The sequence below is a fragment of the Pipra filicauda genome, unplaced genomic scaffold (assembly GCF_003945595.2).
Source record: "Pipra filicauda isolate LSUMZ 115617 unplaced genomic scaffold, ASM394559v2 scaffold149_size4050908_pilon, whole genome shotgun sequence".
In the NCBI taxonomy this organism is placed as follows: Eukaryota; Metazoa; Chordata; class Aves; order Passeriformes; family Pipridae; genus Pipra; species Pipra filicauda.
Window position 1 is genome coordinate 3668246 of NW_024103984.1, and position 121984 is coordinate 3790229.

Here is a 121984-nt window from a genome sequence, read left to right on the forward strand (position 1 = left end):
TGTTGACACGTTTATAAGGTTCTTTGGGTTACTGTTTTTATGGTCATTTTGATCCACAACTGAATTTCCATACTTTGAATGTTATGTTCATAAATAATGATGATACCACAAAAGATTGCTATTAAATGCATTTTATTATATTTAAAAGTTTGCAGCAAAGTATTTTCTGTATTTGACTAAAAATAGTATATGGACTTCCACGGAAATTCTGTATATTTTCCTTATAGTAAAAAATAGTTAATTGAAATTAAAAAAAAAAAATCTATTTCCTATAAATTCCATTTCATTTTACATATGAAATAGAACTGATAAACCAGGTGTTTGTTAAGAAAACACAACCACTGTTAAAACATCTTCATGTTAGTGTGATGCACGTTTTTGTTATATTCCAAAATTCAGTTTTGAATTTTCCTTTGTGTAAAACCACCCTGAAGTTGCAAAAATGCTTGATTTTCTTTCCCTTCCTCTTTTACATATTTTCTGCCTAGGTCGTAAATATTTTGTATTGATTTTTTTTTTACTTTTTTTAATTTGTATGTAAGGACATTAAAACAAAGTTTGAGCGATGAGGTTTGAAACTTGAAAGCAAACAGATTTTCTCTAATTTCTTTTGAATGATTAGGAGTTCTGCTAAAGCTGTGTCCGAGCATGAAGCAGATGTTCAACTTCTCCTGATGCAGTTCATCAGAGCAGGTCTCTGGGGCCCTTAAATACACTTTCAATTTAGTTTCCCACAAAACACCATCAATTTAAACAAAAATCTAAAAACTCGTGGAATGAACACTCTCGGTGAAGCCACAAGAAGTAAAAATACAACACGATTCCCCTCTCCATAAGACAAAGTTACAGAATTAAGGGAGAAATGCTTCGTTTGCTGAAGTTAATGGCAAAACTTCCACTGGCTTTAAAGGGAGACCAGCATTTTACCCTTTGACTTTTAACTCGTGACATTCAGGCACCAAGTAGTCCCATCCTGGCCATATGAACTATCAATAGCATCTCCTTACATGAGGCTCTTCAACCATTCAGAGACTTCAAATTAACTTCCATGGTATACCCTGTAGCAGGACATTCATTAGCTTTAATTGGGTCAGTTCATATAGCAACAGCTGCAGAGATGCAGCAGCATGAATTTTGGAGTTGATAGCGAACAAAATGTGTTCCCAGTCTGCACCACAGTCCTCTTACAACACCTGCAGGATTATTTTTACTCACGATAGCTAAAGTGAAGCTAATGCAAATTCAATTACCCCCATATAAGTGACATCACTGGCTGCCTAGTAATAACTGTGCCCCACGCAAAAGCAGTGCATAAAAGATGGAATTATTTTTTTTTCCTGGAATCAGTGAAAAAAAAAAAAATTAAACCAAAACCAAGAAAATAAGTAGTGTGAATTCCAAAAAGCATCTACTCCAACCAGCATTCCATCACGATGTTCAGACAAATTTTATTCCATGGAAATTTTACGCAGTATGTGTCCTTTATATTTTGCCAAATTTGAAATTACCATATAGCAGTCCTGGCTCCCATGTTTTTAATATGGACCTCACATACAAGTGGCTACTCACAAAGCATGTACTGGGCTTTGATCTTATTGATTTTACGTGCTGAATGATTCATAGTTAACGTGCTTATTGACAATCAATTCGAGATGTCAATGATTCATCCTACTCTTATGATTGCATCCTAATATTTCCAAGGCTCTGGTCCCAGAGACTTCAGCAGCATCTGTGAGTGCTTCGTGTGGCTCTCAAATCTCACTGTTAGGCTCTGTATTCAGAATAATGAAAGTAGGCAATAAGGATAATTTCTGAGAAATAAACAGCATCATTTCCTTGCCTGGCATCCTAAGAATCCCACAGGAATGAACCAGGTAGAATCCAGCTTTTCAAGGCAGTGTTCAAGTGCCCCAGGATGCATATGCACACCTGCAGCAGGGCAGTCCCTCATCTCGATTTTGCTTGTGCTCTTCCTCTTGGCTCTACTGCGCAGTTCCTTCCCTCCCAACATAAGCCAATTCTTTTCCAGTGCTCTTCTACCCCTATCTCTTACCCAGTCCCAGTTACACTGTGGTTCAGGCAGCATTTCCCTCCCATTTTTCCCAGCATTTCCCATCCCATCCCACCCCATCCCAGCCAATGTCCATCCCCCAGCATGCTCCACGCTCTGCCCCACAGCCCCTTTCGCAGGGGGAGCAGCCCCCCTGCAGCATTGCTCTCCTGCCCTTTAATTAGATCCAAAGCATCCTGCTTCTGCTGGATGCTGTGGTTAAAGGGGAAACCTTCCAATATGCTCAATGCAGCCTTTGGGGAATTTAACAGCTGAACACAGAAGTCATCACCACTAAGCTTAAGTGCACTGCAATTTTTCACAGATGTACCGCTTTGCTAAACATGAACAGATTTCAAAAGGAAGAACCAAAGGCCAAATTCATTCATAGCTGTAGGTAGCTTTTCCTCAATTCTGTAGAGTCTAGGTTTGGGGTTTGTGGTTGTTCTTCAGGGGTTTGGGGTTTTTTTGAAGGGTTTTTCGGGTGGTTTCTTTTTTAATCAGAAGGGTTATTGAATTGACTCATTCTTGGATCTGAATGATCTCTTTTGGCTAAATGTCTCAAAAAATAAATCTCCCTGAGACTAGGCTTGGACAGTTCAGTCCAGGCAGAGATATTTTGTTAAAGCTACAGCAAAACAGAGCAGAGTATTATAATCTGAAGTGCTGGATGGACAAACTTAATAACCAAATTATCCCACCTCAACTTATAAATTCAGTGAATATTAATTAAAAAAGTTAATAATTAGCATATTACAGAAGGCACTAATTAGAAGCTTTACATAACAAGTGTCTTTCAAAACAACAATTTACCTATGTAATTCAGCAAAAATGTAATGAAAAACCTTAGTTATCTGCTTTAATTGACCTAAGTTAGCTGCATGTTTGCACTTTAGCTTTCTCCCAACTATGTTATCTACAGAAAGTAGATACTTATACATTGATCTTGGCAAAGAGCCACTCAGTAAATTGTAATGCAAATGCATTTGCTTTTCTGTGCAGTCCTCCCCTGTAAGAACTAAGACCATAACTCTCCCTTGAAATGCAAGTGTAACACGTTTAAATTCATAAAAATAAGATGTTAACAAGCTCTAGAAACACTAAAGCACAAATTCTCTCTCCTATCTAGTTTATAAAAGCCCTGATGAGATACAAAAGAAAAAACTTAAGTCTGCAGGCCAACTTCTGAATTTGAATAGGCAAGAAGTACAGCTCTGTTCACTCTTGGCTCCTTCTAAATAATCAAAACAAGTGATAGTGCTAACATCTGTTGTAGCAATCTTCCAGAAAAAAAGAGATGGAGAAGTGCAAACATGCAGTTGATTCAACATTGAACTACTCCAAATAATCACTAGGTGTACTGATAAATTAAGCAGAATCAATCTCTTTGGTGGCTGGACAGGGTGAACTTAAGGGATGAAGAACTACTACAGGGGGTGTTCTACTGTCTGTTCTCAGTGCTCTAGAAGTATAGATGAGAACAAACCTCGAAGCTCTCTGTAGATGAGGTGTCAAGATCAGCAATAAGCTTCGCAGTTGGCGTAAATCTGTGTGATTTTCACCAGCATTAGCCACTAAGGCTTTCTGAGGCTACAGAAAAGACTGTTCCTTCAGAAGTCAACATAATTCACACTGCATATGCTTTCAATATAATACTTTTCAGAGAAAGTAAAATAGCTTAGTGTCCATGAGTCAACCTGTGATGCATCAGTTCTTAACCTAGAGGCTCTCCAAGCTCTGTATCTAATTATGCATCAAAACCAACCAGCGGCCCTTAAAGCTATTACCTTTTCTCCCTATAGAAATGTCTTTCACTTACAAGTCAATAACCAAGTTTAATTTCAAACCTGTTGCTTTTCCATTATATTAATCATACTACCATGAGCCTGTAAAAGTAAAGCCAAACCCTCTTCAAGAGCTCAAAGGATTCAGCTCGAATGAATCCCACCTGTGGAAAGGCAGAGGGACAAGTCCTGGTTCAGCACCATTTTTCATGTTACTCCTGATGAAGGCTGTATGGCCTTTGGGTGAGAGCTGATTAGGATCTCTGGGCAGGAAAGAATAATAATGCTTGGTTTTGGCAGTAAATGTACGTTATGTTCCATGTTTCACCAGTAAAATTAACAAGAGCAGTTAAAGATTATGATGGTATGCAAAGAATATAGGAGAAAGCATTAAGGAGGCATTACCTGGTAGACATCTTTCACAAAACTTAAAAAAAGGCAATTTGGGAAACAACTGCAACACAAACAGGACAATATAGTGAAATCATGTAAGGTATAACATTCATTTTAAAGCAGTTATGCAAAGGATGGTCTGCTTCTCTGTGTTCCAAGGAGACCAGTATAATATAAAAATTAAAACTTAAAGGAGTTAAATAATTGATAGGATGAAATCAAGGCAGCAAAAAGATTTTATCTTCCCAAACCCAGGATGATACTGGAGGCATTTGCTGAACTTTTACTTCCTCTACCTTCAGAATGCTTAAACTTAAAAGTTCTGCTCTTTGCCAAAATTAAAAGATGTTTTAAAGTAAACCTAATTTAAGCACAAGATGTTGCATCATAATCTGAATATGTAGCAATCCAAAATATAATTGCTCATGATTTGGCTAATAGGTTGCAGTTAAGGTTCATGATTCATGAACTCCTTCTGCAGAAATCCTTATCAACTTTTCATCTAGGAGAGAAGCAATTATCTTCCCAACCAAGCAACAGTACTAGGGAGATAGCACTGCCAATTCAATGCCATAAAGCACCCTGAAATAATGCTCTTTCTTAAGGATCACACACCAGAGCATGAAGAGCAAAGACTTTCATTAGGCTTTAGCATCAGTGCATTCGACCAAGAGATTTATTCTGATTTCAGTCAAACAGCAATCTCCTCTCCTACTAGCATTTTCATCATCATCATCATCATCACTTTTCATGTTTTGTTATTCATCCAGTTTGGCCACGCTGACATATGAAAGAGCAAAGCTGAACACCTGGCTGTCACACATTATGGCATCAGGTTGCAGCTTCGCCTCGCGCACAGCGCCAGGTGGTCGGAGGAGCGGAAGGCACGTCACACACATGCCTTCAGGCTGAGCTCAGCTGCCCACTGGATGTGCTGCATGTGCAGGGCACAGCCTAGGTACTAGCCCAGGGAAAAACGCCCATCGCTTCACTGCTGCAGGTGACACCTACCACAGTTTGCTGCTGGTTGGCCAGAGGTTTCTGTTTTGATGTGCTGCTCACCTGTCACAGGGCGGGACAACAATCTCATACCACTGTGTGCCCAGAGGTACCAAGAGCATGGGTTATTCCAGCTGACAGGAGCATAAACTGATCATAGTTGAGTCTTCTAGAGAGAGATTATTCTCAGAGCACATCAAAACTGGGCTTTTCCCCAGTGCAGAAGCCTCCCTCTCACCACATCACAACCTGCAGCCACAGCATCAGTTTTATACACTGACCTGCAGTCAGATCTGAGTCCTCACAACACTATATATCAACAGCTGCCAACAAACTTGATACATCAAACTAATAATATTTATTTAACCTGGTTTTTGCTACCTGGCACCCATTCAGACAGCACATCCCATTTACAGTTACACCATTTTCCTAGGGAGATAGAAAAGGCAGCTACCCAAAATATTTTCTTCTGAGGCCACTGTATTGTCTTTGACATAATCTCAGGATACTTGCCTCACCTTTTCTTTGTTACCTTTTATGTACAGCTTGTGGCTTATTCATTTATTAATCCACTCTTTCGTACTGATGTATTTTCAGTTCTACTATACCTTATCAAAACTGAACATACTATTAAAGCATCCTCACAGAACTCTTTTGGTTTCTAACAGCATCTTACTCTTCTTGTTCCCAAACAACTGTCTCAACTTTCCTTATCAACTCAGACTCAAGCTCTAGTTGCCACCAAATACTAAGCCCAAAGGTGATTATCACCTTAGGTTTCTGTGCTTGTCAGAAATTAATTCTGTTATTTAAAAAAAAAGAAAAAAAAGAGAAGGAAAAAGAGTTTAAAAGCTCCTACTTTTTTTTCATGAAAACTTTCATGATAAAGTTAAAATAGTGCACAGAGATTTTTGGATTCCAAGGAAAAGAGTATTCAGGAAAAAAAACATAGTGTTTTAGTACTTTATCCTCATAAAAAAATAACTTCTGAAGGGATTTACTGATTCATATTTTAAAATAGCAGTCTTAGGAACATTTAAAAAAAAAATCTGAAAAGGTATTTTTCAGTAAAAGAACTTTTCCATCTTAACCACAATTTTTAGCAAGGTATTGGTCTGTGAACAGATCCCACACCAACTGCTGCCTTTTACCACAACCTTCTTCTCACCACACTGAGATTCCTCATACCTCACTTCTATCAGTGGGCTTGTGTGAAGACCACTGGCCTTTACAAAACGCTTCAGAAATCTGTAGCTGTCCTTGACTGCCCCCTTCTTTACATCTCCCACTGCACTTGTACAACATCTCATCTGACTAGAGCTGCACTAATCGTTACTACCACATGAACACAGATGACAATTGTCTTCCCCCCCCCCCCCATTTTGAGTGCATCTCCAAAAAAATTATGCCTATAGAAGGTACAGCACTATCCTCAGCATCCTTTGTCTGGATTAGATATGGCTAAACTTCGGACCTTTAGCTGAAAAACAACCAAAAATTGGTTCCACGAATTTCTCTTGACTGTGATTAAGAAGGAGCTTAGTTACAACAAAATGCAATTACTCAGTTTTGGCTACGCAGCCTTCGCAAGGCTTTTCCAGATCCGCTCCCACGGACCCTAATTCTGGTTTGGAAGCCAATTGTTCCTTGGCAGTGTTGCCATGGATCTCACTCAGAGATTTAGCAACACATTCTCCACCAGCTTACAGCAAACACCAATGTCTCTGGCTCACCCACAGCTTGCTTATAGCACAGTTTGCGAGTTATCCACATTAGATCCTGCTCTTTACAATGTCAGGGAGGGTGGAATGCTGCGCCACTCGGGACAGCTCTTGCAACTATACCTGATACTGCATTTTCACAATAAAAAGTGCCTCAACACAAAGCCATATCTAGTGCAAAACATGCAGGAGGAATTAGGATTCTCCAGGCATTTGCAAAGCCACTGGGATGAAACTGATGTCTCCCACTAAGGGAGACATCATGGTGGGTATCTGTTACGGAACACAGAGCCGAGGAATGAGGAAGCCTTGTTTAAAGAACTAGACGAAACCTCACAATCCCAGGTTGTTATGGGGTCTTTAACCACCCCCAGCACCTGCTAGAAGGGCACCAACAATCCTAGAGATTTCTGGAGGACAGCAGAGGCAGGGGTGGGATGTGCAACACAAGAGACTTTTCGCTGGCTCTGCTACTCACACCTGGATAGGAGCGGGATGACCCAGCATAACGGTTTTGTTCTAACCCAAACCATTCTATGATCCCATGGCTATGAGACAGTAGGGCAAGGGAAACAAGGGAAGTAAAATAACAGAGAAGAGCAGCCCCGGGCTTTGGGCTTGTTTCATCAATGGACTGATGGGATCATGGTGGAACGGTGCCCTCATAGGGGAAGGGACCCAAGAGAACTCATTGATCCCTGAGGACAATCTCTGCACAACCTACAAATTATCCCACCTAGTTTGCAGAAAGGGAATTTTCTATTAGGTAAGAGTTACTACTATCAGTGTTGGACAGCAAAACAGAAATTAACCACATAACAAACAAGGCAACTTGATATTTTGACAGCTGTTTCTTTGGCTGCAAAATTTCTGGGTTCTTTTTTGCAAACTCAAGGAGGCAAAACTGATGTTTGAAGTCAGTGAAATGATTTTAAAACTCTTCTGTTAGAGTATTGTTTTGTATGTGCTTCACCTGTTCAAGAGTGCTATACAAATTGAAACAAGAATGAAACTGGAAAATTCAGCTAGAAACAGATAAGTTCAAAGGGAATAATTTCAAGGACAACCTTCTGTCCCTTCCTTGAGCCAAAGCATGAAGTTTTCATGTCTAGAGCAGTTCCCATCCATCCATGCAAGTATGACAGGACGATATCAGAACACCAAATCCCACAGTTCTCATTCCATGAAAGCATCCCTTCAACTTCACAGTATTGCCTTTATAACCTTCACCACCATCAGACCTTTTATTTCACAAATCACAAGGTATGTAGACACTTATAGCCAGTTTTGTGGGAAAATAAAGGTGAATTTTTCTTCTGTAATTGAAAAACACCATAACAACAAGGGGAAAAAAAATCCCAACCCACATCAACACCCAAATCAAAGCACAGCATAATCAACCCTTGCTTTCCTAAAGGGTTGTAAAGCTTTGGCAAAAATCAAGGTTATGTAGTATTAACATGGAAATCAGAATCAGGCACCTTGAATTGCCAATGTTTTTGATTATTACTGCAATGATGACAGAAAAATAAGTTTTTACTGGATCTGAAAAGCCCCTGTTCCACTGGTTCTCCTACTGCGCTGAAGCATCTGGCTTTAAACTTGTATTCAATAGAGAAATAGATTTTACATTCTACACAAAATGTAAGTTTGTAAGCATCCTACAGATAATATCCAGAAGGTCATATGAAAAAAGTGTAATCAATCAATGGGAAAACCAATCTCCATCTTGCACCTAAAATTATTATTTCTCTAAAATCAGGCACATACTATCTTCAACAGGATGATATTTTGAAGACTAACACCAATAAATTGGTAACTTTTCCTCTGGGACTTGAGAAGGTGACATATGGATGGAACAGCATCTTTTAAACTCTCCTGGTATTAATACTCTCTACTGTAAATTACAGGAAAAAGGTACAGTGCATTAATATTTTCAAAAAGGCACCCATGAAAGCACCCTCTTCAACCCAAATGTTGAATAAATTGAAAACAGACATTTTAGATAGTTAAGTCTAACACATAGATGCCAGTCAGAAGCAACTACATCTCTGTGCCAGAAACCACAACTGCCTAAGTCTTGTTATCCCTAACATCAAATCTGTCCTACAAAGGAATAACTACCCAACACAAAATTCTCTTGGTCCTTCTTCCCTTTTACTTAACTATGTTGTACTGCTGGTTTTTGTTTTGGTTTGGGGCTTTTGTTTGTTTGATTGATTTTTCTTTTGCATGTGTTTGCATTTTTGTTATTTTAAAAAAAATGGGGAAGCCTTCTAAATTCTGTATTTCTTTTCTCCTGGAAGAATGCACTCTCAAGCTATGGGATAACTCTCCTGATAAAGTACTACTACCTAATATGAATAAATAATTACATACTAATTGGGGTAATGAGAGAATGGTATAACCTCATTCACCAGCTAGGAGGAGGAATCTTATTTTCATCTTTTGTTCAAGTTAATTTTTAAGTCTTCTCTCGCCATTCATCAGTGGTGCAAGTCATGAGATTCCCAACAAGTCCCTCAACTCTGTGAGCTGTGTGGACTTCAGACAATAAAGAAAGTTACATTTTTTTTTAAAAAACCCCACTGAAATGCTTCAGTGAATTTTTTGAAGTCTTAACTATGTTCTTCAATCATTTTTTGTTTGGTTGTTGCTGGTTTTTTTTTTTAAAATTAACCTTTTACAACACTGGTTGACCAGCATGAATAACTGGAAGAATTATTGGCATCATTATTCTAAAAAAAAGACACAGAAATATTATCTTTTTTCCCCTCTGCCCAGATGGTCATATTTAAGCAAAGAATAAAACAATGAATAAAACCCCCTTGGACTCAATAACAAAATCCTGGACTGGAATCTGAATTTCATGACCATTATTTTGTAAGTGAGACAGAAGTCTTCAATTCCAGATTTCAGTTGTGCTAAAATACTCAAAGCCATCTTTATTCTATACATGTGGAAAGAATGTGAGAGAATATTGCCATTATGATGGTTTGCTTTAACACACTACAGAGATTACTACAAATAGATGTATTTTATCCCAGGAATTTAGTTAGGAATGCCAGGAAACCTACATGAGCAAATGGATGGAAACACAAACATTTATTTGAACTGCTATTCAGAAACCTGAAGTCTAGATTTCTGGTTTGAGTTCTTTGTATACATGTTCTTACCCATTTTTCCTTTGACTTTGGCTATATATGTTAACAACAGAAGTTTCCCTCTCACTCTTAGGAAGAGAGTGGAATTTGGCTGCTCAAAGTTCAAATTTTTAGTTAGAAATTTTTAATACTTTTTTTATATTTCACATATTTGTGATTAAAGGACAATCTGACTGGGCATAAACCTTTAGGTGAGGAAGTGGCTTTAACATAAAACTTTGACTTCAGCATTATTCTATGGCCTCATTCCTGCTTAAGAGTTCAACAGAGCAGGCTATAATTTATAGTAAATCACACTTAAGACTACAGAATTCTGACAGTTTTACTCCTGTGTTGTTCAATGCACTAAGTGACCTTATCATGAGGCTGTTGACCTGGCACCCTTGAGAAGTACAGCAGATTTTTCTCAGCTAATGCATGGCCTCACTCAGCAGTGCAGGGCAGGCTTGCTCTCAAAAGGGCAGCACAACAAACCCATGTTCCTGTTACCCCAACTAGTGCTACACAAACAAAGAAATGAGAAAGACACATCTTATCAGCTTAAATAAACATTGTGAGAAAATTAGGATAATGTGTATTTGTCACTCACAACTCTCGTTTGCACTAAAACTGTCTATCACACAGCAGAATGATTACTCCTTAATCAAAACCATAATTAGTTGCGTATTTCAAGGATATATTTTTCAGATCATTGGTGAGCATGAACTCTGACTGCCACAGACTGGGATACACATGCACTCTGACAAAGGGATGCCCTGTTATCTTCCGTGCCGCTGCTCAAAAACTCCAGATTGTTGCCAGATGCTAAAGGATGGTTTGTACTAATGACAGTAGAGCCATACAAAGTACTGTACAAAGAAATATAAACATAATTTAAAAGAGCTGATTTGACAATAATAATCCATTTCCCTGCTGAAAACAAAAAATATTAGATACATAGATTTTGGTTCATATACAGAAATTAGAAAGTCCATCCTCACTAAATGTGTACTGTAGATACAAGTATGCATCACCATCACAAGATGGCACTAACAACAATAACCTTAATGAAAAAGTGAAGTGTAAAAGAGCTCCTGTATCCAGCTGAAGATTTCACAATGAAATTAGGACAACCCTATACTAACAGTACAGTCAACGACAGATTTTTCCATCACTCTTTTCAGGAAACCCAGCACGAAATGCTGAGATCTGGAAATGTACCTCTGGCTATGGCAGCTGTTCTTAACCCCACCAGTGGAGTTATGAAATTTGAAGCAGCAACCTTTGTGTTACCCTAATTCACACTTCGATTCCTAGCTAACTTTTAAAACAAAACTATGCAAAAGTCTTCCTTCAAGACTAAATCACAAAAACATTTGAAACTGTCGTGACCATAGGATGGTGAAAGGTAGGTTAGAAGATAATCCATGCTCCAGACTTGCTCTTTTTGGGTGACTGTGACACTGGGCATACACAAGCAGCCTCTCATCTTCCCGCATTTTGTGGTGACACACTCAATGGTTCCCTGAGACAAGAGGTGATGAACTGATTATAACCCCCGTTCCCTGCACTATGGAGGTACATAAAATCATGAGAGAAGCTAAGCCTGGGAAGAAGGGAGGGCTGGGGGAAGGTGTTTTTAGGATTTGATTCTAATTTCTCATTATCCTACTTTGATTTGATTGGTCATAAATTAAAAACTCATTTCCTCAAGTCCAATCTGGTTTGCAATAACGGGTGAGTGATCTCTCCCTGTCCTTATCTTGATCCACGAGCCTTTTGTTATATTTTCTCTCCCCTGTCCAGCTGAGGAGGGCAGTGATAGAGCAGCTTTGATGGGCACCTGGTGTCCAGCCAGGGTCAACCCACCACACTCACACAGTATAACTTAATAATACCACAAAATTTATACAACTCTAGAGAAATAAAAATTAAATAATTTCTCCAACTCCTATGTGCACTTAGAGAATATTTAAGATTTGTGAGCTTTGACTAGCTCTATACTTCACTAAATTAGGTTCATTCTACTGGATGCACACGCTGCTATAGCAGAAGGATCCGACATCACTGAATGCCTTAGAGAAAAAAAAATCCCTACTGAATGAGAAACTTAGAATATCTGAAGTGTTTCAGTGAGGATACATCAGTGATGGGAATACAGTGTTTGCTTTTGAAAGTACTATTCCAGAAGGTGAACTGACTCGAGAAGCAGTAGGAAACTGCAATACTCTAAAACATTTCTTTTTTTTTCCTTTTTTTTTCCCCCCCACCCTTCTTTCTCCACCATCAATATGGTTTACAACAGCCTATTCTGTAGTGCCAATGTACTGGTGTGCAATAGGAACCCCAGCTGTGGAAGTCCAACTTGCAAAACAAGTAACTAAATCACAGCAGGGGCAAGCCCAATACTGAACCTTGAAGTGATACATCTACTCTGAGCATACTGCGGCAAAGATTCCTCCAGGATTTTCACTCCTTTTGTGATCTGGATAAAAAGGGTGTTTTCACGGAGACTCCACATCACCTCAAAAGAATGCTGTCAACACCTAATCTCATAGCACAGAGTGCCAAACATTTTACAATCTGTCCTGTTTTCTGCAGCTCTTTGTCATCAGGTGATCACCATCCTATATTCAACTGGAAATTCAATTTCCACCCCTAGAGCTAAAAACCTACCAGGTGATAAAAAGCAACCCACTGTTTGAAGGACACTGTCACCAGTGGCCCACTAATAGCAGAGACTTAGTGGTGCTCATCAAGAACACCAACTGCAAACCCTTCAGAACAAAACATTACCAAAGAGCTACGCTCTGCAGGTGAACACTCGCATTTAGGGCAAAATGCACGTTAATTCTGAAGCATAAAAAAAGAAGAAAGGGGAAAATATTTAGAAAATATGAATCATTCCTTGATGAGACAAGGATGGATAATATGCCATGACCCCCATGACCTTCACGAAGAGCAGCCGTGCGACACAAGGTATGATTTGGACAGCTGCCAACTTCTTAGCCTTCCTCCAGGACCTTCAGATTTTGGTAATTCTTGCCTTTCCATAAAGACACCTGCAATTTGTTTTATGTTGAGCACCGATGGGCACTCAACAGTGACGTGCTGCTTTTAGCTTTTTTTCATATAATACCTACAGTGGTTGCAGAAATTATTTGAATATGGTTAACTTGGAAGAATTTGCATGGTTTTATCACTACACTCTGTGCATTAATGAAGTGATAGTAAAAAAAAAAAATCATTAGTTTTTAAGTTGCCAATGGAAAGGGGCAGCCTCCCAAAATAAAATTGCTTGAAAGAGAATGCAATTTTGCTATGCAAGTACAAAACTCAAGTAAACACAAATTTGCCTCATCTTGCCAAAAGGTTGTTGAAAAGAGATGCAGAGGAGCAGGAAGCAGAAATTTTTAGGATTCTGCAGGCATCCATGTGTCCTTCTGAATCCTATTCCTGTAACGGGAAGCCTTCCTAGTGAAAGGAGACACCTGCTTTTCCATAGTGCACAGCTCTCTTATGGGCCATGAATAATGTGATACATTTCAGCAGTGGTTTTCATCCTTCTGAATCCAGTGGTAATCCCATTTAAAATACAGAATGGATTTTCCAAGGTAATAAATTATAGCTGTTATTGACACAAGCTTTTTGGATACATTTTTTGTTACAAAATTTAGAGCTTTCTAATAAATTATAGCTGTTATTGACACAAGCTTTTTGGATACATTTTTTGTTACAAAATTTAGAGCTTTCTAATAAATTATAGCTGTTATTGACACAAGCTTTTTGGATACATTTTTTGTTACAAAATTTAGAGCTTTCTAATAAATTATAGCTGTTATTGACACAAGCTTTTTGGATACATTTTTTGTTACAAAATTTAGAGCTTTCTAATAAATTATAGCTGTTATTGACACAAGCTTTTTGGATACATTTTTTGTTACAAAATTTGGAGCTTTCTAAATACTTGGATAATTGGTCAGTTGCATTTTGGTAACCTGCTTTCTCTGTATTATTATACTACTCAAGCAGAAAGACAACACAGTTAAGGCAAGATAATATACTGCACTTTAAAGATGGTGTTTACATTTGATATGTTCACATTAAACCATGTTGAGCCAAACATTTAGAAACAGCTAGGAAACCAAAAAATTGGTGGAAAGCTAAACTACATTATGTATTTAGCAGTTGCACATTCATCACTTTTGCAAGTCCAAAAGTCCAAGGCTAGAAGAAATGTTTATTACTAAGAACCTTTCTTTACTTAGACTTTTAAGCCAAATGGTCCTGTTCGAGTTTGCTTATGCAAGCCATACTGAATTTAAAATAACAACCATCAGTTAGCCAGTGATCCTTTCCTTTCTTGCTCTCCTTGTAGCCTAAGGAATATTACAATCTTTGCTGTGCAGGTTTTTATAAGACATATAGATGCTAGATGCATAAACATAAAGGCTCTGAATATAAGGCAGTACATTAAAAAAATCAAGTCAACATTATGATTGCACCAAAATCGAACATCTATAGCATGAACCCAGTGAAGCCAAGAAATGCAGTTTGAAAACAAATTATTGTTAGTTTTCTAATTACTGTTAGTCTAGCAACTGTCACTAGCTGTCCTGGATTAGGGATAGCAGCTCTGCTGCAAGTTCATGCAGCATCTCCAGAGTCCTAGTGCTGTAACAGTAATACTGGCATACTATCAGAAGCTGCTACCAGACTGTCCAAGTGAGATCCACTTTCAAACATCACTCAACACATGAGAGAGCAGCAGCAGTGACAAATTCAGGGGTAAGGCCTTTTATAGCTGTAGCTCAGTCTTAAGTAACACAGGTTTAAAAAAACTACCTGAAAATTCAGTCAGCAGCCCACAGCTCTTTCAAAGGGTTTCCACAAATATACAATTACTTACAGAAAAACAAAAATCCAGTTTTGTAAAGCTTTTTGCAAAGTCTACTTGATGAGTTTATTTTAGTATTATTTTACATGGCTATGCTCATTTCAGCAGACAGAATGGATAATGAAAATCATCCAATATCATTGCCTTTCCAGCTGCAGCTCTAGCTGAAATATTAAGCTATCACATAACAGTGGCAGCTCTCCAGGCAGGGGAAAAAAGTGTTTTGCACCTGTTTACAAATGTATTTAGTCATTATCCATCATTACCTTGATTCTACATCTGATTAAATACATTCATGCAAGACTTTTCTTTATGCCTGCTTCAGTGCCCTCTTACACTCTAAGTCTTTACTTTGTAAATGATAGGGAACTCCAAAGGCACCACAGTGCCAGATGCCCACCAAAGCCACCCTATCACTCCCCTCCCTCAACTGGACATGGGAGAGAAAACGTAATGAAAGGTTCATGGGTTGGAATAAGGACAGGGAGCTACCACTCATCCATTACTGTAAAGAGCAAAACAGGCTGGACCTGGGGAAAATGAGTTTAATTTATTACCAATCACATCAGAGCAGGATAATGAGAAATAAAATCAAATCCTAAACCCACCTTTTCTCAGCCCTCCCTTCTTTCCAGGGCTCAACTTCAACATCCTGCCTCACCATGGTCTTCGCCATGGGCTGCAGGCACCTGCTCAGGCACCTGGAACACCTCCTCCTCCCTCACTGACCTGGTGTCTGCAGAGTTGTTTCTCTCACACGTTCTCACTCTGCTCTTCTCCAGCTGCAATTGCACAGGTTTTTTTCCTCCCTTTCTTAAATACTTTATTGCAGTAGTGACACCACCTCTGCTGATGGGCTCAGCCTTGGCCAGCGGTGGGGCCATCTTGGCTTTCTCAGACACAGGGGAAAGTCCCACCAGCTTCTCACAGAAGCCACCCCTGTAGCATCCCCACTACCAAAACCTTGCCATGCAAACCAAATCTTCTGTGATTTAAAGAAATCCTTCATTCAACACTTCCTTGAAGATCTTTGAAGCCACCCATCTGCTGACCTGCACCAAACAGACATAAGCAAACTCCTCTTAGATGCCCCTTTCCAACAGACACCTCATCACTGAAGACTGTCTTTTGCTTCTGATCTTACTCCTCAGCTTCAGTAACTTACACAAGCATCCTTCCAAGTACAGCAGTGGAAACAAAGGGCATTTTTATTTATGAAAACACTCACCAATCCCTCTTGTCATTTTTTGTATTCCAGTTGCTCCAGGAGTTTGAATCAGGCTTGAACCATTTTGAGAGTTATGCAACATGGGAATTGAAATCAAAAGCGCAAACCAAACATGATGACAATATTTAGTTATTTTAGAGCCATAATATGATGTAAGGAACTACTGGGAAAATTTAAAATGATTACAGTTCCTTCGCTAAACTTTGCCAGAATCTTGGACATCACTGCTAAAACAAAAAAATACAGGAGGTTGTTTGAGAAGCAAATAGGATCATAAGGAAAATGTATGAATTTCAGCCCAGGACTGATTAATTCCAGTCACCAATTACCAGCTATGGTTAATCTATTTTCCCTTATCAGACTGTCTCCTGTTCTTAGGGAATGTGATAAAAAAATACTTACAGAGAAATATATCTTGAAAATGTTTTGCCCACAGAGATCTGAGTAAGTTGCATATTTGCTATATGCAACTGGATTTTCTTGGCAGGTATGTTCCTTTAGGTGTGACTGTACATTGTTTGCTCTCCTTATTACTTTATAAGGGTAGCAGAGCCTTAACTGCATGTCAGCAGGGTTGGTTGATTGGTTGTTTTGTTTTTAACAACACTTAGACTTTTTTTAGACTTCAGAGTTTTTAATCTGTATTTCTTCAGCTAATTGGGATGGCAGGGAGTAGGGTGGGTGACAGAACAACGATCATTGCAACTATACACAAATTTACTTTAGAAGGTATATACATGTTTCAGCATAAATGAATTTTATTCCCCAAACAATTGCCCATAAATTCTCATCTGTGGCATTCAAAAGTAATCTATGTTGAGCTTCAGATAGAAAAGTGCTATTTGAAGACTGAGGAAAGCAGACTACCAATCCCTTCTACAGTATGCTGAATCAAGACATAAAAAACTGATGCACAAACCTAACTCTAAATATCAACACCCAAAAAACCCCAAGGAACTGCTAAAAGCTCCCAGGGAAGCAGCATAGACTGTCTGAGCCTCAGAGGAACAGGTCTTCAACATGTTCCTCGTTATTTGATAGCTAGTCTTAATATAGTTAGAAGAGTCTGAAATAGATGAAGGCTGAATTTATTAAGGCAGGATTGCTAAAACCTAAAACTTTTATGAAGCAGGCACAAAGACATGGAGGGTATGAAAAAGTTCTAGGAAACAATGAAAACAATTCATTTTTCTCTACATTGAACCACAAATATCCTTCCATACAGTGTGAAATTTAGCATGGTTCAGAATAAAACATGGGCTTTGAGGAGAAAAACAAAATAAATCATTTGGTTACACTGAAAGTCTAAAATCACCTTTTACAGAAACTCAAGAACATACCTAAATCTTATTGCAACATAGGATACAAGGTACTTTCCACAAGATCCTTTCCATATGATCTCTTCCAGTTGGAGCAATAGCCATACAAAAGGCTTTATTGATTTACAATTCCCACTACTGAGCAGGTGTTTTCTCATTGTGGGTCCAAGGATACAACAGACAAGAGAGGCTCCACTCAGGTGGAGCTGTGGCTTCCCAGAGGGTAGCCATGGGAAGCACAGGATGGTGCTCTGCCAAAGCATCCAAAAAGGACATGGACAGCAGGGACTCTGTCCTATACCTACACTGAATAGAACAGGAAAAACCCCACCACACCAGGCTGAATGGAAGACAAGGTGCTGTTGAGGGAACATTTCCTTCAGATGCTTTGTGGGACAGAGCCAAGAGAGTTAGAAATGCTAAAAAGGGATTTGGAGCCAGAACAGCCGATGAACGCAAGAATGGGACTGTTAAGGAGATGACCAGACCTGAGGGCAAGGCAGCTATAATATTCTTTCTAGTCTGGAACATGAAATACTCAAAAGTGGTTTGGAGAAGGGGAAGATGATGTCATTGATCCTACTTACCTTTAGTTCTTCAGCTACAGAAGTGAAGAGGGTACCCACAGGGGAGGTGGTGGCAGCATTACACCCTACATCTGTAGGACTCACACACCCAAAACTATATTAGCACATACACTAACACAAGAAATTTCATATTTCCAGGATGAAGTGTGTGTTATTATATTATATACATTATATTTATTAAGTTCTCTGCATATTTTTTACTTATTTCATATTTTCCAAGAGCATCACAACACACTCTTGAGTCACAGACTTTCCACATCACCTTGAAGCCACACATAAACTGGAATCTCAAGAAGATGCAAGGAACAGGGTGGTATTATCTTTCAAATATACACCTCAACAACAAACCACTCTTTAGTTTCAGGAACCAAATAGAGAGCAAATAAAATACTTCAGCAACTGAGTGATTTACCACATATTTACAACCTACAGCAAAATGGACAACTGGGACATCTGAGAGGAGCAAGTAGAAGATAAATTCCTCTTTATTGATGCCTTAAAAAAAAAAAAAAAAAGAAGAAGTCAAGGCTACATTTAACTCACTTTAGATCAGTTAAGAAAAAAAGATACTTCAAAGGAGATAGAGTGCTAGAATAACTGTTGAACCAGATGATGAAACTGTAGGCTAAGTTTTACTTGGTATCACTAAATTCATGGCAAGTTCTGAGGAGTGTGGCTTCTTTCCAAAACAAAGCAAAGGGTCAGGTTTCTAAGAGAACCAACATAAGTAATTTAAAGGTCATTTAGAACATTTTGAGGAAGTCACATATATAGCTCATCATCTTTATACATAATCAAAAGGCAGGAAAAAAAACCCCAAATCTGACAGCACTTAATAGTGTGAAAAGCTAGTAGGAAAAGAGCAGGAGACAATCCTGAATAGTAACACCTCCACATTAGCAATTCTCTTTAGGGAATTTTATTAGTCCAACAGCTCTGCCAAGGCAAACAGGGACGATGGTACAACCTAACACAGTTACAGGTATCTAGTTCTGCTCCTGGGCACACACGAGCCCTGTGGCTGTAGCTTACATCCCTTCACAGGTCATATGCTCCATCTGATGTCACAGACTGACCCCAGGCTGGCCAGGAGGTGGCAAAACCTCCCAAATCTGTGTTCTGTTGTGCATCAGTCAGCACAAGAGCCAGAAGAGCCACAGGGAAGAGAGGGAGGCTGCTGCTCCCACTTCTGCTGCTGAGGGCTCGGCCCGTGGCCACTGCTTGCCCTCAGTGGAAAGTTAAAACAACAGAGTGGGAAGAAACAGGAAGGTTTTGCATTATGCTGTTATTTGCTGTGCCAGCAACAGCCAAAACAGATTAGTCGGTGTCCAAATTCACGAGCATGTCCTTCAGAGCCAGCTTCCCAGTTGTTCACCATTTATCTACTCCTCATCTACTCCTAAGAGAGCGTTAACTGTTTCAAACCTTAAGTAAGTCACCCTCAAATTATTTCTCTCCATTTCAGTTCAAGTGAGTATTCCTGGTATGGCCGGTTTCCCAAAGAGCACAACAAAATTTTTGTGTAAATATCCACCTGTCTCCACAACCAAGTTAAACAAATACTTGTAAAGAAATGGAATTTAGAGCAGTCATTAAAGGCAATATCCCATAATGACCAATTTTTGGAGAAGGTACAGATACTACTACAGTTTCACTCCAATGAATTGCAATAATAATTTATTATCCTGGAGAGACTACACAATCTCCTATAGATGAGGAGATGGGGCTCTGAGAAAAGTCGCTTTAATGCTTTTTTGGAAATTTCTGGAGCATGTTTCCCACAATGAACAGGACACTAGTACTGAAAATTATTTTAAAAAAACTTAATGCAAATTCACTGAATTCTGGACATATTATTAGAATATTATCAGACTGTGTCTTTAATTACATACAGTCACAGAAGGATATCTTTGAGTTTGGAGTACTAAAGAGACAAGTTGAGGAAGAAAATGGTATCAATGAGGAAAAAAAAGAGAAGAAATAGGTAGGAAACGGGTGAAATAGGAAAAACCTTTTTCTTTCTATCTTACAGACAAAAGGTTATTCTAAATTGAATTCATAGTCCAACAAAAGGCATTTCTAATTAAAGTACATTAAAGCAGAGAGTGCTACAGGGGAAAGAAGCTGTAAATGGAGAGATTAAAAAGAACATCCAAACAGTTGTGGGTAACAAAAAGAAAGAGCAAGAGACAGTGAGAAAGTTATGAATGAGTACAAGAAAAGAACACATTCCTCCTTTTCAGAGGGAGAGGATGCAAGAAGCAGGGTGCAAGGAAGGAAAGGAGAGAATTTACTGGAGAAGAATAAAGCGTGATAGCTTTAAGGGGGGAAAGCACAAACAGTAGAGACTATCTGCTGAAAGAAGACAAAATCAGGAATAAAAATAGTTCAAAATACAGACAAATTTAATACATTGGATTTTGACATTAATTTCTGAAAAATTAAATTTGATACTTAAACTAATGGAAACCAGATGCCTAAAAAGTTACATCACTGTGTCAGGCAAGGAGAAAATATGCAAACAAGAAGAGCTAGAAAGATCACAGATGCACAAAATTACGGGGTATGCATCTCTACAATATCTAGCTATTAATCATCTTCCATTTAAATAAAGTCTTTACTGCTTTATTCTATCAGATTACCTATTTACACAGAAACGAATTAAAAATAACAAGTTTCCTTCTGCAATACAATTACAAATTAAATGTACTTTTAAACTGCATTGGTACTGGTAACTGTAAATGATCATAAGAGAAATGCTTCAGAGCCCAGCTGCATTTTATGCAGATATTTACTATCAAGCATTGCAATTAAAAATGAGCATTCTTAAAGGTTACAGTACTAAAACTATATAAGTGGCTTATTTAAACTCTAAATGGCAAGCCATTTTTAAGTAAGAATATGTCTGAATTGATCATAGGTGAGAGAAAATTTCTCATTCCAAGTTAAAATCCACTAAAGCCACACTAAGCAGAATTATATAGGTATAACTCATATGAACATCTGGCTATGTAGGTGGTGTAGGCTTCTTTATAAGCAACAAACAGTAGAGCACATCGAGTTAAATTTGGTGTCAAATATTTAAATTTATTCCAGCTTCCATCACAGATCAGAGAGAAAGATATCTTATGTTTGTAATAGTGTAGTTTTTCACTGACACACAATGGAAGACCCTGCAAGGACATTTTAAGCTTCAGGCTTTCAAACTTCCTGTATTAGACATATATTAGGTATTAGACATATATTTTTTCTTTAATGTAAAAAAGTTTTTTTCAGTTTGTTTATTGATTATTTTTACTTTTTTAATTTTGCTCAGAAGCACCAGAAAATGGACTGGCTGATACAGGGCTCAGGATGCTTGGAGATCTGCACTGACTCAGAAGGTAACACAAAGAATCCCCTCAAGGAGCTCAGTGCATCACATTCACCTGCACAGGGTCATACATTGATTTTTCCCATCTGGGACTGGAAATACACTTCTTGTGCTAGGGACAAGTCACCTTCAAAATCTTCAACTTGCCCTGCAGCACAATGAGCAGCTCACCTTAATTAGTGAGGACATTATGGCACAGATCAACAGTGATCTTTTGTTTCTACCTATAGCTTCTTTGTTGATGTTCTAGGAAAGAAATATCTGACATAAGCAACTGTTTAGGCTTGACACTAATACCATGTGAAATGCTATGGCCTGTCATACACAACAGACCAGACTAAGTGACCTCATGAAATAAGAGTTTAGCTCATTCAGACTAGTGTCTGTACAAAGATTTCCTATGTAGTGCAGTCAGGCTTAGCATGAAACACTCCAAGAGTGAAGAGATTTAATGTTAAATTAAACAGAAAGATGTCCCCCAGCACGGCTTTATCCTATTTACATTGAAGATACACGACAAGTAGATCCCATATTTAGAGAAGACTGTATTTGAAGTCTCCATATATTTGGCACATTCAGATATTCCCTACTATTTTGTTAAACATTGAGTGCTAACTACATGTCTGTCTCCTTATAGGCAACATTTCAATTTATACACAGTGACTCTACTTAAAACTAGGATGTAATACCTTAGTAAAAATTAGTGTCTTTATAATAAAAAGCTTCTCTGGTACAAAAAGGGGTAGAAAAGAAGTAACTTTTAAAACATGAGTTTTTAGATACTGCTCTTAAGCCTACAACAGAATCCCTAAGCAGAAGGAATGTTATATATTCACTTCAATCTGTACTTCAATTGAGGCAAAAATCACATTACCTTATTATATAGCTCATATTCTTCCTACTTTGTAATGAACCCTTTAGAAAACCTTCCTATATTTTTAGCTTGATCTGTTACTCCTTCAGTCTAAAAAAATCCTGGGAAGAACTTCAACAAGGAATGAGAACAGTTGTTGAGACTCTCATTCCAGGTCTGTTGCACGCAGTTCACACGCATTCAGGGCTCAGATTACCCAGTTCATTTTGAACAGCAGATAATTAAAAAAAAAAAATTAAGCATCATAAATTACATTTCATCCAAAAGGCTCTTAAAATGCTTTATGGGCTCTATCCACTCCATCAGTCACCGAAAGCAAGTACCTCTGGGATGAAATGCAACAACTGTTCCACGGGGCACGGCATAGGAGAGGAAGTGAGGAATACCAGCACATCAAATTGCAATTGCAGGGGGAATTTAGGTAGGAAGAATGTAATTACCCCATTTGGAGCCTGGCCAGACCACGGAGGTTAACATGTTATAAAGAGCCCTCTGAGAATTTTAACAACCCCTAGTGCTCAGGACCTTTAATTTATATTAGCCCTGAGGAGCAAGGCTAACTGCTCCACTCAACTGGCCTGTACGCTGCTGCGGGAAGAGGGGAAAAATCAGCTTCTAGTTGTTCCCTGCTTCCACCCAACTACTAAGCAGATTAATAATACTTAGTCTGCAACTTCTGATGAAAACACTGCACGAGGCAACATGATTGAAAGCTGCACAGAACCGGAGCAATTCTTACTGATCTTTCAAAAGCCACAGAGGAAGAAAATGTTTCCTGCTCCAGTGAGTAGGAAAGTCCTCACACTTTCAAGATCATCTCAGCCAGTCTAACAATAAATACTATAAGGATACACAGACAGGAAGACATCAGAAATACCTATTGCTTCTCCAGCATCAGGCTCTGAGAAAGAGCAGGAAACTACAGCACTTGTTTCATTCATGAAGTGAGCAGTTGTCACCAATTACTCTTACTAATATATCTTATGATAGTAGATATATATATATGTATGTGCATTTTAATTCTTTTGGCTTAAGTAAAACCAAATTGAAGGCAACAATGAATATAAGAAAGATGAGCAGGAAGAAGAAATATAAGCATGCAGCTCATCTTACTTTTTTTTTTCCACTGCTAGCTTTAAGCAGCTTAAAAAAGAAAAAAGTAGACTTGTTTCCAAGTCTCCTTCCTCCAAAATAAAATACCAAGTGAGGCCATAGTGGAGCATAGCTTTTCACTCCCATTGAACCAAAAGCATTTGGAGCAAATTCCAGGAGACTGCCAAATACTCTTTGAAATTGTTTATGTTATCTATCCATACCCCACAAAATTGTCTTATTTCTTCAATTAGGTTACACACAATTTAGAGTCATTTAGGCTCTTTGTTATAGTCTAATGTAATGCACCAGAGATATTGTTACTCCATTGTTTTTTAACTTCTGAATGTCCAAAGGGATGCATTTAATTTGCCTTTGACATGCATTATAGTAAAAGTATCATGGTATTGTACATTATTTTCTCTTAAAGCCCCTTGTTTCTTTCATCTTATAATGAGAAACTGAAAGAAGAAACAAGGAAAGGCTTCACCAATCGAAGCAAAGCAGTATCTTTTGGCTGTAAATACTCCTTGGCCACAGCAGTGGACAACACTCCTGCTGCAGGAGCTCTGTGATTTATGCTAATGAGAAAAGCCACCTTGACGAACAGAAAACAAAGGACAGAATAGTTCAGTGCTGATGCAGATTTTGAACATTAGTTTTAAGTTTCACAGGAAATACCGAAGACCAGTGGTTACAGGAATCTCACAATGCTGGTACATATCTGGGAGTCCTCGCTGGAGAGACGTCAGTCAGAGGCACAAATCATGAGTGATTTGTATCATGTAGTTTTATTCCAGGACTTATCAGCTCTTCCATGTGCTCTGGGGAAGAGTGGACAGTCTCTGCTTTCTAAAGAGGATTCACAGACCAGGACTTTAACTGCAAAAACACCCTTGAAAAAGCACATAATTCAGTCTTTCATGCAAGACCATCACACAAGACTGATCCATAGCACTGCAGTTATAAGGGAGAACTTGCTTTGTTAAAAGTTCACGTTTAAGCAGGTCCCAGCACTGAATTGGCATGTTCCTCACCTCCTCCCCAAACAGTTCTGGCACATTTCTCAAGGCTTAAGCAATGAGTGTTTTTGAGTATCTAAAGAACTAGATTCTTAAAAGCATTTAGGCACATGCAAAGTTTTCGCACGTGCTCCTTCCTGACTTCTGAGCATTTAGGAAAAGCCCAGCATTGGTTTAGAATATGTGTACCTTTCCTTTGTTCTAAGATGATCAAATCCAATAGTGCAGGCTTTGAACAGCCATAAAAGGTAGAAATTCATACTTCAAAAACTTAGAATGTGTTACAGAAGACAGACCTGCTCTGAGGCTTGAATTCATTCCACGGACATAGAAACTGATCCCCAGAGGTAGGTTACTTTTAGGGATAACCTGTGTCATTTTGACCATATAAAGAATTGGTCTGAGTTAAAAACTAACTCCTTTTCCATATCTACCATGTGGAGATCATGTCAGCTTGTTGGCAAATTAGAGCCAACACCAGTGACTTGAGACATGTATTTATTTCTCTATAACATTGACACTGCGCAAATTATGTCCATAACTTATTGTCATGTTTTTGCTTTTTACTTGATTAAACAAGTGTCACAGGCTATGGAGCAAATTTTGTCCTCATGACTACTAGAAATGCTCTCCCACTCCAGCACCTCTAAGGAGGAGACCTGTGCTCATACATATCGCTTTCAAGCTATTCATTCCTCACCTTGAATACAGAAAACGCTACACAAGTAAAGAAAGTGCTTCACAGATAAAGACAAAATGCAGAACACCCTATGCAGACAACTCTGCTTTGGTTTTAGGGGGAGTTCCCATGCAGAAGGCAGCTAGTAAGTGTTCCTATGAACATGAAATGGAACATTAAAACAAAATCAATAAGAAAATGCAGCAAAACTCACTCTGGCCAAAGAGTGAGAACTGCAGAAATATCTATGCTATTGAAACAGAAGTAAAATATTTTTCAAACAACAACAATAAAAAAAAAGAGCAGTTACATGATTTGCAGGGTCAGCCCTGTTAATTTATAGCCAGGCCATGGTGCTCTGAGTACCCTTTTTGTATTTCTCTAAATACATGCTATCATACAGATGCAACGTCCTGTGTCACATATGTCCAATAATTAAACAGCACGGACAACTTGACGTAGTTGTTTGCTATGACCTATTAAAAAATAACAAAACCCAGCAGTTTTTATGCTTAATACAAGGTGGGGAAAAACAAGGGCTGTATTTTCCCCTTTGGTTAAGGCGAACAAAAGTGGCCATGTATCTTAACACCTGGGAAAAGTCAGGGCATGCACAGCTGGCCGCGAGCTGGTCACACATTCCTGAGGTTACAATTACGGCCAGTGTTCTCAAACCAGGCTCACTGACAAGCAGTTGCAGATGGCCAAAAAGCTTATGTATGGAAATAGCTTTACTCAGCAAAATCTTAGAAAAATAACGTATCAATAGGAACACTTGTATCTGTAGATGTAGCACTTTCTCAGAGATGTTTTCTTCAGTTAGCCCACAGGTCATGTCATACAAAACGAAAACAGGAAAACTTTTGTGTTGCACATCATATGCATCATTTGGTACCAGCATATCATTTTCTCCATAAGTAGAGTCCCAATGCAGTTAAAGTGGGGAAACTCTATCAGCATGTTCGGTTCTGCTCCCAGATTTGCCAACAGCCAGCCACATGGCCAGCCCTCTTTTCAGCACTCCAGTTTGATGAGGGGACAAAGGGGCATCACAGGACTCATTTGTGTATAAAACTTCATGCTTCACACACTTGGATGAACAGGTACCAACACTGTAAAGTACGATTTTATAATCTCTGTAAGTAACGAGGAAAAAAAACGTGCTCATGTTTTCCCTTTTCACTACTGACATTTTAAAAGAACATACCTACATGGAAACTTCTCTTAGGCTCACTGAAACAATCAGAATTCAAACATGGTAAAAACTGAATAATGATCTGGTTAGACATGAGAAGAGAAAACAAAGGTTTTAGTCATTTGCAAAACAATCTTTGCGAGATACTTCTTTAAGGGTGGTGTGATCACATGATTGGATGACTTTTTTTGTGATGCTGAAAGCATGGACACTCAATATAAAAGAAATTACAACAGTTAAATTACAGGAGGAAAAATATATTTAAGTGCAACATCTACTATGGTTTTATTTAGTAGATTTCAAACTCCTGAGTGTTTGGGAAAATCTATACCAGATATCATATAACAAAAATTATTAGACTTCACACCAAACATGGCCAGAGCCAGCGATCAGGGCCGCAAAAACAACTGAAACTTGAACTAGGGCACTGATGTCTATTTGTACCACTAAGTAAAACCTTTCTTGTAAGAAAAGAACTTTTATCTTTTCCAAAACAGAATATGCAAAAATTGCACTAAGGTGTGATTACAAACATTTTAATTGCAGATACTTTTCAATAAAAAGACAGAGTAGAAGAACAAATATGCAAGAGTTTGTGCCTGCTATTCCCTGAGCAAAAGCCCTGTTACTGTGATTAGTACAGGTCAACAGATGAACATCTTCATGATGTTACACATGATCAGCAAGACTAAAAGGTCACTATGGTTTTCATTTACTATTTGCTATAAAACTCATAACTTAAACTGACTTGGTGCATGTTTCTCAGATATCACACATACCTTGAAGTCAACAAATAAGAGATTAGATTACAAATCACTCAATGTAAACTTCTACTGATATTTTGTCTCCAACCAGTTGAAAGTAGAGAAGAGCTCTCCAGAGCTTCTGGTTGCCCATTTCATTGGGCCTTATATTGCACTCCTTGAGTCAGTGAAATCTCCCTCTATGAAGATGAGGGAATTTGGCCAAAGTAAAGAGAGCAGGAACAGACCTATTGTACAGCAGTAACCACAGAGTTCTCTTAAAACTATTAACATTTGCACACAGCACAAACTCATTATTAAAAAGATTTGTACCAAATATTGTAGGTTCCTATTTGTGAAAATGCCTAAGTCTCTTAAAAGAGCATTAGCTGTGAGGTAAAACTGAACCTGCATATTCCCTTTTGTATATTGATCTTTTCAAAGATTATTTTATTTAGCTTGCAACTACCAGCACAAATGCTGATTCTAAATATATCTGCTGAACTCTAAATGACTTCTGTTTATAGAAATAGGACATAACAAGCTATTAAATCTTCCTTACAACAAACTGCTATGCCAAAATACTTGCTCCAGATTTTTCAGCGAAAAGACTTAGACAGGCAACCAGAAGAAGACTGGCAAGACCATTATTGCAACATATTTTATCATTTAAGCCTTTCCTTAGATGGACTTGATTTTAGTCTTGTTAGTTCTGCATCCACACAGGTTTAAAAAAAAAAAAACAACAAAAAAAATCCAGTTGTGCTTGAAACCCTCATTACTTTCTCTGACTAAAGAATTCAACACAACAGTTTGTTGCTACATGGTACCTAAATAAACTCAGAAGAAGCAGGACAAAACAATAATGAAAAGCTGCATAACTGCTGATGATTTGGAGTAATACAGTCAGATTTTATATAGTCCTGAGGACTCCACAAGAAGTTCACAATTAGACAAGAATGAACTGCACACGACCATTAACCATTAGATTCATGCTCATCACAGTAAAAATACAATGGTGTAAGCTGAATTGCAGAATTGGGGTTTTCCCCCCTGTAAACTCTGCATCCAGTTTAAGGTTGATTGAGCTGTTTCTTCAGTTTCTATAATCTTCAAGTGGCTGGTGCACTTTCAGGTGGTGTGTTTTCAGGTTCTACAGCGAAGCTCACTAAGAGTATAAAATACGATTATTCTAAAAGGTCAGTATCCATTTTATTGCTGTTATAATTGATGCATAATCACATTTACTTATCTGCTGACACAGATCAAAACTGAAGTTTCAAAGCCACACTTCCTAAAGGAGTTGGCAGCATTTTCAGTTGTTCAAAGGTCATTGTAAATAAAGCATAGAGGTATGGCTCTCCTAAATGGCAATGGGATCTGGGGCAAGCCACTTTGGAAAAGGGCATTTTGAAGCTGAATGTGAAGCTTTATGAAAAGGTTCTGCAACAGAGAAGGCTACCTTGTGGGAGAAGCAACTATATGAATTTCTCTGATGTGGGAACAGTTTTCTGCAGTTTCATTTGTCTTAGTAATTATTGACAGGTTTCTAAATTACGCACACCTAAGGTGTCAGGGAATGTCAGGAATGTTAACCCACTAAATAGTCAAACTCTGCCTGCTTAAGTGAAGAACAGAAATCCAACAGCATATTCCTCTGAAATAATCAATTTACTACTAGTCTGTTTTGCTCAACTCTAAGAAGAATCACATCTCAATTCCTTCCTCACAGCTGGAACTATTTGCCTTTCAAAAACCATTTTATATGAAAAATTCAAATTATTTCAAAAATTATTTCCCTTCTCTTGAAATGAGATGACGGGACTCTTGTAACGCTACTTAATGAATATGAGCAGGTTTCTCCCTTTCCTCCTTTTTAATAAACTCTCTTACCTTTCATTGTGAACATCTCTCATTTATCTAACATAAGAAGTACCAGGCTAACAAGAACAAAAAAAAGACATAACCTCTTTATTATTTTATGTCATCTTAGATAGTTTTACCTGACCAAGCATCTTTAAAATCCTGCACAAACAGGCTGCCTGACATTAGAATTAAGACAGGATCTTAGTTCTACCAGTGCAATTTTATTACTGCATTGACCTGACAAGTGAACACTCACATATAAATACTTTATAAAGCATTCCTCTGTCAAAATGCTTGCTCCTCGTGAATATTGTAATTTATCAGGCATTTCAAGAGCTGAAGCAAAGAATATCGGTGATCTAAAATATCTAAAAAATGTAATGATTCAATTAATGCTGAGTTACTCCATGCATGAATGAACAATTTAACCTGGGCTTGAATACAGTATTTTAATAATGCAGCTGCCATATTTACTGGTCTCTACATTTCCTGAAAACTAATCTGCCAAACCAGTTATACAGTATTAATCTTCTGCGCTTCCGTTCCTGGAGTGTGAGTCAGTAACGCTCCAGAATCGCACGTCACCTCACTGAAATGCTACATGTTTTATAACATTTACAAATACTCTAATTGTAAAATTAAGGCAGATATATTTTTCAGTTGAAAAACTACCTTCGAGCATCTGAGTGGCAGGTACAGGTTTCTGGAAAACTTCATGTCTGTTTAGGCAGTAATTTTTAAATATCTTGAAATACTAGTTTTGGGGTTTTTTCCTAAGTATACATGGGATTGTATCTGCAGTTTTGAGATTTTTTTTTTTCCACAAGGCTGTCAGACTCATAGCTGTTCTTTATTTCAAAGCCTTGGTAGCACAACACATTTCTCATAAGAAAATAAGTGAACTAAAACTACTTTCTCACAAAGTGCACTAAAGAAGAACCTCTTCTATACCACCTGATTGGCACTATCCCAATTACCATGCTTGACCTAACTGAGCATGTTCTGGCAAAGCTTCACCTGTAATCAACTTCATATGGAGTTCATCTAAAATGCACGTTCCCCTGGGCCCTCAAGAGCAATTTTTTTCTCCCTTTAAAAACATAGCTTGTTTCATTTCGGGGTGAAATTATAAATACAAGAACAACCTTTGGGCAAAACCAAAGTTGGGGGTTGCTTTGCTGAGTAATTCAGCCCAGTGAAATCATCAATAAAATTACTGATGTGCAAAAAGACTTAGCCTGGGTTGATGAAAGATTACAGTAACTTGGGATAAACATCTATGACTTCAGATAAAAATGTGATTAAAATAATAAGTAAATAATCTTTAGCTGCAGATGACAGCAGCATTACAGTTAATCATGATATTGGGAAATGTTAGGTAGTGGAAGACAGGATTAACATATTGCTTTAAAACATTCCATTACTTTCTGCATCTGTTTACTGATAATAAAAGAAACAGCTGTTCTAAATGTAACATTAACAGGTGTAAACCGTTCATTTGAGATTTTAAAACAATAATTCTCCTCCGTTTCCTCCTTAGCTATTCTGAAATGACATTACAAACACCCCTCCTATTAGCTTACACAATTAACTCATAATTGTTCAACCTCTCTGCATGTCCACAAAACGTATACATGTGGAGTTAGCTTCCTTCTCACCCTGGGCAAAAGGCTCTGTTCTCCTGCACTGCACATCCTGAACTAATGCACCAGATGTGTCCCATAAAACGGTTGGTCACACCATTCAGCAGCTTTCCCTTAGCAACTGTTCTATATCAAATTTACTGTAAAAAAGCATCATAATTACGAAGCAACACTGTATCAAATTCACAGACCTAATATCTCACTATGTTCAGTTAAACTATGAATGATAATTGAGCTTGAAATTGTATATTTACTTTAAATAAGTCCTCCAAATCATCTGCAACAATGTGTGCTTAATTCGAAGCCATTAACAAAAGATTTAACATTTCCACATTTATACTCTCCATAATTTTAGATATGATACTCCATACTTATGGGGGGGGGGAATAAAAGCAAGTTCTGGTAGCTTTCCATTTGCAAAATTAAATGAATGTATCTTAGGTTTTTTGGAATTGCTAACCCAGCCTGTTAAGATGCTGGGTACAAAACAAACAAAACTCTCAAGAATCCTTCCATATTGCTATTGCAGCCAAATAATTGAATCAGAACTAGAAGTTCATTTAACAAAAGAAACCAAACCCCATTACAAAATAAAAACCTGACCTGCTTTACAGAAAATAAAACAAACCCTGAAGACCAAATATTATAACCCTTTCAAAAATTGATGCTTATTTTCACAAAAGTAATACCAGAATGTTTGTAGGAAAAAAAAAAGCAGTGATCTCTTGAGATCAAGGAACGTGTGCTTTTATAACTGAAGAGAGTTTTGCTTATGAGTATTGATGCTATTGCTAGATATTTTATACAGCCCACACCAGAATATGGAAATAGAGAAGAAGAATCTATTTTAACAAATTAAAAATTACATCATATAGATTTTAGTGTTGCCAATGACTGCTAAGTGCTCCTGAAATAAGTTAAGTGTTTCTCTAGTTTTATTATTATTTTCTGAACTGCTATTATTCATACTAAAGGGAAAAAACAAACAAACAAATACTCCAAATCCCTTTACACACACCACTTCTTAACTGAGAGGAAACAGAAACTCGATTATTTAGATTCCTACTACACTCAGAAAAGAAACATAAGAGGTGCTACCTCTATTTCATGTTTATACTCGTATTTGTACTTAAAGAAAAATATTTTTTTTCAATGAGAATTTCCTGTATTTTTAAACGAAATTGATATTCAATGGTTTCCCATTAAAATAATATGCAACTTTTCAGACTTTGGGCGAGGCAGACACCAGAGCTGCAAACACACCACCAGAACTGAACCTGCCATACAATCAACCCTCTGAAAAAGGCAAAGCTAACATACAACCAAAAGGTTTTGTAAGTTTTATGATGAGATCATGCTTTAGTTGGAAAGCTCCAGATTCTCCCCAGGGAACACTCATACCTGCAGCAGGCATAGTTTAGGAAAGCGAACACGCTTCCATGAGAAGCATCGTAAATAACACTTTGGCCTGCTGGTGACGCAAAGGGAGGAAAGAAGGATGCTCATCTACGGTCACACTCAGACCTGTCCACCCTCATTTTAGTCAAAATCGTACAAAACTGAAATGCCAGCAGAGGGCAGCGCAAATACGAGAAGTCCCTGAAACGCCCCGGCCCGGCCCCTCGTGGGGAAGCAGCTGCGTGGGTGCACAGCGTGGGGGACACCGAGGCGGCTGCCACTCGCTCATCGCCGGGAACGCACCCACCACGGCCTACCCTGCTGCTCCTTCCTCTAAGGAAAAAAGGTCAACTACCACAATAATCCAGTCCACTGAGCATTGAACTTTTCAGGTTTTCCTCTTCCTTTCCAACAGCCCACGGAGCTGGGGACAGGCTCCTCTCTGTCTGCAGGGACAGGCAGCCTCTGTGTGCTCCCCTGGGAGCCTCGGGGGGTTCACCACCTGATGACACATCCCAGTAGCACCCCGTGCTGATTCAGTGGCAGGAAGTTGATGTGCCTTTCTTTTGAGAAATGTTACAGCAGGTGCACCACTTGACTTAAGCTTGTGAACCTAGAACTGGGGTACTTCTACTGTTTAAACAAGGAACATAAAACGGATACATCAGTAGAGACATCAGTGAGAGCACCTCTGGAAACAGAAAGTAACATTTCTTTTTGTCCACACTGGATAAAGGAAGGAGAGACCCAACATTTCTAAAGCCATCTCCCATCAGCAGAGTACCTGTTTAACTCACAATTTCAGCTTGCACTCCCAACCACATGTACCATGGTGGGGAAGACACCCCAACCTACCACTCCCAAGCCATGTTACAGCACTCACTGCTCGTACCCAGCCACACAACAATCCATCAGACCTCACAGAGACAGAAACAAACTGTATGTACACCTACCTAAGGGAGAAATCCACAGCAACTCTCTTGAGGTAAAGGACAGCAAACACACCCAGGAAAGAAGGAAGTTAGGGAAGACCCACCTCCCAATTGCCTAACCTGGCACACCTGTACCTACTGAAAATCCTGATGCTAATTTGATTTCATAGCAACTAAACCCACCATGGCACCTGTGAATACTCATTTCCCAATCACTTTGTCCTCAATCTATGGCCTGAAAACCTGTTAAAACAACTTGTCCTCTGAGATGCTACCATTACATGAAGGGACTTGATGTAGACCCAAGTGTTATCAAAGATACTAGCATTTGCATCAGTATAATTAGGATACATCTATCTTACCTATATTTTGGAAAGGAATCAGCAATTATTATTATACATGTTATATTCCCAACTGACTAGAATTGGTGCACATATTAAGTTCCAGCAAAATTAGACTAGAGATAAATTTCGCTTCTCCAGCTTGCCTTTGGCTTTTCTCACTGTAATGGCTACTCTCTAAACTCTAACAGTTTATATTCCAACAAGAATAAAAATAAACAAACTATAACCTTCTGTATCCACTGCACGGCTGGGATCCTGTTTCCCCATCGGAGCCAAGAGTCACGTCCTCCTTCCTCTGTCTCCATCCACCTTCTCACTTCGATTCTAAAAATTCACATCTTCTGCACTGAGTGACATTTACAGCCAACAAGTGTTCAGTTTGTCAGTGACATTCTCATCTTGTGCCTTGCTCACTGTTGAGCTTGGAAAGATATCTTGCTTGTGCCCTTGCTCTTTATGAAAGGGATAAACCTACTTTAATGGCATAAAGACATAATCATAGAATCACAGAATAGTTTGAGTTGGACCCTTCAAAGGTCACCTAATCCAACCCCCCTGCAGTGAGCAGGAACATCTTCAACTAGATCAGGTTGCTCAGAGCCCCATCCAACCTGACCTTGAATATTTCCAGGGATGGGGCATCCACCACCTCTCTGGGCAATCTCTTCCAGTGTTTCACCACCATCATTGAGAAAACTTCTTTCTTATATCCAATCTATATCGACTCTCCTTCCGTTTAAAAACATTACCCCTTGTCCTATTGCAACAGGCCCTGCTAAAAAGACAATCATTACCTTTCAGATCAGAATTTTTATGTTGTCACGTATTGCTGTGATGATTCCTCAGTTCACCAGCTCAGCACTCTTTGATGAAGGGCAGTACATCAGTGACTTACATTTTCAGACTGTACATTTGCTTGTCTGGTCCCATACTCCTGTCCACCAAGCAGCTTGAACTCAGGCCTTTCAGCAACCTTCAACCACTTACCCAACAGGCACAGAAACACCAAATTTTCACAGTGCCAAGATATGCTAACGACTGAAAAGCTGGGGATGGACAGGAATTTTCAGGTGAGCTTTCCTGAAACTTTTGAAACCTACTCTTCCAGAGACACTGCATCTGCTATACACAGAAGGCCTAACAGGGCAGCTTTATGGGAGTAGGCTCCTACTTAAAATAGAGGAGTAAATAATATTGTGTTCTGAACCAGTTTCCCACAATCAGTCTCTCTCTCTCTAGCAGACTATGCCCTGGTTATGCCACATTCTCCCCAAGTGAGGACAGTTTATGTTTCCCACCCCCAAGCAGTGTGTGTGGTGTATATCACTGAACCAACATACATCCATGGGCATCTGATTTCAGTGCTAACCTGGGCTCCTGGGACTGATCCTTTCAGGTCACTGGCCAGTTTTTGTTGATCTAAAGTTTTTAAAGAGTACTACACTGTTAAGAATCATTTTTTAAGTGTATAATTTTTGGAGCTTGGACTCTAGGACTTCAATACTTATTTACAAGAGCTAAGAATTTCCAAATAGAAATACAATACCATAGATGTCTAACTATAACAACTGCATATTCCAATGCCATATTTAAATACTTACAGCTATCCGGAATTCCTTTCAAAATTAACATCTGATGCCCTTAGTACAGCAAACTTTGCCATGCTCTGTTGAAAGCAACTTCTAACCACTTCACATCTAAAAAATTTTGACATACTGGTATTTTCTAAACCTGCAGCAATGAGAAAAGGATGAAACCAGCTGAGAACATTTCTTTAATAAATTCTTTTTAAAAACAGTGATAAGTAGTTTCTCTACAGTATTTATTTCCAATTTACAAGTAGCACTTAAATAAAACAAGTCTCTAGGAGGTGAACATGACAATGAAAAGTCATTATAACAAAAGCTTTGCACAAAACATACTGAAATCACAGAGTAATGATAAAAATTAAGCAAGAGAAGTATGACCCCAAACAAAATGTTCCATTTACTAAGTAATTTCCATGGAGTTGTGCTTGTCAACTTCTGGAATATCTGTTAAGTGATGAAAAAAAGGGCGACCGTGAACACAGCCTTTATTTTCCTTTCCAAGCTGTTGCTTCATCCTGTAAATTGTGTTTTGTACATCTTCTTTTGACAAATGTAAGGGCAGCTGCCGAGCTAAACGTACTGCTTCTCCCTGTGGAAAGGAAAAACAAAAACAAAACCCCAAGAGTTTTAAAGTATCACTTTTTAGCACATTAGCCTGGGGCTACCAGAAAGCAGGCATGAAGCACTCACTGTTTAAAGGTCATTCTTTTCTGCTGATAAATACTCTGAATCCCAAAAACCTAAATGTAACTCTAAACATACCTTACTGGTCAGTTCCTGACACTTCTACAATGGAGCCATGCACAGTCAGTCTCCTGGTCATGTTTGCAACCTTTTGCTTTTGGAGTCCACTTCTGCAAGATGCTTTGTGTTTCTAAAGATCTTATTTCCTGTTGGCATCATTCACTTTCAGCATCAGCTGAAGATGTTTACCAGTTCACAAGACACGTCCTACACCACGTGAACTAACATAAATTCAGTCAGCCAGCTAAACAAATTTTGAAAAATACTCTAGTGAAACCTTAGATTAATGTTGTATTTACTATTGTCTATTGCATCCGGTTATCTCACTATACTGTAAAGCAGAGGTGACTGCTAAAGCACACACCCTCAAATAACTAAGCAACTTCAAAAAGAAGTTGTCAGGTTTTTTGTTTCCTCCTTCAAGATGGGACTTCCTGCCATTGCCTTCTCTTCCGTACTTAAGTCGTGTTGCTTAGACAAAAATGGATGTGGCATAAAATCTCCCCTCCTGTTGTACAAAACTGAGCAGCATTCATAGTGATTTAATCTGAATCTGCCCATTTTGTTTGTCTGAAATTTTCCCCTCCTCTTCCAAGTGGGAAAAAGATAACTGTGGAATATTCTGTACCCTGGAAGGCTGATTCTTTAACCATTACCCTATTCTTTCTTCTGCACTGAACAGTGTGGACTTACAAGACTGTTGGTTGTCAGTATGTGTCTCTGTTAACCACAGAAGTTACTGGTGTTAACTAAATACAAGCATTTGCAGAGGCATATGGGGTTCACTGCATGTGGGACTTCATTTTTTGTTTCAATGTCTTAATTCCAGTGACAGCTTGCTTTTCTGGCAAAAGTAATATCCACTTATGTATCTCTGCCCTTTCTCTGAATGAATCATAGGAATTTTTCTTCTTTAAGTGGAAAAGGTGCACTTTCCAATTTTCGCAGTATATGTCCCATTGAGGCTTACATGAAAATTAAGCTTCAATTAACACCTACTTTTCATAAACTATTACCTTAAATCATTTTATAACTACTTCATAGATTTATTTACATAAGAGATAAATTTGGATGACTATTCTGGATTCAACTGCCTTCTAGACTTTGTAAACCAATTCTGTGGCAGCTTTGTATTCTAACACAGAGAAATGCATTTCTAGTCTGAAAACCGCCTGTGTAGAAGAATCACTTTGTGAACATCAGCTTTCAGCATGTATTACATCCCACTGGATAAGTCTAATGGAAGTATTTTGGTAAGCAATGCACAACCCATAAACCTCAGAGAGGATATGACATCCTCCTTTTCAAAAGTAACTTCTGTTTAGAACGCAATGACATTAATTAAAACAGAAAGCTGGAGAAAGATTTTCAACCTGTTGAAGAAATTATAAGTATAGCTGGCTAATACTTCAAAGCAAGTTTCTGTCTTACCTCCAAGTAATTTACCACTTTGAGAGGCCTACATTCATACACTTCCTTTGCATTTCCATTAACTACTGCACTCAGAATTTCTTTCAAATCAGAAATACCGTAATATGGCAGACAATTTGCCATCCCTTCTATTTCCAGATGACTTTCTGCAGCTGAAACACCTGAAAATACAAAAACAAAGCAGTAATTCATGCACTGCTTAAACTTCTATTCTGGAGCAATTAATAGAAAATTAAACTGATGTAAAGCCACTTAGTAAATTAGTCTCACAAATTCAATACAATTAGAAAACTTTATTTGCTCCTCCCTTGGAATGAAAAGTATTTATTTGTACAATGTTTCCTTATTATGATCTGTGCTTATTCACATCACAAATGTCTCAACTCACACTAATTCAAATCCTAGCTGGCACTGTTCAATGCTTAAAACATTTTGCAGCATTCCCAGTCTTGAGCACAGCTTTAATTAAAGCTTCTGTGACTTTAATTAAACATACATGAAATTAAAGTAGAAGCCAGCAATAAAACACAATTTAGTTTGAAAAAAATTGAAACAGAATGTTGGCACTATTTCCTATGTAATTGGTTTAAACATCTGTAGAGTTCAAATGTTATCATAACACATTTAGCTTCTACTGAAATGAAAAGCATTTTTTTCTCCTACCACAGCTGAGGAAAAACCTAAAGGGTCTGTGACTGACTTCATATTATCATTTACATCATATCGCTGCTGCAGCAGGTACCACTCTGAGTAGGAATGATGAATAAAACATTTAAACAGCCTTCCTAACAAATCTTCAAGCTTTGAAGATTAAGTGATTTCACTTCACTTTCTTTTTCACATGACTTGCAAAAAAATTGAATGAAGTGCTCCTGCACAGCTGAATTTTCTCCCACTCCCAATCAGGAGCAAGCTCTCTGCTGGTCGGGCTCACATATTCTCATGCAGTCCTTCAGACCCCTCCTCTTATTCATGCTGGGTGCACAGAAATCTCAACCCTGCACAGCCACCTTCCCTTCCCCACCACTACAAGTCTAACAAGTAAAGAATTTCACAAGGAGAGCATGGAAAAAGACAATTCATAATGAAAATAAATCCACTCTTGTGTAACAGCCCCAGGTAGGATAAATTACATTCAGTGCAAGTCACGAATGCTTTTTGTAAGGTCAAAAGAGCTGGAGACAAATAGATTGATCCAAGGTGGATTAAACTAACAAACTGTGATAAGGGACAATACCTGTTCCTAATCCAAACAACAATATGAAATATTTCAGAAGTGAAAGTATACATGTCACCACAAGGTACTTTAATTAGGTAGTAGAACAAGGCTGTTATCCATGCCCAGGTACTGTTTTTTTGACAGTCATTAAATAACAGCAGAGATGAACAGGAAGACTGTGCAGATTGAAACTATTCCTTAATATGGGTGTGTCACCAGGTAAATAATGCTGTTGGGCCTCTTTAAGCCACATGGCACGAGACACTTTGACCAGAATGGGAATTCAATATAGTGAACAACACTCCAACCCTCCAAAAAATCACATACCTTTCTTACAGCTACATATTTAACACTGCTTTACACCTGAAACTTTTTTTTTGTTTTTCACCCAGCCTTGTCTTCCTTCTCTTTCCCAAGCTGCCTCTTCCTAATCACGACCAGCAAGCACAGACATATTTTTATGCACTGCTGTAAACTTGTGATCAGATTCAGCTTAAAGCAAAATGTTAAATTATCTAAAAGTTCACCAGTTATTAGAGGTGAGATAAGATGATGTACTATGCCAGTATTTCCCCATGGGAAAGCCTGCCAGCAAGAGACAGGAGGAAAAGATGAAGTCTTTTTAATTTCCTTCAGCGCTTTTCTCTCATTTTTGTCCCATTTTTGCTTTAATGAAAGTTTAGATTTGAGTAATTGTTCCAGCCTGTTTATCTTACTTTCTCTCTAAAATTAGAAGTCAATCTACTCGACAACCTTTCAATAGTTACCTCTCTATATGCTACCGAACACAAGACACAAAATTTTGTGAGGTTTCAAGTGTTCAGATTTTCAGTTTAAAACCTTGTATTTCCAGTGCTTCCTTTTAAAATTTTATGACAGTGAAGTTCTGGATTTGCAAAACATTTCCTATACATACTCTTCAGTTTCACCAACAGCCATCCTTCCATCTGCAAATTTTGACAGCCAGATTTGACTTCACCATTCTGCTCATTAATCTGAAAGGCAGAGGGGGCTTTAAAGAGTTTAACATAAGAACAAACAGTACAAATCCCAGCTAAGGGAAGTTGTCTTCTTGGGTATTTCTGTTTGTGTGCCATTCTCCTTTTCTGCTTACAGTCTTTAAACTGCAAAGTAGCCCACTGCATGCTGATTAACAACTAGTTATCTGCAAGCCTTTGCAGGAACTCTCATACTGGCAACATTTGATGATATAAGCAGACGTCCAAGCCTCGATGTACTTGTAAATTTTTGACAAAATATACATTAAGATTTTTGAGTATTCAAACAGCAGTCTTCAAGCAGTTTCCATGGCAGTTTCTATTAAATACTTTGCAACTTCCAAAGAACATATTTCCATGAACAAATAAACTAGCTTTCACATGACTAAAAATGTGGATTTCTCATTGCTACAAATTTCCCCTTTCTCTTTTCAAACAAAGCATTTACAACCATCTTTGGATAATTCCTTCTAGATGGCCAGGAAAAACTGTTCCCTTCCAGCTGCCACCTAGATTAGGTGACACTATAACACTGTCTATCTTCTAGTCTATGGTCAAAATCAAAGTGAAATTAAGTAGCAGCATGATTTTCCACTGGTGGGTTACAAGAGCTGAGGCAGCTGTTATTATCAAGAATGATTGGTTATTTACCTATTATTGCTCTTTGAAGGCTCATAAGCACATTCTTTGTATATGGATATGTTGGCTACTCATACTCAGGCAGACAATTCTACCCTAAAAGCCTGCCCTGGAGCATGGCCCAAGGCCCACCATTGTTACAAAAGCAGGTAAGGTGTTCCTTGCTCTCAGTTCCTCTCCAGCCAAGAATTCACAATTCCAGGACTTTCACAAGGGCAGATGGACAGATGTGCAGTGAAGGTACATAAGACAAACACATCTTAAGAAGAACTGGACAGAAAGTAATCCTTCTTACTTCTTGAAATGCTTCTCTGCACGTCGATGTCACTGTGAGCAAACAAATGCCTGGCAGATCCCAGAACACTGAGTATTAAGTAATTTGCTTTATTAAGTAAAAGCAAACAGATTGCTCTCCCAAAGGTAGCATCACTTGGAGGCTCAGTAAGGCCAGAACATGAGGGGGTGGGAGGGCAGTGGAAGACAGACTGGAGCTCAGCGTCACAGCCTTGCAAATTACAACAACTGGCACATTCCACAAAGAAATCATTGATTTTGCCTAACTGACATACTGACAGCAAGAAGCATTTTCTGGGCTATTTCACAACATGTTTTTCACTGTCAGCTATCCAGAGAAAAATCTAGTTGAAAACTCCTCAGACTGCTGAGCAATTAATATAAAGAGAAATGGGGAGACAACACAAAAGATCTTAGTCTACCAAAACCATGAAGAAGATAGGGCACTTCCAAAATCTAGGATACTTGGAACAACTTCGGCTGCAGTCATAGACAGTCTCTGAACAATGTGGAGTAAATGTAAATTACCTTTCTGCCTTATAACAAGAACACATTGAAAGGGCAGACTTATTGTCAAATAAAACAACAGGCAAGTAAGGCCTGGAACTCCCACACTCTTGTAAAAATAAATATCCAAAGGTGCATTTGTGAAAAAGGAAAACATAGCTGGAAGTGCAAACAGTTTTCCCACCAAAATGACAGCACAAGAACAAAACTCCATGTGCAACTGAGTTCTTGCTGGAAAGAAAACACCTAATTAGACCTTTCAAAAACCCACTAGTAGTAGTGCATCTGGTGCCACGTGGTTCAGAGCAAGGCATGTCCATGGTAGGCCTGTGAGGAAGACTCCTGGAAAGTTACTGGAGTAACTAATTAACCTCAGAACCACCCCACGAGCTAAAAGGTCTTGGCCATTAAAGTGTATAGTTGGATTTCTATGAATGAAAAGCCCTGTGAGGGAATAAGATTCAATTTTTGACTATTAATCCCAAGACCTGACAAATTTAGTGCAAGACTAATGCATTACAATTCTTTTATCCTATGACTGATGTTGCCCCTTACAGACAAGTCATCCAAATAAGGAAAAACCAATATTATGTGGGTGGGGTTTTTTTCAAGCAAGCAACTGTCAGAATCAAAATCCTTATAAAAAGCCCCTCTGTGCTGAGAGTTGCCAAAAAGTACGAATTTGAACTGCAAAGAATTATCTTTAACAAAGATCAGTGGAGATGCACACCCAATCCAACATGGGAATTACCAAAGTCACCTTCCAAATTAAGGCAGCTGCTCAGATTTTCTTGCTATTAAATAAACAGTCAGTTCTGTAAAACACCCCAAAACCGAAAGGAAATAAGGAATGAATACATGGTACTATATTTAAGTAATTATTTTAATCTAGGAAACTGTCCTATGAGATGCACAATACCAAAGCAAGGGGTCTGGCATTCCAAATTAGTATCTGAGTATTACGAATAACTTAATATATGGCAGTGGGCAGCAACTGTCTGGGTCCTTCTCTTCTTTGGCAGAATATGTGTGGAAATTTAAACAAATAATCAGGGCAACCTCCTAGACTAACAGTCCTCTTCAAAGACCACCAGGGGTCAAGGAAAGCCTCTTCTGTGATTAAAATTTCTGAACACCAAACTGGAGGAGCTAAGTTTCTTTTTGTTCTTGCTTTGGAAGGTATTTTAGAGCTACCAATGGTATCACAGACTTATTCATATGGAACAACAGAAAGGCTTATTATTTGGCAAGAGGAAATTATCAGAAATACCACTTTCCCATTCAGATTCAAAGGTAAAGAACAGATCTTTTGCTTGTAACATAAAAAAAGGATCTGTCTCAGAAAAAGGAAACTTTCTACCACAGAAAATGAAACTCTTTGCCCAGGATGAAAAAGGGAGCCATGCACTAGTGGCTATTAATAAAAAATTAACCAGCAGTCAGAGAGGAACACTAATGTGACTATGTCAGGGATGAAGTCCTAAAGGAAAGTATTGACCTTCAAACATACTACAGTGGACCCTGACAGCAAGAAAGAGTTGATAGTTCAGTTGAGAAACAGCAAATACTAGGGCTGATCCAATTAATCAAAAAAGTTGGGAAAAATTGAGTTACAAAGGTATGTGCACAGAGAAAGGGGTTCCAGTGTGCTCCTGTGAATGCTGCCAAGGTGAAACTCTCCAGCTGTCATGGGTTAAGTGCACATTTTTATTCTGGATATCTCTCCATAGCAATCATTCACCATGCAAAGCAGAACCTCTGGCCCCAAAAATCTTTCTGAAGCAACTTCTAGTTCAACAACATTTGAATTCCCTGCTTTCAGGATGTGTCTGAATTTCAAAAAAACCACAAAAATAAAAACTGAATTCAGACAGAGAAAAAAATAATGCTTCTGTAAGGATAGTGAAGAAGGTTTTGTGAGACAAACTTGTTATTTCAGAGCTGAGAAATCCTACAGAATACTCAGGTCTAAGTGGGACAAATCAACTCCTGGTCTGCAGGTCACTTTCTGTAAAGATTATACAACAACAATCTATGAACTAAAGAACCCAAATGCATAGTGGAATTCCCTGAGAAGGACATATAAGGAATGTTAATAATTAATACCTGTGTTTCTAAAAATCAGCTTTAATAAGTATTTGTGGAAGACAGTGTATTTCAGGGACAAGATTAAATAAAAAAAGAAAAAGGAGGGACTGATGAAGTATTAATAAAAATCCTTGGGTCAGCTGGAAAAAAAGCTGGGAGAAATTCCATTTGTTTGCTGGTATTTCTACCTTCATCTGCAGTGGTATGCTCTTTTTATACAAGAGGCTGTAACTGCTATAATGTCATCAGCAGAAGCTTATAAACATGACTGACAAGACTCAGATGTTATTAACATTTCCCTTGAGTAGTTAAAATAGAAGACTGGGACAAAGAACTGAATTAGATTCCCATTCTTCACTGGGCTATCCGCATGGTACCAATCAAGTCCATGACCATGGTTCATCAACCTGCACAGTGCAAGAGCAGTTTCCTCACAAGACTTCCTTAAATTTACATCTTAGGAACACTGGAGTGGAAGACAGTTACTACTTCCCAGTTACTGTGTCGAGTTCCTTGCTATTATAGTGTACAATTCCGCTTTAAACTAATCAAGCTGTCTTAGAAGTAGTTTCCCATTTGTGCTGGTTTTGGCCAAGATAGTCAATTTTGTTCACAGTAGCCAGTGTGGGGCTGTGCTTTGGATTTGTGCTGCAAACAGTGTTGGTAAAACAGGGACATTTTTGCTATTGCTGAGCACGGCTTGCGTGGAGTCAAGCCCTTTTTTGCTCCTCACCCCACCCCACCAGCGAGAGGGCTGGGTGTGCACAAGGATTTGGGAGGGGACACAGCCAGACTGCTGACCCCAACTGACTACAGGGACATTCCACACCATGTGGCATCATGCTCAGCACAGAAGGCTGGGGGAAGAAGAAGGACGAGGGGGACATTCAGTGTGACACTGTTTGTCTTCACAAATCACTGCTACCTGTGATGGAGCTCAGCTTCCCTGGGGAGGGTTCAACACCTGCCTGCCCGTGGGAGGCAGGGAATTAATTCCTTGGTTTGTTTCGCTTCTGTACACAACTTTGCTTTGCCTGTTACAGCTCAACCCATGGGTTTTCTCACTTTTACCCTCCCAATTCTCTCCCCCACCCCACTGTGGGGGTAGTGAGTGAGTGGCTGTGTGGGGCTGAGCTGCGGGCTGGGGTTACACCATGACACATCTCCAGTACCACAAGATCGGTCAACAACCCTCTTCTGCTGTTGCCTGCAAACTGTCTTCAAATCTTCACATTCAATTTATTCACATCCAGTTTACATTAATTAGATTTTGAGCAAATTTACAATATCAGGAGGTAGGAAAAAAAAAAGTATGTGAGCAAAAGTGCTAAGACACAATCCCTCTCTCCCATATGTGTCTAGGACCATATCACAGACCTCCTCAGCTTTAATTTGCTAGACTGAATAAACCTTGTAAGAGCTGTCTCTTACAGTACACACTTCATTTCCCTAATCATTCACTCTAGGATTATTACCATGAACACCTCTTCCACAAAGGTTTTGCTATTTATGTAGAGATTTAGTCAGTCAGAAAGAAGTTTCCTTGGTTTTGCTGTGCATGATTCAGTAAGGAAAACAGCTTAGGCTCTGTTCTTCCCAAGAGCCAGCCTCTGAGTGAAGAAGTTGGTCTACATCCCTTTTTTGTACCTACCCTTAAAAGATCCCATATGTTACAGTACATCTGTCATCACTGTACATATGTGGGGATCTGTAACACATGAAGCTATAGCATTTCTAACAGCTCTTATGGTGAATCTTTTCTGTGAGCTGTCAGCTAGGTACTACCCCCAAAGACGCTCCCTTTTCTTGGAATTCTGCTGGAGAATTTGTGATCTGCAGAACCAACACTGGGTGGGTTGCCCCTGGGTTTTCAACAGCATCCCTATAAATTGTTCTTCAGAAAAATGCATAAATATTTGAGCTCTCTTGCTAAGGTTAAAGGATCTTATACGAAACACATTTATTCTGTGATCAACACAGAGGTATTGAAAAGCATGCTCCCTCAAAAACAAGTCCAGATCAAACTCCATGGAGAAGTGTGGTGATCCTGTGACCACCTCTCTTTGCTGGCCCCTTTGGGCTCTGTGTCACAACTGCGATAGGGAAGTACATCATTAACCAGATCCAGCTGCTCACTGGACCTCCTCAACTGCTCAACAGCAGAGGAATGGTCAGCTAAAGCAGAAGCTTCTGCAAGTAACACCATGGAAGAAGATGCCAGGACATGGGGAATTCTCATCAGTTTAATCTAAATTGTCAGAATGGCAATAAAGGATATGAGCATCGAGCATTTTGAGAAAAGAATTGAAAGTGAGGAAACCATGAATTTAAAAGCATTCTTCAAAATTCTATTAAAGCTTTCAGTTCAGTTATCCATTACTCAATGTTCTGTGTAGAAGATTACATTCTTTGCCAAGGAATAAAACCTCAATGTTAAGGAAAGCAGAATGCTAGTGCTTTAAAAGGCAAAGTGATGTAGAATAACATGATCTAAATTAACAATAACTTAAATCATTATATCATAAGAAACAAGCTCAAATATGACTAAAAGATTTTAAAACCATCATACCTTCTATCACTTTTATCTGGAATCCATTTGCTACAAGCCTTGGATCTGATAAATAACCTGATCCATGGAAACTCTGGTAATTCTTCTGCATTTTATAAAGAGCAGCCATGTACTGAGATCCACCAATAAGACTGCAAAAAAAATCCCCAAAGTGTTAAAACCAAAATCCTTACTGTGAAAATTAAAATTGTGCAAAAAAGACACAGAAAAAGGTAGCAAGTGATAAGGAATGATCAAGACTTTTAAAAGTATTTTGAAAAAGCAATTTGTTTACAGAAACAAAATCAGAACTATTCACATATCTTAGTGAGTTACCAAGCTTAGGCATATAGTAATAATAATTATATCAGCCATTCCCTAATCCATGGATGAAAGTCAGCTACAGTGACATTGTGAAAATGTGGAGCATCTAACTGTCTTCAGGGGGAAAGAGATTTGTCTTTGCTGCACTACCAGTGAAACTGTTCAAAAATCATACTTATTTCAACTGGAACAAGACCGAGTGTGCTCATTACTTCAAGGTAAAAGTATAAAACCCAAAAATCTGTTCCTACAGATAAATGAATGCACAAATAATGATAGAATTAGCAAAGAGGGCCTTGCCAGAGTTTACTGTGAATAATTATCAAATGATACTTCAAATAACATACAAATTTTTGCTCAATATATATTTGTACAGTACCTGTCTGTTAACATAATTGGCTCATCCAGTTTCTCTGCTGGCAACTTATGGTTCATCAGTAACCTTTTACATAGCAGGGCTTCTTCCAATCTATATGGATTCAGCAACTTCAGCTTTTTTTCAGTAGCAAATATCCAGACATCAGGACAACTCTGGCGACGGATCAGGAAAAGCTCTTGTTTGTCTGAAACATTTTTCTCCTGTCTCTGAAGGTGACGTCTACAGGAACTCAGAGAGAAAGGCACTGTCACAATTTTCACGGGCTGTTCAGGTTTCCCCTTCTTTTCAATCTGATCATGGAATATCTTGTCAAGCTTCTTCTGGTCAGATGCAGAACTCTTTAGCTTGGCTTTCTGTTTTCCTGTCTCCTTTGCTGGCCGGTGCACTGCCTGGGCACTGACTTTCTTGACCTCTCTGTTGTACCGTTCCAGGTCCTTGGCGGCTTTTATTTCATAACTTAAAAGAGAAAACAAACCAGGAACAGAATCAGATAAAAAGCCCCAAACCCCAACTAACTCCTAACACCTTGAACCAGAAGGTAAGGTAAGCAGGAACAATGTCTGTGGTTCCTTCAAGCATCCACACCAATATGCTTTCTGCTGTGACAGGGATGGCAGGACAACGGGGCCTGTGCCTGTATTACATTACACTTTGAAGACAAGTTGCAAATTTTCCTTCATCATGACAGCCAGCAAAATGTGAATTACTGAAGGGGGAGGTGTAGACTTCATCATATAAAGATCTACATACAGCAAGTTGCTCTTCAGCTCAGTCCCCTGTTGCAATCAAATATATAGTTTTGGAAGGAGTTTTGTGTCACAGGCACATCCAGTTCAATTCACAAAGTCACTTAAGCTTCTAGAGCTCCACAGACTTCCAGGGGATTCCACGTGGCCAGGCAGGAGTTTGGAGCTCGAATAATTTCACAAGCCTCAAGCTTTACTTAATAAAAGTATTGACTGATTACAAATGGACTAAAATTAACCACATAAAGTGTAAGAATACAGAATATGTACTATTATCACAGAAGCCTGTAACTAATAAACTTACAGATTTTTCAAAAAGCACTCAATAACAAACTACTCCTAAATGCTGTCTAAATGGTTAAAACATCATTACTTACTAAGCCTCTACAACATGAATGGATTCTTAATGACTTGATAAATGTCAGGAAGATAGCTAAACTTTTATAGATGCCAGGTCTATGCTTGTCTACAGCATATGAATCTTACTTTTTGAAAGAAAAAGATGTGATTTGCTGAACTTCTTTTTGCCCTTATTTGATATTCTGAATTCTAGAAGGCAATTCAAACCAGCCTGATCTTAATTCAAAAAAGATAGTGCTATCATATATAAGTATTGGAAATAAGTACTTTAGCTGGTCATACTTATTTATTGCTACTTGCTAGAACAGTTTGATTCAATTATGTGTATGCATGCTGGAAAATTAAGGTCAACAAAAGGGTCACCATTTGCAATTAATTATGATGTGCTAGCATTCACATATGGTACCAATATTTAGTTAACTAAAAAAGTCAGCTTAAATAGTTTCTTGCAATAAATCATGTCCTAGAAAATATGGAGCAAACATTAAGATAAAAAACATCTGCTCCTTTTAAAATGAATGGACGAAATCACTTGAACAGAATTTTTTTTAAATCCCAAATTCATTTATAGCTTTGACCAGATCAATAAATACTTTGTTTTGAATAGACCCAATTGTAACGCAGGAAAATATTTAACTGTAAGAGAACTGAGCTTTCAGTGATACACTGATAATCCAAAATGAAAGCACTTCCAAACAAACTCCAACTTGCCCGTCATTTTAGGCTACCAGAAAAATTCCAGCCTTACAAACTCTGATTGTGAGGGTCTTGCAGATTCATACACATCACTACCAGTGATTTGCTGAGAATCAAGGAAAAACTGCAGGTTTACAAACTATGAGGGAACACCTTTGCCTTTTTAAAAATCCTTCCATAGAGGCAAGTAAAATCAACAAGTGTTACAAGAATAGCTTCTCCTCTGCTTTGCGAATTAAGACTGTAAATTCAAGATCCTTTTCTGAAGCTACAAAACCTAAAGCCAAGGAAATGTGCAAAAATGGGTGTAAGGACAGAGTGGAAGACTAGAATGAAGTCTAGTTTAAAAGACAGCTTTGCTTTACCTAAAAAAATGGATCCACAATATATTCTTTTCCCCTTGCATCTTAATCCCAAACAAAATATTTAGCATATAACAAAACCCTTTTAATATAAAGTGTCGCAGACCTTATAAGACAAATAATCTGAATTTGAGTATTTGGAGCAAACTCTGACAGCAAAGACCACGCTACCTAAAATAATATTTCTCCCAAGGCACAAATATACTCATGAAGAATTACTGCAGAGTGCTGACAAGGCGATTTGTTAGTCCCATGATAAAGTGTGTGTAGCTTTGAACTTTTCCTACACCTTCAGGGTAACTACTCCTGCCACTGTTATGGCACTTGGAGGGATTTCTCCCACTCCTACCTGAGCCTGATATGCAAGAAACATTAAGGCCAGCTGTATTAAGTAAGAGCAGAGTGAGTGCAAGAAATTAAATCCTGGCTTTGCAAAGCAGGGGGATATGTGATGCTGCCAACATGGACATGCATGGGAGCTTTCCTCTTCTATTATAACCTAAAGACCATAACATTTTACATTCCGGTTGTGTAATAAACGCTGGCTTGTTTTGAAAAGGCCATCCTGTGTCACTACGAGACATCTGTTGCTTGTACTATTCCCAAAAGGGATTTAAATTAATTTAGACCTGCTGGAGGGGCCACAGAGAGAAACAGGGATGCTGAAACCATGCACACCCATTGCAAAAGGCATGACTTTATCACAGAAGGATGGAGGGCTGGAGCCCAGGAAACGTGGCGTTGTGCCAGCCAGGGTGCACGAAGTTGGAGGTACGGTGTGCTCAGCAGAGCACTGGCACTTGGGCTGCCCTGATTATAGACATTTGCTGTTACCTCTAGGTGGCCCAATTTATCCAGAGTACCTGGTAGGCAAGACTAATGTTCTCTGCCACAAGTCCTTCTGGACTGCTGCTTTGCAGGAGAAGTTGTCTGCGTGTCTCTTCCTATTTGATATTCCCTGAGGCAATTTTAAGAGATCAAAAGTGGAAAGAAGCTGAAGGAATCAAAGCTGAAATGTATGGATACAACTAGGGGTAAATTTTTCATTTGCTTCAACAATCATGGCATTCAATCCTATGTATAAGGAAAATATATAGAGAGAGACTAAACTACATTCAGTCCTACATATAAGGAAAACTTCATTACCAGAGAGGTTTCCTTCCTGAACTAATGCAGAGTTAATCTGTAGGCACACTCTTTAACATAACAGTTGTACCAGGAAAGCAACCATGAAATCCCAAAAGCTAAAGCAGAGCAAATTAAAATTTTCTGAAACAGCTGGCAGAATCTTTTGTTTCATTTCATTAAAAGTGTGAACACAATTAGAGTAGATTTCTACTATTAAATTAATATTTCTGCTTATGCAGAGATGGACAAAATACGTTGTCACATGTATGGTTTTGTGACCACAGTATGCTGCTTGCTTGGTAAGCTTTAAATTAAGTAAATCAGAAGCTAGAAAAAAAGGGTTTACTGAGCTCTGATATAGCTGGTATTCAGAACAAAGCAGATGTTTTGAAAGAAAGTCAAGAAGTCAAGGAAAAAGATATATAACAGTAATTCAACAGGTATGGCTTCTCTTTCTTAACATTCTCCTAATCAAATCTCTCATTGGTGTTAAAATTACACTTGTTTAGCTAGTACAGTTTCCTTTTCAATGGTCTTTAATTCCCTTCTCTTTGCTCCCACAATATGAAGAAAACATATTTTCACTCCACTTCCAATGAGTTTGTTCTTCAGAATCAAATTTTCATCTCCCAAACTTTCTGCTACAAATCATGATATGCATTCAAATCAATTACATGCAAAACTACTGAAGAACAACTTCTGTTTTTCCTCATTTGTGTGATGCCCTACAGTGTTTTACAGTTTAAAAAGTTACAAACAAAATGTTGAAGGTTTTGTTTTTCTTTTTTTTTTAACTGTCTTAAAATGTCTCAAAATCTGTTATTAATTCATCTTTTACCATAAGGTAAGTTCCATATGGTGGACAACATTACCTAATATTTTAACTAACCCAACTTCAATCCCAAATTAGCCTAAAATATTTTCCTTTCTGGCAGATGGTTTTCAAAAACTCAGTGACATTTTGTTTTAGAAAAACTATGGAGTTTAACTGTTCACATTGTAATGTAGAAAGCGACTTGGTCTTGTCTGAAACAGATTAAAATGCAAATTGTACTGTATTCTCTGAACCAGCACTAGAATAGCTCTTTAGGGGAAAAGGTAATTCCTTCTGTCATTTGACTGGGTTTTACAAATACAATTCTGAGGTAGCCTGGGTTGGGAGATGTACTAAATTTAGAGGAAAGGACTTTACCAAATGTTCAAGGACTAAAGATCCTAAAAAAGAATTCTCACTTGCTAGCAGTAAAGTTGGAAAACCTCTGGAGGAACTACATATATATATATATATCCATCACCGTGGTTTTCAAGGACAAATCATGAGGAGTGACAAAGCAAAGGCAGCCCTCAGAAAACAGAAGTCTGCAGGATTCACACAGTATGCTTTATTGCCTGTCATCTCTAAATAACCACTCAGCAAAACTGTCCTACCCAACTGCTCCATGGCACAGGGGCAAAATGAGTAACTCAAATCAGCAGTGAACAACTGCACACAGCAAAAGATGGCAACTCACAACACTGATGCTGATTTTAAAAAGTCAAAAATCTTTTTCTGTTCTGTTTTTTTTCATAAATAACTGGAAATTTACAATTTTTTTAATTCATTACAAGGGACTCTTTGGTAGCTACCATATTTAGAAGCAAGTCACAGTCTGAATACTTACTTCTTTTTTTCCTCTTCACTCAAATTCTTCCACTGCTCTTCAATCTTCAGCAGAATGTCTGCCATGCTGGTCTTTGGATTATCACTTATCAATTTTGGACGACATTCGTTAGTGAAAATTTCAAATGCAGACTTTGCTTTCTTTATTATTCTCCTATTAATTAAGTCATAAGCTGTCACATGTCCGAATTTTTCACTTATCAAATTTTTTTTCTTTATGCTTTGATTTGAGATTTGTGGATCATTGCTTTGTTGAGCAGTGCATTCTTTTTGCTTACTAATTGTTCCTCCAACTTCAGGCATCAAAATCTTGACAGGTTCCAGTTTGTCTCCTAGACTGTCTTTAAACGCACTTCCCATACTCCAACTATCAGCAGAGATTTCAGGTAAGTCTTTAGGGACTGAGGTTTCCTCATTTTTATCTATTTGATCAGTATTATCAAAACTCAAAAGATGCTCATCGTGGGCCTTTCTAGACTTGGGGTCCACAGGAACACTGTTCCTTTGAATATCAGTCCTATTTTGTCCATTCTGTTCCTCCCCACACAATAAATTTAAGGAACTGTCTGGAAAGGCATCACTCTTAGAAGCCCCTCTCTCATCCAGGCGACTCTGTACATTATCAGCACAAGGAGTCTGATGATTTAAGCAGATCTCTGTGTTTTTTACTGCTTGACAGTTTTGCACATCACTGCTGAGTGAAAGGAATGAAGTATGAGCATGTAGCTCATCGTTTCCAGATGGTCCCATTTCATCACCAACCACATCTGTTTGTTCTGTTCTATGAACAAACATGTCTGCTGAGGTAACATCTGTTTTATTACTTTCACCAGGGACTGCAGCAGGTAGTGGCCCATACAGCGATTTCAACACATTTTCAACTGCAAGTAAGACAGATTCCTAGGGAAAAAAAATAGAAACAAAACAGAAAATACACACAAGTGCACCTGAAAATGTAACTGACAGATGCTGAGAATGCAGAAAAATATTAAAAAAGTTATCTTATTCAGATTATTATCTGGACAGATTATTGCATTTCAGTTGTTTACACACACTCAAAAAGACTCAACTGGACACCTCCAGGACCAAATATTTTGTGATGGGTATTCTGCTTCACTAGTTTACTCTGATATCACAAAATCACTTAATTGCTTTCTTTACAACAGGGTACTGACTGATTAAACCACTATCAGGTAAAGCTATTCCTACTTCCTATGGAATTAGAAGCTTACAGTCAAAACAGGTGCACCAGCAACATCCCATTCCATGCAAGTGTGTCTGTGTAGGTGCTTCTATTGTACATGTTTCCAAAACAGCTTTGCACCAAGTGATGGAAATTAAGAAGGAAAAAACCACCCAAAACTGTACAAAACAGAAATAAATTTAAAAAAAAAAGGGAAAAAGAAAACCCAACCCTTTTCCTAATGCCAAAGGAAAACTAGATCAAATGTGAGAATGCTGTGTTAATTTTCATACAAGTGGCACTTAACAGGCAGCACATTTACAAGACTGACATAGGCAAATACAAAAGGTTTTTTGTGAACACCGTTAACATACTGGTGTGACTACCTACATTAACTTTGAATAAGCACCTTATTACTAATGTAGTCTTCCTAATTTCTCTGGCACTTAATTGATGTCATTAATAATCTATACACATAATGGCAAAGTAGTGGTTTGACGAGAAATCAATGCCCCTCCTGTCCACCCCCCCTTAACGTATGTAGTGTTTAAATAGTGATTACTTAGTGTAGATATGAAGTATGAGATTTATGTAGGGACACGTATCATGATTCTATTCAGCTACCCTCACTATAAAGGCATCTGAAAACAAAGTGCTACACACATATATCTGACAGCATAAAAATCTGAAATCAACTGGGAAATTAATTTTGAATAATTCTCCACTTAGCCTGTTCAGTACTTTTTGATCAAAACAGTCCTGTGACAAAGGCAAGCTATCAAGTCACTAAAAAAAAACCAAAACAAAAAAACCCTGGAGGCACTGTTTATCTTCCAACTTTTTTGTAGTCCCCAAAGCCCTTATGCTTACATAAGTAAAAGGTTGACAACTCAAAAACAGGGTAAAAACCTTAGTTACCTTATAATGCAGCAAAACTTGAGTTTTATCAGGTGTTACATTCACATCCACAGCAGAGGCAGGTACAGTAATATTCAAAAAGAAAACAGGATATAAACGAGCACAGTCCTTGTGTGTCATCATACTGTAGTATTGTCGAATTAACTACAGATTGATTTAATAGAGAAGTGTCAGTAAAGGCAATAAAATAGACAAAAAGGCACAGAAACAAAATCTAACATTATAAAAGGATAACTGGTTTGTTGGTTTTGTTGCTTTTTTTAAGTTAAAGGAATGCTAAAAAGGTTATTATATACATGTACGCCAGAAAAATCACCAAAAGGGCAGTTGCTGGTGGTTTCCATGTCTCCACAGATAAATTAAAAAAAAAAAAAAAGGAACAATTCCAAGATACTAATGGACATTCTGAATGAATGTATTGATTGCACCTGGAAGAAAAGATATTGGTGTGCCCAATGGATGCAACTGGGATGCAATGCAATGGATGGACTGCAATTCTGGTGTTTCTTTCCTCAATCACCAGCAATACTACTAGTTGTTTTTTAAAGAAAACTGACTCATACAGCATACAACCACACTGCTGTCTCCTTCAGTCCAAATAAAGTCTGTTTGAGAAAGTAGCACTTGGACTACAGACCTGCTCTTTTCCCAAAACAAGACCAATTTGTTCCTTTTATTAACCCAGTTATAAATTTACAGCTTTTCTCAAACTCTTCTTGTTCTTACTATTTTCTCTATAATACTCCTAAAAACTCCTCCAAAAGACTACAAAAATATTCAGTTGTTTCAGAATTTTGGTGGTGTTAACTACAAGGACCAAATAAAAGATCCTTGCATTCCCCTCTAGTATCCTGGATCCCTCCTCCCACAGACATACATACTGGAGAAAAGAATATGTTAACAAGACCAAAAAAAATTGAAGGTGTAAAAAATGATTAAAATTTAATTTTTCATTCATAAATATTGTTTAAATAACATTGAATTTACTGAAATATTTTCAAGTTATTTTAACCTTAATATTCCCACAGTCTGTCCTCAGCTGGCACTGAACTGTAGTAACAAGAGGTCCACCAGCACTTCTTCCCCATACATAGCATGGAGCTAAAAGTGATGTATAGCTTGTTTTCCATGTAGTTTTACTTTGTATGGTAGTATGCTGAATCCCACCTTGAATCCAAGCTTTTATGCTCTGGTTAAAAGAACCTTATCTGTCACGGGATTCAAGCTGAGCTTTGAACTCCCAGAAGAAACAAGCACATCATATTTTGTGTGGAGATGGATTAGCCTTCTTTGGCTCTTAACATACCAACACAGGTTCAGGGTTTACACCTACAAAGCTTTGCTTGCCAACTGAAAATAACTTCATTGTCTCCACCTTAAAAGCTACACGGACACTTTGGCATGAACGTGATTTTCTTTCCTGGCGATGGCAAGGATTAGGACAGCAAGGCTGCTCCAAGTGAAGTGCTCCAAGGTTCAGTAGTGACAGAAACCCAAGAGTATCAAATTCTGCCTACACAATGCTCAGCTGTAGCCAATGCTGCTGCACTATCACTTTCATTTCTACCCAGTGCATACACAAATTTAAAGGGAAAGGATGGGTGTTCGCTTGACAAACCCACAACAGAAGTGGACGAAACAAAAACTTTACAGAAGAATTCTCTTACAGGAAACTACATAAAGTTCCCTTATGGGAAATTGCACAGGTGATTTCTGCAGGCTAATACAAAGAAAGAATCAACTGCTCTGGTCTCTGGCATAGAGCATCTGAAATAACCTTTCTTTTAAACAGCCAAGAACGTAACCTGCAGTGATGGGGACTGCAGCAAATGGAATAGAACTGAGGCACCAGCAGCATCGGATTTGTGGAAGGAGTTTCTGTTGTAAATGCCAGTATCTTCACCTGTAGCACTCTATTTTATGTGGGAAAAAGGTTGTAGATTGCCTCTATGTCTCTGTCCTCCAAGAAATCACATTTCTGTTCCTTGAATTAAAAGCTATAAAAGATATTACCTTAAGTATTTCCTTCTGAAGAACTGGACGATTATTTATAAAAATGAAACTCCTTTCTGAACTTGAAAGACTTGTCAAAGAACTATCTGATTCAGCTTTTGGGAGAAATCCAGAAAGATTTATCTGCAATGATAAAACAAATACAGTGCAAAAGTCTTTTGGAGAAACCAAAAAGGTTCTTTGAGAGGTGAGATCTTAAAAGGCAACTGTACAGGAGTCCAAGCCATTCAAATGCATGCACTGCTTCTTGAAAGTTACAATATAAAAAAATAAACACACTCAAAGAAAAAAAGAAAGAGGTTGAGAAAGACGGGTTCATATCTATTTTCCTCAACCAATTGACTGGGATATTTCCCATTTGGACAGCCAGCTGCAGCAGGATGCTTCCTGCAGCTGAGGGCTGTGGAGAGCCAGGCCAGCAGCTTTAGGTTTGCTGGCTGTGGGGTTGCCCTGCACAAGCTAAAGGCACGCACTGCTGCCCAACCTGGCCCAGGAAGCAGTGAACTACCCCTACAGGGAAAGCCCAAAACACACAATCCCCCCCTTTCTACACACAGGGCACCTTTAAATAGCCTGTCACAGGGCATTTATTCAGGGCACCTAAATTTACCTACGCCACCTGTATCCAAATCATCTGACTCTCAAGAGTGCTGAGCACCCACGATTCACAGGCTGCAGCAGAACCTGTGAGCACACAGCACTGCCAGGGAACCTTGGAAACAACACATGATTTGTGTACCTAACTTGAACTCTGAGTTTTAAGATTTTTCTGTCGAGATTCTTTAACAGGGTTTTTTAGGTCAAAATACAGCCAACGACTTGTGCTGCCTGTCCCACCACTTCCCCCTCTCCCTCACCACGCAACTCTAAAACTGTTGGATCAATTTCAAATCAATCTGATAAAGAAGCAGAAATCCCAAAGATATCATATTTCCACAATTCCTGTGATAACTTACAGCTGTTTGGAGAGGATAGCCTCAGAAGAATGACCTTACTAAGGAAAAGGCAATTGCAACTTTTCAAAAGCCAGGACCCATCAGCAGGCAAGAAGTGACAAGCTGGCCAGCCCCACACATCACCCCATCGCCACCTGCCCAAACTGATAGTGAAGGACCACTGAGGCATCATGAAGATGGAGATTTTGGAGATATGGGAAAGTCTGGAGAATGTTCTGGTAGCAGGGTGGATCACTGAACACAGAAATGAGACCTCATTAGCTCTGCTTTTGGCAGAACCCCTTGTATTTACTAAAATCCAAATTATCATGCTTTTGAAACGGAATTTAAAATCCCTGGGATTTGGCCTGTCCTTCCCATTCATCTACGTCACAGCAGCTCCCTGTTCATGTGCTCCCTTATTCCCTGTTGACCTTGTCACAAGCATTCTGTGCTAAAGCTGGCGTGTTCAGGTCAGCAACGTCGTGCAGAACCAAACACCACTGGTCAAGTTGAAGAGGTCTCAAATATCTGTTGGGTGATTATCAGAAAACAACATGCAGCACTTCTAGATTTTATTCTGCAGCTTTAGCATATCCTCCCTGAATGTTCCCCTTCTATGCTTCAAGTTACTTTTCTATTTTCACAAATATTTGTAAAAGCCTTTCACTTCGAACAATATTTTTATATACAGAAAACATTAAAGCAAAACTGAAAATCTCTGAATAACTCATTTAAGAAGGTGCCAGATTTAGAAATGGCTGACTGCTGTTACTATTTAAAGCCATGCAGAGTATCAGTATGAAAAGTTATCCACAATTTATAAAACTTGTCTTATTAGAATTTTCAACTATGAAAGTATATGAAGTATAAAGACAAAATTACAAAGACTGAAAAATACTACAAAATCTTTGATTTCAAATTAGATCAACTGTTTTCAAAATTAATGTTTTAATAAAAAAACCAACTTATATACGTATCAAAATATATCTGTGATGAGTGGACAGCAGAATGCTCTTAACAGTTATTTTTTCCCCTGTGGCACATGTATCTGCTACACTTAACCTTTATAGAAAAAGAAGATACTAGGAAAATTTCCTGTGTGAAAGTTTTCAGCCCAGATAAATCTATCCATTTACAAGACAGGGGACCTGAAAAGCATAAATGCTGTTTAGTACATGTAAAAAGTTGTGCCAATTTTTTATTTTCTTAGTTTTCTTTTAATTTTACAAGTAGCTCTGGAGTTTGCATGCTTTGGAGTCAACTTGAAATGTGTTCTTGTTTCATTCAGTGTTCACAATGGAGATCTTCTGAAGACCAGTCTTTAAAATCCCTGGATCAGCAAAATTAGTTTTGTCTTCAGAGCAGACTTTGCAACAAAGGAATATGAAGCTACACAATGAACAAGTAGGAGTTAACAGAATGAAAGAGCTGCCCTCTGGTCTGTGTACTGAACAAGGCATGGATCTAAATGGGAAGGAAAACTATGCCTCGTCCTTAAACACCTATTCCAATACCTGTACACAAGGGAGGAAGAAATGGCTACACAGGCAACTTAATTCTGTCATTTTATAGTGTTTGGCTGCTTAGTCTAGAAATGTCCATGGTTTCTGAACGTCAATTTGTGCGTGAGCATTATGCATGGATCACTTATACACCTATAAATGATGCACGTGGTATTTTACACACTATTTAGAGACAGAGGGAGAGATGGAATGTTCTCCCACTTCTATTCAAGGAATATGGATGCCTCATGATATAGCAGGGAAGTAATGTGAGAACCTGAGTGCCTCCTTCAAGCTAGTCCCTTCTAAATACCCCCATGTCTTCCCTTTGGAGCCCCCTGCACTTGCCCTGGGGGCACATCCAAGCTACATGCAGGTAAGAACAGCTCTGGATGTTCTGTCAGACATAAGCAATTAAAGTCACAAGAAGTGACTTTGCTTTCTTCTCCCTCATTTCACTGCATTTTTGCTACAAGCATTCTGAAAAACTCAAAATTTAAGTCTGAATAATGCTATTAAACTGTAACACAAATATGTAGTCAGACTTTTATTAAAATCTGAATAATGCTGTTAAACATCATGCTGAACGGAGCATTCCTAAGTTGTGTTTAACAGCCATTGTGACTTTACACTGATTCATCTCATCTATGTGACTGGTCAAGATTTATTACTATAAGATACAGAAAAATGCAACTTAGAAGGTTCCATAGTAGCAAGACTCCCCTTTACAAAAGTGTCTTCAACAAAAATGGAAGGTGAATAAAAAATTTTTGAAAACACTGGACAAAAGGGAGTATCATGGGGAATTCCCTCTTTTTCAACAAGGATAAAGGAAGCCAAGTGCACTGAATTTTCTAGAAACTAGCAAGTTAGTTCCTTGAAATACATGTTTGGTGGAAATTTTGCATAACTTGCCTTCTAAGTACGTGTTTCTTTTGCTTCTCAGGTGCCTCTCACTGAAACTGAGGGATCCTCTTTAGAGTGCAAGGCTAAGAGGCCACGAAGATGAGAACGATCTAAATGCTTAGATATTAATCAGAGCACAACCTGCCTGTGGGCCAGGAATCCCAGCCTGGACAGCTCTGAGCAATCAGCAATTCTGCATTTGTCATCACAACTGTTTTTACTGCCATTTGATCAGTGCCACATGAGTCCTGATGAGATGATTCTTGGAGTGGATTTTCAATCACCAAACCAATTAATTTTACAGAGAGGACAGTAACAGAAGCAAATGCATTAATCAGATGTCAGTCTGGGGATACATCCTCTTTTTCAAAGTCTCCTTCTACTTGAATACTGACTTAGCTCTCTTCATTGACAGGCTTTAAGTGAATTTGGGAGAAGGAAGTTTAAACTCACCTCAGGATATTCACAGCAGTGCTGAAAAGGTACCATACTGCCCATAACGGCTGTTCCCAGAACTGACATACAGGCCATTTTGTGATCTGACACCCTGGTCTTCTGCCAAATAACTGCCTGAAACAAATGGCACGGAGTCAAATTTTTGACATTATATTTGTTGAACTCAAGTCATGTCTATGAACATGCATATGCAACTGCACACACACTGTATATGTAACATTCTGTACTTTGACCCTCTGAAAATCACAACTTTCAGTGTTAACCGACTCGATAGGGCACTTTTTGGCATGTCTTCTCATACTGTATTACTTATTTAGACTCAAAGCAATTGGAAAACTAAGCAAAGCTTGTATTTATGGATGTTTCGTGGCTAATCTGGACTTCTGTACCTGAAGCAATTGTTAAACACAAATCAATACAAACACTACTTCTCCTCTTCAGTACACAACAGTAGGCTTTGTGTTTTTACTAAGCATATAAATTGAGGGTTTATCATGTGTCTCTAACATGGTGCTCAACATTTGAAGTTGGGCACTGCAATGCCTATGTTACTTATACTGAAGAGAAAGGCTGTTTTGGTAGAGATCAGGCTATTACCTGTCCACTCATAGTCCTCACCTGGATATTCTAGGTCTGTGACAAGCCTGCTGTTTAGAAAGGAAAGCAGTTATTTGTCTAATGAAAACTTTGTAAAAGTTAGAAGGATGAAGGAATAACTGCTCTATTTGCTACATGTCTTGGAATACTATTGCACAGACTTGATAAGTACAATAAGGCAAAGTGAACTTGAGCTTGCAACAGAAGTTACCTGTCAAGTCCACTCATGGATACAAAAAGTATTAGCTACTTTGGAAGGTGAAATTTTGTCTCTTGCTAATGACAAGTCCTATACCACACAGTCACAAATTTAGCTGAATATGCTGATTCAACAATAAAAAATAATTTCCTTAGTTGGTTTTCTGCTTCTATGCAACAGACTTACATTCAGGTCCACTTTACTTTTGTCACTGTTAGATGCCTGAGTGCATTTCAATGTGCAACCTTCACACACAAAAGAAAAAAAAAATTCAGCAAGTTGTATTTTAAATCAGATGTTACAGTGCCGCTAAAATTTATGTTTTCAGTAGGTGCTAGGTGTCCAATGAATTCAAAATGAGTTCACAGGATTCTGATAATTTCTGTTAACTGAAAGTGTCGTGGGAGAAAAAAATACACAAGCACCCATCTCAAGAAATGCAATACATAGCCTTAAAATTCCACCTGTCCCGTGGGATATTTGCTGGCCTTCAGGGGTGAATTCCACAGAAGAACACAGTGCTCCTGTAAAATGATACTCCCCTCCCACAGGACAGGTGGAATTGTAAAGCTTTGAGACTGCTGAGCCTAAACTATTCCCCAAATCTTTAATTTTCCATTTCCACGTACACTCTGCAGCATTTGTGAAGTGGGGCTCTGCAGTCCTGCCTGAATCTAATTCAGCTCCTAGACACTGGCCTGACAGCCCTTTGCACATGCTGGATCACAGCTCAGTCATCCTGGAGCGAGCCTGAACCCCTTAAAACATAAAGGCCAATTTACGTCAGGGAGGGCAGCAAATAGACAAGGGGGAGAAGGAGAAAGGAGCAGGCAGAGCCACGGGCTGGGTGTCCACAGCTCTGGCAGGGAGTCCCCACCGTGCTCCAGCAGCAGAGAGGGGGAAAGGACAGCCCGGGGCTGCCCAAGGCACGCTGCCTCTCAGCCTCTCTCCTCTACACCTGCTCTAAGTCTCCTCAAAGATATTTTGGAGTGATGAAAGAATCTGTCCTCTTCTTTAGAGCTCCTCTTATAAAACATATCCTGTACTGCTTCTATTTTAAAATTGATTACTTAAAATGGAAACACAAAGTGCCAAGCGATTTTTTCTTTACTGGATATATTTTAAATTAAATGCATGTGACCAAACTGAGAAAGACACTTGTTATATGACTAACATAAACATCATGCTGTTTATTTTAGGTTATGCTAATGTAAGGCTGCAGGTACAGATATAAATCTTAGCTGCTGATTAATGCAAGGTTATTACACTGCTTGACCCGCTAAACGGCTGATACTCAGAACTGTGAAAAGATCACTTGAGTAAGGTGGAAAATGAGAACTTATTAAATGTAAACTTGCTAAAAGTAGATACTGTAATAAGTTCAGACTAGCTTTTCAACTAGTCATATATTTATCAGATATTAATACTCAGTACTACAGACATACTTTTAGAAAATAGTTACCACTGTAGATTAAATTAAAGCTTACGTACTAAAGAGGCTAGGCAATTTCCAATTTCTGTATTCCTAATTTCTACATTATATGAACACAGAATACAGTGTGTATTCACTTTTAGCCCTGACGGCACATTATGGAGCAACAACACAGGAAGAGCTAGTAATTTAAAGAAAATTATTTTTCTAGACTCTCCAGATGTATCAACAGGAATCAAAAAATTCACAGAGAAGCAATGCCCGTTCCACTTATTTCAGAAAGTGCCTGTTTCTGTGAGGTTCCTGCAATACCCTATTTTTTTAACCTTACTTATACCCTTTAGTTTAGCTAAAAATACACCCCCCACACACCCCCGAAATTTTTTTTCTAGGTCATATAAAGCGGGTGTCGAGGATGAGCCAAGGAAGAATCTGACTCCAGTCAGTATGATGACGCTGCAGAAACAGCCCACTCAAAGATATATTATTACATATGCCCCATCTTGGGTTTCGTAGAGCTAGCCAAATATATCCCACCTCTCTCCTCGTTTCATTGAAGGGGATTGCACGATCTAGATATTACAAAATGTCATCAGGTGTATAAAATCTACTGCACATGTACAGAAGATAAGTAGGTCTGTTTGTACCTATTTCTCTCCACCCCATGCAGCCCTAGGATATGCATACTTTGTGGAGGGTGACAATGTACATTTCAACATACATGATACTATGACTGCATGCACACATGGAGTAGGCATCCATTGTTTCAGGATGCATATATAGAGCCCAGAAGGATTCCTTGAAAAATGTATCATGAGTGGAGAAAGATTCACCCTCTTCCCACTGGGGTCTCTGGTATTATGGCACTGAGAATTAAGAGCTGCTCAATATTTTTCTCCTCAAAGACACCAAGGAATGACAGAGAAAAAAAATGCAGCCACTCCACATCCCTAACTATCCTTCATATTTAGAACTTCTATCAGCAGCTACAGTGGTTTTCCATCACAGACAAAAGGAAAACCTTACTTAGAGCTGAGGACTGGATGCTGTTTCCAACTGCGCCTACTTCAGTACAACTGTGACACTACAAGTTAAACCGACCCATCCCATTATTACTCCTTAATGGCAGTAACTTAACAAAGTAGACTTTTACTACCCAGAAACCACATATTTTCTTAATTTGTTTTGTGACAGTCATATCCTGTAATAAAGCTTGAGGGTGTAAAAGTCTAGGTGAGCAAGCAGTTGCACATGAACTGCAGGCTGGTAATGTAACTTGGATTAGCTCTGTAAAAGAGAACTGTATTTCACAGTCTCTCTAATTTTGTTTTACATGCTTCCAAATTCCTGTCACCCTGGCATCTCTTTGGGCCAGTACATTCCTTAGCCTTCTTGACTTAAAACCTAATAGCTTATCAGGCTTCAGATGAAAGCAACGCTGCCTACCTGTTGAGAGTAAACAAACAGGAACAAAGCCAGGCAGCAATATCTCAAGTTTGAATTCAGCCCAAGGGAAACCAAAAGACATCACACAGCAGTCCATGTACAATGTCTAGAGTCATTTCAGCTTAATGATGCACAGACACCTAGTCTTTAGGGCTGGCACATTCTCTGCTGTGGAAGAAAACCTATCAGCTAAGATCAAGTCTTAACCACATTCTTTAGAATCCCAGCCTTGAAAGTGTTAATGTTTTTCAACTCCATGCCATAATTGGTATCCTGTTTTAAAACCAGTGGTAAGTTACCTCACTAAAAGAGAGCCCTTACGTAAACCTCTCTTGAAAACAGAAATCACAACTGTTTTTTTCAATTTAGCTTACAGAACAATTATGCAACTAATCAGAACTATTTTCCCCATATATTTTATACTTGCCCCTAAGGAATCAGTTGTCCCCTCCATTCTGTAAGTGATGGTGGGACAACTATTAGTGAAGATATGCAGTAAAGAAACTCAAGACACCACTTTTCCACTCATTGGATGCAGCTGACATACCTGTCTATCCCATGGGCATCAGACATTACAGCTATCAAGGGGATTTGTTGAAAGACAGTCATGTTCCACAGCACTGCTCATCCTACAGATTCCAGTGTATTTGCTACTCAGATTTCCCTTTCGTGATACAAGAGCACCTTCTCAATGAAAAGGCTTTCTTGAGCATGACACAGTGGAGAAATGCTCGGATTTGAGAGCTGGGAGGTAAGTTAGGAGAGAAGCTAACAGATATTACAAGGAGCCAAGGATCTTTATCTGGTAACACCTGTCTTTAAAGCCTTTCAAGAATTAGAGACTACTGAGAGTTACAAGTTTTTTGACTGCTTTAACCACACACGTTCAGCTGTGGGTGTCCAGAGAACCTTATCTCCTCTTATGATCAGGTGACCCACCTAGTGGATGAGGGAAAGGCTGTGGATTTTGTGTACCCAGACTTCAGTAAAGCCCTGGACACTGTCTCCCACAGCATTCTCCTGGACAAACTGGCAGTCCATGGCTAGGACAGGTACACTCTTTGTGGGGTAAAAAACTGTCTGAATGGCTGAACCCAGAGAGTGGGGGTGAAGAGAGTTAAATCCAGTTGGCAGCTGATCACCAGTGGTGTTCCCCAGGGATCAGTATTGGGGCCGGTCCTGTTTAATATCTCTATCAGTGATCTGAATGAGGAGATCAAGTGCACCCTCAAGTGCACCCTCAGTCAGTTTGCAGGCAAAACCAAGTTGGGTGGGAGTGTTGATCTGCAGAGGATTCTGGACAGGCTGGTTGGATGGGCCAAGGCCAACTGTGTGACGTTCAACACAAGTAAAATACCAGGTCCTGCACTTGGGACACAACAACTCCCTGCAGTGCTACAGGCTGAGGAAAAAGAGGCTATTAAGGTGCCCTGTGGAAAAGGGCCTGAAGTTGCTGGTTGACGGCAGCTGAATATGTGCCAGCAGCGTGCCCAGGTGGCCAAACAGGTCAATGGCATCTTGGCTTGCAGCAGGAATAATGTGGCCAGCAGGCCCAGGGAAGTGATTGTCCCTCTGTACTCGGCACTGGTGTTGTGTCCAGTTCTGGGCCCCTCACTGCAAGAAAGACATTGAGGTGCTGGAGCATGTCGAGAGAAGGACAAAGATGATGGTGGAGCATCTGGAGCACAAGTGTGATGAGGAGCAGGTGAGGGAGCTGAAGGTGTTTATCCTGGAGAAAAGGAGGCTCAGGGGTGACCTTATCACTCTCTACAACTTACCACTCTCACGTGGGGGTCGGCCTCTCCTCCCAGGCAACCAGAAACAGGACAAAGGAAAATGGCCTCAAGCTGCACCAGGGGAGGTTCAGGTTGGATACTGGGAAAAATTTCTTCACTTAAAGGGTGGTTGAGCGTTGGAACAAGCTCCCCTGGGAAGTGATGGAACCACCATCACTGGAAGTGTTCAAAAACTGAGTAGACATGGCACCTCACAATATGGTTTAGTCGGCATGGTGGTTTTCGGTCAAAGGTTGGACTTCATGATCTTGGAGATCTTTTCCAAGTTTAATGATTCTATTAAAAGGTTCTTCCCCCAGAGGGTGGTTGGGCACTGGAACAGGTTCCTCAGGGAAGTAGTCACAACACCAAGCCTGACAGAGTTCAAGAAGCATTTGGACAATGCTCTCAGGCATGTGGAGGGATTCTTGGGGCTCTCCTGTGCAGGACCAGGAGTTGAACACGATGATCCTTGTGGGTCCTATTTAACTCAGGATATTCTAAAATTCTATTAAAATCCATTTCCATAGCAGGAGGAAAAAAAAATAAAACCTCCTAAACAATTAAACTACTACCAAAAACCAGTTTCCAATCCAAATATGTCATTCAGAGGATGTACAACATCACAGTGAATTCTATTTAAATAAATGGGAGGTTTAAAAGTCTTTTGTAAAATAGTAGTTAACAAAAATAACATACCTAACTGTGACTAAGTACATTACTAAGGAAGAGGGAAAATTCCCATGCAGCTTTGGAAACATCCTTTTTCCACTAACCTTTTTTTAAGCGTACAAAGTGAGTGCAAAAGCTTTGCAAGAGCTAAAGGCACATCTCAGATTCTGCAACACACACTGCATATGTGAAACAGTAATTGTTTTGAGATTTCAGACATATACTGGGCTGTCATTTGAAAAAAGTGATGGATGAGAAACTGGAAACCTCAAGGAATTAGTAATAGGATATAAAGCATTTCACCTCTAGGTCACCAGTTCAAATTCAACCAGGTTGGTAGTGACCAAAAGTAGTTACCATCTGGCAGCTGTTCTCTGGCTGATGTAAATTGAGTTGAGGGTCTCAGCGCATTTCCTAGTGGACAGGTGTCCTCAGCACAAAAAAACACCATAATTAACTCTCTGTTTGGCTTTCTCAGCAAAGCCACTAAACAACGAATAGAAGCAAAGACTGAGCTGTATTCCAGGTCAGCATGAAAGCATGTTGGCTGCAGAGCACTGCAGATTCTTAATCATAATTCCTCTTTATATTTTCAGACACGCAGATTAGGGAGGGACTTAATTTATCATCATTAAATGGAGTGGCTTTTCCAACTCAAGACAGAGCTCATGTGCTGCTATTTCTGCGCAATACAGATTTATTTTCAACATGCAGCTACAGCAGAGTTTGGAATCGCGATGAATGAGTGCGAAGTATACTGACATTATTAAAAATGGTAAATTTACCCTAACGCACTCACTCTGTCTCAAAAATCCACACTTACTACAGAGGACAGAGACACAGAAAAATCCCTTGGGATTGGTTAAGATTATGCAACTTTGTAAATAAGAGGAGACTTACTGTAAATTAAAAAATGAAGATGGCATCTGTTAAGTCAACACCACCAACAAAGGGGTTTGGGGAAGAATACCACCCCCTGTTATCTATAAGAGTTTTTAAATGGACCGTGTATCACAAAGTTCTGACTCTCAACTCTTTCAAGAAACAAACAATACACAGTTCCAGGCAGAACTGTGTGTGACCAAGGCTACAAAGTGTTACGCATGAAAAACACTGGGAAAAAAATATTCCCTTATGCAGAGTTTTCCTCAACAGGAACTGGAAAATTTACTGAGCCTACTTACGGCTGACCCGTACTTTGCATAAGACATGGGACCAGTTGGGCATGGTATGACCTGCTGATGGGCACCATTTAAACCACTTGCTGCCATAAGTTTTTTGGAATAGCCCTGGAACTACTAAAAGCTGTGTTTTACCATCTGGAGTACAACACAGCCAGAGCTCATAGGTGGCAGGAATACGGCATTTCGGGCTGAAGGGTTTGACGCAGGTTAAGCAGTGGCTGACTTTGAAATGTTCTTAGCACGCCTTCAGATAACATTAACTTTAAATAAACTTGCTGAATACTCATGTAAATTATTTCCATTTGGCTGTCTCATTATTCAATATGCTTTCAAGGAACATGGTGATGAAAGAAGAAAAATACCTCTTTCTAACATAACCATACTGGCAAGAGGATCAACATTATCAGTATTCAAAGAATGTCTTGGCAGGATAAACCTTCATAAAAAGAAGGAGCACTAGCTAATCCAAGTTGTCAAAATAGCAATAGTACTTCATAGGGTTGATCTGCAAAGTGATTCATTATTTATTGCTAATGCAAACAAAACATTCTGAGCAGAAAGAGCAACCAATTACTTCCTATCTTGGAAACCCACTGATGGAGAGTACACAATAAATGAACCCTAGGAGGACTGATAAAAGAATACCTATTTTCTTACTTACTAAAAAACAACATAAAGGCTGGAAGAGCACTGTCTGATTTCTTTTCTATGAACAATCACACTTAATGGTAATATTTTCCAAGCTAAACACAGATATGAAATGCAGCAGAAAAAGAAGAAAAATTTCTGGAAATTTCATTCAAAAGCATAAGATACACACCTTTTAAAAAAAACCAACCAAATGTGGTGGAAATAAAGCATGCTCTGTATCATGCATCGTAAGATTATATATATATTCAACAGCTCTATAAAGAGGCCTGACTTGTCAAAATGAGTTTCTGCTGGAATCAATTAGGCAACCATTTTCAGATGCCTAACCACAGACATTTCTGTGACAGCTTCAGCCTCATTACACTCTTCCTTGCTAAAGTGAGGGCTATGCCTTCATAGACTCACAGAATGGTTTGGGTTGGAAGGGACCTTAAAGATCATCCAGTTCCAACCACCCTGCCATGGGCAGGGACACCTTCCCCTAGACCAGGTTGCTCAAAGCTCCATCCAACCTTCCATGCTCCTTTACCTTCATATAAAATACACGACTTTAAAAACTGAGGGGATTTGCTTTTGGTTTGGGTTTTTTGGTTGTTTTTTGTTTGTTTGTTTGGCGGGGGTGTTTTTGGTTTTGTTTTTTGGTGTGGTGTTTTTTTTTAGAGTACTGTTTTTGTAATTTATTGAGAAGATTTCTTTGAAATACACTTTCGTTTACACCTTTTTCACTTACTACCCTTTCTAGTCTTTCAATCCATCTTTCCTTGTCTCCTTCTGTTGTAGTTCATCTGTATCTTCTTGCTCTTTTAAGCCTCAGAACCTGATCTTACTCCTGATGTGTATCTTCTTCCGTTGCAACAGAAAGCATTGGCTCAGCCTTAAGAATTTGGGATTCTAAGAACTCCTCTGAATAACTGCATATACAAATTGTCTTTTAAATGAATATGTAATCTATGAGATACACGAAAAATAAAGCCATTCCAAGAAGTTGATTCTTTCTCCTGGCAGATTTCAAACAAAAATATAAAAGACATCACCAAAAAAAAAAGTAATGCAATAACCCTATTCAGCAGAGTATTACTGTAGCACAGATATGCTGTAGAATCAGTATAGAAAAAACACCTTCTGACTGGAATTAATAACTGTAATGATAATAATAAGAAAAGGTAAAGGAAAAGGTAAAGAATATTCATGTTCCGTGATAAGCTAAAACAAATGCACATTGACCTACTGCAAGTGGCTATACACTGGAAATTCAGAATTTCAAATTTCCTAAAAGGTATGACACAACAGGTAACTTTTTATTTTAAAAGGAATGACAACATCAGTAGCAAGCCAGGAATTTGCACCCAGATTTTTTTACGTTCAGTTCAGTTTTTAACTTTCAGACTATTTTAAAGCATCTCCACAGAGACAGACTACACCTTCTGACTGACTTCTTAAGCCTTTAATTTTCCCATCGCAGCAACAGCTACTGAGCGACCTCTTGTGATGAAACATTTGAGCACTTTTGCACTCGCCTTCCTTTTTTTTTTTTTCTAAATGAATTAAATGAACGAAAGGGCAGCAGTGCAAAATAAAGAGTTAAAAAAATCAGCACCATCTCTGCCATTACAATGAGTGATACTGCCTGAACTGGGTATTGAAGAACATATTTCTGAAGCCAGCAGGACAGGCGGTCAAAAGCAAGGTGCAATGGCAACTTTCACGCCACTCTTCACACCATCTTTGCAGAAAGTACTGTGAAAAAGACATGTGATCACCTTCCTGCACATCGTTGTCACTGCATTAAAATAAGCAGAGAAGAAAACCCCAAGATATGCAATAGTCTATTCAAAGGCGATGAAATCAAAATACTATAAAAAAAAAATCATTTGCAACTTGCAAGAGAGGGCAAAATCAAACCACCAATAAAGACACAATTAGTTTTATTAACCAACATTTAAGACCGATATTGTGAACTACTGCTAGATATGTCATGGAGCTCAGCACAATATTAGAAGCAGATACCCCTGGAGATCTCTGGTTTCAAGCTCTCAGTGCTCCCAATGAAATAAGACTGCAAGCAGCTACACGTCCTCAGCTCTGAAATACTAATTCTGTAGCCAGCCAAAAGGCTGGCTTTTGTTTTTCACAGTATCTACACAGCTATATTTAGAAATACACACATAAATATAATCAGAGCATGTTAAACAACTCCAGAAAAGGAAGGGCAATATGTTTTCATTTCAGGAAAGCACACAGTGCCATTTATTATTCCCACTGAAAAGGAATTGAAGTGGGAATGTTTGGTTGATAACTGATCAAAACTGCTCAATGAACAGGCTGCATTTCAACAAATAACACTATTTTAGAACAGAAATAGAATTTCTGAGGGATCTGGCCACGAGATGTCACTCTCTGCTTTGTGGCAGCTTGGAAATCAATTAGCACAACTTTCTTCTCTGAGGTGTCAAAAGCCAAGGTACGGCCAATGGAATTCACTATGTTAAATTTGGATCAGGTAAAAGCAACTGCTCAACACGTCATTTCTGTGGCTGTGTGTCTACTTTCTGTAGCTGTGCTGTAGAATTACCATTCAGTATGCTGTGAAGTCAAAACAGCCTCCAAGTAGCCTCTGAATTCGTTCCCCCACATCTAAACAAAGTACAACTAGCTTAACTAAAGCTCTCTGTTATAACATATGTTACTGTTCTTACACCTGGGTACCAAATTGTTTGGAATTTTTTAGCCCTTTTAAATAAAATCATGGTTATGTATTGAGCTCTTATGGCAAGCTACCTGTACGAGCTACAGTGTCTATCCAGGTAAATAGCCTAAACAAATAAGTTTTCTAAGTGTTTTCAGTTGGCTTTGGCTAACCTTTGATCAGGCCCCATGGTCTAGGAGGGTCTTGCTTCTTTGTTTGCAATACACCACCAACATCTTTACTATTATTATTAGCATGTAAAATAATTTTTATACTTCATATATCTAACCAGGCATCTGTTAGAAGACACCAAAAATATCTGAGCCTGAGTTTTAGAAGTTTAAGATCAAAATCTGTAGCCATTATAAATACACAACTATGAATGGAAAAAATAAGTGGAAGTCCAAAACAAAGCTATGATGCAAGAAGATTCCCAGGAATTAAAGATTTTATGTAAATATAAGATGAACTGCATAAATTCATCAGAAACTCATCCTGAAGACACCTGATAGAAGAAAAACTCATTATTACCTTATTATGTATTAATGTTACCCTCAGGTCCGGTTTTATGATACCATATGCTGTCAGCAGATCTTGGACTTTTTTTAGTTCTTCCTTACATTTTCTACTTGTTGAGTAAAACTGCTTTCTTACTGGAAGATTCTTGAACAAATCCAGGACTGTTACTGTGGTACCTGTAAGCAGGTGATAAAAAAATAAGTAGAAATTACACTGAAAGCACATCACGGGATATGGAGGAAACTTTATTTTTACTTAAAGAGACCTGTTTGTATGCTGCTGCATACAAAATAAATACAAGTAATGCTAGATTAGGTTATTAGCATGAGAAGAAATATACCAAATCAGCAGTCATCCTCCCCAAAAAGGTATCTACAGACCTCAAGAGCTCTGAGACTGCAGCATTAAGTTTTTTTTTCACACACATTGACAATTGTGAGACTCAGTACTAAATAAAGTTGAAGACTCTTTCAGTGCATATTAAGTCAGCTTTCATTAGTAAAATGATTTCAGACTAGAATCTAGTCACACATATCTGGAGACAAAGGAACACTGTGCTTCATTAAGGGCCTTCACAAGCATTTGCTTTAGGGTATTTCCTGAAGAGTCTCCGTTCAAGGTACAGTACAGAGAGGGAGGAGGAATATTCACCTACCAACACAATCATGAATTCTGAACCCACAAGGATATTGCAAAGTGTTAAACACATGTCACAGAATGCAGTCAATCATTCAACAATTTTGACAAAAGAGAAGGTAATGCAAAATATTGTATTTTCCACAGCTGGAATATACTAGTCTAAATCTTAAAAAAGTATCCCTAGTTAAAATCAGCTACACACCCTTACCACAGGTTATAAAGAACTATGACTTTGCCTGGTCCTACAGCCAGGCTGCTTCCAGCAATTCCTTTGTACAGCAGCAGGGCAAGTCTTCCTCCTGTAAGCAGGGATTTTGCTATGTACAGAAACATAGTTCTGTAGTTTGGTCCTAAACAAACCTTTCAGATAGACCTGAAGAACTGAATTTTTATAGCTTTTATTTCCACTGTCAGCTTGAAGTGAGTCAAAGAAGGAGAAACTAGTTTATAATTACTATCTAGAACAACTTCCAAGCTGTATTATTTCTTACAATATGACAACACATTCTCAGCTGACAGACATAAGGCAAGAAGTGTTTACAGTTGCAAAGATTTCATACTCAGCCTTCAAGTACAGAACAGGTATTTCAACATCAGACAGAGCCTCAGAGAAACACAAAATACTCCTGTTACAGTGCAACACCAGAACAGTGGTATCCTACCTTGTCCTAGATGGGAAGGCTTTTTAGAAGTTACATGCCCGTTGCTATTCAAAGCATACTGAGTGCTGATATCATCAGTAGCTGTCTTGGTTGTGACCAAAACCTGAAGAGAGTGATTTTAAAAAAACTTAGTTAATCAGAGGTAGACAAAGTTCAGAATGAGCTTAGACAAGCTTTGCTACCACTCTCACCACTGCATTACTTTAGTCTCCATGATTACATTTAATTAGTTTATAAAATTTTTCTTCTAGGGGTGTTTCTTACAGGCACAGAAACATTCTGCATTACTTATTATTCATGTTTCCATCCATTTAACTAAAAGCATTTCTATCACACTAATACACAAAGCATAGCAATTCCCTCTTCCTACAACACACACTGCTCTGACTTCTATTCTAACGCAGGTTAAATAAACAACTAAATCAATTGACAGTTTGGCATTTTCATCCTCTGTGAGAGAGAAGGCAGCCTATGACAACTTCTTAAATTTATGTGAGATCCAACAAACTTAAGGACTACTCTCTGTGTATTATCTCTCCACACCCAAACATATCTGGCAATCACTCACTGCATGTTTTGTAAGCTATTAAGGTAATACACAGATGGCTTTAGCAAGAGCAGTTGTAAACCAGAGTTCAGGCACCAACATTTTGAACAGCAGAGCCACCGCACTTTAACCACCTGAAAGACAAAGTTTATCACACATACAGTGCTTTGGGATATTCTGGGTTATTTTAGTGTCTTGTATGAATCATTTAGAGTTAAGTCATGCCTCTAGAGAGGAAAATAGCAATTGGTTAATTGGAAATGACAGTATTACAGATCTACTTAAAGGCCTCCTTTAAATATTAAATACCTCCAAACCGAAACTTCAGGGGGCAGTTTGGGTAGGCAGAATGCATTGAATGCCAGAAGTGTTTAATTAATATAATTACTGATATGAGGATTGAAGTAATACCTATTAAAGCACTTCATACACTCAGGCCACCTCCCATCTCTTACGAAATGAAGCTCAGAACAGATGGCATTCTGCTCTGACCACTCATTGGAAGGAACCAATGATTGAGGTCTGTCATCATCTATCAAAACACCAACACTTTTGAAAGCATCTTTGGAAATCTCTATCCAAACACACAACCCACTTCTGCTTAGTGCAATGTGAATGTAGCCCAAGGCAGCAAGGAGTCAAGCTCTAACATCATCTCTCCTGACCTCAACAGTTGATGGTTCCAATCAGACACAGAGGTCAGTATCTTCTTGCAGGATCTAATCCTTGGCAGATTCAAAGAATCCAAACTTGACCTTGGTGCAGTATGAATACAGAAAGGCAGAGCACAACAGAACTGCCAGATGCTGTGCCTTTAACAGCCTGAACACTTTTCAGATGGTTTTGAACAAACTTACTTACTTTCAGCCAACAAGTTAAACCATAAGTATCAGTACAGTGCCAATCCTCTTAACATAAACATATGGATCAGACTCAGACATGCCAAGTAGCAGGTTCCTGTTTACTCATAGGGACAAAGTTTGTGCAACTGCAGTCACATACATGTCAAAGAGCAATAAGGAGCCCAGCAAGATCCCATGACTGCTGATCACCTAGATAAGAAGGCAGAAATGGTTACTGGAATGGTAGCTATGTGGGCCATCAGTTCCCTGAAATTATTTCTCCTGGCCACCACCTGCTGCTCCTCACTTTGATCTACCCTAATTCAAGTAGCAAATTCAGCCATACTCTTTGACATTATATTCCCTGATACAAAAGAAAAGAAAATACAACCCAATCTCTCTCTGACCTGTTCTGACTGTGGAAAATAAACAAGAGCATTGCTGTGACCAGTGTGACAGAAGGGCAGGACTGACACTGGCAAGAAATTCCCATGACATGGCTCCTGGGGCTGGGGGGAAAGGCAGCATACACATGCCAAATGGTTTGGAAAGCATATCCCCAGCAGGCCGCTGGAACATTTCAAGTCTTTGCGCTGGTATTTTAATAAAACTTTCACAAACACATACAGACAAAAGAAATCACAACTCAAAGACCAGACACATTTATAGCAACCGCTCACCTCCGCTACGCTGCAAATCGACCCCAAAGCTTCCCCACGGAAACCGTACGTTGTCAGCCTTTCAAGGTCCTCAGAAGAGCTTATTTTTGAGGTGTAGTGTTTAATGGCCATAACAGGAACGTCCTCAACCTTGATTCCACTGCCATTGTCTCTTACTTCTATTTTGTTAAACCCGTAATTGTCCTGAAAAGAGAACAAAGCAGAGTGGAGCATTAAAGCAACCAAATTAAGACGCAAGTTTGAAGCAGCCAAGGTTACACCTTCCAGCCATCCACACAGAAGTAGGAGTTTTGCTTAGTGGGAGGAACTGAGCAAACATTAAATGTCTCTTGTTTAAGGAAAAAAAAAAAGAAAAATACAACATGCAGGATAATAGTGATGGTTTCTCTAATTAAATAACGTAATTCATACATTGTGGTTTGGAAACAGCACGTTAACATAATTTCTGTTTTAATTTTGCTGTATTTAAGTAAAGATTTCTTTAAACTACGATGAAAGTTGCAAAACCTAAGCTCAAAAAGAGACCTATATCTGGAAAGCTAAAGACTTTTTCACCTCTTTTCACTTCTCTTACCTACTTGATATCAATTTTTTTGAAATCACCCAAATGCAGCCCTGCACCCATTAAAGTCAGTGCGCTCTCACTTAGAACCATTTTCAATTTCAGTCTTGATTTATGCAATTTCATTACTGCAGTAGTTTTCCAGGTTCTATGGTCTGTCTCAATATACAGAAGTAAAATTCTAATGGGGGGCAAGGCATGAATGACAACAGTAATAAGTTTGTAAAGAGATATAATACTTTACAGAAAGAAGTAAAGGTTCATAGAGGCTCTTTTAAAACAGCTTTCAAGGAAGCAAAGCTCAATCTTTGTGATTTACCTTTACCTATATGCAATACATATTTTACTGAATTCCAATTTAAATATGTCATTTCAATAAGCACCAGCAAAAATGGGGTAAAACTCTAAAAAGCTAGATATTTACAACAGCTAAATGCAAGATGGAATTCGAGTTCTATAACATCTCCAACAGGTGCAGCAAAAAAATGCTTCCTTACAGCTACACTGTAATGTGCTGTAACCCAAAAGAACCACAAGCCAGGAGGAGAAAGTACTCAGAGCTACAGGATCACCAACAGAACTTCTGTTACAGAAGCACAACTGGCTCTTTGAAAAGATTCTGATGCAACACAGGGAAAAATGTGCTGTCATGTGTCAACTGGTTTTGCTAAAAGAATATCTTCAGTAGTGGCTTAATGGACAGAGCATGCAATGGTTGATCACTGAAAGTTGATTGATTAAACAGAACAAACTTTGCTGTCTCATCTGGGCCTATACTGAAAACAGTTATGAAAAAAATATAATGTACTCCCAAGGTTACTTCCTGAAGTAAAAAAAAGATGTGATTAAAAACAAAAGGAAGGTATCTAAAGATATTATCTGTATTCACAACAATCTGCTTTAGGAAACATCAAAAGCCTCTGAGGCACGCACAGAACCATATATATTTAATTAACTGATACGCAACAGAAATGTGGGTACGTTTCATTTGCTGTATTAATGAACAGTGCAAAAGCTGCCTTCAGGTGAAAAAACAATGCTTTTGCTTATCTTTGAGTCAGCCTCCTATTGGGAAGCAAAACAGAACCTAAGCAGTACACCTGCTCAGGTGTACTGAACATAAAAACACATAAGGAGATATAGGCAGGAAGCCTTCTACCCTGTTGCTGTATGTGCTAGGGAAGGAGTTGTGAATTTTACAAAAAGCCACTATTTTCCATTCTAAATTTTTACTTCCACACCACTTACCTGTTTAGGAAAAGTGAGACTTATCTTGAATCAAAATGTTGCATGGATGATTCTCTGTTTCTTTTCTAATGTTATTAATTTTCAGTTGCACACGTTTTACGTAAATATTACAGTGCTCAAACTCTGTATTCTGCAACACCTTCCTCCGTGACCTAAATACTACTGAGGTTATGATCCTATGAGATGTTTAGGTTGCTCTGCCAGATTACTGATGCCAAACAGTATGATTCATGTTGATACACAGTGCAAAGACGCTCAATAACATCACCTATGGGAGTTTGGTCAATCAAGAAGGTAACAACAATAAAACACCAGGCAAAGCTTCCCACTACAGCTGACCACTGCCATGGTTTCTACCTGAGAACCATTCCACCTGCAAGTTAACTCCTGCCTGTTTGTCTCAAAAGTCATTCCTATATTTGTCCAGGCAAATTGGGTAAGAAGACCCAAGGAATCAACTAGCCTTCCTAATCCATCTGAAAAAGGTTAAATCAATGAAAATGCTGCAGTTTCGCAAAAGCCATCAAGCTGTAAAATGGAATTTCAAAGTTTCCCTTCTCTGTTATGACTCTGAACTAATCCAGAGTTAATGTGGTCACTGACCTCTATTACACAGTCAGAATTATTTAAATTTCACAGAAAAGAATACCAAGAAAAAAATTTATTGTTTCACAGTATTACTGTCTAGAGTTGCACAGAGTGCAGGATTTTGGTTCTCCCCTAGTACCCACAGAAGAACAATCAGCAAATCTCTTTCACTCACTGACAACCTGTGTAAAGCCAGGTTTGTTTCTTCAGAACTACACTGATTTGGACTGGGCTCGACTGACAAAGAATGTAACTATGCAGATGACTCACGCACTGAAAATGGTTGAAAACGCTGTCTTTAATTGATTTGGGACTTATCACTATGAAAACAGGTGGTTGCTGTGCCGTGAAAGCCACACTGATTAGAGAGAAGCTTTCTCCTCCAGCTATCTGCACATCTGTAACAGCACACCAGCACAAGAGACAAGGTCTGTTTTACCCATTCTGGAAGGCTCCAAAACCTTCTCTGTTGACTTCTTGCAGTTACCGCCTGATCAATATCAAATCAATCAATCAGATCACAGGATCTGATTCCAACACCCTGACCCCCATAACTGTGCACACACTACTCACTTTGGGGCTACTCATGAGCAAGATTCTATGAAATCTAAATACTGGGAGAAGACAGAGGTCATGACAGACCATAGCGAAGACAGAGTAACTTCAGCTCACTTAAGGCAGTAGCAAACGAGCCTGTTTCTCAGCATCTGCAGGAAACCATTCTCAGAGGGAAGACACTCAAGACTCATTCAAAAAAAGGTAGCAGAGACATGGACAAAGAAACAAGCAGAAATTGAATTGCCCTCCTAATGAAAAGCACTTGTCTAACACTTAATTCGATAATATCTTATACAATTATTTGCACTGAAGGAAACTGGATGCAGTTCTGGATACATCCATTTATACAGGATGTTACAACACTTCTCTCTTACTAAGCAGGAGACACTGCTACTATACAGCTGTTGACAAAACACTGCAAAAACAGAGATATGACAGCAAGAATAGCTGATCAGTTGGCCATTTTGCCCCATTTGGGAAAAAAATCAAATTCTTTATTATAAGTAAGATTTTCTATTGTCAGAAACTATCCTTCAGGGACATGCCAACTTTTTTTAACAACTTATAAAAAGGAAGTGCTAGAAGTAGCAAGAGCTAACCATGCTAATTTAGGGACCATGTGGTAATTTATATTACAAAAAACTCTAGCATGGCCATCAACCTTTTCCACTGTTTCCTTCCTTACAATATTTTGTAATGAGCATTAAATATGTCAGTCTAGCAGTAAACTTAAGTTCAATATCTTTTAAAACTACCTATTAGTCATAAAAATTAAATTTTAAGTAGGAAAACAAATATTAAGGAAGTTGTCAGGTTTTTCCCTAAGATACACTCAGAAGTAGAAATATTGTTTCAGCAGGGCCTGAAAAACATTAATGGAAACTAATTTTGGATCATTTTTACATGAGGTAAAAACATATATGTATAAATACTATTAATACCTTGTCATTCCCCAAATCACAATGGCCTAAAAAATGCATTTGCAGTGGAACAACTTTCCTTGCATCTTATTTTACATCCAATTCTTTGTAAGAGAAAGAAAGGGGATTTACCAGTTTAACATCAATACTTGTGGCACTGGCATCCAAGGAATTTTCTATCAGCTCCTTCACCACACTGACAACTGAAGTAATCACCTGAGAACTTGAAAGGAGACGAATAGTCTCTCCTGGCAGCTGCTTCATAGTGGAATAAGATTCAGAGAAGCTGCACAGAAAATAAGAGAAAAAGAGTGTAACAGGAATACTACAAATACACATTTCTAAGTAGCCATTTCACAGCAACTTGTAAATGTTGACAAAGCACAACATTATGGCTGGAGAGTAAAATTTTCATGTTACAGTAGGTCCCAGCTTTCTCTGCAGTCAGTAAGTGTCGGGAAAGAAGTGGGGAGGCAACAAAGTGGCGCTGAGGGGAAAGTCATATCCAATGGCAATGTGATCTACTAGTAAAAACAAAAACCAAACCAAAAAACTTCTTAATTACAACCCTGCCTCTCTGATCTGATGTACCATGTGTCCTCAGGCAGGTCAGTTTATTTCTGTGTCACTCTCTCTTTTCTATCTCTTACATTATCAACCAGCGGAGATTTCTTTTTTTTTTAATTACTGGAACCCAAAGGGTTATAAAATTCTTGCTGTATTATAGAGACACTAACATGAAGAGATCGTAAGTGGATCTCTGAATTTTAGTATATATTTCTGTTTAAGCACCCAAATCAACACAATTAACCGAGCCCGATCCTTGTTGTTGATCCTTGTAGCCTGACACAAAGAACTCAGCTGCAGTTTTTCATGCGTATGAGAAAGGGGGGCGGGGGGGGAAAGATCATTGCTAGACAGCTCTTTGAACCTCAAGAATGGTCCAAACAGGCTTCTTCTCTCCTCTAGGTTATGTTATGTAATGTTATTTACACTGTTATCCTGGCAGTCCTGGCTTCCCCATCGATTCAGTCCAAGGTATATGTTGAAGAACACAGAATGCACACTCAGCACCCATCCCAAGGATATGAGCAGAGGTGGAGGAATGGAACATACCCAGATTTCCTCCTGACACAGTCAGGACATGGTGAGGGATTGCAGCCAACACCCCTGGGCACCACTACCCTGCAGGGTATATGCAGCTGATACAACAATTACAGGACACTTCTCTGCCTCGACATCCTTCTAAAGACTGACACTCTTCAAACATAAAAGACAAGGCAAAAATGTGGTTACTTAGAGAGGAAAAAAAAGCAAACCAGTGCCATGAAGAGGAAGCACCATTAAAACTTTTCTAAGAACATCTACAAAGAGGTTTTCTCTTTATATTGCTATTTACATTGCAAAGGAAGTTTTCCTTGCATATGTGGTAAAAAGATCCAACAAATTGGTTTTCCACAAACTGGAAAAGGAGCATGAGAAGACATGTGTTGTTGAAGACGGACCAATATTAATTATGTACATGTGTTCAGAGGGGCAGGTTTTGAGGCAGGTTCCCTCACACATTCACACATCGTACAGGACTTCTGTGTCAAGTGCTTCATGATTTACTCATGCCAATTGCCAGATGGGAGCTGGATATCTCCATGAAACGACACTGACTAAGACACGGGAGGGTATTAAAACAGAAACGCTGCAGATCCCAATGACAAATTTTCCATGAGGTGTGCCTGATGCAGGCAGTTTGGGAGAGGAACCTGCTCTCGTGTGCCCTCCCTTTCCTGGGCCCAAACCCAGGGATGCAGCGCTGGGCACATCTCGGGAACAGCTGCTGTGAGGGAGGGACCACTGGGGCCTTCCCACCCACGGAAATGCATCCAACCTCCGATGACTTAGCTAAAAGACACACATTTCAGCTCAAGCCACACTGCTCCTGTACTTCCCACCGACCGACACGTTACCACTGTGAGCCGTGGGCAGGTTCCGTATTTTCTGTGTCTGGGCCCCATCACTGATGCGGCCCTTGTACCCCTTCGCACCGAGTGCGACACCCCAGCGACAGCCGCGGTGCTGCACACCCTCAGGAAAACCGGGAACAAAACCTCCATAAACTCCACGGCTCCCGCCCCACAGACGTCTGGAGCTGCACCCAGACCGCCCCCTCACACAGCCGCCTTCCTCAGGGGTCCAGCAACTGAGGCAACTCTCTGGTTTACGGGGGTGGGAAGGCAACAAGCTGCAGACAAACCCTGCGGTCTCTCGAGTTTACCCCAAACCACACGAGCCGTCCGCAGTTCCTGGTTCTCGCTGCGAGAGGCGGGGCCGCTCCCACCCGGCGCTCGCTGCTCCCGGGGCCTGGCGCGGCCTCGGCCCAGGCCCGGCTCAGCCTCGGGGGAGGCGGCGGCGCTTCCCCGCCGTCCCGGGCGGCCCCGCGGCTGCGCCACCTGCGCGCCCGCCCCGCTCCCGCTGCCGTGGGCGGTGCGGGCGGCCTGGCCCGGCCCCTGCGCTGCCCCCGGCCGGCCCTGCCCAGGGCACCGCGGGCTCTACCTGCGCCCGGCGCCCCGCGCTCCGCTCCGGCTCCGCGGGGCTGCGGAAAGGTGGGGCCGCCCGGAGGGCGGAGGGAGGGACGGGCGGCCGGGGCCGCGGAGAAGGCCACGGGCACGGCCGGGCCGGGGCAGCGGCGGGGCCGGGAGGGGAGCGATGGCAGGGAAAACACCCGAGCTGCCCCTCGGGTCGGGCGGGAATGGTGAGGGGAAATGGGAAGGGATGGTGGGTCACGCCAGGATGTCTCTCTAGGTACGAGCTCGGCGGGCGCTGCATCCCCAGGAGGGAGGAACGGCCTCGCGTCGCCCATCCCAGGTAACGTGTCCCCTGCACGGTTCGAATGCCCTGCGACAAGGATTGATTAATGTCGGCACCGCCCCGGCTCGCTTTCGGGTTCATCGCGTCTGTTTTTATTCTGCCGCGGTTAATACTGCGAAATACTCGGGTATTTTGTGTTTATTTTATACTCTCTGCAGTACTAAGCCGGTGTCAGAAACAAACTTCCTACCAAAAGCAAGCTGCTTTTGCTGGTTAAACGGTGCTTTTGTGTAGTCTGATTCAGATGAATGTTAAAACATATCTCCTTCCCAGTCCCATAAAAGAATATACATAGTCCTACAGATCATGTGAGGATGAAGTAAGCAATGGTTTGTTTGGGTTTTTTTAAATTATCATTACAAATTTTACTACAACAGGATGAGAGTGTCACCATCCCTAAGTTCTGTCAATTTTTTTACTAAATCAGCATATGAAATTGTTCTGTGTGTCTGCATGTGTCTGTTGCTTAGAAACTTTTGAACCCGTGCTCTGATTTCAGCCACATTTGAAAGATGGAAATGTCTGTCTGAAAAATAACAGATGGGTGAGGGAGGAATATGTGAAATCTGCACTCTACTGCAAGAAAAAAAGGCATGAATTAGTCCTTGGTTGTTCTTTCTAGCAGTCGGTGGCTGGGCAACTAGTATATGCAGAATTCTTTACTAACCATTACATGAACAAGAAACAGGAGGAAAAATGATACGGGAAGTGGAGAAGAACTCTGGATATTGTCACGGATGGAGAAACTAATATAGAAGATGAAAGTTATAAGCTTGGTTTCTTACAGGTTTGCAACTTCAGCCTCTAACAGCACAGCTTACTATTTTTTTTAAATGTTCCTTCTGTAACAGGCTTGTAAGTTTTATTTGTTTGCTGTTTTTTTTAACAAACGGTTCCTAACTGCCCCTTTGCATTGACTTCTGTATGAACCATAGAGTTTGAGGTACGTCTTGGTTTATGCACTGTGTTCTTTCCAGACCTGATCATTTAAAACAGCCTATTCCCACATTTGAAAATGGCATATGTTAAGTACTCCTCTGTAACAGTAGTCTCAATCTTCAAACAGATCTGTTTTATAGGGTAAAAATGAACGTAGGAGTTGCCCACAGCGAGGTGAATCCAAACACTCGGGTGATGAACAGTCGTGGAATGTGGCTGACATACGCGCTCGGAGTGGGCATGCTGCACATTGTCCTGCTCAGCATTCCCTTCTTCAGTGTCCCCGTTGCCTGGACTTTAACAAACGTGATTCACAACCTGGTAAGTAACCACTTGTGCAACGGAATTTGAGAAGTTGTTCATGTGTCTTCGTTTTCAGTACCTGGGGAAGAGGATATTAGCCAGTCTGTGTGGATAATGAAATCCTGCTGGCCCAAACAGCGCCTCTGCTTGGCTTATCCACAGATAATTGGCTGTTTGGGAACGGAGGAGTGATAGTTGATCACTTTTGATTTAGGTATGAAAGACGTGAAATATTCCTTAGTTATGTATTCTTTTAAAAGGCATTTAATTAAGCTAGAAGGTTGCAAACATAAAGTCATCATGCCGACCAACTTTTACAGTGTTCTGTATATTATTAGAGAGCTGTGCTGAATCAATAAAACATCACATTTTTAATTCTTGGGTATTATCTATTGATTTTTCTACCTAAATCCGATAGTATTCCAAAATGTTTACTTTCAGCACCTTACCTCTTTTCTTGGACAGAAATAGTTGTGTTCTGTTTCTTCTAGCTTTGATTTCTGGCCAAGCTAGGTAAACTGTAGCTCAGAATGACTTCAGCATACAAGGTTATAACTATATTTGACATAAGAGAAATCTTGTTTGACAGCAGTGGGAAAAACTGGGCTACTTTGACCCAAGCCCTGAAACCATTTGTTATTCAGTGGATCGTGATTTGCATGATGACTTTTGTATGCAAAAGATTTTGGAAGCTGACGGTCTTGAGAATCTTTCTGCTCCTTTCTCCATTTTGTTATAATCACTTAAAGTAGTGCAACTCTGTATATTGGTCCTCAGTGCTTAGAGAAAAGAGGGCCATAATCCAGCAATTTACATCATACTTGAGGTTTGCTAACTCAGCTTTCTCAGATTATCAGCAGTCTTGACAAGAAGATAGCTCCTTCCTCATTTACAACAGTAATAGTTCACTGTAAAGACTGAGGATGGATAATATCCTCTTGAGTCATGTAAAATTTTATTTTTAGTTGAGCTCTTTGTAGATAGGTTTAAAACTAGTGGTGGAATTGTAAGTGTCATTAGAGCATTTTGTATGTTATCTGTGACACCATCAGACATGGCAGACATTTAAGATGTTGGCAGAGAAAAGTATTACTAAATATTTCCCACATGCCTTAATGAATTCATTGCAAGTAGCTGTAATGACAACAGGGATGAGAGCATGCACTGACAAGTAGTTTGGTAGTGGAACACTAGAAGATAAGTATAAATTGCACTTTTTGGATATTTCAGCGTTTAAATGGCACTTCTTTTGGAAACAAATCCTTGAATGGTTTGACAAAGAAAAAAAAATCTTGTATTTCCACTAATGGAAAACTCTTAGTTTACCTTGAAAGCATTTTTGGTGGTCCTTTCTGCAAGTACCAGCGTGAAATAAAATGTGTAGTAAGCATTTGGAACTGTCCTAAAAGCCTCTTTTTGGTTATTAAAATGGAGACACTGCAAACATCAGGAATCCAAAAATTAATTAAACAAATCAGTTGTCTTAGGTTCATAGGCCTCTAGTCTGGAGGCTGTTCCAAAGAAAAGTGGAATGAGACATGAAGTGACTTGCTGAAATTTCACCTCCATGTGGTCTTGTTTCTGTATAAAGCTTTCTGTAAAATTTTTTGTATGTGTATAAGGCAGTCTGTGATATTTCCTGTTAGAGTCTCTTGCTTGGAGTTGGTGTGCTCTCTTTGATAGAAAACAAATGTTTTTTAGAACTGGAAAAGGGCGTACTCCCCTATGTGAAACCAGGCCCAAACTGATCATTCAGATCAGACCAGGCATGGCATGGTCCCATCAAACAGGAACAGGAACGTAGAAAGTCCTGAGTGGTTAAGGAGAGGCAGCAAAGAGATGGACAGATGGTATTCAACAGATTGCTGTAGTCAGCTTCTAGGGATTCGAAGGTGGTGGGGGGCTGAGAAAGCTTTCTGAAGGTCTTGTAATATTGCCAGTATTTGTAGGTAGATGTTTGCTTTGTGCAGACTCTACCTCAGCACTCATTTAACACTGTGGTAATATAAATAAGCCACCCCAAACTTGTTACAGTGCTTGTTAAAATTCTATTGATTTCATGGAAGTTTTGCCATCTAACGCAGAGGACAAGGGAGTGGATCAGATGTCACACAGACTTTGGCTTTAACTCTGACTGTGCCACTCACTGCACAGTCTTGGGCAAATCACTTCTTGTCCCTTCCTTGCTCCTCAATAATTTTGTTACAGGCCAGCAGCTCTTCTGGATGAGAATTCACGTATATTCTTTTTTTTACAATGCATTGAACAATGTAACAATTATAAAAAAATACACTAAAAGTGCCTCTGTATTCACTTTTTATTTTCCCCAGGGAATGTATGTGTTTTTGCATGCAGTAAAGGGAACTCCTTTTGAAACACCTGATCAGGGGAAAGCTAGGCTACTAACACACTGGGAACAACTGGATTATGGAGTACAGTTCACATCTTCAAGAAAGTTCTTCACAATCTCTCCTATAATTCTGTGAGTTCAAAACTGTATTATGGATGAATTGAATCATAAAACCATGATTACAAAAGCTGCAACATAATGGGTTGCAATTTATATTCTGAAGGCATTTTCTCTCTTTTCTTGCTTGCTTGTTTGTTAATTTACTTCTGCATCACAGAGGTAGGGAGTACATATTTATAGGCCATGTGCTCAACAGTCTTTCTTCCTGCTGCTTTTGACACTCCACATATTGAAGTCAAAGTTTGTAAACAGTTATGGGGCAGGTTTTAAAGATCAGAAATGTTGCGAGGAAAACTTACTGGTAACTCTTGAAGTTCTTTAAGAGATTGTGAAGTCATGAATATTGAAAATCTTAACCAACTGTCTTTGTAACAGCATTTATTAACCATTTTGCAACTTCTGAGTTTGGAGGAGTGTGTCAGTCCTCACTGCATGGGGTCCAGTGTCAGTTTGGCTTTGTACCTACTGTCTTCTGTTTACACTAGTTCTGTAAATGGCTTAGAAATTCTACACACTGTTGACAAAAGTAGGGTTGAGTAACTAAAGGAAATCAGATATGTATTAAATGTCCAACTCTAAAAGTCTTTCTGTTTTTCCCTAAAGAAAGTTGTCCACTTGCACGGCAGAGTGAGGGGGGGGAGGCACGATCCTGCGTAATGTTTAGAGAGTTGGCCCATAAAGGATAAAAAATGAAAAAAATATATGTAATTCCTCAAAAAAAAATTTCAAGGATAGGTCCCCACTTTGCAGCAGGAGTTTTGTATTCATAACACTAGTATATGGTTCTCTTGATGCACTAATAATGTATAAGTAGCTGAATAACATCTCTGTTTTGCTGGGGAAAAACCCCCAAACCCCAACAATCTGATTGCCTCATTTCTATGATGCGGATGAAATTACAGGCTCAAAGCAGTTGGTAGTGAATTGGGTTTTCTGAGGCATATTTCCTTATTCTAGATGAACAGGTTGTGAACCAGCTTTAAAGAAAAATGTGCTGGAAACATCTGTCAGATGGGAAGCACTTTAAAATCACGCCAGTCACAGGTGTGCTCAGCATAAATAATTTTTACACTGAAAAATGTCGAATGCTTTGTCACTGAGTTTGCTAGGGTAGCAGACCTGCAAATATTTTGGTAGCAGATCTTACACTATTTAAAATCTGAATCATAAATCAGACTTGTAGCTGCAGAAGTCAGACTCAGACTCAAATGGGCAGGGAGAGGTGGGGGAGGAAAATAATAGTGGTGAGTTGCTTTTTAACACCTTGAGAAGTATGGGAAGAAGAGACTTAGACCGTAATTTTGCTGTAGATATTCTAGAACCTCAGGTGAGATATTTAATACAGGAATAGATCAGTAAAATCTTACTGATTACTAGAGCACTTTTTTCAACTCTGCTTTGTTTGTTTATTTTTTTAGACCAGGGTGCCATCAGCTAAGCTTGCTCCTTTTTCTCCTGCAGGTACTTCCTGACGAGTTTCTACACCAAGTATGATCCAACACACTTTATCCTGAACACAGCCTCTCTCCTGACCGTGCTCATCCCCAAGCTGCCACAGCTGCATGGTGTTCGGATCTTTGGCATCAATAAATACTAAGGAGAAGGTTCCACACTGGCCGCCCCTGACATGGCTCCTGCTGCTCCCTGGGTGAAGGAAACGAGTAGTCTGCTGTGCCCAGTATCTCGTCATAGTCAGTCAGAGATGCCTTTACATCTGAGATACAATTCCTGCTGCCTGCAGCATTGTCTGGGATGAAAGTCGAGTTTATAAGAAGCTGCCTTCAAATACTTAAATGTGAATTGGAAACCTGTAGAAGAGAGATTTCCATGAAGAGCTGGGCAGGCCCAGCTCTAAAGCCTAATCCCCACTAAGACTCAACATGTGGCTGAGCAGGTCATTTGTAAAGAAAGGTGCACGGTAACAGCTGAAATGGAGAGCAGTGTTTCACAAATGCCCATTATCCATAATGCAGATGGTAACTTTACATATGAATCCAGGATCCTCAATGCCAGGGACTGGTGAGGCTGCATTCTTAGGTTAAGTGAAAGTAGCTAGTTCCTGCTGTATGGACTGTAGGTGGTTGTGCTTGTTATTGCATTGTAAAAGTTTGTCTCACAGTAAGTACTGTGACAGTGAGCATAAACTGATGGTGTAATTCCTGCCTTCTCTGTTCTTGTGATTTATTTTTTTTTGTCACAATGACCGAAGAAAGTCCTTAACTGCCAGCTCAGGGGATTTCCACATCAACTCGATAGCTCGGTTTATGTATGCTTTGGAAAATTGCCGCTGTTGTGTTATTTTCATTTTGCTTAGCAGGACACTGATTTTTCTATGTGTAAAAGGGACATCCTGGAAAAATTGAAATTTCTTTTTAGGTGTGGACTTTTGACTATTTTCTCTGATATTGGCTGATGGGGTTTTTTTTTCAGTAGCTGAGAGGCCTGTGATGGGGTCGGGAAAGAGTTGCTGGTGGTGTAGGAGAAGCAGCTCTGTTACAGCTGTGTCAGAGCATATAAGGGAAACTGGGTGGGTTGTAAGTTAGAATAGAAGCTGAACTAGAAGTAGGTGAGTAGGCAAATCACATGGACTAACTGTATGCTTTTGCAGAAAAAGATAACTTGCATGTCTTGGAAATGTGGAGGAATGCTGTGTTTTAGGGGTACCGTGTAGTACGGGGTATTCTTGTATGTAATCAGCTCTGGAATTAGAGTGAAGAAGGTACATCTACAGCTCTGAGCACTTATTTCTCTGTCTTGGAAAAAGGATGAATTTTGAAGTCTGCTGTTTGTCTGTCAGCCAAAACTGGCTCAGATTTAACAGAAGACTCCATTTAAGACTTGATTTACATTTTGGTTGCAGTGACAGCCAGTGAGCTGGAAAAAAAATTAAAAATAAAAATAAAAAAAGACAAGCCCACAGTGGCGTACTTCTTTTCTTGGTAAGGAAATTTTCTGGTTATTTACTTTACCGATAAAGGTACTGTGAAGAAATGGCAATGCGTTACGAATTTTCTTTAGCAATTTAGTAATGAGTTCTTTGCGTTATTTGGACAGGAAGCGGTAACTGATTTTTAAGTAGTGGCCATCGCAAGGCTGTGCTGCCTTTGACGGTCACTGCCTTGTACAAGTGGCAGGGACTTTAAGACACGGACCGACCTTAGGGACCGCAGGTCAGGGGGCGGGGATGCCTCCGGGCGGCCGGACAAAACCCTTGGATTAAGGAATCGCAGCTCGGCGGCTGCGCCGTGCCCGGGAAGCGCCGCCCTGTGACCCGGCGGGGCGGAGCCGAGCGCCGGGGAGAGCGGGGGGCGGCAGCGGCGACAGGTCGCGACAGGGGACGGTGCAGGGGCGCCGTGACACGGAGGTGCCGCCGGGCGGGAGGAGCATCCTCCGGGGATCGGGGCGAGCCCGTGGCCCTGGAGCGGCGGAGAGCACAGGGCTGCCCGGGCAGCGGCGCGGACACACGGCGGTGCTGCTGCGGGGGCTCAGTCCCGCCCGTAGGGCTGCCAGAAGCACCGCACACAACCAGCTTGGTGAGGAACTCTACCCTCTTTAAGGTAAAACAAGACGCTAGCTCCCAGCCGGTTTTTTCTTAGTGCCTTAAATATGATGTGTGGCCATTCATAACTGTAAAAGTAATGCCACCTCTTCAGAAAATCAGAGCAGCGCACATGCTTGAAAACCCTCCAGTAATAATAAACTGTACAGTTCTCTTCTAGACATAACTGCCAGGTAGATTTTTAACAATGAACAGTATTGCCAAAAGCCTTTTGAAATCGGTTAAACACGGCCAAGCTGCGTGGCTGAGAAGCAGCTCATCTCGCCCTGGAAAACAGTGTTCTCGGAGGCTGGTTTTGGGAATAGAGACGAGCTGTGACGACACGGGTGCTGCTGTGGTGGATGATGCCGGCTGTGTCCTGGGAGAAGCCCTGCACTGTCAGAAGGAAGTCCATTTACAGTAAGAATATACTTCTCTGAAGGCTTTTGCCTTAATAACTTTTTTTGTTATTATTACTTGCAATATCATTCACAGAAGTCTTCCCTGCTCCATAAAAATCAGTAAGAGGTAGGTGGGTGGGAAGACATATCCCTTGGGCTACGATACTTACTGCTTGAGATAGTACTAAGGGGGAAGAAAGAAATGTGCATTTCAAAAGTTTCTTCTAGTATTTTCTTTCAGAGGGGGACAGATTACCTCTCTAGCTTGAAGTAAAGATGAAATCGCTGTTACTGCTAAGACCACCAAATGTCTCAATGTTTTTAAGTGAAAATAAATATAAGCATTGGTGGCTAAGAACCTGAACTAATAAGCGAGGGGTTGTGAATATGATATTACATTGTTTTGGAACAGTGTTGAGATGCATTTAAGAAGTACCTGTATCAAAAAGGGCAGGTTACATCATTTTCTGACCTCCTAGTGATAATTTAGCTCTCTTCAGTGCCCTTTACACTAAACAAGGCATTTCAGAATCCACTAAGGAGACAGGCAGGATATGGCAAGGTTAAGAGGTGCCTGAAAACTATTTTTACGCCATTCTATCTGTTATGAAACACCAATGGATTGTAATTCTTTGGTTTTACTAGAACAGGTGGAATAATTCCTGTGGTGGCACAGCAGCTTCACAGAGAAAACATCGAGCAAGTGGTAGAAGAGGCGCTTCGTGTCAGTGGCGTTTCTGTACCTGAGCTTGCAGCTGTTGCAACTACAGTGAAACCTGGACTTGCTCTAAGCCTTGGGGTGGGGCTGGAGTACAGCCTGGCCTTGGTGAACAGGCACCAGAAGCCGTTCATACCCATCCATCACATGGAGGCTCACGCGCTGACCGTCAGGCTCACACATCACCTGGAATTTCCCTTCTTGGTTCTTTTGGTCTCTGGAGGCCACTGTATCTTGGCAGTAGCACAAGGAGTGTCAGATTTCCTTCTGCTTGGACAGTCCATAGATATTGCACCAGGTGACATGCTGGATAAGGTAATATTTCCTGACATAAGTAAACCTAGTTTTCTCTTTTTTTTATTGCATTTATACTACATAATGGTAGTATTATCATCAGCCCAAGGATAGTAATTCGGTGTAATATGAGCTTCACTTAACAGGATTTTTTTCTATTTTGAACAGACACAAGAGTCTGTTAAAAATGTACACATAACATCAATTGTAACAGATGTACATTGATTATACTTTTAGTAAATAGGCAGCCTAAGAACTGAAACTGGCGTTGGAAGTTTCATTGACACCGATTATACAAACAAGTTGTATGAATTTGAGAAGACTGACAGTGCTATTTTAAAGGATGCTGTCAGGTTTAAAACAATACATATTAAAACATTTCATACTAGTTTTATTGCTTACAGTTTGAAAAGCATGGTTTGGCTTTCAGAATTGTAAGTTTCTGGGTCACTGAGTACAGTCTGTAAAGTTGGTCACTTACAGTTTTGTTCTTAAACACAGAGTTTTAAACAGTATTTGTGCATACTAAGTAAAAAATTGGGAGAGTCAGAAAGGGGACTGTATAAAGTTGAAACCAACTTTATTCCTGTGTATCTGGTAGTACAGTATGGCAGTCTGTGTGTGTTTCCTGTAGCTTGAAAATGGGAATAATTAATGTTTCCTACAAAATTTGTTTGCCCAAATTGTTCTAGAATTGCATTTCTAAATACTCCAGGAAAAAAAATCCAGCTGGTGTTATGTCTTGTGCTTACTGTGCCCTGTTTGTAATTTCACATTGGACGGATTTTGTAGTGTCTGGATTTATTCCATGGACTCCTATACAGTGGTGCAGTTACAGGAGGAACTGATTTCAAGTCTGTTGTTTATTCTCTCCTCAGGTGGCAAGAAGACTGTCTTTAAGAAAGCACCCAGAGTGCCACAGCATGGCTGGGGGGCAGGCCATAGAGCACTTGGCTCAGACTGGAAACCAGGAACAGCTCATGTTCCGACTGCCCATGAACCAGTATCGGAACTGCAACTTCTCTTTCTCTGGACTTCTGAACCTCGTCAATAATGCCATTGCACAAAAAGAAAAAGAAGAAGGTATTTTTAAACAGTCAGGTATAAACCATGGTTTTGATGACTCAGGAAAAGCCCTTTGACCGTACATTTTTGTAGGTATTGAGGAAGGTGAGATCCTGTCCTGCGTTGGGGATGTTGCTGCTGCCGTCCAGCACGCAGTGGCTGTTCACATCATCCAGCGCACCTATCGGGCCATGCTGTTCTGCACCAAAAATAGCATCTTGCCACCAAAAAATGCAACCTTGGTGGGTATGCTTCTTCTTCCTTTTTCTGTTTGACTATGTAACATCATTTGAAGATGCAGATGCCTTGTTGTACTTCCTGCCTTGACAGGTGAGGAAGATCTCAGTATGCATTACACTGTTAAAATATCAGGATTGAAGTAATAGTGATATAAATATTTACAATGAAGTCTTTCACAGTTGGGTTTTAAGCTAGAAAGGTATTTTCTTACCATCTAATTTAACCTCCCATAACACCTTAGGCCACATAATTTGACCTTGTGCACCACAGTACTGAAGGCTGTTGTAGCTCCAGTGGAACCATAGACTGATTGGGGTTGGAAGGGACCTTTAAGATCATCTAGTTCCAACCTTCCTTCCACTAGACTGATATGCTTTTATTCAGGAATGTCTTTTAGCATAACAAGCTCACTTAGCATACTCTTTTCTGATATGTTTTAATCTTCAAATGTGTTATTTATTGCTGTCTTCAGAACTGATAACCTCTTTTTAAACGGGATGCTAGTTGAGTGTGACCCATCAGTACTTTTGAGTTAATGCCTTTTTTTGTCACTGCTGTCAGGTTGTATCAGGAGGAGTTGCAAGTAATCAGTATATCCGAAAAGGTTTACAGAATTTGGCAGAAGCAAATGCTTTTGCTTTACTGTGTCCTCCTCCAAGACTGTGCACTGATAACGGTGTAATGATTGCATGGTAAGAGTTGTTTCTCTTTGCATGTGCTTCTATAATGTTGTTTAAAAGCTGACATCAGAGTCAAGAACTTCTGTTTGTGGGGACTGAACCCCGTGCCATATTCAGAGAGTTATGACAAACATTTTGTGTAATTGCTTTCTTGCCCAGGAATGGCATTGAAAGGTTACGTGCAGGACTCGGTGTTCTACACGGGACCGATGGCATCCGCTACGAACCCAAGTAAGTGACTGCTCAGTCAGGCTGTTAGTGAAAGGGGAAGGAGGTTACACCAAAAAGTGGCAGAAGATGCTGAGGAGCATCTCTGCAACACTTATAAAAGTTACTGTTCAACGTGGTTGTGACATACAAATGATCATTTAAGTTCGGTTTGGCTCAGAAACTTAAATTACCACACATCACAACAGTTCTGTGTGTTTTCCTGCTATCACTGTGGTACAGGAAAACTGGAGCCAGTTAAGCTGCAATACTCCCCCTTACCTTCTCAGTCACCACAGGCATAAGTCATCATGCTCCAAGTCCAACTCTGTATTCATAATGAGCAATCAATTAAAAAAAAGAATTTAACATATATCATCTGATAATACTTTTTTTTTTAACTGATAATACTGATTTTTTTAAGGACTAGTTAGGTAATGCTTGCTCTGTGGATTTAAGTAGATCTTATACTTAAGGCCAAACAAAATTCTAATATTTCAAAAGTACCAGCTGGTCTTAAACTTGGGCTTTTTTTCAGGTTTTTTTTCCCTTTACATTTTCAGGAAAACAGACTTGGACGGTCTCAATAAAAAAAATTGTATTATAATTTTCACATGAAAAATTATAAGATACTCTTCTTCAAAGATAACTTGCTGTATACATATCAGTGAATAAAATACTAAGTTTCACTTGCTGTAGAAAATACATTATGTAAGATTATCATATAAAGAGATACCTGTAGATCTCTAGTGCATTTTGCATTCATCAGTTGCATGTAAATGCAGTTTAGTTGCAAAGCAACTAAAATCGGAATCTAACAACATCCCCATCCCCAAAAGATGGCTTTGAAACCACAACTGTCTTTCCCAAGTTTGGCATCACTAGAAATGCAATTATTTCTTCAGTGTAAAGATGTTTCTAAATACAGCTTCAGACAGACCATTTAATGGTGCAGGGAACGTGCAGAAATACTGTAATTGTAAAAAGGGTCTGTGAAGCTGTACATCTGTGTGATATGGCAATGATGTTATTTTTAACAGATACATAATTTTATTTTCTAGAGCTCCCCTTGGAATTGATATTTCCAAAAGAGTTGAAGAAGATTCCATCAAGGTGCCAAAATTAAAACAGATACGATGGTTGGCATCTTAAAAAGTAACTTAGTAAATGCAAATATAAATTGTTCAATAAAAACTGTTTCAATGCTGTTATGTTTACTGACAGTACTTTGTTTACCAGTGTTGAAAATCACCTGTCAGAGAAACAAATGCTGTGTCCTATCACCAAAGTGATTCCAGTTACTATTGCACAACTAAGCGTTCTTGGTATTAAAACAACTGAAAAAAAAATTAAAAGTGCACTTTCTAATAAATAGGAACTTACACAAATGAAAATACCTCCATTGTTTACACTTCATAACTTATAATAAATTCATATATTTATAATATGTATGATAACTTATCAATATAATATATAATTCATATAAAGTTTATAATTGACATTACATGTTAAAAAAATCCTCACTTCCATGATTGCAGAGAACAGTTGACTAAACAGATCTCAATGTGTTTGCTGTGCCAGTGCAACTGAATTTCAGCAGTACCTAATTTTCTGCTGCTGGTGTAAGAAGCCTGTTCTTTCTTACACAAAATTAAAACTTCGGAGTATAGAGACAGTGCCTTTTAGATTTCTCTTCTTTGTTTTTAATAGAGAAGTTCAGTAAAGCTAATCACAATGCAATCCTTCCATACACAATTAGAAAGACAAGCTAAGTCAAGCTTTTCTTCAGAGGCAGTCCATTCATATTGCTATTTCAACCCCATGATTGCATCCACATACCCACCCAGAGTGCCTTTTTTTTTTTTCAAGGGAGACCTTTTTTTGATTTGTTTAAAAGAGATCTTCATTGAAGGACACAATTAAAAGCAAAAGTGGCAGAGCTAAAGCTAAAAAGAGACAGAGCAAGCTAGGGAGTCAACAATGGACTAAGAAGAGCCTGGAGGGAACTTCCCAGTTTCTCTGGGAACATAGGGAGCCCCAGGCTGGGGACTGCCAACCAACCCATCCCTGCAGAACTGGCCACAGTTCTGGGAGGTTGTACAGGATGGCCCCAAAACACCCAGGGGATGTGTGTGATGTCTGTTTTCTGATGTCTGATGATGCCTGGAGAGCAGATCTCCCAAGAGCTGACAAGACCCCAGACCCTCAGCTCTTTTTGGCTCTGGCAACCCAGGCCAGCTCCTCACCATGCCCTCCCTTCCACAACCATAACCCAAACCTTCTTCTGAAGCACAGCTGCAGGACTAGCCCTGTTCTACCACGAAGCAATGTACTGAATTCAATATATGTGACAAATTGGACAGACTCAACATTTTGGCAACACTGGAAGGGTGGGAAAGCCAACTTCTGGCTATTTCCTCTTCCCCAAAGCCCAGTATTCCCTTCCCTCCAGGGGTGAATTCATAGTGAGTCTCTAGTAAAAGTACACATCTACATGTATTAGCTTGATGATTAATAATAATAATGTCCAAGTGCGTAAAAAAACCAGACCAAACATCCTAAGAAAACTCCAAAGATTTACTGCATTTGCAAATAGACTAGATATATCTCAAGATGTAGTTCTATAATTCACCTACTGAAAATAACTTCAGCCTGCTGCAGGTGTCAGATGCTTTCTCCCTGTGGCTCTCTAGTTTTGCAATCCGAGATCCAAACTGTAGGGCCCTTTTTGGCAGAAGAGTGGAGGCTGTGAGGCCCAACTCCTTGGCTGCAAGGCGCAGGAGCAGTTTCTCACCCATTCCTCGAGGTAGAGTCAAGTCAGCTTTTTCTGAGACAGGCAGAGAATTGAGGAATGAAACAACATCTTCATCAAGAAAAGGAAACCTGAAAGAAAGATACACGTGGGGAAAGAGCCTTTAAAAATTTCATACGAGTGGTTTTGGTTTTCCCTCTTACCACATGCAAAGATTTCAGAGTCTGTATCAATTCCTAACTATAGATGTACCTTAAATCTTAGTATAACAGTACTGAGACAGTTCTCCAAAGCAGTTACGCTGTCCTGGAGAAAGAAACCTCATAATGTATCATTTTACACTCAGAAGCCTGGAAGTTTTCAAAAGTCAACCAAAGAGAACAGTAAAAACAAGGATCAGAAATGGTGTGTTTATACAGAAGAAAAATCACGAAGAACATCAGAAACTACAACGGAAGGGCAAGACAAATCTTTAAGTAACACTTCTCAAAATAACTCCTAAGTATTTAAAACTACTGTGTGAAGCTACACTGTAACTTCAAAACAAAAATATTTACACAACAAATTCTGACACCATTCTGAATTCCAGGCATTCATACCTAATCCCATGCATGATTAACAGCATTGCCTGTCCACCACTGCAACTGCTCTTGTGCTGCACTGAAAATGTGCAACTAAGAACAGATTTGGAAAAACACTGGCACTAAGATCACAGGAAAAAACCTTTCATGCACCCGAGTGGCCTCTGCTACTGGACAACAACTAGGGAATTTTTTGCAAGTTCGTGGCAGCATGGAGGAAGTAAACAAATTTAAAAGGATTTTTTAACTATTCAGACTTACCACCAGGAAACGCAGTGGATATTGTCATGGCATGGACAAGAATACCCAGCTTTTACATTATGCTGTCATTCTCCAAAATCAATCCCTAAATGACCACACAAGAACACCTCAAAGTTGTGCACAAGACTCTTCCACTTAAAATGATAAACCGTACTTGATTTCTCCTGTTTAATCTTTTGCTGCTTCTTAAAACTTCTGGATGGAAGTCAAGTTACTAAATTTCCTTAGGAAACCCTTCCACAGTACTACAGGCTACCTTTTTAAAAACAAAACCAAAAAACTCCACAACACAATACACCACGTTAGCAAAATTGCAACAGAACTAGAGAATAAAACACACAGAAGTTTCAATTAAGCTTTTTGTTGGAGTGTTAGAAACTGCATCTAACCTGCAAAACCAGTTTTGCTTCATGTTAAAACAATAATACCTGGCTTCTTTTCCGTGATCACCGATAATCCTGTCATCTCTACCCAGATTTCTGGAAGAAATGCGACCTAACTCCATTTCAAGTTCTTTATTCAGACCCTCTAAGCCGTATTTCTTGAAGCAAACACGATGTCGAGAATACCCAGCAAGCTGTTCATCTGCTCCAATTCCTGTAAGCACAACCTAAGGAAACAGGATACAACAAATCTTAGTATCTGGGCAAGTTAATATGTAACAATCTTAAATGTTTAACTACATCTTAAGGATATTCATTTTAATAGGCATCCTCTAAAGGTATTACTCATCACAACAGGACCTGCCTTACACATTTACAAAGTCTGACACAATTTCCAATAAAAATCACTGGAAACTTGCAATAGGCTCACAATCAGACCTAAAAGTACACACAAACATTTCTACTGATGCAAGGAAAAAACATCAAAATAACGCCCTATGCACCACAAACACACCAGTATCTTTGAAGAATGTCTTTGTTAGTTTCTATTACAATAAACAGCATTTGTTAAACACCAGCCTTTATAAAAAAAATTTGTTTCCAAAGATCATGTCGTATATTCTAAATAGCTATCTAAATGTACACCCAGATTAATTTACCAGATACTGGGTTAGTACATTGCGTTACACTAAATAAAAATGGCTCATAATGTTCTGTCTCCTCAGTAAGTACAAAAACAACTACCACATCTGGCCCACTGCTGTGCCTTCAACAGCAATTCACTATAAAAGTGGAAGTCTTTTAACAAACAAGTCAAGTGTGTTTTACTAATCTGGGTCAACTAAATTTTTACCAACACAGCAGTACATAACTGGGAAAATGACACTTTTGCTTTATGTTTTATTAACCCACGACCCATTTCAACATATTCTGGACCTAGGATGAATCTGTATGTTTTGCAAATCTGAGATGCACATCCTTAAGTAGATCTGCCAACTGTATCAGCTGTGTTCTACAGTAGTAGTTTTTAAGCAAACTATTGCGTTTGTTGGGGTTTCTCTTGTTGGTGGATTTCTTATGGTTTTAGGATCTAGCAATTATTAGAAAAGTAACAGGAGCCTCAAAAAGCAGAGGTGGTGGTTGGCTTGTAAATTCCTGAAATAAAACAGTTCATTCTTCCCTCCGAAAATCATCAGAAATAGGGAAGTGAGAAATCAGAATCAAATTCCCCAGAAAATCACCTAGTTACCAAAAATATTTTACTTCATACTACATACATGAAGATAAGTTACAAAAAGGAAAGAGCTAGTTTTTGTATTTCTGTCATTCAGACTCTAATGACAAAAGATGCCAAGATCTTTTCTGCCTATGCTATTTGCTATTTTATCACATCAATAGCATGCCTAAATAAGAAGATATTTTGACAAGTGGTGGGATGCTGGCACAAAACAATATTACTTAATAATTCACTAACATTTATCTCTAAATTTGTTAACACAGTTTGGACTGAATAGCTGTTACCCACTATTGGAACTGAAACACTGAAAATTATAGATGATGGGTTATTATTTTTTTCCTAGTCATGCTGTTGCTTATCCAAGTTCTCTGGAAAGCCATACACATCACATGACAAAAGAACTGAATGCAGTTTTTAACTCTAGAATTACAAAAAGATTATAATCACAGAACTATTCTACATTCTGTCACTGAATTGCAGAAACCTTATGAATAGCAAAGGTACCACCTGATTTCTGAATCAACAGAACTGTTTTTGCGTTCGTAAGTCATAACTTATGTTTTACAAACATAAGACAGAAAATAAACAAACAAAAAAATCAGTACCTTTGCAGGACTTTTATATGGTTTCAGTTCTCCTTGGCTACTAATAAAACCCTCCCCTCTGGAAGCAAACCAAATTGCACAGCCAATGCTGTCATCCAAGACTGTGTCCAGCGGATAGATTAAGTGATTAATGCGCTGTGTCCTCATCTTTTTCAATTCCTCTAGTGTAACATTAATTTCCACAAAGTTCCAGGTTCTTGAAGGGTTAATGGCTTCTAATTCCTTCAGTCCTGCCCTACCAGTGATTCTGTCAGGAACATCAAAGCAACATAAATGGGCACCACTTTTAGCATGAAGATCTTGGCAGGTTTCTTGAGGACAAAGCAAATCAAGCTGTACTTCATGGTTGGGATGTCTTTTAGTGGTACCCTTGTGCTTAGCTTGTTCTTTCATCATGAAAGCTACGTTGAGAAGATCAATTGGCTCCTCCAAAGGCACATGTTTATCAGCAAGGGCTGCAATAACCATAGAATCAATGCCACCAGAAAAGAGCACTGCAACATGTGCTTTCTTATGAGACATGCTTGGAACTTCTCTGGTTTCCTGATCTTGATCTCTAAAGAGACATAAAACTCGTCTCTTGACTGCTTCATTTAAAACATCAATAAACTGACACACCAATTTTTTCTTGTGTTCCTCTGCGAGAAATCCTTGGAGGGTTTCTACAGAAACCACATGGATGATGTTGCTACTATTAGTGCCTGGACATTCACCTGAAGCTTCAGAAACTGCTGTATTTAAGGGGATAACTGGTGCTCTGAGACATAGCTTTGATTCATTCATCACAAGATGTATGTGGCTTGGCAAATCTTTTGACACTTGGTCAAGAACATTAATGAATGTTTCTTCTGCTGCTTTCTCTGTGTACCAGTACTTCCATGGAAACAATGTTAAAGACAAAGATTTAGTTGCTGCACAAGCTTTGAGATCAATTTTGAAAATTCCAGATGCTGGGACCTCTTGCCATTGGTTGCCTGGTTCAGAATAACCACTTAGAGATGTGAGACAGAAAGCACTGTCAGCCTCAGGACTGAACTGCCAAAGCAAACTACGACGACCAAAATAATCTCTACCAAACCACAAACTGTGTCTAGATGCTTGGTAATAAATAAAAGACCAGGGACCCTGGAGTGATGAAAAGAGTGACAAAATGTCCTCTTCGCTCCTGCATAATGTGAGATGATGAAACATTACTTGAGTGTCATTGTCTAGATCTCCTACATGCACTCCATTGAAAACTTCTCCATTCCAAAGAAAAACATTGTTATTGGCATCTTCTAGAGGCTGAGGAGTCACCAGTCCCCTCAAGTGAAGTACATGGCCAGAAAACAGACATTTGTAAGAGAGATCTGACACAGTTTTTATCAACTGTTGGCTACTGTCTGGTCCTCTTCTTCTCAGACGGTGGAGTGTGTCTTCGCTGAGGAAATCAGGAATAACACGTTGGCTACACAAAGTAACAACACAACAAATACCACACATTGTGACTTGGGATTCACATGAACTATTTCTTCATTTTAGCTTTTTCTGAATTTTCCATCTCCTGCTGTGCCTTCTTTAATTCATCTAATGTATCTGTGTAAGAGAGCATTATACAAATAATCAGTTTCATAAACAGAAAAGTTTCTATCTAAGAAATAAGTAATTTCAGCCACTTGTTCAATGAAATGCTAATTAACCAAAGTGCTGTGTTCGTACACCATCATTACTATAGCTCACTGTAGCTTATTCCTCTTAGTTACACAGTTGATAATTTTTTTCTCCCACAGAAAACCACGTTACCATAGGCCAAGTATTGCCTATCCTATCAGTATGACTTATATATTTGTAGTAAGAAAAGGGGATTGTTGATTAAAATGTCAACACTATTAACCCAAATCAAAGGAAAGAAAATGAAAGTAGCAATTGTTCAATACAGAAAATTTATACTTCTAATTTTGTAAATATCTAACTTAACCTCCAGTTTAAACTTGTTATTTTCTTTCTCCTCATCCTGTGCAATTTTAAATTTTTTTTAAGGGACAGAGTGCTATACAGCTGCCCAAAGGGCACTGATAGTAATGACTCCTCTGTGGAGCAGATGTTCTCCATCTTTATCTTCAGCACTTGCTCTTTTATCACATCCATATCAAGTGAAAACATTTTCACATTTATCCAGTCCAGAAAAACAAGCAGGTGTCTGAAGTTTATTTTGTTTTTGACATACAGCTGTCAGGTTTTCATTTTAATATACAGCTTTTAAATATTCAATCATTTGATTTACTTTTACACTGCAAACTTACTTTTGCATTGAGACAGCGTTTCTGTTCGGTCCACAAGGAAGAATATGTTGCTGTTGGGTTGCTGCTTATAAACTCTCTGCAAAACAAAAACCACCCTTTAAGTGGTTTGTTTCTGCAAAACAAAACCATGTATTAAGTCACAGCAACAGACTGTGAACCACACTGCAGCAGAAGCTGGTGTGGGTCTACCAAGATAAGCCTTCACTTTAATGCCAGAAGTACAAGTTGTGCCCTAACAACACCAACATTCTAATGTTGTACCATCAAAAACATTTAAGGATCAACCCATGACTATTCTGCATTTCTCTTTTCTAATTTAAACACGTGCACAGAAAAAGTAAGAATACTTCACAAAGTCTTCTGATTGACTCAAACATCTCACTGAAATAACTCAGATACTGTACAAGGGTACAGAACCAAATCATTTGCAGGACAAGTTATTGGGAGGACAGCAGACCACATGTGTATTAAAATCTGTATTAAAACAAATTAAAGACAGCACGCTCTGATTTTGTTTCCCCTCTTGTCTCTATGCTTATTTCTCCTCTAAAATAAAACAGTCAAAAGCAAATTTGTAAATACTTACCCTGTTCTTCTTCAAATTAGAAAGCTCATCTACTACAACCTTCTGCTCTTTAATCTGAAAGATGAAAGATGCACTTTAATTATTAAAAATAAACCACTGTGTTATAATCCTAGTGGTGAACATTCTTACCGATATTTTAAGACAGCTACATGCATATATAGCTGCTGTTCTCCAAATGGACCACTGAAGACAAAGTTAATATAAAAATGAAATACTTCAAGTAACTGCTCTAGAAACAGGTTATCTTGCATGCACTGGTATTTCTCCTCCCCCCAAAAGCAATCATTACTGGAAAGCCAGAGTACCTCTAGCTATTTATTATCAGAGAGCACATTTTTCTCCCCCAGAAGAAAAGAAAACATGTACACAACTAATACAACATCAAATAACTTTAGAAAACAAATTTAGCATAATATCAAGAATACACTTTATAATCACAGGTATGCTCCAGATTCAAAATGAAATTAATGAAAATCCAAATACACTAAAACTGTATTAAGAGCAATGGGAGCCTTTCTCTTGCTCTGGATTTTTGCATTAACTTCCTTAGTGGGATCTTCCATTCTATGCTGCACTGACAGATGTGGCAGGTTTTCCCATTTTCTTTTATGATAGCTCTGAATGGCAAAAAGCAATAAGAAGGACTGTCATAAAAGCCAAAAACTGGAACAAAATCTGGTCAGAGGACACAATGGTTTTTGTTAGAAACAAACTATATGGTTTGAGGGTTTTTTCCTTTGTGTCTCCTGGAACTGGTGGCACAGCAGGAAGCTACTGCAGAGGGACGTTACCCAAACTGAACATGGCACACTGAAAGTACCACTTCTCCAGCAGCTACATCAACAGGCAAAACAGCACTGCCATCCTTAGCTAAGGTCTAAGCCATCAACCTGCAGCTCTGTTATGTCCCAGCTTTGTAGCTTCCCAGGCAATCAAAACCACCACTGGCTCTATACATTATGGCCATATAGAAGTCATTTTTTCACAGAATCATAGAATGTTAAGGAGTTGGAATGGACATTAAAATCCCGCTATGGGCAGGGACACTCCCCACTAGGCCAGGTTGCTCAGAGCCCTGTCCAACTTGGTTTTGAACACTACCAGGGTTGTGCCAACCGCAGCCTCCATGGGCAGCCTGTGCCAGTGTCTCACCACCCTCACAGTAAGGAATTTCTTCCTAATATCTAACCTAGAGTTTCCCTCTTTCCATTTGTACCCATTACTTCTCGTCCTATCACTACAGTTCCTGATGGAGAGCCCTTCTCTGGCTTCCCTGTAGGTCCCTTCAGATACTGGAAGGCTGCAATGAGCTTTTTTTTGAGGGAAAGCAGTTTCATGGGGCTTGATAAATTCCAGAGTGGGCACCAGAGAAGAGGGAGTGAATTCATAGTGCTCATAGGAGCACCAAGCTCTGTGGCTGGAATCCCTTGGGACTTTTTGGGCAGGTAAGGATGAAGTTGGTACTACAGAGAAGCCATATGGGGAAGCCATATGAGAAGCAGCTGAGGGCGCTTGGTCTGTTCAGCCTGGAGGAGACATAGGGGAGACCCCACTGCAGCTACAACTTCCTCGGGAGGGGAAGAGGAGGGGCAGGCACTGATCTCTGCTCTGTGGTGACCAGCGACAGGACCCAAGGGAATGGCCTGAAGCTGTGTCAGGGGAGGTTTAGATGGATATTAGAACAAGATTCTTCCCCCAGAGGGTGGCTGGGCACTGAACAGGCTCCCCAGGGCAGTGGGCGCAGCACCAAGGCTGACAGAGCTCAAGGAGTGTTTGGATGATACTCTCGGGCACATGGGGTGACTCTTGGGGATAGTCCTGTGCAGGGCCAGGAGTTGGACTCTGATGATCCTTGTGGGATCCCTCCAACTCACGAGATTCTGTGATTCTATGAGAAAACCCTCACTGCGCCTCACCTGACACTTCGATCTCCGCTCGGAGCAGAAGGACCCAACGTGACAACCCGAGAAGCTTCCAGCGAGGCGACACGGGCTGGCTACACGCGGGGCGCTCCCGAGGCCCGACAGCACACCCCTGGGCACAGGATCCCCGGCCCCCGGCAGCCCCCGCCCTCCTCTCCCTCAGGCTGCTCGCACCCGGGGCGACCGGTCCGGCCCCCGCAGGACAGGGCTCACCTGCCGGCTCAGCTCCTCCCTGTGGCGCAGCGCCGCGCTCTCCCCGTCCTCCTGCCGCGGCAGGCGGCCCGACATCCCCCCGGCGGGCACGGGGCGCTCACACCCGACAGCGGCGACAGCGGCGACAGCCCCACACGCTCCGAGCCCCGGCGGCAGCGGCCGGTCCCGACACAGCGCGTGCGCGGAGGCGGGGCCGCGCAGAACACCAATCAGCGGGCGCGCCCGAGCACGCGCGGCGGCGCGCGCCGCTGGCGGGATCCCTGAGGCGCCTCGCGCGCCCCCCCCCCAAGCGGGGGTCCCCCCGGTCGGGACAGAAATCCACGGGAGTCGTGTCACACCGCTGTCCGTGAGGGCATCGGGACAGGCCGAATGTGGGAAAGATGTGTGGAATGAGGCTTGGAAACTGTGTCCCTTGTGGAGTGCGAGGGAACACCCGGAAAAGGAAAGGAACTGCTCGGTGTGGTGTGACCCCGGGCTGATCCCGCCTCTCGAACACCTTTAGGCGGTTTGCTTAAAGGTATTCCAGGGGAGATATGAATCATATATTATTTACAGATATTAACATCATATGTTTCATTATGTTCATCGTTATTATATGTTCCTACAAGGAAGACGGAGAGGGACTTTTTACGTGGGCGTGTAGTGACAGGACAAGGGGAATGGCTTCAAACTGACAGAGGGCAGATTTAAAGTGGATATTAGGAGGAAATCTTCCCTTTGAGGGTGGTGAGACACTGGCACAGGTTGCCCGGAGAAGCTGTGGATGCCCCATCCCTGGCAGTTCAAGGCCAGGCTGGATGAAGTTCTGAGGAACCTGATGTAGTGGGTTGCCCATGGCAAGGAGGTTGGAACGAGATGATATTTAAGCTCCCTTCCAACCCAAACCAGATACATGATTTTATTATTGTATAAGGTGGATGTTTCAGGCCATTCACCTAGGATGGTCTTAACATTTCTCTGTCTCTTCCACTCTACTGCAGATATATCACAGTGATGCATCTCTCTTCCTGTCTTTATAAACACGTCATGGGACAAGTTTAAGTGACAGGGCAACAATAGCAGGACGAATACTATTATCATGATTCACTATCCTAAATAAATTTAGGTTGAGAAATGGTATCAGGAGCCAATTACTGTGACCAGAAGATTTTGAAAATATCTTCCCACAGCACCAATGAGGAGTAAAAAATTAAGTTAAGAAATTGGCTTACTTATGAAAAGAATTACATGTTCTAATCACTAAATCAACTGGTGAATGAATGCATATCTCAGGAAATCAGAAGTCTGCTGATTTGCACACAAAATAGATTATAGATTTGTTAATGAGCACCAGGGGATATCAGTGGGGAGTTTTGGGTAAGACTTTGTCAAGGTAGCTAATGCAGGAACATTCCAGTTGGGGTTTTTGTCTCATTTTTATCCCTTCTTTTTAAACATTGTTGTATAATTATTCTAAACACTCAAGAGTAATTCCAAACTTATAGACTGCTACCGATAGCTCAGTTGTAGGATTTTATGAGATATCTATCCCAAGTCCTTGTGCCAAAACTGCAGTGCAAATATAGTTCAAATCTTGATCAATTATTTGAAAATATTTGCTACTTTCATAAGTGATATAGGAGTGTTGACTTTTGCTGCTTTGTGGCTCACATAAGCATACTTATTATATATTTTGATAATTCTTAGAGCTTATGGCAAAGCTTGTTTTGGTGGTATCCACGAGCTTGGTTGGAATGTCTGTGATGTTGGCTGAAATTTTTGACAGCAGCTTAGGGAGAATAAAGATTTTGGCTCCTAGTAGAAGCATGAAAAAAGACAACTTGGCTGTAAGAATATTTGACAATATAGTAACTTTGCTTATTTGCCTTTAACAGAAAGAGAAACTACAGTTACATCTTCAGAAAAGGTCAGCCTTGCTCTTCCCTCCACCTGCAACCACACGCTTGTGCCTCCAGCCTTGCATGACCATGGCTGTGTGTGAGACTGTGTGATGGGACAGGTCAGGGAGCTGATCCTTTTTTCTCTGCAGTGCACCAGTGCTTGTGTGATTCTGGCACTCCCAAAAAGCAGAAGAACTGAAGCTGCTGGGAAATCGTTGCCCTGGGGCTGGAGTGGTTCTGAGGCTTGTCCTTCAAATTCTAGAGGAAATACACATATCTGGGTCACACAAAACAGTTCTGGTGATATTGTTCAGTGTGCTTTGTAGTTTGTCACTCTTGTTCTGTTGAGTAACTTGTTTAATCTGAGTAACTCCCAACCCTCTGCTGCCTGAGTGTTTTATTTGCTGTTGATATGTTACAAAGGTTGATGATCAAGTAACCCAGTAGTCAAAGTATAATGTCTGTAATGATTATCCTTCTTATGTTCAGTAATAAATGCAGTTAATGTTTATTAATCAAAAACCCATCACTCAGTTTTATTGATTTCTTCAGAAGAGTGCTGATAATGGTCTTGAGGCATAATAGCAAATGTGGAATGTTTTCAGCTTCTGGTCTTACCACAAATTGGTGATTCTTCTACTGATATGGAATGGGCTTTTGATAAGTCCTTTTTAAAATGAATGGATTCCTGCAGCAAGATCGCTCCTGAAATTACAGTCGTACTGGATACATCTCTGGTCAATCTGCTTGTGTCTGTGCTCTTGTGCCAGCTCTGGTGTTCTGAACTGTTTTTCTTTTTACTGCCATAAAACTACCTTTTTTGAGATTAATGATGCCTGATGCAATGTTAATAAAGAATCAAGGAATATTTCAGTCTTTTAAAGGCCTCACCTTTTCAGCATCTGGCATCTTTAAAAATATATAAAATAGCACAAATTGCCCAACAACCAGTGTAAACAGTTACAAAATAGTCACCAGTGCCAGAAAGTATTTGAAGGTGCTGTCACCTGTTAGCAAACACACGGCCAAAACGGCATCCTCATATAACCAAGCACAAGCTCTGAAAGGCGGCTTTTAAAAGCCCACTGAAAATGTGAGGCCATCCTTCTGAAAACACCACGAGTCTCGAAGATCTCTTTTCGGGATGTGGTCCATCCATTTGTGTCAGATGACTTCACAGATGTGAGAGCTACAGGGTAGGACTGATGTTGCCTTTGAGGCTTGGCAGTGCCGGGTTCCCATCCTTTGCTGCGGTTCTGTGCCTCAGCTCGTGCTTGGTGACATGTTCAACAACAGCAACCTGGCTGTGTGTTCAAATCTGAGTCATGGGCTCGGCTGTAATCTGAGGAAACCTGCCGAGCTTTAGAAGGACCACTCACAGAGGTCCCTGGGAGGGAACAGTACCGGGACAATTGTAGCTCTAACACTGGCCACAAGAGAGCAAGCCGGAACTGTGCTGGCTGCTCAGAGACAGTCCGAGGAACAGTGGAGCCAGGGATATAACACAGGTGGATGAGCTCTCTGGAAGGGGAGAGCACAGTCAAAGGTTATTTGAATTTGTGTAGGGTTTTGCCTGTTTTGGAACATTTTCAGTTCTGATCCTGGGTTGTTTTGTGTCCAGACGTTGTTACATCAGAATCCACGTGAGTAGATTCTGAGATGTAACATCAATCCCTGTTAATTTCTCAGCTGAACCTATATTTTAATAATTTGCTAACTCATACTGGTCTAAGAAAACTTGAATTGTTGAAATTAGTTGGGTTTACTTTATGGTAATCCTTCTGCTAATTTGTCTGATACGTTAGGATTTGGAGGGAGTTAAGTTAATTTACACAGCCAGGGATTTGTATCTGTGTACTGGAATCTGGGTAAAGTTGTGGTTTGTTTTCTTAGGTTAAGTATCTAGATTTTCAATTGCACAAGAAACCTTTCAAACCCTATAATCATTCTACTTTAAAAGTCCTGTCACTGCAAGTAAAACAAGAAGTCTGAGCACTTTTAGGAGCTTGAAGTACAATCATTTTTTTCGGCATTTAGTTCCGATACACTATTAAAGCAATCTGAGAACTCCTTCGCACAAAACTTCTGCGTAGGTCACACACATAACATTCTTAATTTTCTAATTTAAAGCAGAATTTCATCACTTTCACATGGACGATCTCAAGACTCTTGTCAAATTAGCTGAGGACTATCATCAGTCTCTCATAAGTTTTTACAATCTGATTGCATTCCTTAAAGCTTCTAAAAGTGCTGAACCAAGCAGCTTGTCTGTAAAATACTCCCATCAGTCTTTCATCTGATGATGAGGAGAGGATTTAAAAATAGACTTTTCCAAGTCCACTCTGTGTTCTAAATCTGAAGTAACTCTAATGAATACAGGAGCCTTTCTCCAGGTCTTGTGTTGCAGTAGATGAGAAGAGTTTGACCTTTAATTTTCATAATTTTTCCCCCCTTAGTGCAGAACAACTTGTGCACTTTGTTAGAGTGTAAAAGAACGTTAAGTTCACATCAGTGGTAGTTTCACTTAGAAAAGTAGAACTAAAAGATTTGGGGGGTTGTCTCTTGTTTATGAACTCCCTTTTGATACAGAGACTTTATAACCTGGCAGGGCAGTCCCTCACAGGCTTTTGAACCCATGCACACATTTACTGTAGTAACAGTCTAGTTTGAATATGGGATCAGATTTCCAGGTACATATTTTGGGCAGTGAATGTTCAGAGATCTTAAAAAAATCAAATGCTCTGTCTTACAACAACGAACATTTTGTTTGCAGTGTGAAGATGGAAGGCTGGTGCCTGGATGCTGGAAGCTCTTCTGTTGATGCCACCAAAGAGCAAGGATATGAGAGGCTTAGAACTGCTCAGAGACACTGGATGGACTGATGCCTCCTTTGCTTTACTTTGGATTGGGCATCTTGATACAAATCAGATCAGTGCTAGGGAGAAAAGGAAAAGAGAATGGCACCAAAAACACTCTGAGTGAAGATCAGCCTGCCCAGTAAGTCTTCTTTTTGGAAGCTGAGCTAGGAAGCCTGGAGAAGACTAGAGATAATTATGTGCTTGCTTCTCTTTCCTGTTGGGAGTGCCTCCCTGACAGTAAGTATTGTGTTTAATACTGTATACAACTGATATTTTCTTGAAGATAAAGCACAGAGATTAGATTGCTTTGAAGGAGGAGGCAGGCCTGAGCAGGATGGGTTATTAAAGTATGGGTCTCCTGGAATCAGGGACTTAGTCATTTCAGCTGAGACAGTTACAGTCCCATAAAGCATGTTCCATAGACACCAAATGGACCTGCCTAAGTGTGAGCTTGAGCAGACCAGAACATGTCTGAGTAGGCTGGAGAAAAGGGAAATGCATAGTAAGTTCGTAAGACTCTCTAAGGCAAGAGTGAAGGTTCATTCTGAGACACCTTGCTGGATTAGGACCTTGCCTGGATTGTTTTATTAAATGTGCTGCTCTCATGTGCTTTTTGTGCCTTTGTTCTCATTGTCATATACATTTGGACTTGGCTCTTGCTAGTGAGTAAATATAGTACCTTGGACACCAAGGATAGAGATTGTTTTTCCATGTTTGGAGAGGGGACTTTATTTGAAAGGCAACTCTTGGGTTTTCAAGTTCTAATGTGCCAGAGGCCATGCTATCAAATGGCTTGTTGGGTTTCACTTATTTTTAAACTTCATTGTTTCTGTCTTAGGCTACTGTGAGGGCTTTCCATTTACCCCATTACCCATCGTGATTATTCCTCTCTAGCTTTTTTTTTTCTTCTTTTTTTATCTCTGCTTGAAGCTTTTGTACAAATCAACCTGCACACATGGCAAAAACCTGATACCCAGATAACTGAATACTTACTAGAACTTCCAGTCTTGAGGGTTATACTTGTTGACCATCCTTTTATGGTGAATATGATACTTAGTGCTTTAAGGGTCCACAGAACTCAAAATGCCTGACTGAGATAGATGAATACAGAGAGGAAACCTGGGTGAGCTCTGACAAAAAAGCTCACAGAAAACATTTCATAAAACATTTATTTTAAGTCATCACAGAACAAAAACATTTCTGTTTGCCATGTTGACATAAAACCTGAGGAAAGGCAAAATTTGCTGGTTACAAGTTCCTGTGCCTTAAGTTTTAGTATGATTGTCATCATATTTGAAGTCTAAACATCACTGGGATTTAATTGCTCTCCCCAGCTATCCTCCTGTGAACACCATCACTGATCCTATACTCTTTCCTACATTTAACACACTTCTTGAAGTAATTACAGCTGTTGGAATTAAGGAAGAAGAATGTATAGTAGTACAAAAGAGTGGGCTATAACTACTGTGAGGTGTAAGAACCTCATGTTTTATGCCCTCAAAAGGTTTCCTTCTCTTCCAAGGCAGAACCACTAGAAACATAGAAACCAGCAATGTAATTGTTGATAGGGTTTGAATGTTTGCCTTATCTGTATCTCATACAGTAACTGAAAATGCACTAATTTGTCTACCTTCCTAGTATTCACAGTGCTGATTTTTTTAAATGTTAATTCACCGTTTGCAGCAAGAATAACCACAAGGGAGGGAGAGGTGTCATTGCATAAGTCCTGGCATGTATTTTAATTGTTGAATATCTATCAAAACATTGCCCATGGCTCTGAATTTACCAGTAGCTTAGGTAATAGAATAAAGGTCTTTCTGCCAGTGACATACATTCTCATATGTGACAGATAAATCATACAGTTTTGTAACACTGAACATTCTAGTAACATCCTTTTTGTAAATATTCTGACATTTCTCTAAAGAAAGGCACTGGTATTCAGCACTTCTGAAATCAGGACACTGTAGTAGCTGTCTGGAAAACAAAACAAGCCAAAGCTAACATCAGATGCCTGTAAGTAAATGTCTCAGCCTACACACAATGTAGGTTCAGTTAATACTGTTAAAGCAAAATTTTAAAACCTTTTTACAAAGAATGTGAGAGTATCAGGGTAACTTGACAGACCTAAACTCAGAGGTAGTGACCTTGGTTAGCAGTGGAAGTCAGAAATAAGAATACTGAATTTAGAATAAGCAACCCTTGCCAAATTTTCCTTACAGTCACAATAGGTTGAAGTGACAGTTCTGTCAGCATCAGTGGACATGGCATAAAGGAGGAAAATGTAGAGTGGCCAGTAGTAGCATATGCAACTAAACTATGGAGCCACTCTTGGTGAAATTGCAAGCAACAGGAGCAAGATGTGACCACATTTGATTCCCTCCAGACCAGAACAAAAATAGAGGCATGACAATGAATTATAATGAAGGAACATACATTTCTAGAATTATTCCAGTCCAAAAGGATGAAAGTTCTCTCTAAAAAAGGGAAAACAGGCAATGGTTTTTAATTTCCTTTGTATCTTCTTAGCCTTCTCTGCTGGTTTCCATCCTCAATGAAATGCTTAAAAATGATTATCAAGGAGATAATGAATGATCAAAATCCTCTTATGAACAGTGTTCAGAGCTCAAAAGACAATTCAAAATTTAAAGCAACCTTTAGACACAGAGAAGGGTTAAGATTTGACTGCAGGGGTTCTTGACCACTCTGTACCAGTAGGAAAAAAACCCCACATTCAAGCCCCTGAGCAGTAGTGTCAGAGATTGTGTTTAGCTTATTGGTGAGCAGAGTTTAAGTGATAAATCTGTCACAACTGTTATAGAATTTATACAGTAACCAGCATAATTAAAGCAGAGCAGACAGGTTTGGCCAATACCTGCTGAAAAGGCCTCACAGCCCTTGCAGCTATCAGATTTACTCTATTAGTTATACACCTACTGCAGAAATTACATTCAGATATCTGATTAAAAATTGTATTAACTAGGAGGAGTTAAAAATCAGAGGAAGGCAATTATTGCTCTTTCTTGTTTTTCATTTTACTTTTTGTCTGACTTATTCAACTGATGTTTAATCCTCTATTAAATAAGTCCACTATATAGCCCAATATGGATTGTCTGCTACTGAAATGGGTGCAACAGTTCCTCAGCAGTACATAGAACTATTGCAAATATGTTTGGCTAAGAAATGAAAGCTCTAGCATTCAGTTACTGTGCATGTAACTTACTTGTTTTCTGTGTTTAAGTGTTGCCAGGAGACATTGCCAGGCTTATTTTCAGTAATGCACTGGACTAGACTCCTGCAGACTGTATGATTCCTCCTTTAGTGCTCTAGCTTTATTTTTTTAATGAAAGAGTTAACAGCTTAACACCTTGGAGAATAAAATATATATTTGAATGCCTGAAAAATTGGAAAATTTTGTTCATACATGACATTGGGAAATGAAATGCATTTCTCATTTTGAGTAAGGATTGTAAGAGGATTTATTTTTTGTTTGTTATGGTAGTTGGTATTTGAACTGTAATTCAAGTCATTATCATCTTATTATATAAGAACCTGGACATGCAATCTGCATCTTTCTTGTTTAAATGAACAGTAGTCCACAAAGCCAAATTCTGCTCCCTTCCTCTTGTAGATAACTTCAATCTAATGACTGTTGATTGCAAAGCAAGAGGAGCTGGTGAAGAACTTTTTGGGTGACTGCATTCTTCTTGTAGGGAACAGCACCACAGTCCTGAAAGTCTTGCTGCTGGAGGATTTTCATTAGCTCTAATGGAACTTAATGTCTCATTTGTATAAATTTAAGTGTGTGCAAGTTTGTGTGTGAGTACTGAAATACAAATTTATATATATGCACATAAGCATACTGTATTAGATAATAATCCTAGATATTCTATTTATTGTTGATAGTGCTTCTTTATATTGTAGAATTCCATGTTTCTTAAGTATGTATCTGTCAAATAAAGACAAATAAGGAAGTTAGGTGATACTAAGCACTTAAAAAAACCCATAAAAACAAACAATTAAAAAAAACACTTCAGGAGAACAGGAGGAATTATAAATAGTTTTAGCTTAAAAGATGCTGCTCTTGCTCCACTTCTGATCTGTGTTGCCTACTGATACACAATTTTCTCTTAAGCTTGATGACCTCTGAGGATGCCAGATGCTGTTTTGAAAAGGATTTTTAAATCTTCGTGGATACCTCAACTAATGTTTTTTCAAGTTTGCAGAAGTCATTAAAACGCAGGCTCAGGTGAATTAAAACACTCATATGAACAGAACAGCAAGGGGGGCAGTTTCCATACAACATGTAGTGAATCCATCCTAAACATGCATCTGGGATCACTGCAGTTTCCTGTTTTCTTTCAGGCACTACTCCGTTCCAAAACCATGCAGAATGTCTTAGTATTTACATTGGTAAGCATGTTCAGTGTATACCTCAATATATTATCTTGATAATATACTCAGTGTTATTCAATCTGCTTTTAGATTTTCAGAACTGAAGGTATTTTTGTTTGACAAGGCTGCATCGTGCACACAGCTGATGAAGAAAGCTGAAGATTTGACTCCAGTTACTGGACAATTCAGTTTTTAGCCATTGCAAAGTTGTGAGTGTCCCATATTCTGATGCTGAGGACAAGGCTGATTACTGATGATAAGGGTTTTGTGTTCTAACATGCAGATAGGGAAGTGATTTGAGGGAGTGGGGGAAGAGAAGGTTTGTAGTATTCAGCCTCTTCCCAGCAGAGCTTCTAATGACAGGTTACACCATCTACTCTGCTGACATTGCTAGCCCTATGCAGAACATAAATGAGGAAATACTTGCTACATGATTGGCAAGATGATTGCTAACAGTGTTGACAGTAATTATCTGTCTGATCTAACACTTCACTGGTAGTGTATGTTGGATGTGTGGGAGAATTTATTTACAACTCTATCAGACCTGGAAAAATGGTTGAATGAGACATCCAAATAGTAGGGATTGTTGCCTCTTTTAAATTTAATTTTATAGCAGAAAAGGAACTGATGGGTGCTGGGGTTGTAATATATTTAGAACTGAAAATATTCGTATTGCACACGGCGGGTGAAATGCAATGCCACAGAAATTCCTAGTTTTAAAACGCTGATTTTTTTTTTAATAGACTAATTTTCTGATCTCTAATGATATTTTTTGTCATAGGGGACAGTAGAATAAGGAGAACAAAATTTCATGCTTCATTAGGTGTCAGAAAGGAACTGATTCAAGCCCCTCAGTCTCCTTCTGTACTGGTGTGTGCAAAAGCAACAGTGAGTTGCACATCTGCTGAAATCTGCTCTGTAGTACTGGCTGCTGCAGAGCAAGGCCAAAATGTCAGGCACCTAGATAAATGCAGTGGATCAAATGCTGCAGGATCAAATGTTCATTTTAAGAAATCAACAGCAACAACACAATGGCACAGTATCTTGTGCTGGCTGTTAAGTATTTTAACAATTTCACAAACACCAGTGCAATCAGACTTGTCTTGTATCAGAAGATAGGCAATTGGCAATGCTAAGCTTTGGTTATCATCTTCAATTTTGAGGCTTCCACTATGCTAATTAGCACGATTAATTAAAGATAACCAAATTCCCTGAAGTTCTCTGCATTTTTATTTCAGCATTAGAACATTTTTGTTTGTTTGTTTTTCCACTGAAGCATTTGCGACAGTTTTTGCTGAGAGGTACAACTAAAAGGAATTCTCCTTAGGTATTAATACAATTAATTTTTAATGATTTTCTAACTAGTTAATCTTTAAAAGTGAGACTGTAGCATAGATGTAGACAGTAAATAGGTCTTTTTGCAAGGGTTTGTTTATTAAATATCTGTCAAATTCTGATTAGCAGAATAGATGGCATTTGTCTTCAAATGACCTCATCCATAAGAAAATGATTTAGCAGCATTTCACTATTTAATTCTTTATAGTTTGCTTCTCATCAAACAGAGTGTCCTGTGTGTTTGGATCAAGTAGTTCTTACTGCCTGTGGAGCATCTTCTCTATGATCCAATAGCAGGCAAAATATTTCTGGTAAACTCAGCAGTTGAGATGAACAAGCTGAGGATATTTTTATTTCTTCCATATGTTATTGTCATTTTATCTTAGACTGTACTTTTAGTTCTTCATATTTGAAAGTCATTAAGCAGGCTTCCTGATTGACTTTAGTGCCGTTGCTTCGTGTGTTTATTTGCCTATTGTTTAATTGTAAAATAAAACTTTACCTCTGAGAATTTTCATAAATCCTCACCCACTCTGCAAAAGGTATGAAGTAATCTCCATTTCCTGGCCTAAATTATTGCATAACACCGCAGTGCACAGCGGTGGGACAGCTGCAACATCCTGACTGAAAATTCTGCATTGTGTCTGAGGAGGGAGTGTGGTGTAATCAGGCCAATATTCTGCCCTTGAGCACTCTGCAGTGTCCACAGAATTATCTAAAAAACGCCAGCTTGGGACAGGAAGGATTATTAATTGGAGGAACATTCCTGGGTTACTCAGCCAGGTTTAGAGTGTACATTATGAAAGGCTCTTACTAGGCAGTAGCTTTATCTAGCAAGGTGTTTTCCTCCAAACAGAGATTTGATGAAAGCCCAGAGTGCCACACCTCTGTGCATAGGTGTGGGAAGAACATTTATCATTGCTTTGTTTGGGACCCAAATGACGTTGCTGATTTTTAATTTGCTGAGGTGCTGGGCAGCCTCACCTCTGCCTCAGAAGGCCCATTGGCATACCTCAAAATGAATAAAAATCCATATCATGGAGTATCTTGCTGTCCTTTTCTATCTCCCTGACTACTTAACTACTTCTTCCATTGCTATTGCTCTTACTTTGGCTCCCTGCAGTTCTCAGGGTGCAAAATATGCATCCAGTTACTCCAGTTACTGCCAGTTACTGTTTTGTTGATTATTTTGGCAGGAATGCTTGTACAGCTGCTTCTTGTCCTTCATAAAAGATCCCTGGGGACTGAAATCCTTGTTCTGATGACAGTGAGAATGTTTTCAGATTGTCCTGAAGTCCGGTGGATGCTCCCAAAATCACTAGACTTCAGCCTTTTAGCCTACAGAATTTAAATATAACAACTGTGAGACTGTTCATAACATGACAGTGCCATCAGCTAATGCTGTATGATCCCCTGAACAAGGAGGGGGGGTTAAGTTTATAGCACAGCATCATCTTCCTTGGCTTTTATTTTCATCATAATGCCACAGCAATTCCAGGGTGCACTATCAATGAGGATGAAGCAGGAACAGATAGAGGAGATATCTGGCAACTGGAAGCATTAATTAATTTCTCAGATGAGATAGAAGAAGATGCAGATGAGAACAGTGGAGCAGTGGAGCAGGTTGTCCCGGGATGTTTTGCAGTCTCCAGCCTTGGAGGTTTTCAAGACCTAACTGGATAAACCTTTGAGTAACTTTATCTCATTGCTGACCTTGCTTGGAGCAGGATATTAGACAAGAGACCTTCTGACCTCTTCTCCAGCATGAATTGTCCTAGTATTCAAATCTTTGAGATCAAAAAAAACTTGAAGGTGTCTAACAACTCACAAGGCCCATAAAACCTGCCACAATGTGGCCTGATGTTCACCTGCAACATCTTCCTTTAATCAGTGTCCCTTCTTTCCAGTGAGCCTGCTCACATCTGCCTCTGTGAGATGATCTGTATCTATGGGGAATGCTACCTAAACCCCATTTCCCATATTCACTGCTCTGCCACAGACTCCAATACAAAGATTGTACTTAGCAGTTGTCCCCAAGGCTGCAACAGAACTTCTGGTGAACTTGTGTGAAGTAACAGTGCAGAGAGGAGAGAACAAGGACAGTATACACCATCTTCACTGTATTTGAAGGAAGCCTTATTTTCTTGTGCATGTTCAGGTACTGAAGTTAATTTCCTTACTTCTTTCATGCTGACAATACTACTGTATGTGATCAATTAATCTGTTTTCCATCTTTCATGCTTTTATCACACTGTTTGCAATAGAAAAAACTTTCTGACCTGGCCAGTCAAGCCACTTTACTCCACTTTACTCCAGTTCTTTAATTTCCCTTTTTTTTCTAACACCTAAAATAAATGAATTGCATCTTGCATTTCAGATTTGACTTTTACACGTCCTGCTTTCCCTCTTGTCCCCTCTGTTCAGCAGATAAGCCTTTGCTCCTGCAGCTCCGTGCTTTGCTGTACTGCTGCACAGCCCCTGCTCTAACGGCTTCACTTTATCTCTCAATTCATGTGCAGATTGCTCACCAAAAAGCTGTTGCACATCAGAAAGAACATGGCAAGCACAGTGGGAAGGCACGGAGAGGGCTATGAAGGGAAAGTGATGTCTGCCTGAACTTAGCACCTCTTTGTTCACTGCATAAGGATCTTCTTTCCTTGGGAGAACTATGGTATGGTCACACACACTGGGTATTAACTAGTCGGTAGTTTTCAGTGTGACAAGCTCCAGTGCTGTTAGCCAGTTTTTTATAAACAAACATATGAATAAATAAATATAAAAATGGTGTTTGAATTACCCAATACTTAGCTTTGTCCAACTGCTTTGTTTCCTGAAGAGCATCCAGTACTGTGGACAGTGTGGAAACATGTTTTAGATGTTAACAGTGTGACTCCTCCTCACAAAGAACAAATCATGACACATGAATCCTGCAAACTGCATGCTTTCCCCTTGGATTTTAAGAAGTGCTCAGCATCCTGCCACAAAGGAACCTGACTGGTACCACTGGGACAGGAGCTCAGCTGAGTTTTAGTCCTTTTGGTTGTCTAATTTTTAGTACACTGGATCTGTAAACTGAACTACACATTTTCTACAAAAACAATTCTCAACAAGTAGCCGAACACAACTAGTCCAGAGAACTGGCCTCCTTCTTGTGAGCTCTCTGATTTATAATGTCACAACTAATAGAGTACTGGGTGCTAGGCCTCTGCCATTGTTCCATTCAGTTGATAAAGTATCATCACCTTATAATGGTCATTGTTTAATACCACCCTGGGCACAATAACATCACTGTTCCCTGTCTCCTGCTCCCTGGCCTCTCTGTAGAGTTAAACTTTATGCAGGGTGCATGTGGGGAAACTAATAAAATGATTTGTTGAATGCTGTCTCCATTTTCAGGTTTTCAGAATAGCTGACTGACATTCATAAATTTAACCTCTTAGTGACCTGTTAATTGTAACACATAAAATAATCCTCATTCTGTAGATGAGGATATAAAACCAGACATGACTGCATATGACAGTGCTGTGAATTTACTGTGCAGGACACTATTCATCCACAAATTTTAGGAGACTTTAGAAAGTATCTCTCTTTTTATAGCACGTGAAACTAAGACAAAATACGCCCTTGATTAGAAAGACATAAAAAAACCCACGTGATAGAACAAAAAATAGAGTCTGACCAGTGGATTCTCACTCTACAACCACTGAGCTGCTGATAAAGGAAAACGTGACATACTATTGGTATGTTTTCCCTGGAGTTAGTAGCATGTTCAGCATTACTGGTAGGTATGGCAGCATAAAGCTCAACATGGGCTGCCTGAGCACGTACCCCATTTTCTAGCCAGGCTGTGTAGCTTCTGCTCAACTCACTGCTACCAGAAGTAGATTGGTGTGAGAGACTGCATTGTAGGTGCCCCCTGCATCAGGGACAGAGCCCCAGGCAGGAGGAATCCAAGATTACTGGTTAGCAAACTGCTGTATCATTTCATTTTGGTATCAGTAGGGAGAAAGCAGTGAATTATCAGTGGTTCCATCCAACTTTCAGTTAAGCCACTCAAGCCACATAAACATTGTTGTTTTTCTTTCATATTTAGATGTGAATATTTGGATGTAATGACACTTCTTGCAACTTCTCAAGTGATGTTATATGTGGTGTTTTGAAATTGGAGATACAGTCTGTTTGTTTTTAAACTAGCTGTTATTTTGTCTGTTAAATAATTACAACTTAGCTGTCTTTTTTTACAAAACCTATTGTGTGCTTGGTTATGTTCCCATTCGAACACCTTGCAGAGATGATAAATTATTTTGCACTGGATTTTCCTAAACTACAAATGTATTAAGCCTTAAAAGCAAATTTTTTTCCAGAATTTACCTTTCAGCAAGTTTTCTTTCATTCTTTCTAGAATGAAAATCCAGTTTACTCACTTATTATGTACACTAGAAGCAGAAGTGGACCAATCACTTCATTGTACATTTCATGTACTAATTCACATTGAATAGCCATCTTTTCTATTGCTGTAATGGATGATGATAATTCAGTGGCAATGCCTGACCAAACACAGCAAATCTTAATTGGCAACACACTAAAAATATAATTCAAAATTATTTATAAAATCATTTGTTTGAATAGTTTACAAATAAACTTTATTTCAGGATGGCTACTGAACTTTCTCAATTGAGCTTTCTTCTGTGACACAACATTACCAAATCAGGTCAAGCTGTTGTGATTTCATAGATAGTTGAATCTATAAAGCCTGACACACAAAACTTTAAATAGACTCATATTAAAGACAGACATATTGAGTTGGATAGAAATTACAGTTTGTTTATGGCACCCATAAAACACTAATGGCCTAACAGCTAAGACTGTTTTGCCGACCTGAAAGACTTCAGCCTAGAGCAGAGGAATCATTAGGGAAGGTCAGTTTGAGGTGCTTTTGATAAGTATATTTTAATAATACAAAATTGTAACAAACACCCAGCATCAACATTTACTTTGATGCTAAGGTAGAAAAATGGACCTTAACAATGGTTCCAACTTCAGAGAGCTGATGACCAGTGCTAAATGTATTTGTCACCTTTTTATAACTTGCCAGCTGTTATTATTTGTACTTGAAAAAGTGTTTATCAGATGTTTCTGTAGATACACAATAATAGACAGCCCTCTATACACCATTTAGTGCTGGAATCTAATCTGACAGTCAGTTGGGCACATGATTAACTTTAGATGATAAATAGTTGTACACATATGATTTGCTTGAATCAAACATTAGTTAAACACAGAGTGTAATAATAGGTGAAAATAGGTAGAGAAGAGAGTAGGTGGCAATAGCAAATGGCAATTTTTTGTGTGCTTTCTGTAAGAATAGACTGTTTTTGCTGAAAATGAATGAGCAACTCAGTTCCATGCCCTCCTCCTGTGAATTTGGCCTTTCATCTTCGAAGCGCTTTCCAAACCTTTATTAATTATCTTTACAACAGTCCGTAAGGCTAATAGATAAATGCCAACCTGCTTATGAGAAACTGAAACATAAAGGTGGAGCCATTGGTTGGCGGCCACATGGTGAGTCAGCACGGAAAGTAAGATCAAAATCCAGAAGGGCCCGGCACCCGGGCTGCTGGTCAGTCGCTGCATTCACTCTCTTTCTCAGTCTTGTCTTCCTGTGTCCCCAAGCTTTAATTTTTATTTTTTTCCCTTTGCTTTCTTCCCATTTGCCTTCTACTTCTTGCAGGCCCCACTGGAGATCAGATCATGTGCTCACTGGCAGGTACAGTTTTGAATTTTCTTTCTTCCCTCATCCTTCCCTACTTAAGTAAATGCCCAGCCTTCCTGTCCCACTGTCTTTGGCCTGTGCATTTTAGAGAAAGTAATAAACCTTGAATTGACAGAATCTTCCATTTGTTGATTTGACAGATCAGAGCATAATTATGTAATTTTGCTGATTGAATGGGTGTACCAAACAAATCACAAGAATGAATCTCATGTCTTGAATGAGTTAATGAAATACTTCTTTTGATGTCTTCCTGTAAATCACCGAGTCTAGGCACCTATACAAAATGCTAAGGATCTGAACTATTTTATTCCAAATAGTGATTCCCACAGCCCATATCCATGTGTTTAGTTATCTAAGAATAATGATTGTGAAGACAGGTATGTTCCCTTGGAGAATTTGGAATGATTCTCACCTTTCTAGTGAGTAGCTCCTTCGGTTACAACTACAACCTGTTAGTCATTACAGCAGCAAAAGCTCATATATTGTAGAGACCTCATTTTCTTCTTTCAGAGTGCCTTCTAAAAATCAGTCAGGACAAATTCCCCATTAAGACTCCATCCAAGGGTTCTGCTGGCCCCAAGGGATCATGTTGGAGAAAGCTGCGTAAGGTCAAACTCAGGCCATACAAATTGCAACTAAGTCATAGTGTTCCTGTTGGTTAGCTGTAGGGTTTTCCAGTGGAAAATGCTGGACACAAAGACTGAAGTAGATTTGGGAAAACCGAATGTGGCTCTCAATCTTCCCGAACCTCAGCTCTTTTCCAGTGTCGCTGTAAAACCTAGTGCAGAAGTGCTGCTGAGTCTCAACATAGAAATACTGGCAGAGTACTCTGCAAAAAAGTCAAAAACCTGCCATACTAATAAACACATGCCATCCTAAAGATCCAGCAGCCTCAGTAAGGTTTTCAGACAGTAAGAATTTGCTCTGTTTTTCTAAATTTAGACATCTATTGTCATCTGAGATGACAGAGGGTATCCTGTTTGCCACCCAGTTACACCTCAGAAGAGCCCAGGTCTCTTTACAGGATCTATGTTGTATTTACCATTTGGATGTTGTAGTTTCACAGAGGTCTCTTGAAATAGATGCCCATGTTTAAGGAGTTTATTTTGACCCTATGTAACATGTAGTCACTGAGCAGTTTTTCATCTAAAATAATCACTGTCTCGAAACTTGTTATTGGCAAAGCATAAACAAAATACTTGTTTTGCAATGGGAGGTACGAAATCGATTGCTGGCAATAAGAATGTGGTCAAAACAGAAAGACTACAGAAGAAAGGAATTCACAAATGAAAAACCTGTGCTCCTCCAGATGGATGTCAATATTGTGTAAATAGACATTAGTTAGAGGTTTAATTGTGACAAAGTTGTCTTTCATAATTATATGTTACAACAACTCTTCTGTTTGTTCGCAAGGTTAAATACATCACAACAATGCTCCTGACCATGTCTGACAGCCAGAATTGCACCTTCACTTAAGAAACATCCTCTGCCTGTTTACCCTATGTAATTTCCCAACCACTTTGGAGCCCTATACTTAATTGACTTTGGCATGGACTCTCATCCTGAAAACACTTGGAAGCACGTGCATAATTAACGTTTGACTATTTCTACTGAATACAGTAATGGACAATTATGTGTTTTATAGGACTGAAGACATAATTAGTGAGCTGCCCATAGATTTAAAAGGCTACTTACTTGAAATTTACCTTGAAAAGCAACTTAAGTCAACCTCTTCTGCAGTGAAGCAAGAGCCCTCCCTCAGCCCCAGTTGAGGTCAGAAAAAAAAAAATCATTATACTACATTAAGAGACAATTTAAAATCCATTGATCTTGCCATTGTTTTACTTTTTCTATGTGTGAACCTACGCAGGGTAGTTTAAGAATATACCTAATATACAGTGTACTGGCACGGGTATTTGCAGTACCAGTAATATACAGACTTTGTTAGATTTTTCCCTCCTCATAGGAAAGGATTCTTGCTACCTCACATTTGACTCACATGCCAGGCTTCGTATGACCAGGGCCTCATGATGTTGCTAACTTTCCATATCAGTTCCCTTAATTTATTAATGTTTGATCTCCTGATGTGCAACATCTTAGAGATCTGATTGTGTTTATTATATTAATTTAACCTTGATTTAAATTGAGTTGACTCATGAGTAATTCTTCTGTAACATCTAGGTATATACAACCCTTCCCAAATTCAAATCAACATTGTCTTCTCAAACAAACAGGATGAGTTTTTGACCATTTCTTCTTATATGCACTGACTCTGCTCAGTGGATCTTTAGTGTGATCTGTTTCCTCTTGTCCTATTGCACCTCCAAGGAGAATTTGGCTCCATCTTCTGTGTATCTTCTGACAGTATTAAGATATGTCCTGAGCCTTCTCTAGTATGGACAGGCCCTGCTCCTTCAGCCTTTCCTCTTATATGGTGTGCTCCAGCTCCCTGACTATCTTGGTGACCCTTTGCTAAACTCACTCCAGTATTTCAATGTTCTTCTTGTCCAGAGGAATGGTCACAGTACTCCAGATGCAGTCTCACAGGTGCCAAATGAGGGAAGGAATCAATTCCCTGGACCTCCTAACAATGCTGCTGTTAAAACAGCTCAGGGGTCACTTGGCCTTCTTTGCTGCAAGGACACACTGTTTCATGTTCGACTGATCCATGCTCAACTTATTGTCCAGCAGCCTTCCCTGATCCACTTCTTCTTGCTTTTAAAATTTTCAAAGGGCATTTACACTGGGACCTGGTTTCCCTAATTATTTAGATATATCACGATTTAGGCCATTGAGCATGGTTGTTCCATGAAAAATTGTACTTTAGCCAACTATCTGAGTTAGGATAACAGATCATTTCATCCATTTGGGAGTGCTAGCCATAATAATAGGGTGGAGAAGTTTTAGATAACAGCAAGCTATCAGTCATATTTGTGTTTTCTTGTTCATCGATTTAAGGTACTGAGTAGATCTGTATTTAAGATTTTGGGAAACAAAAAAAAAGAGAGCTCTGTGAAAAAAACCTGTAAGCCATGTTTGCAGCTCTGATAGAGCAGTGCTTGCACAGAGCTGAAAGTGAGGGCTGAGAGCACCGCTGTGGCCAAAGGCTTTGAAAAACTTTCAGAGGCAGAGGAGTTTTGTATGTTGTCCCTGAGCACACTGCATAAATATACTGGTGCCAATAGATTCCATGAACCATTTTGGACATTGGAGAGGTCTCCTCAGCAGCATCTCTGTAATATGATTCAGGCCAACAGGTGTCATTAATGGAACAGAGAGAATGCTTCCTGTGGTATTACCTTAACTTTCACTTCAGAGAAGTTCGAAAATTAACAAAATATTAATATGAAAGTTCTTATTAGAGCCTTTATACAAGAAATTTCAGAGCAAACTTAAATTTTCAGGTTTGGTGTTTGTGTTTTTTTTTTTAATTTTTAAATTGCTTATTAATGCTTGCTACCTTTTAAGCAAATAGCCTGAAGATGGACAGAGCTTCCTATGGGAACAGGTTTACCTGGCTGAAACACTAGTTGATGTTTACTATGTTAGTGAAATTATATAGCAGTGGTTATAAGAAGGTATCTGATTGAGTCTGATGGCTAAACTACTCTTTGAAAGCTAAGGCCAGAATTTATGAGAATTGAAAGCTAAGTAATTGTACAATGATGGCTAATTACTAGATTATGTTGTTGTTGTTATTATTATGAATAATCAATACAGTGCTAACACCAAAAGATTAATGATATTGCAGAAGTAGAAAAGATGGCTTATTATTTCTTAATAGGATATGGCGACCTAGTTAATCACTGTCTAACATCAAATACAGTCAGATGGTAGTATGAGGTTTTTCTTGTACTCATAACTGTATGTCAGAATCACCTCTGCAGGTT

General features: G+C 39.4%; 5 protein-coding genes and 1 long non-coding RNA gene across 14 annotated transcripts; 3 read left to right on the forward strand and 3 right to left on the reverse strand.

The window, feature by feature from the left end:
* Window positions 1–35043: 35043 nt before the first annotated feature.
* PMS1 (PMS1 homolog 1, mismatch repair system component) lies at window positions 35044–79927 on the reverse strand. 6 transcript variants are annotated; one of them, XM_039378830.1, is made up of 14 exons: window positions 79865–79927; window positions 78434–78577; window positions 77450–77603; window positions 73442–73624; window positions 71373–71475; window positions 70084–70247; window positions 58908–59024; window positions 55109–55231; window positions 53096–53239; window positions 50996–51894; window positions 46043–46498; window positions 45361–45491; window positions 37047–37207; window positions 35044–35460 (listed from the first exon to the last, which is right to left on the reverse strand). In XM_039378830.1, exons 3-14 carry the CDS (start codon window positions 77579–77581, stop codon window positions 35272–35274), a joined length of 2802 nt encoding a protein of 933 aa, XP_039234764.1. In that variant the 5' UTR covers window positions 77582–77603; window positions 78434–78577; window positions 79865–79927; the 3' UTR covers window positions 35044–35271. The 6 variants fall into 6 exon arrangements, with proteins under 6 accessions (XP_039234764.1, XP_039234766.1, XP_027593292.2 ...); XM_039378832.1 differs by lacking the exon at window positions 79865–79927 and adding an exon at window positions 79587–79739 and having other exon boundaries at window positions 77534–77603; XM_027737491.2 differs by lacking the exon at window positions 79865–79927 and adding an exon at window positions 79587–79739.
* Window positions 79549–86803, forward strand: ORMDL1 (ORMDL sphingolipid biosynthesis regulator 1). Of its 3 annotated transcripts, none has more exons than XM_027737504.2 (5): window positions 79549–79914; window positions 80114–80176; window positions 81246–81439; window positions 83752–83903; window positions 85353–86803. In XM_027737504.2, exons 3-5 carry the CDS (start codon window positions 81266–81268, stop codon window positions 85486–85488), a joined length of 462 nt encoding a protein of 153 aa, XP_027593305.1. In that variant the 5' UTR covers window positions 79549–79914; window positions 80114–80176; window positions 81246–81265; the 3' UTR covers window positions 85489–86803. The 3 variants fall into 3 exon arrangements, with proteins under 3 accessions (XP_027593305.1, XP_027593304.1, XP_027593303.1); XM_027737503.2 differs by having other exon boundaries at window positions 81259–81439; XM_027737502.2 differs by lacking the exon at window positions 79549–79914 and having other exon boundaries at window positions 80059–80176; window positions 85353–86054.
* An 86-nt stretch (window positions 86804–86889) lies between these two features.
* OSGEPL1 (O-sialoglycoprotein endopeptidase like 1) lies at window positions 86890–92251 on the forward strand. Of its 2 annotated transcripts, none has more exons than XM_039378835.1 (7): window positions 86890–87849; window positions 88476–88863; window positions 89721–89925; window positions 90001–90149; window positions 90709–90839; window positions 90987–91058; window positions 92096–92251. In XM_039378835.1, the coding sequence occupies exons 1-7, from the start codon at window positions 87638–87640 to the stop codon at window positions 92184–92186; spliced, it is 1248 nt and encodes a 415-aa protein (XP_039234769.1). In that variant the 5' UTR covers window positions 86890–87637; the 3' UTR covers window positions 92187–92251. The 2 variants fall into 2 exon arrangements, with proteins under 2 accessions (XP_039234769.1, XP_027593331.1); XM_027737530.2 differs by having other exon boundaries at window positions 87705–87849; window positions 88481–88863.
* On the reverse strand, window positions 91618–98358 carry ASNSD1 (asparagine synthetase domain containing 1). Its single transcript, XM_027737528.2, has 3 exons — window positions 96854–98358; window positions 95057–95238; window positions 91618–93917 (listed from the first exon to the last, which is right to left on the reverse strand). Exons 1-3 carry the CDS (start codon window positions 98333–98335, stop codon window positions 93656–93658), a joined length of 1926 nt encoding a protein of 641 aa, XP_027593329.2. The 5' UTR covers window positions 98336–98358; the 3' UTR covers window positions 91618–93655.
* ASDURF (ASNSD1 upstream reading frame) lies at window positions 97992–101991 on the reverse strand. The gene is made up of 4 exons (XM_027737532.2): window positions 101857–101991; window positions 99722–99775; window positions 99136–99211; window positions 97992–98428 (listed from the first exon to the last, which is right to left on the reverse strand). The coding sequence occupies exons 1-4, from the start codon at window positions 101929–101931 to the stop codon at window positions 98358–98360; spliced, it is 276 nt and encodes a 91-aa protein (XP_027593333.1). The 5' UTR covers window positions 101932–101991; the 3' UTR covers window positions 97992–98357.
* A 139-nt stretch (window positions 101992–102130) lies between these two features.
* On the forward strand, window positions 102131–104258 carry LOC113996463. The gene is made up of 2 exons (XR_005562623.1): window positions 102131–102373; window positions 103731–104258. It is a non-coding gene; the product is annotated as an uncharacterized LOC113996463 (long non-coding RNA).
* Window positions 104259–121984: the final 17726 nt, after the last annotated feature.

Bases quoted from the DNA above. Each gene is read 5' to 3' on its own strand.
- PMS1 (XM_039378830.1), bottom strand. From the start codon at position 77,581: ATGAAGCAGCTGCCAGGAGAGACTATTCGTCTCCTTTCAAGTTCTCAG. The intron at 45,492-46,042 runs GTACTGTACAAA...TTTTTTTTGCAG, and splicing joins CCAATTATGTTAACAGACAG to TCTTATTGGTGGATCTCAGT. The intron at 37,208-45,360 runs GTATGATGGTTT...TTGTATTTTCAG, and splicing joins CCAGATAAAAGTGATAGAAG to GTGTTTCAGCTGCAGAAAGT.
- ORMDL1 (XM_027737502.2), top strand. From the start codon at position 80,074: ATGGGAAGGGATGGTGGGTCACGCCAGGATGTCTCTCTAGGTACGAGC. The intron at 80,177-81,245 runs GTAACGTGTCCC...ATCTTCAAACAG, and splicing joins CCTCGCGTCGCCCATCCCAG to ATCTGTTTTATAGGGTAAAA. The intron at 81,440-83,751 runs GTAAGTAACCAC...TATTTTCCCCAG, and splicing joins CAAACGTGATTCACAACCTG to GGAATGTATGTGTTTTTGCA.
- OSGEPL1 (XM_039378835.1), top strand. From the start codon at position 87,638: ATGAACAGTATTGCCAAAAGCCTTTTGAAATCGGTTAAACACGGCCAA. The intron at 88,864-89,720 runs GTAATATTTCCT...TTCTCTCCTCAG, and splicing joins CAGGTGACATGCTGGATAAG to GTGGCAAGAAGACTGTCTTT. The intron at 91,059-92,095 runs GTAAGTGACTGC...TTTATTTTCTAG, and splicing joins GGCATCCGCTACGAACCCAA to AGCTCCCCTTGGAATTGATA.
- ASNSD1 (XM_027737528.2), bottom strand. From the start codon at position 98,335: ATGTGTGGTATTTGTTGTGTTGTTACTTTGTGTAGCCAACGTGTTATT. The intron at 95,239-96,853 runs GTACTGATTTTT...CTGTTTCCTTAG, and splicing joins CATATAAAAGTCCTGCAAAG to GTTGTGCTTACAGGAATTGG. The intron at 93,918-95,056 runs GTATTATTGTTT...TCTTTCTTTCAG, and splicing joins GATCACGGAAAAGAAGCCAG to GTTTCCTTTTCTTGATGAAG.
- ASDURF (XM_027737532.2), bottom strand. From the start codon at position 101,931: ATGTCGGGCCGCCTGCCGCGGCAGGAGGACGGGGAGAGCGCGGCGCTG. The intron at 99,776-101,856 runs GTGAGCCCTGTC...TTCATCTTTCAG, and splicing joins GGGAGGAGCTGAGCCGGCAG to ATTAAAGAGCAGAAGGTTGT. The intron at 99,212-99,721 runs GTAAGTATTTAC...TTTGTTTTGCAG, and splicing joins CTAATTTGAAGAAGAACAGG to AGAGTTTATAAGCAGCAACC.